At 43.5% G+C, this 143,513-nt stretch overlaps 3 protein-coding genes across 4 annotated transcripts in view; 2 read left to right on the forward strand and 1 right to left on the reverse strand.

Annotated features, from left to right (window-relative positions):
* Positions 1-204: 204 nt before the first annotated feature.
* On the reverse strand, positions 205-5,444 carry TMEM213 (transmembrane protein 213). The gene is made up of 3 exons (XM_032868286.1): positions 5,269-5,444; positions 1,419-1,490; positions 205-540 (listed from the first exon to the last, which is right to left on the reverse strand). Exons 1-3 carry the CDS (start codon positions 5,423-5,425, stop codon positions 371-373), a joined length of 399 nt encoding a protein of 132 aa, XP_032724177.1. The 5' UTR covers positions 5,426-5,444; the 3' UTR covers positions 205-370.
* Positions 5,445-25,940: 20,496 nt separating this feature from the next.
* ATP6V0A4 (ATPase H+ transporting V0 subunit a4) lies at positions 25,941-77,844 on the forward strand. 2 transcript variants are annotated; one of them, XM_032868274.1, is made up of 21 exons: positions 25,941-25,945; positions 28,391-28,524; positions 29,638-29,716; positions 29,993-30,087; positions 32,939-33,064; positions 33,525-33,619; positions 34,901-35,027; positions 36,887-36,969; positions 37,601-37,694; positions 40,490-40,702; positions 43,213-43,363; positions 44,435-44,574; positions 46,244-46,401; positions 49,234-49,327; positions 53,054-53,172; positions 54,771-54,987; positions 57,748-57,849; positions 69,944-70,072; positions 73,729-73,846; positions 76,205-76,376; positions 77,440-77,844. In XM_032868274.1, the coding sequence occupies exons 2-21, from the start codon at positions 28,408-28,410 to the stop codon at positions 77,531-77,533; spliced, it is 2,523 nt and encodes an 840-aa protein (XP_032724165.1). In that variant the 5' UTR covers positions 25,941-25,945; positions 28,391-28,407; the 3' UTR covers positions 77,534-77,844. The 2 variants fall into 2 exon arrangements, with proteins under 2 accessions (XP_032724165.1, XP_032724154.1); XM_032868263.1 differs by lacking the exon at positions 25,941-25,945 and adding an exon at positions 26,934-26,983.
* A 12,967-nt stretch (positions 77,845-90,811) lies between these two features.
* The window catches only part of SVOPL (SVOP like), a 64,603-nt gene continuing 11,901 nt past the window's right edge, over positions 90,812-143,513 (forward strand). Inside the window, exons 1-13 of the mRNA XM_032865327.1 lie at positions 90,812-90,893; positions 91,075-91,166; positions 93,998-94,096; positions 102,976-103,047; positions 104,604-104,728; positions 107,378-107,441; positions 110,665-110,790; positions 113,271-113,399; positions 121,499-121,572; positions 125,034-125,251; positions 126,079-126,190; positions 126,926-127,007; positions 134,336-134,425. Coding sequence (XP_032721218.1) covers positions 90,812-90,893; positions 91,075-91,166; positions 93,998-94,096; positions 102,976-103,047; positions 104,604-104,728; positions 107,378-107,441; positions 110,665-110,790; positions 113,271-113,399; positions 121,499-121,572; positions 125,034-125,251; positions 126,079-126,190; positions 126,926-127,007; positions 134,336-134,425 — 1,365 coding nt within the window. The remainder of the gene's footprint in view (positions 90,894-91,074; positions 91,167-93,997; positions 94,097-102,975; positions 103,048-104,603; positions 104,729-107,377; positions 107,442-110,664; positions 110,791-113,270; positions 113,400-121,498; positions 121,573-125,033; positions 125,252-126,078; positions 126,191-126,925; positions 127,008-134,335; positions 134,426-143,513) is intronic.

The raw sequence follows: 143,513 nt of genomic DNA on the forward strand, positions 1-143,513 counted from the left end.
GGGATGCCCTTGAATGAAACAAGAGATGGAACACAATGGCCTGGGGTGAGAAGGTTCTGAGCTTAGCTCCGAGGAACGTGCGGACAAAAATCAAAGTCACGTCACTCTGCCCGCAGGCGGGAGCCCTGGGGAGAGGCGAGGGGATCCAGACAGAGGTGGTCGGGGCTCCGCACGCACGAGCGCCTTGTGGATTTTGGTGGGGAGCAGCACTGGCCTTTCGTCCTCGGATCCCCCTTTCGTTCTTCCTTCTCTTGTGGAAGTCACCGCAGCGCGGAGGTGACAACACCTGGAGCTGCACCCCTCCCCCGCTCCCGCGCAGTGACCCGCAGTTGGGTGGCGACCGAAGTGCTCTGGGCTCAGGGTCTAAGCCTCACGCTTGCAAATCCTTGGGCTCGTCCGGCGTGAGCTTCATCAGTTTGTCCACGCAGAGCAGGATGAGGGTGAGGAACCACAGGCTCCAGCCCACGGCCGCCGCGATCCAGCCGTACTCGTCCACGCTGGTGTGGCAGCACCGAGCCGCCTGGGGGCAGAAGTCCACGTCTGGGGGGGAAGGGAGAGCAAGAACAGCAGGGCGCATGGCACCCGCCCACCCAGCTCCTCCTCCGAGGTTTGTAGGAACAAGCAAGGCGTCATAGGAGAGCTAGCGTTCACTAAAGGATGCCACACAGTGTGTCAGGTGCTTCCCACACGCTCCCTCGTTCATTCCCCACCCGGGCGAGGGACAGCGACTATTCCCATGAAGGAGCTGAGGCAGTAACTCACCAGAGGTCTCCAGATGACAGACCAGGACTCAAACCCAAGTCTGAAGGAAGCCAAAGCCGTGAACTTAACCTCTACCTATTATTCTCTACTTAATCTCAACCTATTATCTACCTGTTCCCTCCTTTGGAAATGCCCAGAGGTAAACCCATTTGGTCATCCAGGAAGGGCAGCAGAAAGGGAGCCAGACATAGAATAAAACAACACTGTCTATGAATTGGACACAGGGTAACAATGCTCCCTGCTTTAGGAAGTACTGAGCTCCTTGCCATTGGGAGTAATCAAGCAGAGGATGGACAGAAATATGCAAAGAGTGTCAAAACAAAGCTCCTGTGTTGGGCAGAAGTTGGACTGGCGGATTTTTACGGTTTTCAGCCTTCTAAGTTTCTAATGTATCTTTGGTTGCTCTGCTGTGGATGGGTCACGAAAGCCATCTGTACCAAAGATTGTGAGCCTACATCAAGGCCAAGGCTGAGATAGCTTTTTCAATGTGCTATGCAGGAAGTTCTGGGGACCATGAACAAACCACACCAGGGCACAGGAAGGCCAGGCAGGCACTGTGCCACCAGACCCCATCAAGAGAAAGCAAGCAGGCTTTGAATTCCCTCCCAGATTCGGGGCCAGCTCTGGGGTGAGGCCAGTAGCCAGGAGAAGCTTACTGGGGCACTGCTCTAGGCTTCCGGGATCTGGGTGCTGGGTGGTCAAGGTTGAGTTGTTGCTGTTCCTCGCTTCTGGAAGAAAAGACAAAAAAGGGTCTCGGGCAGGAGGAAAATTCATCCCCAGGCATAGCGTTTGAAATCTTTTTTGTGAATTCAGTGATACTGCAAAAGTATTATAGAAGTCTCGGTCTAGGTACTTTAAGACTTCATGCAACAAAGCTAACCTCTGTTCTGGACTGAGCTGTCCCGTCCAAGTTCACTGAAATCCTAACCCATGGTAGTGACTGCCTGTGGAGAAAGGGCCTTTAAAGAGGTTAAATCAAGGTTAAATGGAGTCATATGGGTGGGTCCCCATCCTGTATGACTGACATCCTGCGAGAAGAGGAAGAGACACCAGGTGTGCACCTGCAGAGAAGAGACTGGGTGAGGTCACCGTGAGAAGGTGGCTTCAGGAGAAGACAAGCCTGCTGACACCTGGAGTCACCACAGCTGTCAAAAAAGAAATTTCTATTGTCTAAGCCACCGAGTCTATGGTATGTTGTTATGGCAACAAAGAAATACAGTCCCCTTTGCCTTTCGCTATTGTCATTCAGAGACGGTTTATCTGCATGTCTCACGGATTCAGGGCTTCACAGCTCATCTCCTTCATGTCTCACCCTTCAGTGGCCAACGGCTTGCTGCAAATAGCTTTCCAAACACTCTATTTTAGCTATTTCCCATGCAAAGAGCTACGTGTAGAAATGGTTTCTTTCATCTATTTGAGAACGATCACTTAACAAGCTGGAATGTCTTCTCATAACGATCTCCAATTCCCTTAAAAAATTTGAATGACTAGGGGCGCCTGGGTGGCTCAGTGAGTTAAAGCCTCTGCCTTCGGCTCAGGTCATGATCTCAGGGTCCTGGGATCGAGCCCCGCATCGGGCTTTCTGCTCAGCAGGGAGCCTGCCTCCTCCTCTCTCTCTGCCTGCCTCTCTGCCTACTTGTGATCTCTGTCTGTCAAATAAGTAAATAAAATCTTTAAAAAAAAATTTGAACTACTGAATGTTGAAATCTGACTTTGATTCTTGACTTCTGATGATTATGCTGGTATACCTCAGGTGGATGGTTATCAAAAAAGATCCAACACTATGCAACCAAGTCCAGAGGTGGCTAGGATTTGCAGCCACTAGAGTTGCCTCCTGATCAGGAAGTAAAGAGCACAAAGGCAAAAAGAACTTTCTTGGGAATTCTCAAAGTTCTGTCAGACTGCGGGGGCGAGGTGGAGCTGCGGAGATGAACGGGGAGATGCCCAAGCATGAGAAGCCATTGTCTGCTTTCCCTTTCATGACTGAGAATGAGAAGACGGATGATCTAGGTCTGCTCTGTCCAATATGGCAACTACTTGTAGCTACTTAAATTTATTAGAGTGGAATTAAAAATTTAACTTCCTGATCATATTAGCCACATGTCAAGCACTCCGTTACCACATTGGATCACCACATTCCGGAACGCTACCATCCTGGAAACACAGCATAGACGTGGAACATTTCTGTAGAGGCCGCTTTTAGACAACAGCCATGAGCTCCGGAAGCTTGATCAGGGCAAAAGGGCCCACAGCAACCCCCAGCTGAAAGCAAACAGGGTCACGAAGCCTCGAAATAGCCACCTTCCCTGACCCATTCCAACCAGGCACAGTTCCCTGGAACGGGAAGGTCTCTCTGTTCCCATGCTCCTTCGCTCTGCCCTGTAACTACAGCCCCTCACCACCACCTCGTGGCAGTCTCTCCCTGGCTGTCCTGCCCACTGCCCCTGGCAGTGAACTCAGTAAACTTCTATCTCCTTTGTTCTGCTTGGGGGGAACTCTCTCACTATTTGTACGGCTGGCTCTCACCCCATTGGGACACCCCACAACTTCCATCATCAAAAAAATTTTTATTAGATAGTGTTAGTCTAGGTAGATCAAGACCAAGAGGTCAATTGCAAAGAATTGTTCTGGAAATTAATTATATGCTGTTCAGCTTCCTTGAAGATGGTAAAAAAAAAAAAAAAAAAAAAAAAACTACTTTGGAAACTCTCAAGGCCCCTCTGACTCTAGAGCAGCGTGTCCTTCTAGGGCAGCCTGTCCTTCAAAGGAGCTTGTTGTCATGCCGCAGGACAAGTCAGGAAGAAACTCCTTGTTTAGCCAAAGCCATGAAATTGCTGCTCAGAATAATTTTATGCCACCCGCCCACCAAGCCACTCCAATGTCCTGCCTGAAGTATAGTAATTACCTTGACAAAATCTGATTGTTACTGTAAATTATTTACAACTAAATGGCTTAGAACCTGGTCTTTATTTGTTTTGGAGAAACTGATTCCTCCACATTTAATTTCCCTTAACTTCCTTGGCTTTGACTTTCATCTCCCCTCTGCCCTCAAATGGGAGTCGTCCCTGTCTAGAGCTAGTGGATGGAAAAAACCTATTTAATCAGTCACTGGTATTATGTGAAAGCGTTTGTAATCGCCATTTCGATAGGTCAAAAATTTTTTTATATCAGTGATTTTGTATGATTCGAACTGAATAGTCTAGTTAATAATTTCTAAGAATTTAAACCTCATCTTCCTCCCTCATAAGCACAGCCAGTCAGGGACTAGTCCCACTTAGGGTCACTTCCAAAGTACTGGGTGCTGGAAACACCCAACAATTAAGTGCAATTAAATTTGTCAAGTTTTTTCAGAGCCTATTATGAGCAAGTCACTATGAGGGTAAACAAACAAAAGAAACGAAACATTTATTTGGGAAGCGGTATTAGAAAATAAAACATGCTAACATTCATTGTTTACCCTGTGCTGATTTACTAAAAGTTCTTTATATGCAGTGGTCTCATTTCATCTTTAGGACAACCCTATATATATAAGCGCTATGATCATTCTCACGGTATGAATGAGAAAACTAGGGCGCAGAGACGTTACGTGATTTGCTCAAGGCTGCACAGCTCGTAGTTGTGGAAGCCAGACTTGAGCTGAGGCTGAGTGGCTAGAGCTCACGCTCTGAACCTGCAAAGGAGAGGCGGTGAGGATAAAGGAGATAGATAGAGCTCTGAGGGGTCATCGTGGGTTGGTTTTGAGAGAGGGAACTCTGTCAAGGACAGGGCAGGAGCTGCAGAGCAGAGATCAAAGCCAGAGGGCACCGCCAGGAGCAAAAGAGTGTGAGAAATATCTTCCTGCATGGGGTGCAGAGCCCAGCCTGAGAGAGCAAGCCAGGGGCTGCTACCAACCCCTCGCGTCTGGGAACAGACAGGGCAACAGCTCAGCATCTCCTGTGCTCGGGGAAGGTGGGAGCCTTGTAGACAGCGTTGGGCAGTGTTCCTGTCTGAGGATTTTGAGAAAGTTGCAAAGGAAGCACAGGGTCAAGGGAGAGACTGAGGACCTTAGGGCAGGATCAGGAGTATGAAGCAAAGCGGGAATCGCAAACCGCAATAGCCAGGGGCACAGGGAAGGAACCATTGAAACGCAGTAAGCCAATAAAATGTCACTTTAGGCCAGACCGGTCCTTGGATGAGAGAGACTGTGGGTACATTGCTTTTTCCTCTTTCTTTGTGGCAAAGTCCACTCGAGGTGGCTAATCCTGTCCAAGCTGAGGTGCCCAGCATTTGATCAGGGGCTTGGGTAAACGTCCGACACCCCCTACACCAACCCACCACCTCCTGTCTAATCCTTCAGGTGAGAACTGTTTGCTCTTTGCTTTGTGCGGGACCAACCCTAGCCAAAGAATCCTCCTCCTTCCCTCTCCCTCCTCCCACCCTCTTCCTCCCTCCTCCCTCTTTCCCTCTCCTCCTCCTTTTCTCCCTCCCCCTCCCCATCGTGGCCAAGAATAAAGCCCACAGTTCTACCTGCCAAGCAAGCCAAGTGGAAGGAGGCAAAGACCAGGCTGAGGGCCAGGGCAGCCCAGGGTGCAGAGGTGAGGCGCTTCATGCCGAAGAGGGAGAGGGAGAGGGAGGCGTCTGTCCGCACTATCCCTGCAGAGGTGCGCGGAGGGCTGTGTGTCATGTGTCCCGTGTGGACCGTGTCCTGCGGGAGCTTGAAAGCAGTGCTGTCAGAGGTGAATTTCTGCTTGTGTTTGGGGGAAGAAAGAGGGGGTGGAGCAAAAGGAACCAGCTGTCACTCCTCGCTCTTACCTCTTCAGGAGGGAAGCTGAGCTATGCTGGCTGGGGGAGGAAGGGAGGGGTAATTTATGCAATTCTGCCTTGAGTTCATTGGTTATCCCTGCTGATAAAAGAGGGGGCCAGGGCAGAGTTTTGTGCCCTGCCAGCTCCTTGAGGTTGAGTTGGCTGCCGCTTTCATCTGCCCGGTGTAGCCCTGGATCCTTGATTCTCTCCAGTCCAGTATTTACTGACAGCTACTATGCGTACTGAACTATGCTAGAATCTGGGAATGGCCGCCCTCGAAGTCCTTTCATTACACACACATGTCATCCAAACACAGACCAGTGTTTTGGGCATGACTGGGGAAGGACAGAGTGCTTTGGGTTCTTGGCAGCAAGAACCTACATCTGCAGATGGGATGCTTCAAGACCAACATGGTGTTGGAGTTGCGCCTTGAAGGGTGAATAGAATTTTCACAAAGAGAAGAGGAGGGCACAGTAGGCGGGAGGGACAGAGGAGTCAAGGGCCAGAGGTAAGGGGTGCTCGGGAGTCCACCGTGAGTCCACTGCAGCACAGATAATGGGACGGGACCTGAGGAGCAGGAGAAGGGGAAGTGACCAGCGAGCCGTGGGACTGAGACTGGTGTGCCAGGCTGGGGGGGTTTGAAACAACCAGGAGGAAAAACAAAGTCTTTGTGAAGATTTTGAACCAAAGAGTAACATTTATTGAACACCCCCCCCCCCTTTTATATGAAAGGCATCACCGTAGGCGTTTGGGACCCACCGATGCCTAACGTGGTCCTACTCTCGATCCCACTAATGGTCCAGCAGTGAGACCAGCCATAAAGAAAGATGTGTGGCACAGTATGGTAAGACTCAAACATGGGTGTCTTCTACAGCTGTGGGAATACAGGGGAGAGTGGTTCAACCTGCCTGAGAGGTACAGGGGAAGCATTCATGGGAGAAGTGACATTTGGGCTGGGTATTGAAGTTTGCATACACAGGTGGGAGCTGATGGGGCAGCCCACACAGGGGAAGGAGGATTGTCTGGGGGCCTGCAGGCCCATCATGTATAGATAAGTACTCTGTCTTCGTGCCCAAGAGCTGGTCTGGTCAAGAGAGCGAGGGATAAAGTCTGGCTGGTTCAAAGCTTTGTGGAAGGACATATAAGCCACGTGTCATTTTGGGGTAAGGGTGTCTTACCGGAGTACATCAGCCCAGAGGAGGCATTTTTTTCTAATTTGCCCAAAAGTACAAATGAGTGGTGGCCCTATAGTCTTGGGGTTGGAGGGTTGGGAGCAGAGGTGCTTTAAGAAGGCTAACCTGGGGGCACCTGGGTGGCTCAGTGGGTTAAAACCTCTGCCTTCAGCTCAGGTCATGATCCCAGGGTCCTGGGATCGAGCCCCGCATCAGGTTCTCTGCTCAGCAGGGAGCCTGCTTCCCCCCTCCCTCTCTGCCTACTTGTGATATCTGTCTGTCAAATAAATAAATAAAATCTTAAAAAAAAAAAAAAAAGAAGGCTAACCTGCAGGGGATGGCACACACATCCACGTTAGACATACCGCTTGGTGGAACGTTCAGTTACTGAGCAGCTGCTGTGTGCTGGGCATTCGCTATGGGAGGGGCTTCTGAAATGGCTCAGGCACCACAGTCCTTGTCCTCAAGGAGCTCAGGGCCCGGTGAGAGAGAGAGAGAGAGAGAAAGGAATAATGACAACACAATAAAATAAGTGTGGCAAGGAAGTCTCGACAAAGAACGGGAAAATCATGGAGGAGGGTTGGGGACTAGAGGGTTCAGTGAACATTTCATAATAAGGAAGGCATTTTGACCTGATCCTTGAAATCTGTGTGGTCTGCCAGGCACGGGAAAAGGGGACAGTGTATGTGCAAGACCCGTGAGGCATGAACGCGTGCCTCTTCTCTGGGGAGTAGTCACTGCCTTGGGAGCATGACTTGGGCTGAGGATGTGTCTGGTTTGACTAAGAACAGATCGTAAATGGTCCTGAATGCCAGACAAAGCAGACTGGCCTCTATTTTACCACTGGGGCCCCTTATAGGGAACTTGTGCATGTGGACAACTTTATATTTCAGAAACATGGAAGATAGATCCACAGAGGGCAGGCCTGGATTCAGAGAGGTCCTCTTAGACACTGTTGCTCTAAGACACTCTTGCAAAAATCCCAGCCAGACAGGGTACCTGGCTGGCTCAGCTGGTAGACCATGCTGCTCTTGATCTTGGCATTGAGAGTTCTAGGCCCATGTTGAGCGTAAAGCTTACTTTAAAACAAAACAAAAAAAAATCCCATCCAGAGATCCAAAGAGCCCTGAAATAAAAAGCTGGATTGAGGATAGAGAAGAGGGAATTAAGAGGCATTTATCTGGCTGAATCAACATAAGGGAACCCAGGGAGTGGCTTCCCCAGGTTCCAGCTGGGGCGGGTGGGTGGCCATGGAGTCAGCCTGGGGTGGAATTCCAGCCCAGCTTTTCTTGGCTGAGTGGCCCTGGCAAGTTACTTTATACCTCAGGTTCTTTATCTGACAAGAACTAAGATCCATCCCGTGGCTTGTTATGATGCCTGAATGAAGTGACCCACATGACAGGTTTCCCTGCAGTGCTGCGAGCCAGCGGTAGTAAACACTCAGTAAATGTTAACTCTCATTTGAACAGAAGGATCTTAAGTAGAAAATGTGGGATGGAGGTAGTTCTCTGGAAAAAAATAATGAAATCTATGTGTTGATTTATTTATATCCTGCGTGGATCCAAAAAGGGTTGAAGGAAGCTTCCCTACAATTAATTAAGCCAGATAAAATAAATTTAAAATGAAAGGGAAGAAATGAAGCAAAGGGGAGGAAATAGAAGAGGGATCTCTGAGTGACTTTAGAGCACAAAATGGCACACATGTTTTCTAAGCTTTGCATTGACCCGTGGGAAGAGGATAGGGTCATCTGCCTACAGGTCACCCGCATGACTCATGGGCTCCCAAGATGAAAAACAACAGAGTAAGTACAACCACTCTTGATACCAGGACAAGAGGCATTTTTCTCCTTGGGTCCTCCACAGAGATGACATGACTTAATGGGACGGACACTATTCTTGACATTTCCTTCACAGTAAACCCCGCGATAAGCCTCAGAGACTAGGGCTGATTTATCCCACAGATGCTAGAGATGACAGCAGTGCCTGGAGTTCAACAACATTTTCGAGGGTCTCGAAAATGCGGGACACCTGAAAAGAGGTTCTTGGCTCCAAAATATGAACAATAGACCGTACATTCAAAAGGAAAAGATGACTTCAAAAGCAAAGTTATACAATTTGTTTTCAACTTTTAAGCAGAAATGGACGTAGGGTGTTGGGTGCGTCTTAATACACTGGATGTGCTTGTCCCTCTGAAATGATGACAGCCTGGGACGTGCAAAGATTTGAAACAGCCCTGCCTAGGGTCATTGTTGATGGTGGTTTGAGTAGCACCCACTGATCTAAGCTGACAGCGTCCTATCGAATCATACCAGGGAAAGCAATTCTGGGAGTAACGGTAGAGAGAGCAAGGACGATAATCTGTCCCCTGTCTCTTTCTTTTTAATACACTGTGGTTTGACCCGGACTGTTTTAGATTAGGAGTTTGCAAATCAATGGAAAGACAAACATTCTCTTAACAGATGAGAGGATTTTCTTATCCTAAAATAGGATAGTATGGGCTTGATTGGTGTCTTATACCTTGTTAATTCCCAAAGTCTGGGCTGCATAGCAGATATTCTTACAAATATCACCATTATGAGCCCCCCCCCTTTTTTTTTTTGAACAGGTCTATACTTAATAACTCTGTGCAGATGGTTACCTCACCTAGCAACTCTCTCATACATTTTACATTAGGTTTGCTTTGGAGAGCGTACCGGGAAGTTGTGTTGCTCAAAGCTAGACATTTTCTGGGAACTTCCTCAAGATTATTTTTTTTTTTAATGGTTGAGTTAAGTGTTTGGTTACCTTTCAAAAAAAGTCCAGGCTAAAATGTCGCCAGCCTCCATGGTGGCGTTTGGGATGGGACTGGCTAAGATGGTGGGAGGTTCATGGCCCTCACTGCCTCCAGTTTTATGTTTTCCCTGATAAAATTGCATTTGAAAAAGAAGAGGAGGGGGGCACAGTGTTTCCTGTGGTGAAAGACTGAAAACCAGCATTCTGTGGGCTGGAGTGTTCTCCTATAGGTGGGATACTTTATGCGAAGAAAACTTCCTTTGTGATTCTGATAGGCCCCTTTCCTGTCCCTTCCATCCCTGGGAAGAGACCACTGGCTTTGAACTTGGGGTTTCATTTCCAATGAACCCATCCTGAAGAGAAGCATGGCCCTAACCACAATTATGCCTGCTATGCCCTAACTTCTGACCAGACGTGGGCCCATGTATCTTTCAGCAGCGGGCTTTGTCACGCTCTGTTTTCTCAAGATAATGGCAGTCTACGTTCTTGCATGGACTGAGACATGTAGCTTTACCTGAGCAGGATCTGGTTTGTGGGGGAAATTAACCACACCCACTGCTGCTCAGTTGTGGGTCTATAATTTGGAGAGCATGAGAAAGAAAAATGGAGTTCAATCCCGAGATCACGCCATAGGGATGACCAAAGTAACAAAGTGAGCAAGGTCTTGGGTCCACCATTTGGAAGCATTTTTGAACCGTTCCCGGGATAATTCACTCAACTATTGCATGAGGGGTGGGGGGTGGTACCAGACAGAAGTGAGGTTAACAAATGGAGGAGATTTCTTCTTGGCAAAGGCCATCTTCCATGTGGGCCCTGGATCTCATTCTTTCCCATCTTCTTAGATTGCACTGCAATCTGTGAACATACTTTGAGGATTTCTATGTTTTGTTATTCATTAAGACGCATCATATGGCCATTTGGGGAAAACATTTGGCAGTGCTTGAAAAGAATGTGTCATGCAGTTGTGGGGTTCAGTGTTCCGTGTAAGTCCATTAGTGCTAATTGTGTGGCTTACATCTCTTGTATCCTTCCTGTTTTTAAAAATCTGGTCTGCTTATCCTGTCAAATACTGAGACAGATGACTGTGGATTTCTCTCTTTTCTTTGTAGTTTTGTCTATTTTAGCATTAAGTAGTTGAGGCTGTCATTAGGCCTCATGCCTAATTGACACCCTGGTGAATTGAACCTTCTTAAAAAAAAAATCACTTTGTAGTACCCCTCTCTATCTCTAGTGGTACTTTGTGCCATCAAGTTCGCTTTGACATTACGACAGCTAAACCGCCCTTCTTTTACTTTGTTTCGCATGCTGGGCCTTTTCCTATCATTTCTTTCAACTTTTCTAAATTCTTACTATTTTGGATGTATACCTCACAAAAACGTAGTGTAGGATTCTTTTTTTTAAAGCTGGCCTTAGATTATTTACAATAGCCAACCTATGGAAGCAATAAAAAACAAAACAAAACAACCTGGACTTAGAATCTTTGTCTTTAATTTGGCCATTTAACCTGTGTACATGGGATGTATTGATAGCGATTGGTTTAGGTTTGGATCGCCTTCTGACCGAGTGCTCTCTGGTTTCCCCATCTGTTTGACATCCCCTTTTCCTTTTTTCTCACCACTTTCGGATTGCACTTTTTATTGTGTTTTTTTTTGTTTGTTTTGTTTTGTTTTGTTTTTGTTTTTTAGAGATTACTGCAGACATTCTTGTCTTTTCAAAGTCTAATATTGATACTTTTACCATCTTCCCAAACAATATGAAGAGCTTAGAACTTTAATATTACTTGTCTACTCCTAATTTTTGTATCATTAAAATTATGTATTTTAAGTATACACATATACACATCATTACTATTCTATACAGTGAATGTTTACTTAAATTTATTGATGTATTTGCCACTTGATTGTTCTGGATTCCTTTCTGCAAGTCTTGTCTTCCAGCTATGATTCTTCTCCTTGGATCTTCAGGAGGATCTTCAGGTATTCCCACGGTGGAGTGATTAATGCTCTTAGTAGTTGTTTGTTAGGATATGTTTCTCTTCTTCCTTTATTCTTGAAAATTATTGTCATTGAGTGCAAAATTTTAGCTTTTTTTCTATCAGTGCTTTAAAGATGTCATTCTAGGGGCACCCGGGTGCCTTAGTGAGTTAAAGCCTCTGCCTTCAGCTCAGGTCATGATCCCAGGGTCCTGGGATTGAACCCCACATCAGGCTTTCTGCTCAGCAGGGAGCCTGCATTCCCCTCTCTCTCTCTGCCTGCCTCTCTGCCTACTTGTGATCTGTCTGTCAGATAAATAAATAAAATATAAAAAAATAAAAGATATCATTCTATTTCTTTTGACTTCCACTCTTTCTTTTGAGAACTGTCCGTTAACTGTGCTCCCTTGTAAGTAATTTGTCTCTCGTTAGTTTGGTTGTTTGAAACATTTTTGCTTTGTCTTTGGTTTTCAGAAGTTTTATTACAATGTGTTTAAGTATGGGTTTCTTTTTATCTGTTTTGCTTGGGGTTTGTAGGCAATCGAATATGGAGTTTGATATCTTTTATCAGTATTGAGATATTGTCAGCCATCAAATACTACTGCTGTCCCATTCTTCTCTCTCTGTCTGGTCCTCCAATTACACACAGGTTAGACTTTTTCACTGTAGACTCTAATACTCTAACCCTCTTCTTTATTCTCCATCCTCTGGTTTTCATGGGCTTTATTCTGAATATTTCTTCTGCCCTATCTTTTATTAAATCTCTTATCATCTGTGTCTAATCAACTTTCATAATTATCCATAGGAGTCTTAATTTCAGTTACTTTAGTTTTAATTCTAGCATTTCCACTTTGTAGACTATTAAATAGCTTTTTGTTATATGGTCTAATTTTCCGTCTTCATGACCAGAGTGAACATAATTAAAAAACCTGCTTGATAACATCGATATTTGTTCACCGCCATTGATCTGATTTTATGGTCCATTATTTCTCCTGGTTGGTTTTCATTCATATCACTGTGTTTCCTTGTATACCTGGTTATTTTTATTGTGTGCATAATTGCAATTACACACAGTTGTTTGTAGAAATAACTTGACGCTTAGTATGAGTCATGATTTTTTTTTTTGTTTGTTTGGTCACTTCAGTCGGGGGGCCAACAACAATCTGCCACAATGTGTCTAGTCTCTAATACTGAGATATTTATAGCTAAGTTGTTGACTTTGTAAGGGTTAATTTATTTTGGTCACCTTTTCTTCTATGTGCAGCTCTTTGGAAAATTTTTCCCCAAGGAAATTAGAGATGAGCACAGAAATGCATATCCAAGATTCTCCACCTCAACATTACAATATTTGTGAAAATGAGAGCTTAGAAGCAGCTTATAATGGGATAAAAGATAGCTTTTAAAACACTGTTTTACACTGATATTTAATTACTTGGAAAAACACTTGCTGTATAATACAAAGCCGAAAAAACAGGATGTGAAACTGTATATTTAGTAGAATTCCAGTTTTGTGATACACATGCATATGCAAAGAAGAAGCTTGGGAAGCATCCTATCAAGATGTTGGCAGTGGCCATATCTAGAATTAACACTTTGCAACAAATTTTATTTTCTTCTTTACACTTTTATAGGTCTTTCAGATTTTCTGCAATGAGTGCATATTACTCTTTTTTTGAATATGTATTACTCTTATAATCAGGCAATGAAATCAAATTAATACATCTTAAAGTCTTTAAAAAAAAGATTTTATTTATTTATTTGACAGAGAAAGAGCAGAAACAAGGGGAGCAGCAGGCTGAGGCAGAGGGAGAAACAGGCTCCCCGCTGAGTAGGGAGCCTGACACGAGGTTCGATCCTAGGACCCTGGGATTATGACCTGAGCTGAAGGCAGACACTTAACAGACTGAGCTACCCAGGCACCCCCTGTTTGTTTGCTTGTTTTCAATTTTTTAAAAAATACATTTAAAAAAAAAGAATATTTCAGGGGCACCTTGGTGGCACAGCCAGTCAAGCACCTGAGTTTTGGTTTCGGGTCAGATCGTGATCTCAGGGTGGGGAGATCAAGCCTTTTGTCAGGTTCCCTGCTCAGTGCGGAGTCTGCTTCAGGTTCTCTCCCTCTCCTTCAGCTTCTCCTGCTTGTGCTCTCTCTCTCTAAAATGAATAAATGAATCTTGAGTATTTCACAAGAAAGCAATACAGTTACAATAGAGCAGATAGACTACATTTAACAGTACTTATCAGGTGGCCTGGGAAAATTTTCAACGTCAGGGAATCTTCTTTTCCATAAAAAAAATTTTTTTAGGTGCTATTTATTTATTTGTTTGTTTTAGAGAAAGAGAAAAAGGCAGGGAGGGGCAGAAGGAGAAGGACACAGAGAGAGAGAGAGAGAGAGAGATTCTTAACCAGGCTGTACGCCCAGTACAGAGCCCAGTGTGGGGCTTGATCTCACAACCCTGAGATCATGGCCTGAGCCAAAATCAAGAGTCAGATGTTTAACTGACTGAGCCACTCTGGTGCTCCCCTCAACCACCCCCCCACCAAAAAAAAAAAAAAACAAAAACCAAACTAATTAAATGTCAAGTTGTATGTGGTGTGGATAATTGCTTATTCACAGACAGCCTCTGTTTTTGGCGTGCCCAAGGTATACAACAGAAGGTCACACTCCAGAATGTTCAGGACATGAAGAAGACTAGAAATGAGACAGAGAAAAAAAGTAGAATCTCAGTGTCGGAAAGGGACCTTGAGGCCATCAGGCCCAATCCTTAACCTAGTAAGAATGTTCTCCTACAAAGAAAGTAGTATGTTAGAGAGCTTGGTAAGGCTGTATTTGACCTCTCTTGCCTCTCGAGGTTGTTACTTGGACTTCTGCTACAATGACTCATATAGCAGATTTCTTACTAATTTTTTTTTTAAGATTTATTTTTTTATTTATTTTGGAGAGAGAGAGAGCGCAAGCACGAGAGCATGAGCAGGAGGGGCAGAGGGAGAGGGAGAGAGAATCTCAAGCAGGCTCTGTGCTGAGCCCGATGTGGGCCTTGATCTCATGACCCTGAGATCATGACCTGAGCTGAAACCAGGAGTCGGACATTTCACCAACTGCCCACCCAGGCACTCCTGTTTCTTTCTAATTTTTAAGGCAGCCAATTCCACTGTGAGATAGCTCTACCTGTTGGAAATGTTAGTGAGTTACTAGCACCAAAAAGGTAAGGGCATTTTAAGGTGAAGTTAATACAGTGGGAGGGGAGGGCCTGTCCAGCTCTAAAACTTTATGATTGGCAATTGCTGACTTCTTCATTCCCAGCCTTACCGTTTGTACAAAATATTTCTGTTGGCCCAACAGTGCTTGTGGTCAGCTTCATTTTTGTTTAGTAAACAGAGATGTATGTTCTCAAAGAGTAATTTTAAGCTAAGGTTTTTGGAAAATAAACTGCATGTTTGTGATAAACACTCAGCCCATTTTTCTTTTCCAGTTTGTCCACATGAAACTAAAAAGGATCAGAGAGCTGAGTCATACACTTTTGGCCCTTCTTCCCAGCCTCCAGCTTCTTCCCTCTGGCTGTGTGCTTCTGGCTGCTTCTGGAACTTTCCTTCACTCTCTGTCATTTGTCTGGGCTGCCTATGGCCTGGACAACCAGCTGTGAGTCAGGAGTCCCAGATTCTATGTTTGTGTTATCTTCTTCTGTGTGACCTTGGGGGAGGTCATGTAACCTTGGTGATGATGGTACCCAGAGAGGTGGCGGGGGCTATCTGGGAGAGAGACACATGGGGGAAAATCCAGGGAAATGTTGCCCTCAATCCTTTGTGAGAAAATTTTTATCTGGGGTCCCCAGGACCCTCCTGATGGGCGAGGTTATCCCTACTAGGGGTTTTGCTACCTGTATTGCCTAATGCAAAGGGATGTTTTGTCCTGTGAGAGACAAACAGGAAACTAGCAGCGATGCTGTGAAGAGACTCTAAGAGTCTAGAGCCCATATTCTGCTTCTAGCCACTAATTCGCTGGCAGACCTTAGGCAAATTCTTTCACCCCCTGGGTTATTTCCTCATCCCTACAGCAAGGGGGTTGGACTCGATGATCTCTACATTTTCCTCCAGAGGTACAAATCTGTGACTCTGTGTTCAACAGAGTATAGTTAATGGAGAAGCAAGTGGAGGCAGCCATCATGTGGAAAAGAGCCTCCCCAAGGGAGTTTTGTAAATATTATTACGGAAAAGGCAACTAAGTGGGGAGGTGCCCCTGAGTGCAAAATGGGGAGGTCTGAAAGGTAAAATGCATCAGTGACAAACTTTGAGGCATTTTGTTCTCTTCATGAGGAAATTTTGTTTTCCTCTATCTCACTGCCAGTTGGTCTGTGACTTGGCAAGTGAAGACAGAAAGGAGTGGAGTGTAAAGTAGCTCCGCTCTGGAGAAAGGAGACGCAGAGCGACAAGGCCAAGATACGTGGAGGTGGAGGACAAGGAAGCTGGAGGGTTCCATGATGGAGGGTTTTCTCCTGAGGAGTGAGGTGGCCGACTGCTGAGGGGAGGGAGGTAAGATGAAATGGAGCAGGGGAGGAAAATGTGGCTGTCAGGGGGCTCTTTCTTTTTTAGGGAATAATCGTGGGTTGTAGAGTTGAGTTGTAGAACAACTCTGAGGGCCGGACTGATGTTGGAGGGCACCATTGTACACTGTGACACTCCCTGGGGAGGGTCCACAGCCAGGAGGGGATGGGGAAGTACATGGAGGAGAAGATTCTGGTTTGAGCACACATCACACTGACCTCAGTGTGCTGTAGTGACATGAGCTCTTGGACATTACTGTCAACAAATAGCAACTTTCTGCATGTGTGTGTGTACGTTGAATGTCCTTCCCTCTCTTTTTAGCAACCTCAAATCATCCCCTCTGTCTCTAGCACTTTCCCTCTATGAATGCTTATGGGGAAGGATTGTGGATGGCGGGGGGTCAACGTGTGGCAGACGGTGAAGTGTGCCAGGCGGGTGGTTGATACAATCCATTACATGAATGAAGGTGATCTGGCCGGAATTCAGTTCAGGAAAATTAGACACTGTTTTTGGAAAAACAGGTTGTTACTTTTGCAGTTAGATTGTTATTTTTGGATTAAATTCCTTGGGAGTGTTTTAGCTTGCTCTCCACGTATCCCTTTTGGTTTTTTAAATTATGATGATCTCCTGTAAGGTGATCTTGTACCGCTGAACCTGTAGTCGAGCACAGTACCTTTGTAATCCCCTGTATTGGGACGTGGGAACAAAGGAGGCCCTTTGTTCAAAAGAATGTCTATTTGGAAAGGTGTAAGTGGAGCGTTCACGTCTTTGGCTCCTCAAGAGCCATTTTATAGAAAGTCCTCGGGGCACAGAAGTGCCTCGCCAGAGACCTGCATAGACGAGTATAAAGAGGCCCCAAAGGGCACTGTGCCCCAGCCTTGTCTAAAGAATGGGACCATTGGCGCTAAAGCCTAAGTGTCAAAAACATTTGATAATAGAGGGAACTGAGTCTGTTCTAAGAAGTTTGTTTTTCTCAAGACCCAATGCCAAAGGTGTCAATTTCCTTTAAAGTATCAGGTTGAGAATTTTGAAGACTCATAAAAACGAGGCTCAATGACCAACAAGAAAACGACTGGCTTGCAGGGAAATGTAAAAGCCATCTTTGTATGATTCCAAGTGATTGTCTCACAGGTACTTAATGGGTAAGGAAAGGTAGATGATGCCAGTTTTCAGATGTGCTGGGTCGCAGGTGCTAACAGAATTATCTTTGAGTATCAACTGTCTCTTCCTTGAGAAAATAAGTGAAGTCTTCCCATGATGCCAGTTTTCTCCTCAGTTACTGTCCGCTCCCTCTTTCCCTTTCACAGCCTGAGATCTTGAGACAGTTTGAGAGTATCCGGCATTCGTCACCGGCCACTGACTTCCCAATTCCCTAGTTGCTTCTTTAAATTCTGCCCCTGCAGGAGGTCCTTAAGGTCACCAGTATCCTCCAGAAGACAGACAGTGAGCACTCCATGATTCTCGAGACACTTTCTTCTCTTGACTTCTCTTCTGACTGTCCTCCTCGGTCTCTGTTTCTGGTCCATCTCCTCTGTCCTACCTTCAGACCTCTGGGTCTCCCACTCTGGGGCCTGACTTCATTGCCTCCCCCTTATTGCGGACTGAATTGTGTCCCTCTCTGAATTGCGTCCATAGGGTGACGTTCTAACCTCAGGACCTCAGAATGTGACCTTATTTGGAAATAACCTGTTCTATGTTAGTATCAATACCTATTTTTATGAAAATACTGTATTTTCCAAAACAATTTAGTGAAAAGAATAGCAGGGATTGCTTTATTTTGCAAGTTTCCTTAATGGCTGACTTAATAGGAGACAGCTGGATGCCTTTTGCATATCTATTTTTACTTTCGGACTCCTTGCTATATGTTTTTTGTTGAAATATGTGATGAAAATCTCGCCTCACATAAATATGTAGTTTGAAAAAAGGGAAAAATGGGGATGCCTGGGTGGTTCAGTTTGTTAAGTGTCTGCCTCAGGTCAGGATCCCAGGGTGGTGGGATGGAGTCCCACATGGGGCTCCTCGCCCCGCAGGGAGCCTGCTTCTCCCTGTGTCTGCTGCTCCCCCTGCTTGTGCTCTCTCTCTCTCTGACAAGTAAATAAGATCTTTAAAAAAAGTAAAAATAAATAAAGAATGGAAAAATGTTACTAGTCTTTCAGGGAGTTGTGTATATCTGTCATTGATACTCTCCTGAAACTTAACAAGTGTCATTTTTAAAAGCGTAGGTGCCATATGGAATCAGAAACCAAACCATTGACCTTTTCATTACAATCCCTTGGCTAATCGTGTAATTTCCGTGGATCATTTGCCCAAATGTGGCTGTATAGCATCATGAATTGGGCATTTGGGAAATATCGGTTCCCTGAGTTTTGCAGATCTCCCAAATGCTGTCACATTTCATCATACAACAACTTCAAAAAAAATCACATTTATAAATATCCCCCACAGAAATATACTCATCAGAAAAGTTTTCTGCATTGAGAAGCTGTCAAGTTCCTGTTGGCGCATAAAAGTTTTCCAAAATTTTAATTGTGGTTTGAAAGTTAGAATTTCATCATTGGCAACAAACAATGTCGGTTGTTTTCCTTTGAAATGACAGAATTGTTTGGATCGGCTCTGAAAATGCGCCCGCCAAATGCCTCTGTCTGAATAAGCATCACTTGTCAGCTGTTCCTCCAAATAAAGATGGCGTTTTAGGAAAAGAGCAGCTCATTCCGCTGACAACTCACACCAGCGCTCTCCTGACTTCATATGCCAGGGATGTGCTTTCTGGGTGCTTTCCATTTTGTTCCCCAGGATATTAAAAATAAAACAATATCCTATGGTTCGCCTGGACCATGTCTCTGCTTGCTGGTGCTCTTGCCTCCCTCCCTCCCCACTCTGCATTTACCACCCCGCCCCCTGGCTCTGGACCCATCAAGGGCACCAGCCACTCTTGTGATAAAGCCACAGTCCTTAATAGGGTCCATGGCTTGTGGCAGTCCTCCTTGGGCTTCCTGCGCCAGTGCAATCCCACTCCCCGGCACGCCTTCCCTCTGCCCTATTTATCCGGACTTCTTTCCCCAAGGAAGAAGTCAGATTGTGCAGCCCAGAGAGCTGTGTTTTCTCCTTCTGTGTACCCATAGCAGTTATAACACATTTGTCCCTGTGGTTATTTAATAATCTGATTACTGAGACCAGAGTGTCTCAGCTCTTGGAGCCGCGCTATTGGGGTTCAAGTCCCCGTTTTACCACTTGCTAGCTGAGCAACCTTGGACTTGTCACCCGTCTCAGATTCCTAATCTGTAAACCAGGTAAATCACAACAATGAGGATTTAAATTATACCTATTTCTTCGGGCTTTGTCTTACATCAGGTCATAGAAAACCTCATCTGGGTATTAGCCATCGAAATTAGGATTATTATGTTTGACTGTCCTGCTAGACTTCACCAGAACAGGAACTGTTTTGTTCATGTTGTACCTTGTCTGGCACATCATAGTTACTCAGTACTTTTGAGATGATTTTCTTTTATTGTCAATGAAAATTTAGTTTTAATTAAATGTTTGATTTTCTTTAAAGTAGTCAATGGGGGAGCCCCTGGGTGGCTCAGTCGTTAGGCAGCTGCCTTTGGCTCAGTTCATGATCCCGGGGTCCTAGGATCGAGCCCCTCATTGGGCTCCTTGATCATCAGGAAGCCTGCTTCTCCCTCTCCCCCTCCCCCTGCTTGTGTTCCCTCTCTCGCTCTCTCTCTTTCTCTCTCTCTATCAAATAAATCAATAAAATCTTTAAAAAAAAAAAGAAATGGGACGCCTGAGTGGCTCAGTGGGTTAAGCCTCTGCCTTCAGCTCGGATCATGATCCCAGGGTCCTGTGATTGAGCCCTGCATCGGTCTCTCTGCTCAGCAGGGAGCCTGCTTCCCCCTCTCTGCCTGCCTCTTTCTCTCTCTGTCAAATAAATAAATAAAATCCTTGAAAATTTAAATAAAATAGTCAACGGATGCCAATTAAAAAAAATCAAGTGGTGCAAAGAGTTTATCAAAATAACGATAAAGTCTCCTGCTCCCATCCATGTGCAGTTTTGTTCCCTTAGGATTACTTTTGTCTAGTTTTTTCTTCCTGTGGTTACTTTCAAAATCTCTAGATAATAAGCTGCCATTGCTATTCTTGATTTCTCTGCCTTGGACGGTATCTATTGACTTGTCCACTGCTTTAGATATGGTCTCTCCTTCCTCCTTTAAAACGCAAGCTCCACGAAAGCAGTGACTTGGTTGTGTTTCCAGCTTTTCTGCAGAGCCTAAAACAGAGCCCGACACATTGTAGGTACTCCCCAAATAACCGTGGTGCCTAAAACAGAGCCTGACATATTCCAAAATAACCATGGAATGAGTAAGTGGCTACATCAAGACACACTTCTGGAAGTTTCTGTAGATGCTTAGCCTTTGGCTTGGCAAAGCACCAGTAATGCTCAATGGAAATGAAATGCGCCCTATTTTTATCTTTGCTCTTGCACAACTGTTATCTTCTGTCTCTTTTCTGATCAGTTTCCATATCCATTTTACAACTTACCCAGCTGTGAATATGAAGCCTGCTCAAGTTGCCATTTCATTTTGTAACATTGTATCACTAAGGACTGACAAGTTTTCCCCCAAGGAATTTTTTGTATTGTTTCTCTCTTTGTGGACAGTAACTATTATTTGCAATGCAGAAATCCATGAAGCTCTAAAAACAAAAACAGTTTTTATGGACTTGGCAGCACAATCTGACCTGATTTAACATGAGGCAGGTATGATTTCTATTGATTCTTCGTAGTAAGAGTGTAAATATTTAAGTACAGAAGGATTAACATGCTTTGACTACAGGGTGCTGCCCCCAAGACCCACAGGGATATAATATATCATCTGTATCTGGCTTAACTTTCTAAATAAAGAACATTCTGAAATCTGCAAGCCATCTGTCCCCAAGGTTTAAGATCTGTATCAAGAGCATTATGTGTTTGTTACAGAAATATCAGAGAATAAACAAAAGGACTAAGTACATAAATCTAGATCCAAACCCAACCCATTATTATGATTTCAGTGTATTTCCTTCCACATCTTTCTATGCGGATTATTCATGTTGAAAAAAATTCAATGATACTATATATACACTGTTTCATAAAATATTTTATCAACAGTGTTCCAAAAACGCATTTCCTTGTCAGTAGAACGTTTTTCATGCTGTTTTAATAGCTACCCTGTATTTTTTTTTAAGATTTTATTTATGTATTTGACAGACAGAGATCACAAGTAGGCAGAGAGGCAGGCAGAGAGAGAGGGGGAAGCAGGCTCCCCGCTGAGCAGAGAGCCTGATGCGGGGCTCGATCCCAGGATCCTGAGATCATGACCTGAGCTGAAGGCAGAGGCTTAACCCACTGAGCCACCCAGGTGCCCCACTACTCTGTATTTTACCACACACATTTAACCCCCTTATCCTTTCCTTCTTCTGCAAAGTCGTCCTTAAAAAGGGTTCTGCAAAATCTCCAGGGTTCTGTGCACCAGTCTGAAAAGCACCAGTCTGGCTCAGTATCTTCATTTGGCAGTAAAGAAACTGAGTCTCTTGATGGGGAGCTCTCCCCACCCTCACCCCCACCCCGGGGCTGCTCAAATCTCTCAGGCTAATTTGATTTACAACACACATCTCCAGAGATTGATCTCTGTCCTCGCTCCATGGTGTAATGACAGCTAAGCACAAGTCTTCCTTGCTCTTACCAAAATCTTAAAAAAAAAAATTTATTTTGAAATAATTATAGATTTCACAGAAAGTTGCAAAGAGAACAGGAAGATCTTATATACCTCTCACACAGTCTTTGCCCATTGGTTACACAGGGGAACTGACAATGATATAAGTCTTGTATATGGTTCTATGTCATTTTTATCACATGCATGAATTCACATAACCAGCCCCATAATCAAGACAGAGAACTCTCCTGTCATTGTGAAGATTTCCCTCGTTATCCCTTCAGAGACCTGTGTGTGCACACACACCATCCCCCTCCACCACTCCCAGCAGTCCTAATCCCTAACAACAGCTAGTTTGTTCTCCATCCCTATCATTTTTGTCATTTAGAGAATGTTATATGATTGGAATCATACACCGCGTGACTTTTTCAGATTGGTTTTTGTCACTTACATAATCACCTTGGGATCTACCCAAGTTGTGTTTATTGATAATTTATCACTTTTCATGCTGAGTAATATTCTAACATATGGATATGCCCTAAGTAGGAAGTTTTGGTTGTTTCCAGCTTTGGGCTATTACAAAAAAAGCTGCATGATTGATATATAGGTTTTTGTTTTGATGAATGTAAGTTTCCATTTCTCTGGGATAAGTGACATGAGTGTGACAGCTGGGTCCTAAGGAAAATGCCTATTTAGCCTTTTAGAAAACTGCCAGACTGTTTTCCAGAGTAGAGCATTTCACATTTCCACTGGCAACTCGTGACAGATCCAGTTTCTCCACATTTTTGCCAGTGTTTGGAATTGTCACAATTTATTATTTGAGCTGTCCTAATAGGTATATACTGGTATCGCATCATGGTTTTAATTTGTATTTCCCTAATGGTTAGTCATGTTGAACATCTCTTAGTTACCATCTGTGTGTCCTTTTAGGTGAAATGTCTCTTTATGGCTTTGGCCCATTTTCTAATTGGATTTTTTACTGTTGAAGTTTGAAAACTTCAGTTTTCTTTATCTAGTTGAGTCCTTTATCAGATATGTGGCTTACATATATTTTCTCCCAGTCTTTTAGCTTGTCTTTTTGTCCTTTAAAAAAAAAAAAGATTTATTTATTTATTTGAAAGAGAGAAAGCATGTGAGTGGGGAGAGGGCAGGGGGAGGGACAGAAGGAGAGGGAGTCTTAAGCAGACCCCATGGTGACTGCAGAGCCTTTCCTGGGGCTCAATCCCATGACCCTAAGATCGCAACCTAAGCCAAAACCAAGAGTCTGTGCTTAACCAATGACACCACCCAGGGTCCCCTCTTTTTATCCTTTTTATAGGATCTTTTGCATAGAAAACTTTTGTATCATTTTTTCGTTTGTTTTATGGATTACATTTTATATGTCTATCTAAGAATTTTTCACTAAGCCCTTGGTTCTGAAAATGCTCTACTATGTTTCTTCTCAGTTTTCTAGTTTTACATTTTTTTTTCTTTCCTTCCCCCTCCCCCTCTTTTTTCCTTCCTTCCTTCCTTCCTTCCTTCCTTCCTTCCTTGAGTTAGAGAGCATGGGCTTTCACACAGGTGGAGGAGGGGAGGGGCAGAGGGTGAGAGAATCTCAGGCAGACTCTCCACTGAGCAAGAAGCCTGACTTGGGGCTCGATCTCCCAACCCTGAGATCATGAACTGAGCCAAAATCAAGAGTGGGATGCTTCACTGATGGAGCCATCCAAGTGCCCCTAGTTTCGCGTTTTAAATTTATGATCCATTTTGAGTTAATTTTTGTAGAGGGTATGAGGTTTAGGTCTTGGTTCTGTTTTTAACCCATGGATGTCCAGTTGGTCTAGCACCATTTGCTGAGAAGGTGATCCTTCCTCTACCGAAACTCATTCCACCTTTGTCAAACATCAGTTGACCTGACTTGTGTTGTGGGTTCATTTCTGGGTTCTCTATTTTCTTGCATTCACCTGTGTATCTATGTGTCCATCAGGACCACAGTCTTGACTGTTGTAGCTGTACAGTAAGTCTTGAAATCAGCTCGAGTAGTTTCTCCTACTTTATTCTTCTATTCATTAGGCCTCTATTGATATGACCCTCTCTGGGAGGAGAGGAGTGCCTGGTTATTGCTCTTCACAAGACCTCCATGCCCCAGTGAGGGGGTGGTCCCATTACAGATGGACAGTCAGGGAGTTCTCATTAGATCTCTTCTGATACCACCCAACGAGGCTAACAAGGGGTGCCTTATTATCACAGGGTGGGACTGGGAGTTCAGACTCTGCACTTGGCCTTCTCTGACATAATACTAGGGGTGTTACTTTATACATCTGGGGGAGAGTAGAAGTCTGGGCTTTCTACTTGGGCTTTGCCGGCATGAGTGGGCATGGGACCACAGTTTTTTCTGTGGTGTTCGGCTGAATTAGAGTGATTATTATCTGGAAGTCTTCTTTCTTGCTAGGCTGCCCCTTTCCGGATCCCTTGGCTAGAGAGAACAGGCTTTATTTGGGATTTTTTTCTACCTGCATATCTTGCTGCAAGCCTAGAATGTAATAGGCAAAAGAAACCCCAGAGAACTCACCTCTGTCGTTTCTCAGACCCTGAGTTTCCTAAAAGGTCTTCTCTCTACCTATCAGAGCCTTCTAATATTTATGATGTATATAATGTTTAGAATTTTCTGTTTTACTTATTGGGAAGAAAAAGTATTTCTACTCCCATCTTTCCAGAGGCAGAAGTCAAAGAAATTTTTTTTAAAAAGCCAATCAAGTAAGGAATGTTACTCTCCTGCTTCAAAATTTCCAAGTGCTTCCCAGTGATTAGAATAAAATCCAAAAATCCAAATTTCTTATCAGTCCCTCAGAACAATCCTTGGCTTGGCTCCTGCTTCTGCTCTGACACACTTGTCCCAGCCACACTGGCTTCCTTTCCGTTGCTTGAACACGTTGTGAGACAACACCTTGTATAGGTGTAAACAGGGACTATGCCGTTAGAGGACCTGTCCCGAGCGGTGTGTGACCTCCCACCACTTGCTTAGCCTTTTTGTGCCTCTGTTTCCTCGTATGTGACTTGAGACTAAGAACACCACCAACCTCATAGGGTTATTGAAAAGATGATGTGATTGACACATGTAAAGTAATGAAATGTGCTGTGTATGCATAGGGACAATGCCCAGCATGGCAGGGAGCACTCAAGAGATACATTAGCTATGGGGATGAGCTCCTGAGTGGCTGGCTGTTCCTTGCTGCCTGGCTCCCTTTCCCCAACTCCTTTTGTGCAAGCTGGGCTCATTTTAATCCTCTAAACCTCAGCTCCACGGCTGAGTTTGCTAATCTAAAGTAGCCTCTCCTCCTTTCTCTGAAGCCTAGCCTTCTATATTGGCTCTTTTCATAATCTGCAATATCTTGCTAATTTATTACTTGTTTACTGTTTGTCTCTTTCCTTCTGGACACAAGCTTCATGAGGGTAGGGACCTTGTCTCTTACTGCCTTATCCTCAGAGCCCAGAACAGAGTGGCACATAGTACACTCTCAATAAATATTTATTGGATGGATATAAAAATTCAGGTCATTTATGGTTACACACTTAGGACACAGGATGCTGCAATAGACATTATACCACCTTAAAAATTTTTTCATAGGATGAAGTTCCTCGAGTGGGATCACTGGGTCCGAGGATATGCAAATTGCCTTTTTGACAGATTGCATTAATTTATTGTCTGGCAGGGGTCTGATGAACGTGCCGCACATCTGCACCCTCCACTTAGGGCTTTTAGGAGGAAAAAAAAGCAAGCCTTGAAATACAGTCTTCCTCCTATACTTCTACATTCACAGTAACTACCTAATATTCTGTTATACTTTGCAGAGATGGGCACTGGGAACCTGGGCTTAAATTGCTTCCCCGGGGTCGCACAGGGTTAATGAGAGCTGGGATGCCGGCTCAGGCAGTTTGGTTCTAAACTCTGCTCTTAACCCTCAAGATGTGCTTTTTCTGTCTGTGTCCTTCAGTGATTTCTGGGCCCTGGGACGCTTGAGGACAGCTGCCCCATCCACGGAGGGGGAGACACCGCGACCCCCAGCTGGGCAGAAGAGCAGAATGAGAGGTGGGTAGGGGAAGGGGCAGGAGGAGGGAGGCATCGGTCGTGGGGCATAGGAGGCTCCCCCTTGCCTCAACTTCCCCTGACGAGAGAGGCAGAATGAGCGCTGGTCATTCTCCTTGTAGTTTTCCTTTCTAACCCTTCAGCTCTGCCTTGTCGCTCCTGAGTTCAGCCTTCAGCACTTGGCCCAGGTGAGTCCGCACTCGATTACAGAATTCAACAGGCGATGCTGGCCGTGGGGCTTCCTTCTCCCGTTCTCTATACTCTCGCAGATGTTTCAGTTTTTCCCCGATAAAAAGTAAAAGACAAACAAACAAAAAATAGCCCCCCTTGCATTCTAGGGTACCTTTTCCAGGCACCCTGGGTGGGTGCGTGTGGGGATTTGCCCCCGTGCCGAGCTCATTAATGGGCACGAAGTGGCCTCTGCAGAGGAACTTACCCCGAACCAGGAGACGCGGCTGTACCCGCTTCACCCCTCGCTCCTTAGCCCCCCGCCCGTCCCACTAAAGGGGGAAGACAGGAATAGGAGTGAAGGGTGACTCCTACGTGTGGCCTTGACCCTGTTTACCTGGGTCGGGCCAGAAGCGTGACTTTTCGCTACGGACTTGTCATCGGTGGATTCTCTTTTAAAAGTAAAGTGTTTTCGAAGACATGGTGAGGACGGGGGGCGCGATATTCTTTTCGTTTCCAGAAGGACTTCATTTTTCCAGTGACAAAGAGTGGTTGGTGTGCTTCGTAGACACACTGGAAGGTCGTCTCTAGGGCCCTTCGAAGGCCTCTGGAAACCTTTCCCAAAACTTCTGCTGGCTGTGGGGTGAGTTATTTTCCTTAGAGAAGAAAGTCACCGCTTCCCGGTGGGGCCCCGAGGTCGTGGCCCTGGGCACAGGTGGCTGGGGGAGGGAGGGGGTTTGAGCAGGGCTGGCCGGTGAGGCAGGTTTGTCCTCGCCCACGGGCAGGTGTTGATACAACAGAGCTCACTCTGGGCTCCGGAGCACCTGGGGAGGAGGAGTCCTGGGAGGGGCTGGTGGCCGCAGGGAAGCCACCTGAGGAACCCCCAAGCCAGGCTGGTCCCGGCCTGCCACTCACAAGCCCTAACCAAACACCACTGGCCCAGGGCAGCGGGGTGGGGGGGGGGCATGCTTGGTGGGGTTGGTCTGAGGAAGCAGCGAGAGCAGCAGCCCTCGCCCTACCGCAGACACCTGCCTAGGACCTGCTGGGACAAAGCTGGGGTAAGAAGGCTTTTCACCCTGGGTTCTTGGTCTGCTTGGTGCTATTGTATGTCTTTCTTCTATGGAAACATTGCCTTCTTTACCAGAAGGGGGAGTATGAAAAGTTTTGATTCCTCTAGGTGTCAAAAGGCAAAAAATGGAGGTTAAGGCCAGATGTTTGGGTTCTAACTAGTACATTGGGAGCTAGCTTCTGAGCATCGGCTTTGTGGCTGAGCTGGGCTGGTGATAGAACGGAAAACATGGCATAGTTCTAACCCCATGAAATTTACTAGCTAGTGGGCAACACAAATGTTAAATAAGTAATTGCTGGCGATTTATATTCTGGGATTTTCATTCTGGGGGTGCTTTGTTCACCTGGTGTTGGTGGTGGTCTGGAAGGGCTTGTGGAGGAAGAGGGTCCTGACACTGAGGCTCCCATGAGGGATTATGTTGGGTGTGCGGGATATGGGTAGGGGGCAGAGTGAGGTTCCAGATCTAGGGGAAAGGGTGGACAAAAGTCCTGGGGGAGGAGGGAGCTCTGGGAGAAGTTCCGTGTGTCTGGAGAGCAATGGCAAGAGAAATGAAGCTGGAGGGGTAGGCAGAAGCCAGATATGCAGGCTTTTTGTTGGACAAATCGAGGGTTTTAGCTTTATTTTATGAGAAATAGACATGATAGAAAACTTAAAAGCAGGGAAGGGATAAACCCAGTGTCTGGCAAATAGTAGCTACTGTATACATTATAAAATGAAATGAGCTAAGGGGGCCCATTCTGGAGGAGTGGTGGTTATTCTGGAAGGTCGGTCTTTGGGGCAAACAATTTATCTTGGCAGTGGCAGCACAGTGCAGAGGGTCTTGGATGAGAATGGATTCTACATGAACACCCTTTTTCCCTATAGAGGACATACAGATTTATTTCATTCTGGCTGACTGCATTGGGTTCTGGAGGTCAGCTTAATCACTTTCCTGGTGATGGATATCTAGGTTAGATCCATTTATTACAATTATTATATACGATGTTATCAGAAACATCCTTGTGCATCCATTTTCCCAGACATCTCCAAGTTGGTCTGGATGAGGAGCAGCGGAAATCCGGGGTCATGGGTATGAGTAATATAAAATTTGATATACACTGACATATCGCTCTCCAAAAAAACTGCACAAATTTACACTTCAAGTACTAAGTGTATGAAAATGCCTGCTCTCTCATACCATCTACAACAGGAGTTTGTAATCGTATTTTTTAATCCTTCGCCAATCCAGTAGGTAGTGAAAAGTGCTATCTTGTTTTTGTTTATATTTTTAAAAATTAGGAGCCATTCCTGTTGGATTTTTTTTTTTCGAGCTGGATATTAATATAATACAACAAAAGCCAGTTTCGATCTAAGGTTTCTACGCCCTTATTCTCTCCAACATCTTTTTCTCCCACAGACCAAGGCTGTGTCAAGATGGCATCCGTGTTTCGCAGTGAGGAGATGTGTTTGTCCCAGCTGTTTCTCCAGGTGGAGGCTGCCTATTGCTGTGTGGCTGAGCTTGGGGAGCTCGGATTGGTTCAGTTCAAAGATGTAGGTGCTGCGTTCTTGGAAGGCCAGAGGAAGGTGGGGTGGGAATAGACGTCACTTTCACACCACTTCTTAGTAGTGAACCAAGTGCAGGGAGAAGAGCCGTGAACCGGGGTAGATAGAATTCCATTTGGTTCTAGTTGTTCTGGCTAAGACGTGGGATAACATTGAGCAAGTGATTTGCGTACCTGTTCTCCTTTCCTCCGTATGAATCTCCTCTCTAGGAATGTTTTGAAGCCCTACTACAGTCAGTACTTGTTAGACGGCATTATACATTCTTTCCTAAGTGGTGTCTTCGAAGAATTTGATCTCTCCGATGGGCCTGTAGATTACCAAACCTTGTTCCAAGGACAGAAACCAGTACTTCCTAATTAGTCAGTCTGAGGACGAAAGTATCCTGCAGCGCACCGTCTCCCTACGGTGGTTATTCTAGGGCCACATGGTCTTGAGTGTGATGTTGGGGTATCGTTTCCCAGAAGTGGTTTCCTTACCAAGCTTTTTTGAATCTGATTTAGAAAATTGGACTCTTTGCCCCGTTACTTCCTCACCAAGATCACGGTCAAAACTAAACCCCTGCAGGGAAGGGTCATGACTTGGTCTTTGCATCCTGAGTTCCTAGCATAGGACCCGATGGGGGGTAGCTCCTCAGTGACATTTACTGGGCAGGAAGTGGTTTTGTTAATGATTGTGGTAATTTTGGAAGAAGCTATGCAATTTCAGGAGCCCCTCGTATTCATGATTCCACTGAGGGTTTCAAGGCTCATTGGGACGTAAATGCCGCTAAAAGTTAGGAAACCGTGTCAATGGGAGGACTGTCTCTTAGAAGTGTAATAAGGCTAGAGTTGAGGCATTTGCGGGATTAAGAGTAACATTTAAGAATTTAAGAACATTTAAAATAACCCCAAATTACATTTGGAGGTGTGAGACTATCAAGGTTTTTGCCTGTAACTCATGTCTTGTGCATGGAAATATTTCCCAAAATGATTCCAGCAACATTTTCCAGCATTAAAAAAACAAAAAACAAAACAGAACAAAAACCACCACAACAAAATAAACCAAAGGGAACATGTTGATGGCTGTTGATACCAACGGCCTTATGGTTTCTCCCCACTCTAGTTGAATGTGAATGTGAACAGCTTCCAAAGGAAATTTGTGAATGAAGTGAGGAGGTGTGAGTCACTGGAGAGAATCCTCCGTAAGCCGATTTTCTGTTTACTGTCTAAATGGGAACTGGTGGGGAGGTAAGTGGTTTGCAGGAATGGATTATAACAAACATGTCCCTATTTGAATAGGGGCAAAGTGTTCTTGGGACAGCATGGGGAAGGGAGGGTTGGGACTCAGATGCTGTGGCAGGTCCCAGGAGCAATTGGGGCAGCTGAGCCGGCTGAAAGTCGGCTGTCTGCTTGGATCCATTTCTCAGGTTAGAAAACACAATCACCTTGGGCCTTCTGGTGGGGGTTTCGTCCCACAGGTTTTCTGGAAGATGAGATGCAAAATGAGATTGTGCCTCAATTGCCTGAGAGGCCCCCACCGACCCCTCTTCCTCGGGAAATGATTACGCTGGAGGTATGTTGAGCCAAGAACATTCTAGCCCGCAGGCTTCCCTCTTTCTTTTCCTCTCTACTTCCTTTTATAAAACACTGACTGCCTGCCATGTACAAGGTTCCTTAGAGAGAAAGAAAACATGGCCATGCCATCTAGAAACTTCTAGAGCTGGTAGTGGAGGAAGGAGGGAGGGCTGGGCAGTGGGAAAGGATGTCAAAAGGTAGGCAGAGCCAGATCCTGGAAGGCCCTGCAGATCTTGATTTTAAAAATTGGATATTTTATCCTCAGAAGAGGAAGGGCCCACTGAAGGAGGCAGGAAAGTAGGTGGGGAAGCTTCACTGCCAAGCCTTATCTCTGCCTGGGTTTGTTTTTTCCTTTTAAGATAACTTCAGATTCTTGACATTTTTGAAGCTGTTAGTGGTATAAATAAAGATACTCTAACAGAGATATGAGACTTGCAACTCCACTGGGAAAAAAAAAAGAGAGAGTGAGAGAGAGAAAGAAGGAAAAGAAAAGAAAAAAAAATCAATGCATTTGGTATTGGCCGACTGGTTGGTTTTGAAACTCTACCCTCTCATACATTCATAGTCATAGCCAGTTAGATAAGGTATAATTGGATATGTGCCAACGGTCCCTACTCAGTATTTTCCTCCTGGGTATTATTTATTGCTGTTGCTTTTAAGGATTGATTTGTTTGTTTTGGAGGGCGAGAGAGAACGGGTGTTGGGGGCAGAGGGAGAGATGCTTAAGCAGACTCTGCACAGAGTGTGGGGTCCGAGGCAGGGGCTAGATCCCACGACCTTGAGATTATGACCAGAGCTGAAACCAAGAGTTGGAAGCTTAACTGACTGAGTCGTGCAGGCACCCCTGGATATTATTTACTGTAAAGATGAAATTAGAACAACACGAGCTTATGAGTAACAATATCTGTCTAACCATTGATCAAGGGGACAGACTGATTCGACTGCTATAGCAGTTAGTGGGGTGTTCCCCCAGCATTCCTAGGGAGGGGAGTCCTTCTGGCTAGAGTACACAGTTGGCTTTGGGCCCTTGTCTTGCAGAATTTCTAAAGAGGATTTCATAACAATCCTAGAGGAAGTATTAATTCAAAAAGAAAAAAGTCTACCCACAAATCCATCATCTCAGCAAAAACTGCCTTTTCTGTTTTCAGGTTTTGTCCTTATCAGCTATATATTTATGTAATTATTATATGTCCATAATCTACATTATAATTTTCTCCTTTTTGCATTTACTATTGCATTATAAACTGTTTCTTAAATAATGTATGATTCTCCAAAATGTTTTTAAAGGCAGCATTATTTTTAATAGAATCATTAAGTGGATAGAACAAATGGTTAAGAAATGGGGATTTCATTTTTCCCCCCAACTCTGCACCACTAATATCTGTCTTTTACTAGGTGACCTTAATCCATTTTCACATAGTGTGGTTGCTGATTTACTGGCAATTGTCTTTGTTAAATATTGAGTTGATAGAGTAGAATTTTAAAAAAATATGTGTAAGGTATAAGGAATAATGATATAGCACACATCTAGTGCCATCACCCTATATGACATAAAAGTTGACCACGGTGACGCTCTTAAAGCCTTCTGTGTACCCCTCCCCTCCCCCTCTTTCTCCTCCCCCTTCTTTCCCCTCCCCAGTCCTCCAACCTTGAGATTATCTTGTTCTGAATTTTGTATTTTTCTTTTCCTTGTTTCTTCATAGTTTTATCACATATTTAGTCTTCTAAATAGCATATGATTTAGCTTTGCACATCTTAGTTTTATATAAATGGAATCATGTTTCTTCTTTTGCAACTTGCTGTTTTTTAAGACACCATGTTGTTTCATGTTTCTGAAATTAATTTGTTTTTACTGCTGGGCAGTGTTTCTTTTATTGCATGTACCATACTTTATGGAACTTTATTCATTTACTGTTGATGGGCATTTGGATAAATGAGAAATGAGCTTTCATATTTTTAAGTCATATACCAAACCTTAGTGAATTCATGAAATGTGTCCAATAGAGACTTGATCTTTACTTATTAGATTTTGAATTTCAATACCTATATCTTACCTTTCTAAGATTTCTTAATGATTCCCCTTTTATATTTAACTTTTCTTTCATTTTAGGACATGTTGGTTTAATAATTTCTTGGTGTGTGTGAATGTGTGTGTGTTTAAGTGATGCCTTCTCTTATCTCTTTGAGCTTTCTAAGAAAAGCCTTAAATTCTCTTTTAGACTAATCCACAAAAATAATTTCACCCAATGTAAATTTGTGTTATGATTGTTTATTTTTTAAAAATCTTTCTTATCATTAGATTTCTTCTTGAGATTTGTTTTTTATGCTCATTTGGAAGGAAGATTTTTTTTTCTTTGTTTATGTCTTGCCTGTTATGTTCACATTTCTCTCTATAGCCTTTTTTACTTGCTTGTACCTGGTTCTCCAGACTCCAACCCAGAACTAGAGATTCCTCTTTTTTTTTTTTTTTTGAGAGTCCTCTTTTTATCTTTCATCATTACAGTGTGTTTGAGGCAGAAGGAATTCTCAACCTGTAAATTCACTCCAGCTTCCCTTTTTTAGTGTTTTAAATAGGGGAGAGACATTCAATTTGCTGAAATGCCTTAGCTTCTTCAGGAAGCTAATTCTCATCCCCCCAGAGTGTTTTCTAATCCTCCTTATTTGATAAAAATGTATCTAGTTTATAGCTCTGCGATTATTTCGAGTTGGACTAAACATGCCACTGGACTTCTGACAACATTATGATACACTGAATTCTTCTTTAATATTTAGTCATTTGTAGTGGTTAATGTACAGTAAATATCTCAGTACCGTCTGCCTGCTTTTCCTTCTTTTTCCATTCTGCATAGACTCTTCTAGAAAAACTAGAAGGAGAATTACAGGAAGCCAACCAGAACCAGCAGGCTTTGAAGAAAAGCTTCCTAGAACTGACTGAACTCAAACATCTCCTGAAGAAAACCCAAGACTTCTTTGAGGTTGTTATCTGGGGATTATTTATTAAAGGGACCTTTCCCCCAGAGCCTCAAGTTTCCATTTGGAAAACTGGCTGGTTTGGAATATGCTAATCACACTTGTTTTTCTCCCATGTTGTGGTTGTTAGTGAGGGGGTTGAGGGCATTCTGGGTGAAACTGGTGCCAATTGGAACTAAATGCAAAAATATTATGATGCTTGTTAGGAAATATGTGCCCTAAACACGCCAATAGACATGGAAGTGAGAACAAAGCACGACAGTGAGTTTGGGCTGATTTGGGATTTCGGTAGTGAAAGACCGGGGAAGTTCTTGATCTGGCAAAGACCCCTCGACTTCTTGAATTCTGTTAACCATCTGTGGAAAATTAAAGTTTTGTTAAAAATAGACAAACCTTTGTGATGTAGGGAGCTTTGAAGATCGCCTAAATACATTTAAGAGAAAGCAGGTTTCCTTTGACTTTTAGACGGAAACCAACCTCGCTGATGATTTCTTTACGGAAGACACTTCGGGTCTCCTGGAGTTAAGAGCGACGCCTGCCTACGTGTCGGGAAAGCTGGGGTTAGTGGAACTCTGCTCTGAAAGTTACATGTGGATGGGTTTCTGGTCCCCGAATGAGTGCCTGGAGTGTGATAGATTTCCCTGAGGGTTTGAGCAAGTGAATGAATGAATGAACATGCCACTGGAAAGAAGGCTATTTCACATGAATATAGACTTCCCCACAGTAATAAATCCAAGAGTAACCTTTTCAGGCTGGTGGAGTGGAAGGTAGTGTTACCTGCTTGTTAATGGTGAAACTAACATTCTGGGAGCCTGAAGACTACAAAATTTGTGTTGTTCCTACATGAGGAGGTTGTGGGGAGAATTATTTATTTATTTATTTTTTAAAAGATTTTGTTTATTTACTTGACAGAGATCACAAGTAGGCAGAGAGGCAGGCAGAGAGGCAGGCAGAGAAAGAGAGGAAGCAGGCTCCCCGCAGAGCAGAGAGCCCGATGCGGGGCTCGATCCCAGGACCCTGGGATCATGACCTGAGCCAAAGGCAGAGGCTTTAACTCACTGAGCCACCCAGGCGCCCATGGGGAGAATTATTTAGATGTGTTTTCTCAATGGGTCCCTGCTTCCTTCTCTTGGAAATACTGCGTTGGCAATAAAACAGATTTGAAATTTGCTGTTTGAAGTGCAATTGGCAATGAGGTAGCTATATGATCACATTGTCCATAAGAAGGAGTAATACAGTATTAAAGTGCATGGTGATTCAAAACGGTTGGATTTCATTCAGTGTCCAAGTACAATGGATGGGTATGTATTGAAAACATTTGATCAGGAGGTTAGATAGGATCAGCGTAGTTTGAAGTAAAAGACCAATGAAAGTAACCATTTTAAAGTTAATATGAAAAGTTTCAACTGGAAATTAGACACCAGGATGCTTTTAAAAGTAGAGATAAATGGAAATCAGTATGTCTGTTTCACTTCTAGTACATTATTTATAAAAATGCACAGAGCCCGTTGTTGAGCAGTTGGAACAGTTCCTTTCTTTAGCTAGGGTGCCCTAATGGATGAGCTATCCTATTTCTAGTTGCAAGTAAGTGACTTTGTAGTATCAGGGTGATTAAGGAAGTCTCAGCACATCAGAGGAAACAGGAGGCCAAAAGGGACTTGGGGCAAGTAGGGGCTGGGCTGCCAAGTGGCCTTGGAACCATGGCCAGCTAGGGAGTCCTCCTCGTGCTCAGAGGGCAGTAGGCCTCCATGTCATGCTGGTGCGTCCTCAGGTCCTACGGGGCCGTCTCCCTGCACCCCGCTCCCTGGGCCTCAGCAATGCCTCCCTGTCTGACTGCCCAGGTTCACGGCCGGGGTGATCAACAGGGAGCGGATGGCTTCCTTTGAGAGGCTGCTGTGGCGAGTGTGCCGAGGGAACATCTACCTGAAGTTCAGTGAGGTGGACACGACTCTGGAGGACCCCATCACGGTGGGTGTCGCGGGCTGCGGGGAACTGTGTTCTCGGTTTCCTGGGGCCCTCATCTGGGGGCGGGTGGTTCTCTGAAGCAGGGCTCTTCACTTCTGTGAAGCTAATAGCTACTGCCTTTCTTTCTCCTGGCTTTTCTCTTCCCCCAATTTTTGTAAAAAAAAAAAAAGTATAAAAGGTCAATTCAAGCGTTGACGGTTGTGAACACCCCACATTGTTGTGAACACCCCACAACTGTTCATGCTTCCAAGACGCAGCTGTACCAGGTCCTGGAAACTTAGCAGCGCTCCTGCCCCATGAGGCAGAGGCTGGGTCTTCCTCACCAAGAGCTAAGAACTGGGCTTGGTCAGTGCGCCCCAAGTTTCAGTGTGCACCTGAGCAGGAGCGACCTGGGCATCGTGTTAAAACGAACCTTTGGAAATAATGTAAAGCAGCGCCCTCCCTCCCCAATCCTAAATAGTGTTCCCAGGGTTCCCATGAGCAGCTGTCAATGTAACGATTCATTTTTATCTTCTTTGCAATTGATGCCTATGATCTCCAGTGAGTTCATGTGACCTTGTCTATCTACTTACGGACTTTGTTTCCAAGTTTTCTCAAGAATCTAGACACTATGATGAGCATCTCCGTGCATGTCATTTTTATTGTCTTTTGAATTACTTCCTTGATATACATTCAGGGAAATAGGTTTACTGGCTTAAAGGGTGTGGGCATTTTCATGACTCTTGGTGCCTCCTGACAAATGACTTTTCAGTGGGGCCATACCTCATCCCAGTGCCCTGAGTGGCATGTGGTGGGTACACTGGATTGGCTGTAACTTTTCCAACAATGGATTTCATTATTTTGCCTTTACCACCCTCTACCCCAAACTAAGTAAGTGTAAAATAGCACATTTCTTTGCTTGAACAATTTCATGTGGGGTTGTAAAATATATATTCTTTCTTGTGGATTATCAAACTTGGACTTGAGAATCGCATTTTAATCAGAGTTCCTATGGACATACAATGAATCAAAAATTAGACATGGCTTTACCTTTGTTAAACATCCACTCACCCTGGAAATGAAAATATTGTGTGTGAGTTAACTCTGGTGAGCTAGGTCTGCTTTTTTCATTTTAAGCCTTATAATAATAACCTGGTTTCTCTCTTCTGCATGGTTTCTCGTTTCTGAACCCCCCTTTTAAGTATAGTGTTAGAGCTGAATACGGGCTTGGCTGTGGTCTGGCTGCTGTAGCCCGTAGTGGGGTTGTTGTTTTAAGGCTGCCTTGGCCTCTCTCAGTGGCCTTGCCCTCAACTGTAAAGAAGTATAAACTTAGATCAACGGGGAGAAGCTGACGTTTTCCAGTTGTAATCTTTTTAAAAAATTTTTTTATTTTGAGTGCCTGGGTGACTCAGTTAAGCATTTGCCTTCGGCTCAGGTCATGGTCCTGGAGTCCTAGGATCGAGTCGTGCCTGGGCTCCCTCTGCCCTTCACTCTGCTCATGCTCTCTCTCTTTTCCTCTCTTCCTTTTGCTCTTTCTCTCTCTCAAATGAATAAAATCTTAAAAAAATTTGTTTTTAAGTAATCTCTATACTTATAGAAATTAAACTTATACCCTGAGGTCAAGAATCACATGCTCTACCAAGTGAGCTAGCCAGGCACCCCTCTGGTTGTAATTTTTAAATTAAAAAAAAAAAAATCTAAAAACGGGATTTTACATTTCTATTACATTATAACCGAAAAGAAAAAATTGGTACATATATATAAAATTACATATATATATTACCATATATATTATATAATATATAGCTTTATACAGATAAAATATACAGATAAAACTATATTTTATTTATATTTGTATAGTTTTTACTGTTCTGATTTTCCAGAAAGAAGAAATTAAAAAGAACATATTCATCATATTTTATCAAGGAGAGCAACTCAGGCAAAAGATCAAGAAGATCTGTGAAGGGTAAGCGGCTGTTTGTGGCTCTTCCATCAGTGATGCGGGTCACGATCAGGTGGAGAGGTGTGTGAGACAAAGTACACTTGACTGGGGTTCCTTTGAGGTCCCTCAGGATTTTAAAGCAACTCTCCTGCATTTGATCAGATAGCGTTAAAAATGCGACTGATCTTCAAGAGCTGTGGGAACAGGAGCGGAGAGGACCTGGAAGTAGACATTATAACCACATCCGTGCATTCCTCTCATGCCCTCCATCAGCCGCTAAGAAGCAGGCATACCTCATGCTGAGTTGCTTCTGATCCTACAGAATCCATTTACCGCAGGGGAAATGATTCGGTAGACAAAGCTGTTATTGCAGTAATATATTCTGTGGTCTTGTTTACCTAAAAGCTCCCAGGTTCTTCAGTTTGAGGGGAGCTCACTCAGATAATGGAATCATAGCTTGAATTGAAAGAGTGCCGAGCAAGGCGTTGGGAACTCTTAGAATGGGGACTTGTTTTCCCACTGCCGAAGAGACAGTTATTCTAGAAAAAGGTGGTTCTCTAACCAGAGGCCACAAGTGATGGCTTTGGCAGAAGGCGACGTGGGGCGTGCTTTCCAGGGGTCACCCCCGGTGACCTTCGGAATGTCCGAAACACAGGTTTCGAGCCACCATCTACCCCTGCCCGGAGCCCGCCGCAGAGCGCAGAGAGATGCTGGCCGGCGTCAACGTGAAGCTGGAGGATTTAATCACCGTGAGTGAGGCGCTGAGGCGCGTGACCGCAGTGGGGGCTTTGAGGGGGGCTACCTTTGTCATTTCCATGAAGTCCCGTGTCCCAGGGCCCTCGCTTCCAGGCGGGATGGAATGTTAGCTGTGCTCTCCCAGCGATCGCGATGGGAGATTTCATCATCGGAACAGAGTGTTCAGTAAGCTGGGGGTGGTGATTCTGAATGTCAGGACGGCTCTGCCTGGGCTTGGCATTGACCGCAGCCCCGGTGAGCTGTTGGGTGGCTGGCCCGGTCGGATAGAAGGAAACCTTTATGGTGAGCCCGGCCTGGGCCACAGCCAGTCTGACTGATTCTCTTTCCATTGACTCACCCAGTTGTTTGAGCGGACCAACTACTTCTGTAAGAACAGTGAGCGAGGCTAGTGTCACCACGTGAGCACACCCCAAATTCACAGCCTCTTGTAAGTCAGTTGTCATCCTGGGTGGCACTCAACACTTATGTGATTGGAGCACTTGCTTCAAAAAGCTTTGAAAGGAATCCCCTAAAAGCAGCTGGGCCCGCATCACGCTGCTTCCTGTACTCATCGCTGTCCTGTAGAACTTTCTGTGGACATGCTGTCTAACCTGCGAGCACCATGCTGTGCCCACGAGCCACACGTAACCACAGAACACTTGAAATGTGGCTAGTACAACTGAGAGACTGAATTTTTATTTTATTTTATTTTTAATTCTTTTTTAGAGGTAGGGAGGGGCAAAGGAAGAAGGAGAGAGAAAATCTTAAGCAGGCTCCATGCCCAGTGCAGAGCCTGATGCAGGACTTGATCTCACGACCCTGAGATTGTGACCTGAACCAAAATCAAGAGTCAGATGCTTAACTGACTGAGGTGCCCCCTGAGTTTTATTTTTAACTGATTTTAATTAAATTTAAAATGTTCAGTATTTAATTTAAATTTAAATTAATTTAATTAAATTAAATTTAAAATGCCACTGTATCAATTGTTAGCACTGTTCTGGATCCTCAGGGATTATCTTTAGAGATGGGGTGTGTGAGTGTGTGTGTGTTGTGAAACTCTTAGAATAACAGACATCTTTGCCTTCCTGGAAAAATCTATGCCTAATTTCCTTAATCCCCTCTAGTCCTTCCTTGTCACTTGTCAAGGAGATTGTGGTTCCCTGACGCAATTACCCTTGAACATCTTTCCCCAAACACTCCATACTAGATTTTAGGAGAGTTTCATGGGGAAAAGAAGTTACTCCACACTTATGTTCCTATTGAGTATGACCTGGGGCGCCACTGGTGAAGTTGCTGAGATGGGTACACTGGTAGCACTAAATAGAAATGAATCCCATTAAATAAATTCTCTGTGGGCAAATTCTTCCATTCCCTCCTTCATTAATTCACTGGCCATTTACTGAAGACATTATATATATATAAAGCATTTTGATAGATGTATTAATTTCCGAGGGCTGCTGTAATAAATTACCATAAACTGGGGGGCTTACAACAACAGAAATTTATTTTCTCACAGTTCTGGAGGCTCAAAGTCTGAAATTCAGGTGTTAGCAGAGCCCCTCTTTTCTGAAGGCTCTAGGAAGGGATCCTCCCTCCCCTGTTCTGCTATGGTCCCAATGCATGTCACCCCCCTCCCAAACTCATATGTTGTAAACCTAATGTTCCAGGCGATGGCCTTTGGAGGTGGGGCCTTTGGGAGGTGATTAGGTCATGAGGGTTGAGCTCTCATGAATGGGATTAGTGCCCTGATCAAAGAGGTCCCAGAGAGCATGCTTTCCCCTTCTACCATGTAAGGATAGAATTTGAAGTCTGCAACCCAAGAAGATCCTTGCCTAACTATGACAGTAGACCCTGATCTCAGACTTCCAACTTCCAGAACTGTGAACAATACATTTTTGTTGTTCAAGCCACCCGGTATGGTGTTGTATGATAGCAGCCCAAATAGAATAAGACACCCCCCTCATGTCTGGTGGTTGTTGACCATCCTTGGTATTCCTTGGTTTGTAGATACATCACTCCAGTCTCTGCCTGAACCACACAAAGCATTCTTCCCTGTGTCTCTAGATGTCCAAATTTCTACTTTTTTTAAAAAAAAGATTTTATTTATTTATTTGACAGACAGAGATCACAAGTAGGCAGAGAGGCAGGCAGAGAGAGATGGGGGAGAAGCAGGCTCCCCGCCAAGCAAAGAGCCTGATGCGGGGCTCAATCCCAGGACCCTGGGATCATGACCTGAGCTGAAGGCAGAGGCTTTAACCCACTGAGCCACCCAGGTGCCCCTACTTTTTTTTTTTAATGGAACCGGTATGGGGCTTGAACTCACAACCCTGAGATCAAGATTGGAGCGGAGACCAAGAGTCGGATGCTTAATTGGCTGAGCCACCCGGGTGCCCCTAGATGTACAAATTTCTTATAAGGGCACCAATCGTGCTGGTCAGGGCCCACCGAACTCCAGTATGACCTCATGTTAATAACATCGGCAAAGACCGTGTTTCTAAATAAGGTCACTTTCATAGTTACCAGGGGTTAGGACTTCAATATATCCTTTTTTGGGGACACAGTTCAATCCAGGACAAATAGTACTCTAAGGAATTTAGAAGGAAAAGAAGATACAGTGTTTGCCCAAGCATTTGAACCTCAACAGGGGAAGATAAACTGCTCAGGAGGGTGGATGGTTTGGGAGGGCGGCAGGCCAGAGGAGGGAGCCCGGGGTGGGAGGAGACAAGATGGCCGAGGATTTCCGTCTTGGCACAGTGCCAGAGCTCCGCGTGACTGTTCCTTGTTTCTCTGTGTGTCGTTCCCGGTCCAGGTCATCACACAAACAGAGTCTCACCGCCAGCGCCTCCTGCAAGAAGCAGCGGCCAACTGGCACTCCTGGGCCATCAAAGTGCAGAAGATGAAGGCCATTTACCACATCCTGAACATGTGCAACATCGACGTCACCCAGCAGTGTGCCATCGCCGAGATCTGGTTCCCGGTGGCAGACACTGGGCGCATCAAGAGGGCGTTGGAACAAGGCATGGTGAGTGGCAGAAGGAGCAGGGAGGGGGGCGGATGTGTCACGTGCAGTCTCAGCAGTGCCCCCTCAGGCACTCAGAGGTTCTCAGCCTCCCACGTCCCATGAACTTCCCAAGGACAGTCTCCCTCATCTCCGCATTTTCAGTTCTTACTCCAGGACTGGGCATCGATCAGAAATTCCTTTTCAGGCCAATAGTCAACATTTCTTCGATCTTCAGCAAGTGCATATTGGGCATGGAGGGGCCAGCCACTCTGCGGGTTGTGACTGTAGATTCCACACTCCATGCGACGTGGGCCCGTCCGTTCCCTCACGAAGGTCACAGCCTGGCTAGGAAGACAAACAACCAGACACCTGTGCTCGCTGTGAGCCCACAGCTGTGCTCAGCACTAGTGGAGGTCACAGCCTTCATCCTTCACCTCTGCTGATGGTCACTGTGCCCCGGGAACAGATCTAGGGCTGTGCGGGCAGAATAAGACCCTTCTCGGACAGACATTCTAGAAAGGAAGACAGATAGTAAGCATATCCATAACTAATGTGATTTCAGGCAGCAATGGTGGTGAGCAGGCAGTGAAGTGGGGGGCAGGGGAGGATGGGGTGGGGAGGGAGGCTTTGCTCTGATCACCTACTCACCCTGTTGGGGAAGAAGGGAATGGTGTCCCATGGCCAAGCACATACCACCTGTTCCTGGACACATGAGACTGGCAGAAACTGGTGAGTCACATACACTTAGAGCCCAGGGGAGGAGGACACCACATGCTGCAGAGGGCCACATGGAGGTTGTACTTGGGGCTTGCACCGGGGGCAGAATGAGCCAGCAGGGGCGATGCGGGGCCGCCTCCTACAAGAAGAAGGGGCCCTTGTTTCCGTGCAAGGACGTGAGGAGATTGTTTGAGTACATTTCTGGGGTGGCAGGGAGCTGGAGGACTAGGCAGGGTGCAGCCGGTCTGGCCATGGGGGAGCTAGCTGGGTGGGGAGCCCTTCCTGCCTGGTGGCTGGCAAATCCCGTGAGGGCAGAGGAACTCATGGTTTGGCCTTTGGGACCCTGTGAGACTCGAAGATGTCAAGGTGGCCCTTGGAATTTTAAGTCCTACAATACCATTCGAGGGCTGTAACTGGAGAGGGCCCCTCCAAGCAGGTGGCTTGGAGCAAGAGCGGGTGGCAGGGTAGGAGGAAGAGCTTTCCAGCTGGAGGGTCTGAAAGTAAAGGCCTTGAGATGGGATTGGATTAGGAGGTAGGGGCTATCTTTATCCCCCAGTTTCAATGAGGAAACTGAGGCACAGAAGGTAGAAGGAACTTGATCCTGGTCCTGGAGCCAGGAGGCAGGATTTGAATGTCCCCATATCATACTCCAGTAATGACCCAAATGGGGCACTTAAGAAGAGCATGTCACTCAGACTGGGAAGGGCAGTGGTGCTTCGTGGAGGAAGTGGTATCTGGGCTGAACCATGGAAGGGTGATCAGTGAGCAGGTCACCACCTGAAGGTCACGGGCTGGAGAGAGGGTAGAGCTTAAAGAATGGGAGGAAGATCAGGGAGAGGCTGCGGCATGGTCCTGAAGGACTTCTAGTGGCATAAGACGTCTGATTTTATTCTCATGCTGGAGTGACACAATCCAGTTTGCATTTTAGAAAGGTAGGATGGGGGTGGGGGTGCGAAGAGAGTCTAAGTCAATATTGGGAAGTAGTCTTGATTACAAAACTGAAGAATTTTGATTTCATTCTTTAGGTAATAAGAGGCCTTGGAAGATTTTTGTGTAGGAGGGTAGCGTGAATGGAGCAGTCTTCTCTGTTTGTTTTCTCTTATCAAAGAAGGATTGCGCCGTCTGAGGGATAGGATACACGGAAGGGAGAGAGACAGAGGAGGACGGTGAGGCTCGGGGCTAGGCTGGTAGGGATGGGAGCAAGAAGAAGAGACACTTGAAAGGGACAGGCAGCAAGATTTGGTGATCGATTCACAGAGTGATTGATCCAGGAGAAGGGACACGTCTGATGATTCCAGAGGCTCAGGGATCTGGAGAATGGAGTCTGCTGAAGGAACATTGAGGCCAAGGGAGGACCTGGCTTAGGGGCAAGTTGATGAGTTTGGTTTTAGGTTCCTGGGTTCTGTGGGGTTGCTGAGCCATGAGAATTTGAAAGCCTGGGCAGGTAGTTAAAACAGAATTCAGAGGAGGGTCAGGGCCATTTGGAAGAATGGGGCAGAATTAGGAAAGTGGATAAACTCTTGAGGGAGTGAGCAGAGAGAAAGGAAAAGAGAATTACACTCAACAGGTCCATTTGCAGGAGCAGGAGAATGGGAATGGCCAGAACTCTACTTGCTTTGACGACTCTCCTGTCGGATAAATTAGATAAGTATTAGGAAGGTTTTCACTGTTACAGATGTGGTCATGGGTCTCACAGAGGTCAAGAAATTGTCCCAAGTTCACCTTTAAAAGATGGCGCGGATCAGACTGTGATCCGTGTGCTGACGCTCAGCTCAAAGCTCTCTTTCTTACATTTTTGTCAATGTTTTTTGTAGGAACTAAGTGGCTCCTCCATGGTCCCCATCCTGACCACAGTGCAATCTAAAACAGCTCCTCCCACATTTAACAGGACCAATAAATTCACGGCCGGCTTCCAGAATATCGTAGATGCATATGGTGTGGGCAGTTACCGGGAAATAAACCCAGGTAAAGGGTCTGATGCATTGAATAATGGGAGAGCTTGAAAATGAAAAGTGGGTAAGATTGACCTCTCGGGTGGCAGAGGAGGTGAATTGCTTATAAGTGTGACATCCCTAAAATCTTGTTTCGCTCCCCGATGTCCTGTGTTGTCTTGCATTAATGGCGATTAGTGAAAGCTTTGTTCTTTGTCAAGATTTCACCTGTTCTCCTTTAAACCATACCCTGACTGGGCAGTCAAGTTCCGTTCTTTTTCCCTTACCAATTCAATGAGGGTCATGTCTCAGCATCTTCACAGACGTGTAGCTGTTTTGTGGGTGAGATGAGAACACACAGGACTTGGAATCAGAAGACTGGATTCTTAGTGCTATAAGCTATGTGATGTTGGTTGCCTGGTCTGTAAAAACAAAGGGGGTAGACCAGCTGCCCTTCAACCATGTCGTCCACAACGCTCTTCTCCTCCAGCCTGTGTCCTAATCTTGTGACTGGTAATGCAGGGGCCCCATAGGTTGGGTATCCTGTGAGTGACTGCTGGAAGTGCCTGGTGCATGTGAATGGCGGAGAAACAGACCAAAAATGGTAGTGGAAAATATACAAAACACTCAGAGACAGAAAAGTGGTTTTATTGTTTATTTTTTTACAGCAGGCAGGAAGGAGAGAGGGAGAGGGAGGGATAGAGACTCCTAAGCAGGCTCCATGCCCAGCCTGACTCCAGGCTTGATCTCACCATCCTGAGATCATGACCTGAGCTGAAATCAAGAGTTGGACCCTTAGCCAACAGAGCCACCCAGTGCCTACCACCCACTGCCCAGAAAACTGGTTTTAAATTAAATCCCATTAAATTTTGTGATCTTGAAAACTCAGCTCATTTGTAAATGGGGAATAATAATGCTTGCTTGTCAATTAGCTGATGTACGTGGGAGCTAAGCAAGTGCTGGGGTTGGGGATGGGGAGGGAAGACAAAACAAGAAAGCTCCAGGGGAACCAGCTTGTGCGGCATGGGACGTGATGGACAGATCTTTGATGGGGATGCAGTGGCTGTGGGAAGGACTCAGGCTGTTGTGGGTTTCACTTCTGCAGCTCCCTATACCATCATCACTTTCCCCTTCCTGTTTGCTGTGATGTTTGGAGACTGTGGTCATGGGATCGTGATGCTACTGGCAGCCCTTTGGATGGTCCTGAATGAGAGACACTTGCTCTCCCAGAAGACAAACAATGAGGTGGGTGTCCACTGAATATCTTGCCTCATTTCCTTGAGGTAATAGGTAGAATATGAAAAATGTGTATGTTGTTTTCACCACAGAAACAACATATTTTACAAAAAGCAGAAGACAGAGAGTGGAAAAGGGCCAAAATCTAACACAGATATTCCTGTCCAAAGTTCAATGCTTTGGCTGGTGTGGTGTGGTTCCTTTCAGAATTTTTGGTTTTTGTACATTGCTTGACAAGGCATTGATCTTATTTTTAAGTTTTTCTCCCTAACATTGATTTTTTCCCCCTCTGATTATAAAAGCAATATAGGTTTATTTAAAAAAATCGGGAAAAAATACAACAATTTAACTACCTAGAGAAAATCACAACTAATGTTTTTATGTATCATTCCAATTTTTTCTGTGCTTGTACACAGTTTTTTAAAACTGGAATCAAATAGTGCATATTAATTTGTGGTCTTCTTCTTCTTTTTTCTTTTTTAATACCACAAATATTTTTCCTAGGGCACCTTGTTGGTACAACCATTTGGGGGTCTGACTCTTGATTTCAGCTCAGGTCATGATCTCAGAGTCCTGGGATTGAGCCCCACGTTGGGCTCTGCACTCCATGGGGAGTCTGCTTGGGATTCTCTGTCTCCCCCTCCCTAGTGTACATGCTCTCTATGTTTCTAAAAAAAAAAAAAATCACAAATATTTTTTTCATGGCCGAGTCCTTCTCCTGCAATCAGTCCATGACCAGTGTTCTTATAAAACACCAAGAAACCCTTCACTTTGACACTTGAAGTGTCTGCACTTTTTGTGAAGTGACTTCTCGGTGTTGTGAAGGTTGAGACAACTCAAGAGTCTACAGTCTTTCAAAGTTAATTAGTTAGGGTCACATTATGTTCACTGTAATACATTTTATAAGCTGGAAATATGCCTTTAGTTGTGTTCTGCATTTTAAGAATATCTACAAACTTTTATTACAAGTTGTCTTAACCAGAGCTAGTTCAGCGATGTCACAGTGGGTTCATCATCAGCACAGTTAGTGGGAAAATCCACTCCTGGCCAGTAGAGTTCTGCATGACCAGCATTTTAACAACTGTAGTTGCCTATAATAAATATTGATGTCCCAAGGATACACTTGAACAGGTCTGAGAATGATCAACCCACATCGTTCTGTATTCTAGAAAGCACTTGAATCTTCCTAGTGAATGTGCTTAGACAGAGACTCGATTTTGTAATGACAAGACCCAAAATGAGTGTGGATTTGAGTTGCCGTGAAATTGAGCCGCCATATGAGTCCTGCTCTGTGCTTGTCTTCTAGAAGCACTTGAGACAGTGGCTGCTCACTGTCATGTCCATTCCCTAACATGTGAGGCCTCAGCTTGTGCCTCAGTTATGTTTCCTAACCAATGATCACTTCAAGAATATGGGGCTTATATGGCTTTGCTTCCATAATAACAATTTCCAGTCTAGGACTTTCCTAATTCATAGATAGAAGCTCCGGAAAATGATGTGTGTGCTCCATTTGGATCGCTTTGATGTTGCCTCGTCCCATGGCCCCTCTGTGTAGGGCCTGCATACCTTGCCAAGGCTATTTCTGGTGGTGCTGGAGACATCTGGTGACATACATCCCACCCCTGGGGTCTGGTGCCAACCCCATTGACCGTCATCTTCTCTGTCTCCCTGAGGCCAGATCTGGAACACCTTCTTCCACGGACGCTATCTGATTCTCCTCATGGGCATCTTCTCCATCTACACGGGCTTGATTTACAACGACTGCTTCTCTAAGTCTTTCAACATCTTTGGCTCTTCTTGGAGTGTCCGGCCCATGTTCAGAAACGGCACGTGGAAGTAAGTTAATAGACTGACATGGGTCTGGGTGACCTCAGTGGCAACAAAGAACTCCATTTTATCTCCTGAGTGAGAGACCTCAAACCCACCCCTCAGTAACTGGACTGGTAACTGTAAAACATGGAAATAGTTTTTAAAATTTCAATTAACTCTATAGCATGGAGTGCACAGTGTTACTGTGAAAGCTAACGGTAGAGCAGATAAAAATGGGGCATCTTGGTATCAGTCACAGAAGCCAAGTTCTCCGGAGGAGAAGGAGGCCTTTGAAGCAGGCCTTGTTCTGGCAAAGAATTGAAAACAGTGGAATTAGGGCATCTAGGTGCTGAGGAGAGAAGGCTTATGTGGTTGTTGAACTATATAAATTATTGGTTCCCCACATTCAAGGTCGTAGACTCACCTGAAGGGCATTTTCTTTGACAGCTTCAGAGCAGCTTGATTCAACATCAAAAACAAAGGAGGGTATGGCTAGTTTTGCAAAGGTGGTTCCCTGTGTTTGCCTGGTGGGTGATGCAGTGAGGAGAGCGGGTAGGGCGGCATGGGTGGGGGTAGGCGTAGCTGGTGAGGACATGGGTGCAGAAGAGAGAGACCCGGGAGCTCTCTCGATGCCCACAAACCACAGCTTGGATGGATGTTAAGAGTGTAGATGGCTGTGTCATGGAGGGTCAGTGTGTCCCTTTAGCTTCTCTCCTGGGTCTAAGTTCCTTGCAGCGGAGGACAGGAATGTTAAACAAACAAACAATATATGAATTAAAATGAAGATTAAGACATTTCCCAGAATTACAGATGGCTATATTGACAAGGGTTTTTGTTTTTGTTTTTGTTTTACAATTAGTACCCCGATGAGACGCCTAGGAGAACAAAGCTTCCATAGATTTAAAGGCAAATTACTTAGTTTTGCTCTTTAGATTAAAATTCCTAAGCATAACGATGGACTCTGAAACATGTTGAATCAGCATCATTTCACCAAACCACCAATATGAAATCTCATTTGCCCAGGAGTGTGACTGGGAGAGGTCTAAGTCAACTGGTTTTTGTCACTCTGCAAATGTGGGCTGGAATGTTCTTTTATGCACGTATGAATGATCTCCGGCTCAATTCAGCACTCCTGGAGGCCAAGCCCAGTCTGAGGGCTGCTCCGCCACGTGCCCAGGCACTGACTGTGTGAAGCGGGACCTCATTGACCGAGAGACACACGAGAATTGCCGTCATCCATCAGAATGGTAGAGGACCGAGCAAGCTAATTTCGGTCACCAGTCACAAGCCAGGTCTTGGGCTTGCTTTCCCTGACACCTGACTAGGGGCACTGGCACAATGCTCGTCAGACCAAGACCACCAGAAGCCTGCCGTCGTCCCCCAGACTGAGTTTATTGACTCAGGGGATGGGGTGGACCAGTGGAGGGCTTGAGCCGCTCAGCAAGAGGGCGTGGGAAAGGGCTTCCCGGGGCTGGCTCCCCAGAGGAGGAGGGCAACATTTGGTCATTTTTGTCGTTTGGGCATTGTCCTTGCTTTTCTATGTCCATATTTTGATATCACATATGATTGAGGGTTAGTCTTGTTTGTGTCTGGATCCAGCCTGGTCCCAGGATGGCTTTGTCTGATGTTGGTGTTCTGTGAATTTGTTTATGTTCAACAGCAGATATCATGACTTTGCTGTTGGCTCCCATCTGGGGTGACTTTTTTCTTTGTCCACACACAAACAAGTCTCTGCCAGTTCAGTGCAATCATTTGCCCTGAGGCATGCCATTAGCGTGGGGTGGGGTGGGGGTGGGGCATCGGAGGGTGCGTGTCTGAGATGGCCAGTCGGGTACAGCTGCTTCCACGCATCTGGAGGGGCTGAACTGCTTGATCAGGCTTCCGGATCCCCCGGCTGCTCTCTGACGCCTTCTATCGCCTCAGCTGTAGGAGGGAGGGAGTCTCTTTCTAGGAAGCCCCGCAAAATTGCCAAAACTCTGTTCCCCATCATTTCACTACTCCTTCTTGGCCCCTCTATAGACGTGTGCTCTGTTAAACACACACACACACACACACACACACACACCACTTGCAGAGAGAGTAAGAAATCCCTACCCAAAATCCCTACCCACTGATGTTCATGCTTCTGAGTCAAGTCGGGAGACTGATTTAAAGGCATTCAATGGGGCGCGCCTGGATGGCTCAGTGGGGTAAAGCCCCTGCCTTTGTCTCAGATCATGATCTCAGGGTCCTGGGATTGAGCCCCGCATCCAGCTCTCTGCACAGTGGGGAGCCTGCTTCCCCTCTCTCTCTGCCTGCCTGTCTGCCTACTTGTGATCTCTCTCTGTCAAATAAATAATTAAAATCTTAAAAAGAAAAAAAAGGGCATTCAATGGACCACAACTTTTGAGAGCTAAGTTTCACAGAGATGAGGGCCCGTGGGTGAAAGCCAGTTCATTCCTCCAGGATGAGCCCACGTGCTCTCTGGGGAGGTTTTGCAGAGGTTTTTCTGGGGCTGAGATTTGTTTACTCTATGCTCCTTCATCCCTGGCCTGACTTATTTTCTGATGTGGTTTCACTATTATTATTTATTTACTTATTTATTATGTTTTACAATACTCCACCGGGGTAGGAGCCCTTTGGCGACTCAGACCGTGAAGTGTCTCAGGGGCCAGTCGGTAATGTCTGTAGCTTTACCCAGCATGATCCTTGGCCCACAGGAGCCACTCATGGAATGACTGAATGAGCCAAAGGGGGAGTTGCACCAACAGTGTGGGTTTGATTGGCTTACAAGTTCAAGACCAAGGACACTATTGTATACTTTTTCTACCTCTGGTTGATCACTGGTTTTGTTTTTATTTTTCCTTTCTCCCTCTGTAGCACACATGTAATGGAAACAAGTCCGTATTTACAGCTGGACCCAGCCATTCCGGGAGTGTACTCTGGAAATCCATACCCATTTGGGATTGATCCGGTAATAATGTCTTCTTGGGTTAAATATTTATCATGTAAAATGTCTTGCTGAGAAGATCTCTAGGTAGGGGAGAAGAAAGTGCCGGGGGGGGCTGTTGAATCAACAAATTTACGGGATAGAATTACATATACTGAGGGTTTTATGACACTGAGCAGGACTCAAGTAAGTGTCCTACCTGTACCCTTTCCCTAGCCCCTGGGTCATTTTCCATATAGTTGCTCAAACATTTTTCTCTGATGATTTATACCCCTGGTGGTTAATGATTGCTTCTTTCAAAGGCCTTTGGTTGCCTGGAAAGTATGCCCGTTAGAGGAGTCATTTAGCATCCTAGTCAAGTTGCATTTTCTCCCCGTGAGTAACGTCTCCCTTTTCCTAGGAAAGTGTGGATTTGCTCTTATTTTTGCTTTATTTTATCGCATAGAATTGATATAAGTTTAAAAGAAAAAAGGGGTGCGTTAACTTTTACGTGGTGGTTATAGCTATCTGTTGGATTCGAGCCAAGCGAAACAAAGCTTCACAAAGGCTTCCTCGCGTAGCCTTTTAGATATAAAGGGATTTCGAGAAGGCTCCCAAGCCTGTTAGCTTGAAGCCCTGTTCGGTGATGGCCCGGCGCATAACCGCCACCAGGTGGCAGCCTTGTGCCCCAGATGAGCTTGAGCGGGCTAGACCCGAACTTGGCAGATGCCCTCAATAAATGTTTCTTCTAAGCCCTTTTTGTGGGAGAGATCTCGGGACCTCGGTTTTGGTTGCTGACAGTTAAGAATAAACAGTACCGGCCCTAAAACTATACTCTCCTATCTATGGGTCGTCTCTTCAGTTTCCCCGAGTCCTCCCCAGGGCTTGTCTGTCTCCCTTCCCTTAGGAAGACAGAAAGCATCACCCAGGATTTGTTTGTGCTTTGCACTCGGAGGCGCTCACACTGTAAGCGCTATCCCAAGAGGTAAAGTCCTTGAAAGCTGGTAAACTGCAAGTGCCAAAAACGAATGCAAGTTGTTATTTTTGTGGATTGAAAGACTTTTTCTGTAGTCCAAGGAATCTCAGGATTAGCCAGGGCGGGGGTGGGGGGTGGAGTGGGGTGTGGAGGGGTCCAGAGTGGGCCGATCCCAGGATCTGGTCGGCCTTCCTTGGCTTTGAATCTCTTTGCCGCTACTGTCCTCTCTTCGCTTCCCAGCCCACCCCTGACTCATCAGCAGTTCCTGTCTGCCTGGTTCTGCTCCTCAGACAAAGGACGGCATCGTCATGGCTCAGAACACACTGGGCTACGGTGTCCATCAGGAAAGCGGCTTTGTCATCTGCCCACCTGTTAGGGAGGAAAAAGGGGAGGGTGGAATAGAAGTGGGAGGTTGAGAAGGATTAGCTTTTTTTCTGGTAGCATTTATTTTTGAAATTTTTGAGATTTCTGGTCTTTTTATTATAAAACATGAGATTAAAAATCCAATAAATACAAAATAGTATTAAAAAAGAGAGAGTTCTCTCTTCTGGAAATTCTGTTCCCCCAGAGATAGCCCCTTTAACAGAATATTTCTGTGCCTCTGTTAGCACTTACATATTTAAAAATATATTTTTAAAGATTTTATTTATTCATTTGAGAAAAAGAGCACGAGAGAAAGAAGAGAGCACAAGTTGAGGGTGAGAGGGAGAGGGTGAGGGAGAAGCAGACTCCCCACCAAGCAGGGAACCTGATACGGGACTTGATCTCAGGACCCTGGGATCATGAACTGAGCTGAAGGCAGATGCTTAACTGACTGAGCCACCCAGGCGCCCAAAGATTAATTTTTTTCATTTTAGAAAGAGAGCACACATGTGCAAGCAGGGGGAGGGGCAGAGGGAGAGAAGCTCAAGCAGATGTCTTGCTGAGCGTGAAGCCCTACCTGGGGTTCGATCTCATGACCCGGAGATCATGCCTTGAGCCGAAACCAAGAGTTGGTTACTCAAAGGATTGAGCCACCCACATGCCCCAGCACTCACTTCTGTTAATGAGGGGTTGGATTTTTCACATAATGTAAATTTCTACAGGTGCATTTGTTGACGGTGTGCAACACCTTTTTTGAGCATCAAATCACAAAATATTTGGCTGTCAGAGCTGAGAAGTCTTTGTAAAAGTGTTTGTAGATATTTTTGTAATAAATGAACATAACAAAATGGCTTAAAGTCTATGTTCTTGGGTCAGACAGCCTGTGTATAGATCTTGCCTTTTCTATTTCCTTGCTATGGTTTTGAGCAAGTTAACACCTCTGTGTCTCTATTTCCTCATCTGCAAAATAGGTATGACAACAGCTCTAACTCACTGGGTTGCTCAAAAGAGTAAACGATTTTTATGCATAAAACACCCAGAGCAGACTTTGATCCATAAGTAGGGTCGATACCCCATTTGCTGTAATAGTATTTCTTCCTCGATGTGTAAAGAACTCAATCTCCCCAAGACTGAGATAAAATTCTCTTATGTGTAAAAGGGGAATATTTATATTTATATCATAGGGTTTTTGTTAGAATTAAACGATAGTACATTTAAAGAGCTTAGTATGTGTCTGGTACTTAATTTTAAGTTTATCAGATTTGGCTGGTTCTACAGTGTGCTGGTAAATGGGTCCTAACCATGTTGAGTGATCCCGTAGGGACTGGGCAAGCAGGAAAGCAAAGGCAAAAGCAGAGGCTGGAGGGCAGGCCTGGTGCTGCTGAAATGCCAGGCAGATGGGGGAGGTAGAGAAGATGCCTCTGGTGTCTGGGCAGCCTTCTTGGTGGTTGGCTGGCTGGCAGCTGCTCAGGACATTGTAAAGAGAGAATCCGTGAGATATGGTTCCTGCCTGTATGTGTACCTGGGGTAGGTGCAGGATACATTTTCACTGAGGCTGTGCCCAGGAGGGCTTTGAGCCCTTAACAGAAGCAAAGTAGTTCAGAGGAGGAAGTTATTGTAGGAGGGAGAATGAGATGACCCTCCTGGCTCTGTTACCTTTGAGGTGCAGTACAGCAAACCCTTAGGACATATCTAGCAGGAGGCCTGGGGATGTGTCTAGAGTTGAGGAGGGGTTAGGAGTGAGAGCAAAGACTCGAACCACTTACATTGGAGGGGAAGTGGAGACCATGGGGCCATTAGCTAGCATGGAAACCTGACCAGCCCATGAGCCCCCCTCTGAGTGCTTGCTCTGTGTCAGTCTTGTTAGGAGGACAGGGACATGTGTCCCTCTCTTTGCAAGCCTGGCAGCTCTGTTTAAACAGGGATTGTGGAAAAGGCAGGGACCATGTCTTGTCCATAGTGTTAATACATACGGGCTATAAGAGCGGCTTCTTGAGATGGACCCAGGAAAATGCTTTGTAATGTGAAGCACTACATTCACAGTAAAAGGTGGTGTTACCGAGAAGGGATCGGATACATTCATGGGCCAGAAATCTCCACCACTAAGTGGACCTGAGGCAAGTGTGAGAGCTCCCCACAATGTGTCAGAATGTCTTTTCCCTTAGGAGGAAATCTCATGGAGGATTTTCTTTCTTCTGGCCACTGGATATTCACTAATGGCACTGATGGTTGTGACACATATGTCATTAAAGTTGCATTGATGAGGGGTTTCTTCCTTTTCCTTTTTTGAGCCTAAAATGCATGCGTTGAATGGGATTGAAATTTGAAAATGTGGTCCCTACAGTGACTTCCTCAGGAGAAGTCCTGCTGTCACCCCTGATAGAACTTCCAGACTCTGGTCTCATGCATTTCTTGTCATGTTTCCCGTCCAGATTTGGAACTTGGCTTCAAACAAACTAACATTCTTGAACTCCTACAAAATGAAGATGTCAGTTATCCTGGGAATTGTCCAGATGGTTTTTGGTGTCATTCTCAGCCTTTTCAATCACATGTAAGTTTTCATGATTAACTTGCTGCCTATTGGTCTGACCCTGGCATTGAGGAGCAGTGACAGAGCCACCTGTGTGGCCCCACGTCCCTTTGTGCAAGAGTTTCCTTCTTCCTATGGGGAATGCTTTGCCACATGTCTTGGCTTGAGCCAGGACAAGCTGGTTTGGCAGAAGTGGGACCTTTGTTTCTCCTGAGCTGGGTCACTCTAGTAGGAGGGCACTTTTCACCTCCGAAATATTTGAGGGTCCAGAAACGGACTGGCAAGCCCATACCACCTTGTGTCCCCCAACCTGAAAGGCCTCAGTCACTGCCATTTCCAGGATTAGCTCCCACCAGGGGGCAAATGGAGACATAAGTACCTCTGGGCCAACCTGCCCTCAGATTCTCAGTCCTCTACGATGTCATTTCTTCCAAATGGTAGCAGCTTCTTGCTTGGGCTGTCTCGGAATACTTCTCAAACCTATTTTTCTAAAGGCGTTAATGTATGAAAACATGGAAAGTGGTCAATTACACATGAACTCTTAAGCTTCCCCTCAGAAGGGACCCAGACTACTTCTGTTCCATTGGCCAGAGCCAGCCCCATGGTGCCCTCTGACCTGAAAGCTCACACCAGTGCAGATCTACTCGAAAAGTCAGATAGAGTTAACGAGTCAACTAGTGAAAATTAGTGACTAGTGACCCTGGTACCATTGCCTCCCTGAAAGGGCCGTGAGAATTAAATGAGAGATGATCCCGGAAAGTATTTTCCGGAGCAGTCTGTCCTTTGTTTCATTGTGTGTCAGGCTGACCTCAGTGATGCAGGAATCCTGTTTTATCGAGAGATCTCCCTTTTCCCTCAGAGAAGTCTTGCAATTAGCAAAGGGAGTGGGGGCCCTTTCTGACATTTTAACTTGGGGCCCCTCAATTTCGCTTTGTGGGACTCTCTCTGTATCTTAGAGCATGAGTTGACAAACTTTTTCTATAGAGGGACAGAGAATAAATATTTTAGGCTCTGGAGGCCAGACTGTCTCTGTCACAACTACCCAGTGCTGATGTTGGAGCATGAAAGCTGCCACAGACAATCTGTCAATGTATGAGTGGGTCTATGTTCTAATAAAACTTTAGTAGGGAACACGGAAATTTGAATTGCATATAATTTTTGCATATCTTTATCACAAACCATTCTTTTCAGTTTTTCGGTCAAACATTGAAAAATGTAGAAATTATTTTCAACTTGTGTGTGGTTTAAAAACAGGTCGGTGATGGGCTCAGTTTGGCCTTTAAAACTTAGCTCTCCAACCCCTGTCTTAGGAGAAAAAGCTTCGTAGTCATCCTTCTATATCTTTGTGCCCATGGATGTGTTATGAGCTAGATGTGCAGGTGAAGTTGTGGTCAAACCACCAGCTCTCCCTGCAGACCTGCCCTTTGCTTCGGACTCTACCTTCCAGACCCTGGTTCTCTTGAATCCTTCCTTCCTCTTTTTTCCATCCCAGCGTCATTGCTGCTTGCTCGGGGAGTCAATGCGGTGTGTGAAAATGAACATTTCGTGCTTCAGGACAAATGATTAGTTCTTGATGTTCACTCATTGTTCCATCTCTCCTGTGTGTTTCCCACACGCAGATACTTCAGAAGAACTCTCAACATCGTTCTGCAGTTTGTTCCTGAGATGATTTTTATCCTGTGTCTGTTCGGATACTTGGTTTTCATGATCATTTTCAAGTGGTGCCACTTTGACGTCCGCACGTCCCAGCGCGCCCCCAGCATCCTCATCCACTTCATCAACATGTTTCTGTTTAACTACGATGACCCTTCCAATGCTCCCCTGTACGAACATCAGGTATCGATGCGTTTTTGTTCTTCTTTCACGCTCTTGAGGATGTCACGTCCATCTCCTACTCTTGAGTATTGCAGAAAGTAGTTGTTTACAAGACTGAGCCCTCTCAGCACCCACTCAAGGCTGTTAGGTTTTTTACATTTCAGAAGGTGTTTATGAGAGCGGGTGAACATACAGGTGCTTAGGGCAACAAGGCGGTGCGGTGTCTAGCCGCTCCTATTTGGGTGACATGGGACAGGTTATTTCTGTGCCATTGAAAATTGGCTTGCCCATCATTTGCAGCGAAAGAAAAAAAAAGCCCAGTCCTTCAAATTCATTAGCCTGAAACTACAGATGGTCTAAACGGGGCCTCAAGATGTAATCCTGTTTTATTCTAAACATAAGTGCTAAGGTGGACAAGAAAGACAACTGGAGAGTCAAGAAGAGGAGTCCCTCTGTTCATGTGGGCAGGGGCTCCCGGGAAACCAAGACCCAAACTCACACTCTCTTCTGAGCTTCCCTGGCTGATTCGGTGTGCCTTCTCTTTTTTCTTTTGGTTCTTCTTCTGTGAACCATCCCTCCCAACACCTGGACTGTATTGCCGTGTCTTTTTCTTCCACTTCTAACAATATGTCACCTACTTAGCAAGTCAGCCTCATTACCAACTTGATATTTTATTTTAAAAAAGCGTAAATGCTCCATGGGAGCTGGAGATAGAAACCAGACAATGAGTGACTTTCGGTAACACAAGTAGTTTTCCTCTTGCCTCTCCCAGTGACTAACTTGATAATACTGTGTGAACACAGATTGTCACTACTTGTATCTCCTGAGTCCTGGTGGCTATTTTCCCAATGTGACCCTCTGCTGCTCCTTCCAGCCAGTGGCTGCTCACCCTGGATGTCCTCACGGAAGACATGCTCTGTCCCTCCTGTGGCCATGCGTGGCCTCTTGTGTTTGAGTCCTAGTTGTATTCTCCTGCTTTATGGGAACAGCAAACAAGAAGAAGAGAAAAGGCCTTGTGGAAGGGCATTTTTTATGAAAAATAAAGATAATTCAGATTTTAGATAAGAATCAGAGAAGACTTACACCGCTGAAAGCTCTTTTGAGGTGACCTACTTTACTATTGTAATGTTTTTGTTATACCTCAGTGAATGGTATAAGAACCACCCCAGACTGTGAACACTAAATAAACCTATTTGGAAGGTTGGTTTACTCAGTGGTGGAGTCTGAATGAATGTTTCCTTGGATTTCCCAAACAAGTCTTCTCTTTTAGGCAAAGGACTCAGACTCACTAACTATTTTATGTGCTAACTCCCTTCATAGAGACTAAAGTCCTCATCTGGTCTGGAATGTGCACTGAATTTGGCACAGTGAATGGTTTTTCCAGCTTTTTTTCCCCTTCAAAAGCCTTATTGGGAACTGGCCAGTTTTGCTGTGCCCTATTTTGAAGATGAATTATCATGACACTGTTTGAAGTTTCCATAACCTCATTTTGGGGCCATGAAACTGGAAGAGACAATGGAAGTGGATAACCCAGACCCTTCCCAACACTGCGGTGGCCATCTTGGTGCCATGTTTGAATATCAAAGAAGAAGAGCAACAGATAAATACAAATTTTCAGTTACTGTGTACATCATGAAGTGGAAAACCTTTTCTAAAGATGAACAGATGGTGATGAGGTAGCTTCATGCACAGGAACTGGCAAGCATGACGTGTGTTTCTGAGGCTCCCCTCCATCTTCTGAGCATTTCTGAGGGGAGGAGGATAGAAGACTGAGCAGATAAGATGTCCCCACTGTTAGCAGGGTGAATCTTGTCACGACTAGCATTAAAATCATCCCTGGCATTCACTGAGAGCTTGGCCAGAACAGTAGAAGAAAAGTGAAAGCCTAACAAACGTTTTTCCTCCCCACCTTGAGCACCAGCAACCACACCTTTCTGGTAGCTCCCCGGGGCTTCCTGGTTCTTTGACAACAGCAGCTCTGGGTCACTCCTGTAGGCTGGTAACTAGGGGGTGTATAATAAGAGGTGGGGACATGAAGACATGAAAGGAAATGTGTAGCAGGATGATAAGGTGAGACGAATTCGAGGTTTCGACAGAAGCATCAAGACCGTCGCTGCCTCAGCCCAGGGGGAGCTGTGAGGGAGACAGGCAGGGAGAGCTCAACATGGCTGCCCCAGAGCCCGGTGGGTGACTCACCCATAGTGAGAGTGAAAGGAAGCTTTTTTTTTCTTTTTGAGAGGAAGGTTCTTTTTTGTTTGTTTGTTTTGTTTTTCTTTTGAAAGATAGAGAGCACCAGAGCACAGATAATTATCTAGTCCTGGGAATATATGATTGCTAATTGAGATCATCTTTGTGACTTAAAGGGACCCAAGGACTTTTGACTACTACAGAGTGACCAGTGAAGTCATGGGGCCTGCTACACTTCTCATGCAGGGCCAGGGGCTAACTATTCCCGTGGGACAAGGGATAAATAAAGTTGCCTTTATAATGTGCCTCATGAGTACTTCTTGTTCACATATGGGGTGGGTGGATAGCAAGGGGGTACTCAAAGAGTAAGGAGTAAGACAGTGAGTTTCCAGTGCCCACCCTGGATTGACGCTGGGCACCACTGGAGTACAATGAGATTATTCCAAAACATAAAGGTGAATGGATACACTGACATGCTTTTACTCTCTCAAAATAAAGTACAACTAAAATGATCCATATTTATGATATTTATCATTTAAGTTACGCTGTGAGATCACCTTGAAATGATGGGATCTTACCATTCTGATCTTACAGCAAGAAGTCCAGAGTTTCTTTGTTATTATGGCTTTGATTTCTGTCCCATGGATGCTCCTGATTAAGCCATTTATTCTTAGAGCCAATCATCGAAAATCGCTGGTAAGTGCCTACTTGTTGCCATGCCCTCACTGTGGATAGGAGCGTGCGTTCCTTGAAAATAGAAGTTTGCACTTTCAACAGAGTGCTGGGCTTGGAGGGCCTTCTGATTTCCAGAACAATGCTCTATTAAGGACAAACACATTTAAATCTTACATTTTGCAAACTTTGTTCAGGGTATGTGTGTATGCCAAGTCTCCTGGTAGCTAATGACTTAGAGTCTGAACATGGTTATGTGATTAGTTGAAAATAAAAGTATTCTACTATAGTATGAGCTTGTTGATGAATATTAAAAGCTGTTTTTATCAGATTTTTCAGTTGTGAGCTTTTACTATATCATGGTAGAGTATGCGAGTACAGGAGTGAAGAAATACAAATAAGCCAGCTTCTGTTTACTAGTGATTTTTTCCCTTTTGCCAAATAGCCCATTCAGTCGGTTTCCTCCTTTTGTCTGAACTGCTCCTGAGCCTCGCGTTTACTCGGGGAGTGAAGAAGAGTTTACTATCAGTCTAAATCAAATAGGATTTGGGAAGATTGACCTCCCAGGGCACATCAGAATCTAGAAATCCACACGAGCGCGGTTTGAGATGATCAGTCTCGCGCTCTGTATGTACATCAGTGCACAAGAGTAAGTGGAATGTGCTGAGATCACACATGTTTTAAGTGGTTGTAGATATTTTCAGATAAATACTTCCTTTTCTCAAATCTGTGGGATACTGACCTGGCTGAGTCAGGGAGCGGGAGCTGAGGCTGGAGTACCAGAGATCCGTGCCTAGGTGGCGCCCTCTTTCTACATCACCTGCTTCTCTTCCTGCTGTGTGGACTCAGTTAGGAAGCTTGTCTGATAAACACTGTTCAAGCCGGAGATGAATTAGAAAAAAGACGAAGCCAAGAATGCTTGTTTATTGTTTGGTTAATTGGTGAGAGACCCAGCTGATAAAGGGCGGCGGAGGTGGAAGGTGGTCTAGAGGTGACCAAGTGTTTCAAAGGATGGTGGCAAAGAGCTGTTTGCCGACATAGATGCCATTCTCTTTTCTAGAAACTCAGCCCGTCCATAATGCAGTGAGCTTAAGTCCATAAGCCGGAAGTGAGCAGCTGACTCCCGCGACTCCTGCCTTGCTCTTTGCTCCACAGAAGGTGTAAACAGTTGCTGATCTCAGTGTAGTTGTTTTCTCCCTTTTCCCCACGATGACTTACCCAATAGGGAATGGAGTCAGAGAAGGTTTTCTTAGTCTGCCGTCTTGGATGATACCCCCTAACTCGACTCTGGGTAGCAGGATTTCCCCGAGATGGCGTGGAGGTCTGTCTCCTTGGGATCTCCTCGGAATGCATAGCTGTTGGTTGGTTTTTTTGGCTGCTGATTAGGACCCTGGTGGTCATTTTTTCATGTTAGAAACATTTCTACCGCCTACATCCAAGAGATGATTCCATAATTCCATCATCTGGCCCCCCTCCCAGTTCCCTCTATGAAACTTTAAGGAAACCCAGCATGGAGAGATTCTAAACCAATTGTTCCACTGGGCCTCAGGGATATGGGCAGGGGTCCCCTGTATTCAGGCTCCTCTATAACCCTATCACCCAGGATCCCTGCATTTAGAAACTCCTGCACTAGCGGGTCGCCCGTCCTATGGCCCCTGTGGCATATACCCCACAGCCAGCCCGTGAGTGCACACCTTCCTCCCTGGACAGCCCGGCCTTCCACATTCTGTCTCCCCTTCTACTTGCCCTCCTGGACCCAGGTCTCCTCCCTCACCCATATCTCAAGTCACAGTGATGTAGCTTAGCATTTCTACTCAATGTCTTTACATTTACATGTGCCTTTTATGCTAAACTTTATTTTATGTTTAAAAAGATTTTATTTATTGATTGGGAAGGGGCATGTACAGGTGGGAGGGGCAGAGGGAGAGGGAGAAGCAGACTTCCCGTTGAGCAGGGAACCTGAAGTGGGACCTGATCCCAGGACCCCGGGATCATGACCTGAGCTGAAGGCAGATGCTTCCCCAACTGAGCCAGCCAGGAACGCTAGCTCCGTTTGTTCTTAAATGTTATGTAAAGGGGGTCATACACATGCCCTCTTCTGGATCTGGCTTCCTTCATCCGGTGTCACATTCCAGAGATATGTACGGACATGCGCTTGTGTATAATTACTATATGGTATTACCGTGTATGAATATACCACAATATGTCTATCCATTTGCTCACTGATAGTTAAATTTAACTTGTTCTAGTTTCATTATATATTGATTTATTTTGTTTTTAATTAAATTTTTTATTAGGTTTAAAATTCCAGTATAGTTAACATATGCAGTGTTCTATTCATTTCAGATGGACAATATAGTGATTCAGTAATTCTTTATATTACCCAATGTTCATCGCAGTAAGATGAACTCTTCATCCCTTTCACCTAGTCTACCCACCCCCCACTCACCTCCCCTCTGGTAACCACCAGTTTGCTTTCTGGAGTTAAGAGTCTATTTTTTGGTTTGTCTCTTCTTCTTTGTTCATTTGTTTTGTTTCTGAAATTTCACATGAGTTAAATCATACGGTATTTTCTTTCTCTGATGGACTTATTTCACTTAGCGCAACACCCTCTAGGCCATCCACGTCATGGCAAATGGCAAGATTTCATTCTTTTTTATGGAGGAGTGTTCAGCCACGTAATGACATGGGTGATACATCACTTCCTCTTTTTTTCATTCATCTGTTGATGGACAGGTTTCTTCTATAATTTGACTGTTGTCAATAATGCTGCAATAAACGTAGGGGTACTTCAAAATTAGTGCTTTCGTTTTCTCCAGGTAAATACCCAGGGTGGAATTACTAGATCGTATGGTAGTTCTATTTCTATTTTTTTGAGGAGCCTCTGTACTCTTTTCCACCGTGGCTGCCCCAGTTTGCATTCCCACCAATAGCACGCAAGGTTTCTTTTTTCTCTACATCCTCTCCAACACTGTTGATTCTTGTGTTTTTTATTTTAGCCATTCTGACAGGTGTAAGGTGATATCTCATTGTGGTTTTGATTTGTATTTCCCTGGTGGTGAGTGATGTTGAGCATCTTTTCACATGTCTGCTAGCCAACTGTCTGTTTTCTTTGGAGATATATCTATTCATGTATTCTGGCCATATTTTCATTGGATGATTTGTTCTTTTGGTATTGAGTTGTATAAGTTCTTTATATATTTTGGATACTAACCCGTTACTGGATATATCATGTGCAAATATCTTCTCCCACTCAGTAAGTTGTCTTTTAGTTTTGTTGACTGTTTCCTTTGGTGTGTAAAAGCTTTTTATTTTGATGTAGTCCCAGTAATTTATTTTTGCTTTTGTTTCCTTGCCTTAGAACACATACCTAGAAAAATGTTGCTATGGCTGATGCCAGAGAACTTACTGCCTGTGTTTTCTTCTAGGACTTGTATGGTTTCAGTTCCACATTTAGGTCTTTAATCCATTCTGAGTTTATTTTTGTGTATGGTATGAGAAAGTGGTCTAGTTTCATTCTTTGGCATGTAGCTATCTAGTTTTCCCAACACCATTTGGTGAAGAGACTCTTTTTTCCCATTGTACATCCTTGCTTCCTTTGTCAAAGATTAATTTACCTTATATTCATGGATTTATTTCTGTGCTTTCAATTCTGCTTCATGATCTATGTGTCTATTTTTTGTGCTGATGCCATACTGTTTAGATTACTGCAGATTTATAATATAACTTGAAATAAGGAATTGTGATACCTCAAGTTTTGTTCTTCTTTTTCAAGATTGCTGTGGCTACTTGATGATTGTCTGTGGTTCTATACAAATTTTAGGATTGCTTGGTCTAGCTCTGTGAAAAATGCTGTTGGTATTTTGATAGGGATTGCCTTAAATCTGCAAATTGCTTTTGATAGTATGGACATTTAACAATAGTCCATGAGTATGGGCTCTCTCCATTTTTGGTGTGTCATCTTCAATTTTTTTCATCAACGTTTTATAATTTTCAGAAATACAAGTCATTCACCTCCTTGGTGAAGTTTATTCCTAGGTATTTAATTCTTTTCAGTGCAATAGTAAATGGGACTGTTTTCTTCATTTCTCTTTCTGCTACTTCCTTTTTAGTGTACAGATCTGCAACAGGTTTCTGTTCATTGATTTTGTATCCTGCAGATTTACTGAATTTGTTGATCAGTTATGCCAGTTTTTTAGTGGAATCTTTTAGGTTTTCTGTATATAGTATTATGTCTCCTGCAAATAGTGAAAGTTTTGCCCATTTACCCATTTGGATGCCTGTTATTTCTTTTTGTTGTCTGCTATGACTAGGACTTGCGATACTCTGTTGAATAAAAGTGGTGAGAGCGGACATCTTTGTCTTGTTCCTGATGTTGGGGGAGAAGCTCTCAGGTTTTCACCACAGAGGATGATGTTCCCCATGGGGTTTTCACATAGGGGCCTTTATTATGTTGAGGTCTGTTCTCTCTAAACCTACTTTGTTGCACACTTTTTTTTTTTTAATCATGAATGGATGTTATACTTTGTCGAATATTTTTTTTCTGCATCCATTGAAATGATCATATGGTTTTTATCCTTTCTCTTGTTGATGTGATATATCATGTTGTTTGATTTGTGACTACAAAACCACCCTTGCATCCCAGGGTAAATCCCACTTGATTGTGGTGAATTATTATTTTTTTTTAATATATTGTTGGATTCAATTTGCTAGTATTTTGTTGAAGACTTTTTGCATCTGTGTTCATCAGACATATGGGCCTATAATTTTCTCTTTTTTGTGGTGTCTTTATCAGGGTAGTGCTACCCTCGTAGAATGAATTTGAAAGCTTTCCTTTCTCTTCTGTTTTTTGGAATAGTTTGAGAAGAATAGGTATTAAGTCTTTAAATGTTTGGTAGAATTCATCTGTGAAGCCATCTGGTTCTGGACTTTCATTTATTGGGAGTTTTTTGATTACTGATTTAATTTCATCATTTGTTGGTCATCAGTCTGTTCAAATTTCTATTTCTTTCTGCTTCAGTTTTGCGGAGTTATATCTTTCTAGGAATTTATCCATTTCTTCTTGGTTGTCCAACTTGTTGTAATATTCTCTTAAAATCTTTTGTATTTCAGTGGTCTTGGTTGTTATTCCTCTTCTTTCATTTCTGATTGTGAGTTCTCTTTCTCTCTCTTTTTTGATGAGTCTAGCTAAAGGCTTATCAATTTTTTTGATCTTTTCAAAGAACCAGCTCCTGGTTTCATTGATCTATTCTGTTGTTTTCTTAGTTTCTATTTTATTTCTGCTCTAAACTATATTATTTTCTTCCTTGTACTAGTTTTGGGTTTTATTTGTTCTTTCTCTAGCCTCTTAAGGTGTGAGATTAGGTTGTTTGAGATTTTTCTTGAATCTTGAGATGGGCCTGTATTGCTATACACTTACCTCTTATAACAGCTTTGCTGCATCCCAAAGATTTTTGGACCATTGTATTTTCTTTTTTAAGATTTTATTTATTTACGAGAGAGAGAGAATAAGAGAGAGCGAGAGCATGAGAGGAGAGAGGTCAGTGGGAGAAGCAGACTCCCTGCCAAGCAGGAAGCCTGATGTGGGACTCAATCCCAAGACTCCAGGATCATGACCTGAGCCGAAGGCAGTTGCTCAACCAGCTGAGCCACCCAGACACCCTGGACCATTGTATTTTCATTTTCATTTGCCTCCGTATGTTTTTTGATTTCCTCTTTGATTTCTTTGTTAACCTATTCATTGTTGAGTAGGCTGTTAATTAACCTCCATGTATTTGTGTTCTTTCCAGACTTTTTATTGTGGTTGATTCCTAGGTTTATAGCATTATGGTTGGAAAAGATGCATGCTATGACCTCAGTGTTTTTGAATTTGCTGAGACTTGTTTTGTGGCCTAATAGGTGATATGTTCTGGAGAATGTTCCATGTACACTTGAAAAGAATGTGTATTTTGCAGTGTTAAGAAGTAATGTTCTGAATATATCTGTTAGATTCATTAGGTCCAGTGTGTCATTCAAGCCACTGTTGCCTTGTTGGTTTTCTGTTTGGCTGTAAATAGGGTGTTAAAGTCCCCTAATAGTATTGTATTACTATTGATCGATTCCTCTATGCTCGTTAATAGCTGCTTTATGTGTTTGGGTGCTTTTCTATTGGGTACATATTATTTACAATTGTCATATCTTGTTGAATTGTTACCTTTGTAATTATATAGTGTCCTTTGTTTCTTGTTATAGTCTTTGTTTTAAAGTCTGTTTTGTTCAATACAAGTATTGCTACGCTGGCTTTCTTTTCACTTCCATTTGCATGATAAATATCTTTCCATCTCTCTACTTTCAAAGTGCCTGTGGCTTTAGGTCTGAAATATGACTCTTGTAGGCAGCATAGAAATGGGTCTTGCTTTTTATCCATCCCATCACCCTATGTCTTTTGATGGAAGTGTTTAGTCCATTTGCATTCAAAGTAATTATTAATGGGTATGTTCTTATCGCCATTTTGTTCCTTGTTTTTGGTTGTTTTTATAATTCTTTTCTGTTCCTTTCTTCTCTTGCTCTCTTCTCTCACCTTTTGGTGGCTTTCTTTAGTGATATACTTGGTTTCCTTTATCTTTATCTTTTGCATATTTATTACCAGTTTTTGATTTTTGGTTACCATTACATATACATATAACGTCTTATACATATAGTGGTCTATATTAAACTGATGGTCACTTAAGTTTGAACCCATCCTAAAAGCACTAAATGTTTACTCTTCTCCCCTCCCCATATTTTAGGTGTGGTATCATACTTAACATCCTTTTATTTAGTGAATTCCTTGATTCATTTTTATAGATGAACTTAATTTTACTGCTTTTGTACTTCTTACTTTTCTTACTCCTGCTAATGATCTTTCATTTACACCTGAAAAGTCTCCTTTAATATTTCTTGTAGGGCTGGTTTGGTGACAGTGAATTCCTTTAGCTTTTGTTTGTCTGGGAAACTCTTTATCTTTCTTTCGATTCTGAATGAAAGTCTTGCTGGAGAGAGTATTCTTGGTTGCAAGTTTTTTTCTTTCCAAACTTTGAATATGTCTTGCCTCTCTCTTCTGGCCTGTAAAGTTTCTGCTAAAAGATCCCCTCATAGCCTTATGGGACTTCCCTCATAACTGTTTTCTCTTCTCTTGCTGCTTTTGAAATTCTCTCTTTATCACTATCATTTTAATTACTATGTATTTTGGTGTGGGCCTCCTTGGATGTATTATGTTGGGGAAATCTCAGTACCTTTTGAATCTGGACTTCTGTTTCCTTCTCCACATTCATTAACTTTTCAGCTATTATTTCTTCAAGTGAAATTTCTGCCTCCTTTTCTTTCTTCTTCTTTTGGGATCTTTACACTATGAATATGATTACACTCAATAGTGTTGTTGAGTTCCCTTAATCTGTCCTCATTTTTTTTTAAGATTTTATTTATTTATTTGACAGAGACACAGTGAGAGAGGGAACACAAGCAGGAGAAGGAGAGGGAGGAGCAGGCTTCCCACCAAGCAGGAAGCCTGATGCGGGGCTTGATTCCAGGACCCTGGGATCATGACCTGAGCCAAAGGTAGATGCTTAACAACTGAGCCACCCAGGCTCCCCTTTTCTCATTTTTTATTATCTTTTTCTCTTTCTTTTGTTCAGCTTTGATTATTTCCATTACTCTCTCCCCTAGGTCACTGATCTGTTTTTCCACTTCCTCTAATTTAGGCTTTATTCCCTCTAGTGTATTTTTAATTTCAGTTATTGAGTTCTTCAGCTCTGATTGGTTCTTTTTAAAGTTTTCTGTCTTTTTACTGAGGGTCTCACTGAGGTCCTCCCTTCATTTCTCAAGTCTAGTGAATATCTTTATGACCATTATTTTAAATTCTCTATCAGGCTTATCTCTATTTCATTTAGCTCTCTTGCTGGGATTTTGTCCTGTGTCATTTGGGACATATTCCTCTGTCTCCTCATTTTGTCTAATTCTCTGTGTGTTTCTATGTATTAGGAAAGTCAGCTAACATTTTATGCTCTTGAAAGTGGTGGTATTATGAAGAAGAGGTCCTGTAGTTCCTCTGTTTACCAGAATCTCGGTCTTCAGGGGCATCTCTTACTGTTGTGGCTGAGCTGTGTTTGCCTTTGGTCTAGTCAACTGCAATGACTCTTTGCCTGTTGTGGGCAGGGTTTGGTCCCTGTGTAGTTAATGAGCCAGTTTGGGCTCAAGTTGGGTCAGATCAGGCATTTGCCAGAGATGCAGTAGGACTGAACTGCAGGGCACTTTCCCTAGGTTGTCCTTGAGAAGCTTTTGTGGTGGGCTGGGCCTACAGTCAGTCCTACTGCTGGGGCCACTATTGAACACATTTGTGTGGTTATCTTCCCTTCTCCCCAGGGCAAGAGTCACTTTGGAATGGTGCTGAATGCTGTAGGGGCTGCTTGCACAAGGCCATACTTGTGGTGCTGCTTTGGATGGACTCCTGCCAAGGGTGGGTTGGAGGGGGTGGTTGGCAGAAAAGCATGGTGGGAGGTAGGGTAGGGTTTGGGGCACTGTTAGCAAGGTGGGTGGAGAATGTTTGCTGGCTGCACTGGTTCCTGTAGGTGATTGTGTATCTAGGCTAGGGGATGGAGGAAGTAAATACCTGGACCAGCTCTTTTGTTCTTGGAGAACTCAAAGATCCTTGCCCCCTCCAGCACTGGTTCTGAGATTAGTAAGTAAATCTCCTTCCCTTATATCCCTTGCCACACCCCACCCCACCTTTTTTTTTTTTTTCTTTTTTTACAAATTGCTGCTTTTATGCTATATCTCAGCAGGGCTATTTGTTATGTCTTTCTTTAAAGGTGGGGCCTCAGTTTCCTATCACCCTCCAACATTCCCAGGGTGGTACCTGCTGATTTTCAGTTCTGTGTTAGACCTCATTGATTGTAAGAAGTTGCAAAAAAGCCACTCTGATTTTCAAAGCCAAATGATATGGGCTTTGTCCTCCTAGTGTGGATTCCCTGTGCCGGGGGTGCCCGGTTGCAATCTGCTCCTCTCCCTTCTCCATGCCTGTGTGTCCCTCCTTCCCATGGATAGTGTCATGTGTCAGTTTGTTTCCTAACCACAACATTGCCCTTCCTACTGTTTTGTTTTTGTTTTTGTTTTTGTTTTTAATGTGGATCTTTCTCTACCTTTAGCTGTGGAGAGTCTGTTCTGACAGTCTTTGGGTCATTTTCTGGCTTCTTTACACGGATGTGGGTGTTATGTAGGAGTATCCAAGGGACAAGGTGAGCTTAGGATCCTCCTACTCGGCTATCTTCCCTGGAAGTCCCCAGTTTGTCTCTGGTTTTAGTGATTACAGATAATACTGCTGTAAATATTCTTGTGCATGTCTTTTAGGACATGTGTCTTCAGAAAGTTGTCAGTAACTAATTTGAAATTGAGTTGTACATTTGACTTCACTGGGCACTCAGCTTAATCATTGTGAGATGTTTAGTAAGCGGAGAAGATGGGCACTAGGGTTTATAATGTCTAGTATTAATGCTTCTGCAAAATTATTCATGTTCATTTTATTTATTTGTTTATTTGACAGAGACAGATAGCGAGAGAAAGAACACAAGCAGAGGGAGTGAAAGAGGGAGAAGCAGGCTCCCTGCTGAGCAGGGAGCCCGTGGCGGGGCTTGATCCCAGGACCCTGGGATTATGACCTGAGCCGAAAACAGATGCTTAATGGCTGAGCCACCCAGGCACCCCTATTCATGTTCATTTTAACCAGCTCCTGGATAATGACCAGAAAAGGCTATAGTTTAGGTATGGAAATGGAGAAACTATCTTCTATGTCTTGTTTGGTATTTTCTTCTTTAAATTAAGGGTGAGAGAAAATAGGATTTCAGGAAGAGAAAGTCATGTTAACATGAGCCATATCCTTTACCATGGCTCAAAGTACTATGGGGCCAAGGGAAAGGCTTACCCAGAGCTCCCTCTTGGGACCTGGCACCCTGGAATTCTTGTCCAAATGGACTCGAGTCCACTTCCAGGCCCTAAAAAGGGCCAACCACACAGTGGCATGGGTACCACTAGAAGCTGACATGCCAGGGGGCAGCTCTTTTTGGGCAGTGTAGGTGGAACATGGACACCTTGGGCAGGAGTGTCCACCTGTGTGCACAACATGGCCCTCGCGCTATGGGATGAGACCAGAAGGGAGAAGGATAGGGTGGCATGCCATGGTGGAGGGCCAGCTCATCTGTGCTGCCATGTCCTGGTGTAGGACTCCAAATTTAAACCTGGCCTTTCAAGTTCCTATGAAGCCTGCTTGCTTGTTTGCTTGATTTATCAAGATAGGAGACTAGAACATATCTTTTTTTTTTTTTTAAAGATTTTATTTATTTATTTGTCAGAGAGAGAGTACACACAAGCAGGCTGAGTGGCAGGCAGAGGCAGAGATAGAAGCAGGCTCCCTACTGAGCAAGGAGCCCAATACGGGACTCGATCCCAGGACTCTGGGATCATGACCTGAGCTGAAGGCAGCAGCTTAACCAACTGAGCCACCCAGGCGTCCCGACTAGAACATATCTTATTTAGGGGTCCATGGGCTTGATTTATAACTCTTAAATATTTAATTATATGGCATGTGGACTTCCATTTTTACCTTTGCCTAAGGCTCTGCACATATTAGATTGTAGACCCACTAAAGAAAGAAAGGTAAATGGGGTGCCTGGGTGGCTCAGTGGGTTAAAGCCTCTGCGTTCAGCTCAGGTCATGATCCCAGGGGCCTGGGATCGAGCCCCGCATCAGGCTCTCTGCTCAGCAGGGAGCCTGCTTTCTCCTCTCTCTCTGCCTGCCTCTCTGCCTACTTGTGATATCTGTCTGTCAAATAAATAAATAAAATCTTAAAAAAAAAGGAAAAAAAAGAAAGAAAGGTAAAAATACCTTAATGCCTAATTTGCAATACTCCACCCATAAAATCATTCTTGGAAACACTTTGGCCATGGAGCATTAAGTTTCACAGTGACTGGGTTGCTCAGTTGTTGAATGTCCAACTCTTGGTTTTGGCTCAGGTCAAGATCTCAGGGTCATGAGATGGAGCCCTGTGTTAGGCTCTGCCCTGAGAGTGGAGCCTGCTTCCCCCTTCTGAGCCAGCCCTCTTCTCCTACTGTAGAATAAACAAACAAACAAACTCAAGGATAAAACTAGGCCAAATTCCTTGCTGATCACACCTAGATTTTTTGCCTTTGAATTTTTTTCTTAGCTATTTTTACAAAGTGATGTTTTTATTTTTAAAAAAGGATATTAGTGTTGAAAAAGTCCTTATGTTAGTCCTTTTGGACTGCTGGAACAAACTTCCACAGGCTGGGTGACTTCTAAACAACAAACTGATTGTTCAGGTCTGGAGGCTAAGAAGTCCAAGATCAAAGGCTCCAGAATGTTCACCATTGTGAGGCCCTCCACTGCCTGGCTCTTAGCTGCCACCCTCTCACTGTGTCCTCACATGGTGGAAGGGGCAGGGGAGTTGCATGGGGAGTCCTTTATAAAGTCACTAACCCATTCATGAAGGCTCTACTCTCATGACCTAAGTACCCCACCTTTGACTACTATCGTCTTTGGGGGTTAGGATTTCAATATAAGAACTAGCGGAGATACAAACATTCAGACTGTAGCAGTCATTAATCTCTCTTAATTAATTTTGCCTGTAGAAATCTAGCTGCTCAGGTCACAAGGTACAATAATTTTATGATAGCGTATATATATATATATATATAAACAATAAAAGGTACTCTTGAACATGTACTGGTTTACTGTAAAGATGGATTAATTTGGCACATTCTGGAGCACCATAGAGATAAACATGTGTTCTGGAATCAGATTGTCTGGGTTTGAATCCTGGCTCTGCCACTAACTAGCCTTACAAGCTGTGTGACCTCGGGTGCATTTCTTAACCTTCCTGTGCTGTAGTTTTCTTCTCTGTAGAACGAGCTGATAACTGTGCTTACATGAAAAGATTGTCACAAAGCCTAAACAAGGTGATATAGAGAGAGTTTAGAATGGTGTCTGGTCCATAGTTAATATTTAATGACAGCCTTTAGTTTGTGTAGAATAAATTGTAATTCTAATTCTAAGGGTGAGTTTAGTGCTTCACTTCCTTGCTTGCTGACAGCTGCAGGCCTCCATGATCCAAGAAGAAGCCCCAGAGGACACTGAAGGTGACCACTCCAGTCCTTCCGTGAGTGCTGGCCAGAGGGCTTCTGCAGGTGCCCATGGGGGTCAGGATGACCATGAAGAAGAGGTATGTGGGGCTCAATAGTTGACAAAGACTTCCCAGTTTGCGCAGAGTCTAGATGAGGGATCTCATCAAGGATGATTGCAAAATATTTAAAATTGGGCATGGCCACCAGTAGGGCGTGGCCACCAGTAGGATGTGGCTACCAGTAGGGCGTGGCCACCAGCCCATCAGAAAGGACTTGGGAAGTGGAGCTGGGAAGGTTGGGAGGACCGTGCTGGTGGCAGCCCTGTAGTTGCAGAGTTGTGGGAAGTTGGGGAGATCTTAAGGGAGGGGGAGTGCCTATAGGATCAGAACAACAGCTCCTGGGGTGCCTTGGGGGGGGGCTCCGTCAGTTAAGTGTCCATCTCTTGATTTTAGCTCAGGTCGTGAGAGCTTCTCTCCCTCTGCCCCATCTCTTGCTCACTCTGTCTCTCTAAAATAAACAAATCTTAAAAAAAAAAAAAAAAAAAAAAAGAAAGAACAACAGCTCCTCCCCAACCAATCTAGGAGTGTTTTAACATTATAACCCAGGTGCTGCTGTCTCTGTGAGTGTGAGGTGTCAGCCTCCAGATCTATTGGCATAGGAGGTCGTCCATGTTCGTGAGACCTCCTTGTCTCCGAACCGTGCCCCTGGCAGGCTGCTACATTTATTATGAGCCGTCCAATCAGCGCCCCTCAACCCACGAGATCTGAGCCCAAATCTGGCCCTATTGTTGAAGTCAAAGGCGGGTTATTTCTTCCCAGCCCGCCTCCTGGACATGAGCACGCCCTGCCACCATCCCCTCTTTGTTCTCCTGTCCCCACCCTGGCTCTGCTGGGACTTTGCTGACCTATCTTTGTAACATTATCTGCTTGCCTGTGAATTCAGGAATTGTTTCATTCCCCCTCCCTCCCTGTCCAGTTCTGTTCAAGGACAGCCACTCCCCCTCAGGAATGTGCCACATTTTCCCCAATGAAGCAGGTGGCTGTTTTTATCCCAACCCTGAAGCACCCGTAAGCCTCAAGTGGGTAGGGTTTTAACAGGAGTTTTGTCCTAATCCTGGGATGGGGACAGGGCCACTGTGAAGCCTGAGGGAGGCTAGAGGGAGCTCCCTTTGTGGTGTTAATGACTACTACTACTACTAATAATACTCATTTAAACTAATGGATGGTCAATTAGAATTAATGAAGAATCTGGATCAAATGTTTCCAACAAGATTCCAGGTACAGAGAGTAACCCATATTAGGGGTTATTAATATTACTAAGTCTGTCAGACATGCTAGGTTGTTCTAGAATCCAGACCACACATCGTCTGACTCATCCGGTCCCAGCGTGTCCAGTATAGCCTCTCGCCTCTTTCTCCTGCCCTCAGGATCTGCCCAGTCAGGGTTCCTCTCCTGCTCCTGCAGTGAACGAGCTGTCTTTGTTTGGGCGACTTCAGGCACCATTCGTAGGTTCCTTCCCCCAGGTGCAGTCATGGGGGTTGGTCTCCACAAACACGGGCTTGATGACATTGTCCCCTCAAAGTCCTCTCTGACCTCTCTCCACACCAGGTGTTGGCCAAACTCAGGGTTAAGGACACAGTTCTCCAAACTGCCAAGTCCTCCCAAGACTTCCGACACTAGCCACAGGTTTGGGGATCTCCAGGACCACCCAACCCTTTCTTCAGACCAGTCAGTTACAAACTCAGGGTCCCTCATATTTCCTCAGGGCCAATAATTTGTAGAACGACTTAGAGAGCTCAGTAAAGTGTGAACCTTACAACTGGAGTTTTACTGCAGCACAAATATAGAAATCAGAAGGGGAAAAGGCACGTAGGCAGAATCCTACACTGGGAAGATCCCAAATTCCAGACTTCTGTGTCCTTAGGGAGGCCTTCCTCTCCCAGCATCGACATGTGGCAACAGGCGCACAGCATTGCCAGCCCGGGAATCTCACCTTAGCTCCAGTGTCCAAAGTTTGATTGGAGTTTCATTTCATGGGCCTGCAGCCCAGTGGTTGTACTCGGTCTCCAAAGGCCCCCTTCCACCCCCAGAGACTGGACCGGAAACACATGGCTCCATGTCTCAACCTTCCAACCACAGAAACGATCAGATGTGGTCCTAGGGGCTCACCATGAATAACGAAGAAAATTCTTTCACACGGGAGATGTTAGGAGTTCAGTGCTTGCCTCCCAGGAGCCCAGACAAAGCCAGCCCTCTCTTTGGGTGGGGTTAATGCTCCCCTACACATCCCTCCTCTACCTTGACTCTGTCTCTCCACGGTCTCCACGGTCTCCCTCTCTGTCCGTTCCTGCCCTTTGCTTCCTCCCAGCTGTTCTCGTTGCTGAATCAGAGACGTTGATTCCTGTCTTCTCTCCATAGCTCCTGACTCAGGTGACCACAGCCCCCATTCCTTCTCGGTATCTCTCCGACCTTGACCACAGCCCTATGACTCCTCCTGGTCTCCTTTTGGAGACTCCTCTCGGACCTTGTCTCTGCATCATCAGTTTCATTCTTTCTCACCTCCCAATGAAGATATGTTCCAAGCTCGGAGCTCTTCTCTTTGTGCTCTTTGCCATGTGTATCTTTCCAGTTGACTTACCTCCCACTGTCCCTCCTCCCACCGGTGACCTCCTAGGTGTCCATTTCCCAGCCCAGACTTTTCTTCTCACCTTGTCCTGCCTCTACCACTGTGTGCTGGAAGATTCTACTTGTATGGCCAGCTGTTGCCTGAAATGCAACGCATCTGAATATATCAACTAATCTCCCTCTCCCATTTTCCATTTCTGTCAGGGCCATTCTTTCAGCTCCTCAAACTCAAGAGCCTCAGAACCCTGGGTGATCCCACCCCCTCCCGGGTGAAAGGCCCTTCTGTGTCCCCACCGTCCTGCTGATTCTTGGCTATTGCACTTTCCACACACATTGTCCCTACTGGACTGTGAGCCACTTGAGGCCTGGGATGGTGCCAGTCGGACTCTTGTCCCCAAAGCGTCAGAGAGCGTGAAGCCAACAACACGTTATCACTGTCTGTGTGCTGTTTCTCCCTCCCCATCCCTGGATTAGGGAGCTAATCAACAAAGAGGCTCTTTTGCTTATCGGCCTTGTCCTTGCTGGTCCATTTTGTCACCAGATTAATTCTCCCTCAGTGATTCTTTATTACCTCCCTCTCCCCTGGCCACTTTCTACTCAGATGTTTTTTTTATGGTTCCTCATGGGCTCCAGGTTATTTTCTCAACTCTGCCCTTTCCTGGAACTTTCCTCTCCTTTCTACTCCTCACCAAACAAGCTCCCACTTCCAGCCAAATTGTTTTCCCCCAGAACTCGCCTTCCCAGTGTTCCCAGCCACCTGCATTTTCCTTACCAGGACTCGTTTCCCTCAGCAGGAATGGTCCTTCTCATCTCTCCTTCCCGATGCCTCCCCCTCCTTCAAGCGCCCATCTACCTCCCGTGATGCCCTACCAACTGTTCTCTCTTCCTCTCTGGACTTTTTTCAGCTATTTCTGGGAGATGTTACTGCACACGTACTATATCTCCGTTTTTGTGCTGCTAATTCTCTTCCTCCAAATACGTTAATATTTGTTTTCCTCTAGTTCAGCTGGACGCGATTTACGGTGGAGCCCATGTTTTGCTCACCTGTGTACCGTTACTCACCTGTGTACTGTGTACCTTTCATGGAGGAAATTCTTAATGAAAGTAGAATAAAGAACTCTCTCTTTCAGTTCAATTTCGGAGACATCTTTGTGCATCAAGCCATCCACACGATCGAATATTGCCTGGGCTGCATTTCAAACACAGCCTCGTACCTCCGGCTCTGGGCCCTCAGCCTGGCTCATGCACGTGAGTGAGTGGACCTCACGGTCACAGTCAGATCGCCCCTGGGAAACAGAATCAAAGTACTTGTTGGCAGAGGTGCCTTCCTGGGTTATTTCTGGCTCTTCTTTCTTAGGAAGATGTGACTCTTCTTCTGTAGGCCTGACTTTATATTTTTAGAGTGGTTACCCTCTATATCGGTTTTCTGTGGCTGCTGTCACGAATTACCATGAGCTTCGCAGCTTTAAACAATACAAATTTGCTATCTTACAGCTCTGGAATCCTAGAACCAAGGCATCAGCAGGGTTAGGCTCCTTCTAGAAGATCTAGGAGTTTCCTCTTCTAAGGAGACAGGGCCATAAGGACCTGCATTGAGGCTCCTGAAGCTACCATGTTCTCTAGACTCTTCTGTGTGTTTGCCCTGCAGCCCACTTGCTTGAAATATTCCTCTTTCTCTCTCTCTTTTTTAAGTAGGTTGCATGCCTACTGTGGAGCCCAGTGTGGGGCTTGAATTCATGACCCTGACTGAAATCAAGATCTAAGTTGAGATCAAGTGTCAGATGCTTAACCAACTGAGCTACCCAGTCACTCCTATTCCTCTCTTCTTTAACTTTCTCCTCACCTAGTATCTAATTCTTCCTTCAGAACTCACTCAGATGGCATCACCACCCTTGGAAATCTTCCTCCCTGGTCCCCAGTCTGGAAGGTGCACTTTCCCTGAGTTCTGGGAATGCGCTGTCCTAGCAGTGATTACAATTCTGTTGTAATCAGCCTGTCTCCCTACTAGACTGTGAGCTCTTGGAAAGCAACGTCCCCATCTTCTATTACTGTGTTTCCAGCACTGAGCACAATGTGTGGAACCAAGAAATGAGGCCAAAGTGTGTCCTTGCAGGATAGAAACCAAAGCAATGAAAGTGAGCCTGTTTGTTAATTTATAGCAGAAATGCAAATGCTTATCATTAGTCTTCACTGCTCTGGCCATGTTCATTTTGCATCATCTCCTACACATACGCACATACACACTTCTGTAGGCACACAGGGAGTTGGATGCATACACGTGGCCTGTAAGCATCTACACACAGACACCCCAAGCCCCCACATGTGTGTACTTGTGCACTGACATGCACCCATGCGAAGAGGTTGTCCAGGGACCCAAAGTGGATCTCTGAGCTTGTGTGATCAGCAGCATTAATGTCAGTCTTTAGGTCCCATCTCAGATGTGGTTTGGAGGGCTCAGGTCACAACTAGATAGGACAGGAGGGTCTCCTCTGGCCAGCCCATGTCCACTGAGGATGTAATTTGACTCCCCAAAAACCATATGGTTCACAGATGCCTGGCATGGTCCACCCATTGGGTCTTTCTGAAACTTCCTGAGACGTCTAGTTCCCATGGGTGCCTTCTGCTTCATGCTAACGAACTTGCTTGAAGAGGTAGTTCAGTAGAGTGACAACAAATACTGATTCTGTTCTAGTTTCTCTAATACTACTTTTAGCTGAGTAACTCAGGCTGCAGCTTAACCTGTGCGTGCCTTGGCTTTTCTGTGTGGTTCTGGTAGTTTGCCTGCTCTGTTAGTCAGGCTAGGCTAGAATGTGCTGCAGTAACAACAATCTCCAGATCTCAGCACCTTGAAACAGTGGTGATCTACTCGAGCACATCTGTGTCCATTGGTGCCAGGTTGAGACCTACGTTGAAAGAGGCTGTATTTGGACACATGCTTCAAAAGTCAGGAAAAGTCAGGTGTTACTCCAGCTGAAAGCCAGAGCTCGGGGGCAGGAGGGGGGACACAGTACAGACACAGGTACTCCTCCTTGTGCTCCCACATGTCTTTCTTCTCATCATGTCCCGGTGGCCAGGTGCAAGTGATAAGCCTTGATCTCTCTGGGCCATGCCCCTGTGACCTTTCTGCTGGGTACCCTCAAGTCTCAACCCAATAATGTAATGATAGCTCTCTGCTATCTCTTCTTATAAGAACACTAATCCCATCCTGAGGACCCCACCCTTATGACCTCATCAAACCCTAATGACCTCCCAAAGATCCCTTCTCCAAGTACCATCACTTAGGTAGGTAGGGCTTCAACATATGAATTTGTTGGGGGGAAGGCACAGACATTCAGTCCATACCAAATCATATTGTATGAATTCTTTTATGTTTCGCTTCTGTGGCATAATGTGACGTTACTGGCATTTATTTATGTTGCTGCTGGGAGCTATAGTTTGCTCCATTGTGAGCAAAGCTGCCACAGACCATCTCATCCAGGTGCCCTAGGGCACATGTGCCTGTTTTCCACCCAAGACCTGAGATTCGGGATTCTAGGGTGTGCAGACCCAGGAAAAGAGTATGGAAAGATAACCCTGTGGCTGAGACTCTTTCTCTCGCTCTTCTAGAACTGTCTGAGGTGCTCTGGACCATGGTGATGAACATCGGCCTTCGCCTGCGAGGCTGGGGAGGACTCATTGGGGTCTTCATCATTTTCGCCATATTTGCCGTGCTGACGGTCGCCATCCTTCTGATCATGGAGGGCCTCTCTGCATTTTTGCATGCCCTGCGACTGCACTGGTGAGCACGGCTGCCCCATAGGGAGTCCACATGCACTAGAGAGGGTTTGGGGCCTGGGACCTGCCAGCTGGCCTCAGATCCTGACCTCGTTCAGTCACCTGCTGGTGTAATATTACATGACGATGTGTGTGTGTTTGTGTGTGTCCCCGTGCAACACACACATGTGTAAGTGTGTACATGTGTGTACCCATGCGAGTGTGCATCGCACATGTGCATATGTGTGCACAGGTGTGCACACAGGTATGCGTGTGTATGTGTGTGCACATAGGTGTGTGCACATGTGTATATGTGTATGTACGTGTGAGTGCGTGTGTGTGTGTGTGTATCTGTATATAATGGCTGCCCTATAATAAATGTTAGTTCCCATTTACTCATTCTCTCTTAAATGTTCGTTTGTTGTATTACAACTGGCTTCAAGGTAAGGGACCCCTCCAGCTGCTGGTAAGATGAAAGATCTGAGAGAGGCTCTTAGAGGCACGCTGAGCTCACCTGGGACATTTGGCCCATGGTGCTGAGGGCAGGAATCACACGAATGCATAGGCTCTTGACCTCTACAAAGTGCAGACAGACGGAGGGTACCTGGAAGAAGGAAGGCGCTTACAGGATGCCCTTGACATTCACAGATGTGTCTGCAGACTCTCAGGCTCACTAGGTTTACAAACATGAAAACATTTGTTGAAGTTTCCATTTTTCTTTTAAGTGAAATCTTTGCCAAGAATCTCGGGTGCATGTGCGCACCCATCCATCCCACAGGCCATCTTCAGCTTTCACGGATGCTTTCCCACCCCCTCTATGCCCGCTGTTGATAAAGAAGGGTGTTGACACTCCATGTACTGAGAGGACAGAATCACAGCCTCCCCCACAGGTTATAACGTTGCCTTTCCCCTTGTCACGGAGGAAATGAACTCTGTGATGTCATCAAGCATAAAGGATGACATGTGATGTCTGTGATAGAAGCCATAAGAACGTTAAAGTCAAGGTTCTGGGTGTTCTTCCCTTTGGCTGCTGGCCTCTAGCTTATGTGTTTAATCTCACTTTTTCTTGTGCCCCACCCCCCACACAGGGTGGAGTTCCAGAACAAGTTCTACGTCGGGGCTGGTTACAAATTTTCTCCTTTCTCCTTTAAATGCATCCTGGATGGTCCCGCCGAGGAGTAGCTCCAGGTCTGTGGGCGGCCATGGCCTCTGGCTTCAGTCTCTGCTGCTGGGAGAGAAGTTCAACTTGTCTTTGCTGTTGGCCTGGCCCAGCAGGTCAATGGGATGATTGTTCTGGGCTCGCTGGAGGCGGGAAGCCATGATCATTTTACTTCCAAGCCTTGGGATCTAATATGACTTCACCATGTCATAGAGGAGGAACTGACCTCATGTTGGGTGGTAATTGTCAAATCCTAAAACGGGGAGGGCTCCACTGATGTTTTCTTGCAATTTTGTAAGTATGATTCATAAGGAAATAAACTGCTGGGCCATTCCCTTGTTCTCGAAGGTGTCTTTGTGTAAAAGTATCCCACATAATTTAGTACTGATAATTACAGGCCACAGCTAAGCAATGGAAGTACACAAACTAATTCCAGAGGATTACGTTTAGTTTAGTCTTTCATTTCCTGGTTCCTCAGATACCTTTTCTCTTTGACTGGGGCTAAGCTTTATAAGATTAGGAACTTTCTCATGAATCTTCCCCACAGGTGGGAAAGAAAGGGTAATGTTCTCTCTCTGGACGTGGGCCATGAGGCTCTCTGCATTGTGACATCCTGTGGAATGAAGGGTGACCACATGACAAACTGGAGGAAGAGATCTGAAGGCTTGAGAAAGTTCTGGAAAACAGCTTGCCAGAAAGGAGACCACCAGACAGGCTTACTCTCTGGGTCTGTGGGCCCTGAAGTCATTTCTAAGGCTCCTGGGTTGGCAGACTCCTGAGAGCCGGGGCAGAGTAAAATGTGTGTCATCAACTATTCAGCCTGAGTGACCATTACCCAGGTTAATCATAGTCTCATAGTCTTTATGGTCAATATAGCAGTAGAGTTAAGTATTGTTAACATTGGTATAGCACTTTACAGTTTACAAAGCACTTCCAAAAAAATTATTGATCCTTTTTTTTTTTAAAGTAAACTCTGCCCTCAACGTGGGGATCAAACTCACAACCCTGAGATCCAGAGTCACACGCTCTTATGACTGAGCCAGCCAGGCACCCCACAGGGTACTTTCTATGTAATATCTAGTTCTTAAGATTCCAGAAGATCTGAGCAAATCCAAGTTTACCTTTTGGACTGATCTCTATTTTTCCTGTCCCTCTATGTAGTGGGGTTGGCTGGTGCTCATGGAAATGTCATCGTTCATACCCAAGGAAGTGTCCATGTCCCTTTCTATGTTAATGTCATGACTGGTCTAGTACAACTTAAGGCACAACAGGCTACTCCACAAATATTCAGAGATTAAAGCAAGATAAGATGAGCCTAAGAATGAGAGCTGACATCTTTGAGTTCCAACTCTGACATTGTCATGTGTGTCCTTGGGCAGGAAGTGGGGGGATCTCCACCTTTCTGGATTGTGGAAGGCTGGTGTCAAGCACGGGCCTGGACCAGGTACTCAGCCAATGACATCACTTAAAGGGAAGAACAGACAAAAGCAGCATGAAAATGTTCATTGTAAATCTGCAGAAGCCAAGGTCGCTGGGCAGTTTCAAGATTCTCAGCTCACCGTGCACTTCTCATCAACTATCTAAAAATATGCTACGCTTAGATAAATCACCAGCCTTCTTCTGCCCTTTAATTCTAAGCAATGATGGCTTCAAGAAAAGGTTTGAAAGGGCAAAGCTTCCTTCTGCCCCTAGCCTAGACCCCAGATCTTCCAGAAGTCTCCATAGCCTTCCTGAGAACTGTTAGTTTTCTCCAAGGTTTGACAGCCTCCTTCCATCTCATGAGAAATGTAATTTCCCCTTTAAAAAAGGATGGGCTGAAGGGCTACAGGAAAGGGGGTGTGACCAGGTTGTCACTCACATGCTCAGGAGACAAGGTTGCTCTTTAAGGAATTCAGTTGGCAGAACTGAGCCAAAGAGGGAGGAGAAGACCTGGGGGCCTGGCTTCTTTAGCAGGTTAGTCCAGAAGGCCCTCCAGGGGCCACCAGTGGTCTAATTGCTGTGTGAACAAAAGAGCCTGAAACTAGAAAGCTTTCCAAGGGATATACAGAGGTAAGAAACTCCGATGGGCAACGTGGATCTGGATTTACTTCTCCTGCTTTCAAGTGGAGGTGGCGGGGATGGGGACAGGGTTTGGACCATTCGAACTTGGCTGAAGGCTCGTGGACTATGAAAAGTTCACTCCTCTTATTGATGATATTGCAAAATAAATTGCATCATACACGCACACAAGCATGATCGGTTTTTAAAAAGCTCTACCATGGTTCAGTTATTTCCGGCTAAAAATTGAGTATAGCAAAATGCAGTAGAATGAAAAGCCCATCGGTGCTTTACCATCTGTTTTAATGAAGCTTGAAAGCCAGGTGAGCCTTTTGAGTTTCAGAGTAGACTCCCAGCAGTAGGTCAGTTCTTACAGATTCTTTGAAGCTACGTCATGGGTTGCTTTCCCATTGTAGTTTTTGAGGAACTGAATGTGAGAGGTGGGCAACATTCTTCCCCATGTTATTCCTTCTTTTTTTGAGTTGGTCTGAATAATGATCCATCCACCATCCATCCATCCTCTTCTTGAGTTAAATGGGATTTAGAAGGGTTTACAGAGACGGCAGAAGATGCCATCTCAGCTTCTTCAACACTCCCTTATAGAGTTAAGTTTACAGGCTCTATCTGCAATGTTCCTCATACCTATTTCTGTGGAACATTTTGTCCTCCTTTTTGCTTATTTGTTTCTGGTTTTTTTTTTTTAAGATTTTATTTATTTATTTATTTGAGAGAGAGAGAGAGAGATAGAGACAGTGCAAGAGAGAATCTGAAGCAGATTCCATGCTGAGCACAGAGCCTCACGTGGGGCTCAATCCCATGACTTCGAGATCACCTGCTGAGCTGAAACCAAGAATTGGACACTTAACTGATTGAGCCACACAGGTACCCCCATCTTCTTTTTTATGAAAACTTTTTCTTTATGAAACGTTTGGCTGAAATTCTAGAAAATACTAAGAGAATACTCCCCTGTGTGTTAACTTGGCGTTAATATTTGAGAATCTCCCTAATGACTTGGATGTAAGCTCATTTGTAATGCACAGCTGTGAATGCCCAAATCCTGATAATCTCCTATCAACAGCTCTATAGCCCCACACCCTACACACCCCACCGAAGACATCCTATTATTTGAAGACCCTATAATAACCGAACAGGGCAGGAATGAGAACTTTCTCTGCTGCAGGTAATTTGTACATGCATTTCTTCCATCCCTTGGCAACAAGCCCTGACACTGCGAACCCACCCGGGCTTTGACCATCTTCAGGGGTGGGACGTTAGAAAGATCAGTGTTACCAGTGGAGAGCATCAATACTTTTCAGTGGCTGGGTGAGGGCTAGGCTTGCTTCTCTGAGTGGAGTTTGAGTGCGGCACACATCACTGATGCCCCTTTCTTCCATAGTTCCTTCATCCCTATGCCCACGAGGCTGTTCCGAACTGGAATTCGGAAGGGTTTTTTTTCCCCCTGTAAAATATACTGAGTTTACCATTTAAAGCAATGTAGAACAGGGCTCCTGTTGGCTCCACCCATTAAGCACCCAACTCTTGATCTCAGCTCAGGTCTTGATCTCAGGGTCGTGCGTTTGAACCTCATGTCGGGCTCTATTCTGGGTGTGGAGTCTACTTTAAAAAAAGTAATGTAGAACAACAGATCATTTTTGGTAAAAGTCATCCATTTTGTTGTGCCTTTAGTAAGTAAGATGAGATGACTCATTTGGATGGTATCAGTGTCATACAACTGGCTGGAGAAGTTTTGAGATCTTATTTTCCAGTAGGCATGCAGCACATCTGATGGCTTCCTAATACCACTTAGGTTTACCCTTGAAATAAGGTCAATCTATTTCAGAAAACAAGTAACTTTTTTTTTCATTTAGGTAATTTTTATTTGAGCCCTGTGTGTTCTAATGTTAGCAGAATATCAGCAATAAATGTTTGATAACTGAAAATACTTACAAACTTCCCCTGTGTGTATTTGATTTGTGATTATGGTGAAATATTAGACATTTAGTTGATACTTTTATTCAGAGATGAGGAACAGTACTCCCACGGGTGTTTATGTTGCAAGGGGCACTGTGCCCTCATGCAAACATTGTCCCATTTAATTCTCATAACATACTGAAGAAGGAAGCTTATCAGTTAAGAATTATACACAGTTGGCTGGTATGAGTGCACTGGTGTTTACAATTCATTGATCACAGCCAATTACGGGGTTCTTTGTTCCTTCTCTCACACTGCTACACTTGACTAGCCTAAAATAAAAAATTGCACACAATTTCAAGGAACAGAAATCAGAAATAACAGCATCTTAAACAGAGAGCTTAATCGTTTTCCTACGTAGATGTCTGGAGGTAAGTAGTCTACAGCTGTAGGAGAAGTTCCAGGGTCTTCCTAGCTTCCACCCTGCCAGACTTGGCCCAAAGTGTCCCTATTTGCATCATGACCTGAGATGCCTGCCACGGTGCAGGAGGAAAGGGGGAGGAGCAAAAGGGCTTTCTCAGATGCACCGCCCCTCCCCCACCCCCAGCCTCCACCTGCCTCTGGGTGACCAGGCTCTTCAGCAAAGTACAAAGGAGGACTTGCCTGGGAAGGCAGCAAGCTTCTTCAGCCACAGCTAGTGAGGTATTTCTACTTTCAAAGAAAGAACTGAGATAGAAGACATAGAATCCATTCAATCTCAGTCTCATGTCTGCTGACTTTCCTCTTTTTTCTCCCTCCCTGCCTCCCTCCTTTTCCCCCTTGCCACCTCTAGTCCCTCTTCCCTTCTTCCTCCCTCTGTTCTTTCCTCTTTGTTATGCTTGTTAATTTAGTAGGTATAAAATGATACCTAAGGATTTTTTTGTGACTCTAATTTTGTTTGTTATTACAGTAGATGAACAATTTTCCAGTTTTGCTTACAATTTATATAGTCTCTTGTGAATTGCTTGTTCATATAATCTGCCCCTCCATCTATTGGAAACTAATATTTTTCTTGTAATTTCTGGTTAATATGTACCAGCCACATTTATTTGAGGTAAAATACCGATAACCTAAAACTTATCATTATAACAATTTTAAAGTGAAAAATTCAGTGGCATTTTTCAAAGATTAATTTATTATTTTAGAGAGAGAAAGAGAGTGAGTGTGTCCCAGCACAGGGAGGGGCAGAGGGAGAGGGAGAATTTTCAGACGACTCCCTGCTGATCCCCTGCGGATCCCCACACAGGGCTGAATCCCATGACCCTAAAATCATGACCTGAGCCGAAATCAAGAGTCAGACACTCAACCCACTGAGCCACGTCAGTGCTCCTTGTGGCATTTAGTTGTGTAATTTACAATGTTGTGCAACAACTGCTGTGATCGAACAGGGCCTCCTGTGCCAGCCAGCTTGTGGACTCCCAGCCAGCCAGTGATTTGACTGTGTCTGGGTTAAGCACCTACCGCTGACCCAAGAGGTCATGAGTGGTGATGGAGGACAGTGGGGGCATGTGGCTCAGGCCTGCTTAGGACAGTGGCCTGGTCAGCACTGTGAGCAACATGTCAACTCTCCATTGGTTTGCTTTTCCAAAAAGAATTTTTATGGTAAAAGAACTTGCCTTTCTAAACATCCAAACAATGAGATAAGCTTCAAGAAGAAAGAATGGAAAGAACCCTACATTCTCCTCACTGTCTTCTCCCTTGTTCACACCCCACCCTCCAACCTGGCCAGCTCCTGCTCATTCTTTGGGGCTGCACTCAGAATTGCCTACAGAAGTCTTCCCCGGTTTCAGCACTCAATAGAGCAGAGGCCCTACCTCATGCACCAGAGCGACCTCCAGTTACCCTGGGACCATGCTGCTCCCCCCTGACACCTTACCTTTGCTCCCCATTAGACTGGAGGTCCTTCAGGGCCAGGGACACTTTCATTATATTCTATTGCCTGATACATAGAAGTGCTCCACAAATATGTGCTGAAAGACAAAACACGGTTTCTGAAATCTCTACATAGATACATATTTAAATGAAATTTTATAAATTGGGATCAGTATATACATACCTATACGTTGTGGATATGCATACATTATGTATAACACCTCTTGGAACGTGCTTCTCAACACTAAATAGGCTTTCCCTGAGGGTTTTTTTTTTTTAAAGATTTTATTTATTTATTTGACAGACAGAGATCACAAGTAGGCAGAGAGGCAGGCAGAGAGAGAGAGAGAAGGGGAAGCAGACTCGCTGCTGAGCAGAGAGCCCAATGCAGGGCTCGATCCCAGGACTCTGAGATCATGACCTAAGCTGAAGGCAGAGGCTTTAACCCACTGAGCCATGCAGGCATCCCTCCCTGAGTGGTTTTAAGTGGTATTCTGATTAGCCATTTCTCTGCTGGTGGGCATTTGGTTATATCCAGTTCTTTTGTTGTTGAAACAACTGAGTGGTGCCCTTCCTTGTATGTATCTTTGTCTGCCTTTCCAGTACCCCATTAGGATGAATCCTGGGAGTGAAATTGCTAAGTCAATATTCTTTCATCTCTGCCTAATTGCCTTCTGGAAATGTAGCAACGTACACTCCCAGCGATGACTTGAGTGCTCATTTCCCTTCACAGGGTGTAATCAGTCTTTGAGATTTTTGTGAATCTGATAAGGGAAAGCGATAACTCTTTAATTTGAAGGCATGGTGACTAGTTAGGTTGAACATAATTTCATTTATCAGCCACTGGATGTATTCTGTGTTCATCCCTCACGTCTTGACCTCTCCATCATTTCCTTCCTGACCTACATGAGCCTTTGTTAAACACATATGTTGTAGAGAGCCTGTTTACCTTTATTGAATTTTATAATTTTTAGATTGAAGCACTCAGTGCCCATGGCAATGAGTCAAGTTGCCAGATGAGTTTATAACAGAAATAAACAACCTTCTGACTTGATTTCCTCATCCCCAGAGACATTTCTTTTACTCGTTTTTTTTAAATTTTTTTAGTTTCTCTGGTAATTATCTTCATAGTTAAAACAACATAGTTGTATTTTATTTCTTAGTTTATTAACTTAAAACAGTATCAATCTATTATTCACGACTTAGACAAAAGATGATTTTAGGTCCTTATATCTTTGCCATTCTCTCAATATTTTACAAGTATCTTTAAAAAAAATAGTGAGTGTTTGTCATGTTATTAAAAACATTACGTAAATATAATTATAAATGCTGGATGTATTATCAGTTTATATAACCATTCCCTCTTTACACTTAGGCTGTTTCCAATTTGTTATTGTTAAAATAGAATTGAATAAACTTAAAAAAAAATTTTTTTTCTTCATATAGAGAGCATTTTCCACATTTGAGATACGTCCTAGGGATGAACTATTAGAGCTGGGATTACCAGTGCAGATGAAACCAGTTTCTAAAGCTTTTGCTACGTTGCCAAATGGCACAAACTCTTCGGAAGGCATGGAATAATGGTTTTCAGGTGGGGATAGGTCGGGCTCAGTGTATCAGGATCACCTGGAAAAAATTTTCAAGCCGCCCACGTCACTCCGTACTGAAGTTGAAATGTTGGGGTCCTGGAGTGAAGGGCCAAGAAAGAATTCTGGAGATGTCTTCGGTGCAAGAAAAAGTGGTTTTTATTAAAGCTGGGGGATAGGACAGGGGTGGGGAGGGCGGTGCCGAAAGAGTTGCACTGACGTTATGGGGAGTGACTGATTGTGTACTTTCTAGTTGGGAGGGGGTTAGGGATCATGTAAGTCTCTAAGGAATTTGGAAGCAAGATTTCACCGACCTTGAGAAACTAGCTGTTAGGAAAAGGTCATTTACTGCTGTCCAGTAAAACCTTAGTCACGAGACCCTTCAGCTGTATTCTCGGTGGGCCATAGGCTTGGAGGATGTTTGCTAATATATATCTTGGTGTGGGGTGTAGGGTGTAGGGTAGGTAGAGATAAAGGAAATCTCCAAAGGGATTTTTATATGTTAAGGAAGATATGGGATCATGGAGGTCCAGCGAATATCAAGCTATTTTTGCTTCTAGCAAAGTATTTTGTTGTTTTAGATTTTAGATTTTTTAGATATTTTGTTGTTTTTTAGATTTTATTTTACTTAGATTTTATTTTTTAAATTTAAATGCAATTAACATATAATGTACTATTAGTTTCAGAGGTAGAGTTTCGCGATTCATTAGTCTTACATAATACCTGGTGTTCTAGCAAAGTACTAAAGTTGTAGCAATTGAATTCCTTGAGAAAGGCTATCCTGCCTATCCCAATACTTGCCAATAAGCTCTAAGTTATAAGGAAATTTAACTTTTTTCTTTTTTGCCTTTATTCTCCACATCACATACAACCTCCTTCTCAAGGTCGAGAGTCACTGGTAAGGAAGGAAGAATAGGGGCTTTGGGGTGTGGTGCGTTTAATAATGGGCGGGGATGGTACCTTGATGTGTATAGTGTTTGCTGATTTCCCTAGTGTAACTGTTCCCACCACGGCTGCTTTTAAATTACCAACGTGATGTTATTGAATACAGAGGTGGGAAGAGATGTGTGCCGTCAGCCCTCAGCAGCTCCCATGGAGCACTGTAGCACCTGGCATGCATATCGTCCTCTCATGTGTACATTTACATATGCATGTGTTCTTTCATTCCCGTTTGCCCACATCCCAAGCTCTCATTCCTTTTGCCGTGTAGGTGGTCACGGTCATGGAATTTTCATGTATCTATGTAAATGACAAAATGGTCAGTTTTAGGCAATGGATTTTCATCTTACAGAAACTATTGGGTTGTTCTTGGTTTTGTTTTGTTTTGTTTTGCTCTTATTTTTGTTACTCTCTTATATTTTTGTGGTTATAAATGTTATATTTATAGCTCTGGTTCTTAGGCGGATCTTTGAGGTGGAATGCCTGCCCATCCCTCCATCCTTCCTGACTCGCAGCTCCTGTTTGGCATGGATGATTGTACTCATTCTTGAGGAAATCAACATTTCCAGTCAGTTCTGAAAGCACAATCAAGTCTATGTATTTTATTCAAATGTTGACTCTAAAAGCCGTCTTTTTTTAATGACCATGTCCATATCGCTCACTTGGGGCCAAACGTTATATGTGAAGATTATATTTATTTTTTGATGTCCAGTGTCATGATCAAAAGGAAGAGCATGTGACTCTTGATCTCAGGGTTGTAAATGAGAGCCCCATGCTGGGTGTAGAGATTACTTAAAAATACTTTAAAAAAAATATGAACTCACAAATGTGAATCTCCCTTACTGGGATCAGCTTTCATTCAAGAAAGCTGAGAAGTAATTATCTTGGACCTAACACCTTCTGCCAGGTCCTTTGTGATGTATTGCTTGTATTTGCTGATAAGAGAAGGGAGGAATGTAGGATATTTATGATCCATGGAACTACATAATCGGGTTAAAACATAAGAATTAAAACTTGCTCTGCTCAATAGTAAATGGCACATTTCTTGTTGTTGGTTTTTTTTTTTTTTGCCACTCACTACCAAAAGGAGAACTGCTGGAGGTTGTTTTATTACTCTTCTAAACGTAAGGCTTGATGATTGTTAAAATTGTAAACATGTTTTGATTGCTAGGAGAAGTTGTAAAACTTGACTGTAGGAGAGATGAAGTGTTGATTAAAGATAGAGGATTGAGTTTATTGTTAAGCATTTTATTTGTAACTGAACTCGAGATGAACGTACTGGGATTGAAAAACTTATTTTCCCACCCCACTAAATGGTCTTACTCTCTAAGACTCTAAATGGCCAGACTCACTTTCAGTTGTTAAGTTTGCTGCCGTGATTTGCATTACTACTTTTTAGGGGGGAAAAAAGATGTAATTTACATGCAATGAAATTTACTATTTTTAAAATATGTAATCTGGGGAATCTTAGTATAATTTAGTATAATTTCAGGTTGTACAATCCTCACCATTACCTAATTCTCACAAATGGTATTGTTTTCAAAATTTGATGAAGTTAAATACGTTACTAGTTCATCTTCCTATCTCGAAATGGGATGGTCACAGCCAAGATTTTTTTAAAAGATTTATTTATTTACTTTAGAGAGAAAGAGCACGTGTGGGGAAAAGGGCAGAAGGAGAGGGAGAGAGAGAATCTCCAGCAGACTCCCCACTGAACAGGGAGCCTGACACGGGGCTCGATCTCAAGGACTCTGCGATCAGGACCTGAGCAGAAATTGAGTCAGATGCTTAACTGACTGAGCCACCCAGGCACCCCTGTCATAGCCAATTTTTAATGTGTCTAGAAGTCCTTTGTATAATCAAAAGAAGGGGATTTTTCTGCTAATTATTTCATTTAAAAAGTTACCAGATAAAGAACACCTTTCCACGGGGTGTTTGGACAATGTCTGGAAAGGGAGTGGTGGTTTTAGAGCAGTCTGTCGTCAAGATTTTCAGGCTCTCAGATGGGCTGAGAGGCCAATTATTTTTCACTTTTTCTACTCTGGGAAAATGACAGCTTTTTGTACTTTTCATGTTCTACCTTGGGAAGGAGGATTTCATGGACTTACTTCTGAGCATTATTGATCTATCTCTTATCTGGGAATATTTGTGCCTCTGTGACAGTGTTTTAAGAAAACAATATCAACATTACAGAAGAGTTGTTTTGATGTGTATCTTTTGTGTCCCCAACTAGAATAAAAACTCCTTAGGGCAGAGAACATGTCAGACGTTCCTTCCAAGTCTTCACAGGAGCCCACACAATACAAGATACAGAGCTGGCCCTTAGCAAACATTAATGACCTTGACATGCTGCTACAGACTGGTTTGTGGCTATCTCTATATTCTGGGAATAAAATGCCTCTGTTTGAGTTCTGATTCTGCTATTTACTAGTGGTCTGAAATTGGAAAAGTTATTTTAAAATCTCAGAACCTCATTTTTTGAACTACCAATTTTGAAAAATGTTACACATCTTCAAAAGCAGATGGTAAAATGAATCCCAAATGCACCCATCATTCTCAATAATTTTCAACATATGGCCATTCCTTATTCTATATATGCCCATCTATTTCTTATGCATCATATTCCACACTACCATTGATTTGTTTTAAAAAATTTATTTATTTGTCCATTTGAAGAGGGGTGGGAAGAGAAGCAGAGGGAGGGGGAGAGAAAGAATCTTCAGGAGACCCCCACTGAGCATGGGGGGGCGGGGCTGCAGGGCTGCATCCCACAATACTGAGATCATGACCTGAGCCAAAATCAAGAGTCAGACACTCAACTGACTGAGGCATACAGACGCCCTCCCGTTGAATTATTTTAAAATGAATCCCAGACATCATTTCATCTCTTAAGTTTTTTAGTATATATCTCTACTATATAGTCATATCATTGTCACACCTAATGATGTCATCAGAAATCTCTTACTATCATTAAACTTCTGCACTTGTTTACGTTTCCTTGACTTTCCTCTCATCTCTTTTTCATCTCATTTCCTTGGCTGTTGTTGTTTTACAGTTGGTTTATTTGAATGGGGATCCAAATAAGATCAACTCATTTATTTGGCTGATTGGTCTCTTTTTCTTTCAACTGTAAGTTCCTTTTCCTCTTTTCATCTTGCCATTTATTCATTGAAGACATTGGGTCATTTATCTTATACAACTTCCCACATTGTGGTTTTTTTCTTATTGCAGCCACATGGTACAGTTTAATGAGTTTCTTCTTCATCTCCTGTATAAATTGGTAGAGCTAGAGGACTAGATTCTGCTTGAACTTAAATCTCAAGAGAATGCATCACAGGTGATATATACTCCCATTCTTATTGCTGCTCATCAGGACCACATGACATCTGATGGTCTCTCTTTTGGTGGCATAAGATTTGTCGATGCCTACAGGTATTATCAGCCTTACCCAACTCTTACCCATTTCTTCATCAGCCTTCCACCTAGTAGTTTATCAGCCATTGGTAATCATTGCCTAGATCCATTATTTCATCAGGTTGCGAAGTCATGATAATTTAATTCCATTCTTCCTTTTTTTCCTGCATGTATTAGCTGAAATTAAGAAAAACAATTTTCTTTCCCAACTGTTTGGTTACCCTGAAGTACAAAGAATTTTTGTGAGAAAGACAAGATATTTACTAGTTTTCAGAATAAAGAGTTGGTTTCTTAGTATTCTCCAAAGATGATCAGTGAGATTTTCATTTCAGTGTTGCTATGAACAATGGGTTTTGATATCTTTGATGTGTTTCAATTCTTGCAGTCATTATTCTTCTTGATGCTTACATGGTCCCATCTTTGATGGATGGGAGCCTTTTCAAGTTGAATCTTGTAATCTTTTGTCACAACCCCAGAGGTGTTTGATATCTTCCTTTGCTATCTGGTATGACAAGATGTTCCAGGCTCAATTTACACATTTCCTGTCCCAGATCCAAAATTAGCCATTTATTTAAGGCACCAGGGTTTCTTTTAATGGGAAATAGGAAAGAAAACAATCTGGGCTCTATGAGTGCTCATTATTCATTTTTTCCCAGACTCTTCCAGTGGATAATGTTAGGATATGCATATATGAAATACATAGTGAATTCATAGTGATATTTCCAATTCAAAGTTAGGATTGTAAGATTTTTATATAACTTCTCTGATTTTTGTATCTTTTTCCTCTTTTACCCATCCAAAAGCTTGATTCCTAACCATATTAATATAATTGCTACTTGCTTTATCCTACAGTATGTACTAGTATCAAAACAATGATACCAATATTAATACTAAAAATCTAATTACTGAGAATAGGTTATGATTTCTATTCATCCTGCTAGGGGTGTAGAGTTAAATGACCGTGTCTTCAAGTCATTTGGAAAAAAACTTCTTCACTAAGTTGATACTCCGCTTTCTTCATTTTATTTTGCTTTTGATTTCTTGAGTTTAGAATCCTTCAGGCTAAATGCATGAAGGGGAAGGGAGCCAATAAAAAGAAGTGCTCCTGGGTTTCTGTCAGATGAAATGAAAATGTTACATGGAAACACACTATAAACCTCATGACCCACAGGAACGTGAAGCACTGGCTACTGTGATTATTTGTCTGTAGCAAAGGTCATCTTCACTCCCAGTTAGAGGATGCTATTGGCCAAATGGTCCAGAACTCACTGGGCCCATGACAAAGGGTTGATTACTAGTCAATGGGACCCCATCATCTCATTGGCCATTTGACCTCTCCAAGTCTCATGTTCCTTATATATAAGATGGTGATGAATTAGAATACTGACCTCACAGACTTTCTGTGAAGATGAAAGGAAAATGAGCACTCTTTTATATATATTTTTTCTTCCCTCTCCCGCTTCCATTAGGGAAGCCGTGTGAAGAATTGGGACCATTTAGAAGATGGCAACCAAGCAAACCGAGCCGGTCACTGTCATTAGCCTCCGGAAGTTGAGCCTGGAGACCCCAGAGTCCCAGCCAAAAGGTAAGATGACCACAGATGTCTCGGACCCTCTAGCTGCTGCTTAATTTCCTCCTGTATTTACTAATTTTTACAATAATGAATTGGTTTCCCAACATCTTCCTCCTCATTTTTAGTGAGCAATCATCCACATATATTCCCTTCCCACAGAGGCTTTTCCTCTCACTCTGCCCTTCCTTGTTAGAGTCAAAGACATTCACCGTGGAAGATGCCGTGGAGACCATTGGATTTGGACGTTTCCACATTGCCCTCTTTCTGATCATGGGCAGCACGGGGGTGAGTTCTCTTTGGAGATCATTTGAATCTCTAAATCAAATTCATCATTGGACATGTAGAGTCTTCCACTGACCTCCAGCTCTGGGCTGTCCATTCAGGGAAGGGAGTGAAAGGGAGTGAAAGTGAATTAACCCCTGTGAGGGGGGTTAATTCAAAAATAATTTTCATCTACCTTTGCCAGGTGTTTGGTTAGTAGCAAATACATATCTGTGTCTTTATGTTCTGGGAATTCAATATTCATTAAAAAAAAACGGTTTAAATCTCTTCCTTCTCTGGGAAGGGAGGAGAAAACTAGTATCATTCTAAGTAAAATTAAACACTTGGTCCTCAAATATTTTGTGTATAAGAATTGCACGGGACACCTGTTGTCATTACAGATTTCCAGAACCTTTAGGAGGCACCTATGAGGGTTTGCTATTTACCACCAGCTATTTTGAGAAAAGAAGAGTGATAGCTCAATCCCAGGGCTTTGACCAACTGTGGGTCTGTCCCAAGAGACCACTACTGCTTCTTCCTTTTGTTGTAGGTGCAGTGAGAATATGTTAGGAATATGATATTGATAATGAGACAGAAGGGAAAATCTGAGAGAAGTGGTCAATATGACAATGGTTTAAGGCGGGACGTAAAGATAGCCAATAGGACACTAATGAGTAAATAATAGAGAGCCTTGACCCTCGCCCTCAGCTAAATAGTATGAGACAAAGAGTGATGTGAGCTGGAGGGACCACTTGGCAAGTTCTGAAGCAGTGCTCCAAAGCCTTGTGCTCTATGGAGGTAGTCCAGTAATGGAGAGAAAGGCAAGATGCATCCTGGTCCTGATTTTATAATAATCAACAGTTCAATTTAGAACATTTCTTCATCTAGGAAGTAATGTCTTACCTAGTCTCCAAAATGTTAAGATTCAATATTTCAAGGGGCAAGTGGGTGTGATTGGGGATTGCGGAGGGTTTTATCGGAACTTTCCTCTACTTTGAACCAAAACATCTCCACTTCTGTTTTACATATTTGGTTTCCAGTTTGGTTTTGTTATGTGGTCCCCTTCACTTAAACACTGTTCAACTCTCTGCATCTTTTACCTTCAAATATGTTGGGAACTCTGTTTTTCTTCCTTTACAGCCCTCTGGCAAGAGAAAAGAATATGTAGAATTTTTTTTTTGTTTACCTTCCCAAATTAACCAAATCACCTTATACAAAGGGAGTGTAACTTTATTAGTTATGATCTGTGTTAGAAAGATTGTGCCGCTGTACCCTCTTACCAAAGGGTAGGTATCAACTCTGTATAGGCAACTCCTGATGTCCATCTCCAGACCCACATCCATGGAGACTGTATGTCTATTCCACATTTATACTTGGTGTTGTTGTGAAATATCTTCTGATCTTCTCCAAGTGTTTTTTAAGCTGCTTCACTTCTTCCCAATCCATCAGGTAGGAAGGGTTATTTACCAGACCTCCTCCTCCCTGCCTCTACCTACCTCCAGAACTATTTAATTGGGTATGGTAACCAAATCCCTCCCCTGGCTTTAGGATGGTCTGCATTGGATGGATCTTCTCATCAGAATAGGTGTGTTGACAGTAGGGACATGGCTCCTCCTGGCCATGGTCTGTGAAGGTTCTTGGTTAGGGGCAGTCAGAACAGTAGTTGGGTTTCAGGGCCTCATGTGACCAAGGTGTATGTAATAACATCACAGCAGCAAAGCAGCCTCAGTCTGTGACCAGGCATCCTGAATTCTAATGTTCTCTGAGGGCTCTAAAATCTTATACACTGCTGCTCCTCTGTGTCTTTCTCCCCTTAAGTTATTATATCAGAGTGGGGCAGAGTCTTATCCCTTACTGGCTTATTTCCTCCTAAGACCACTTAGAGGAGTAGAGTCCTGGTTAATATTGACCCAACTGCTCTATATTACTGAGACATCCTTCTGATGTCACACTGTCTCTTATTTATTATACTTTTTGGGCTAAAGCATACTAGCTATCTGTACTCTAAACATGACTAAAGTACTTTCCAAGAGGAGACAAGCCTTTGTGATACTTTCCAATTCCCAAATAGTAGCTAACACCACTATACTTTTTTCATCCCAGACCTTTGAATTATAAATCTGTAGATAGTACTATAATATGTAACCCATACAAATATCAGTTATTTTCTAGCATCTACTACTTCCTTTCCCTGGGAGATAAACTTAAGCTACAATGGGTTGTAAGATAGGGTAGAGGATGATATTCAAACTTCCTATTGAAAGAAATATTTAGTAGCACAGCTTACACTAGGTTTGCCAAATAGACCTTGTTTCCTGGCGATGAACTCATTGTTTTGTACTTGTTTGTTTCCTCTCTTCTAGTTTTCATGAAGCTTGCCTTCCAGCTCAGCTTCTTGAGATCGGAGACTATTTCACAAATCCCATTTGCAAAGGCTATGCCCTAAGACCTTGACAGTAATGAGTATGAAGCAACAGAGCCAGGTTGATGTGGGTGCTGGTGGTTAGTCATGTCACCCACTGCCTAAGTGACTCCCCCAACATACACAAACACAAAATACTGTCATAGAGCTATAGGGCAAATGCATGGGTCAGCAACATCGCAAAAAAATAGATGTCATACATCTGTAGGAATCCTCTCAAATTCTTCAAACCATGAACGTTGAATCCATGAAACCCAAAGTTTTACTACACTTCTTTACCCAACTAGCAGTGTTGAGTGGGTACACTATAGGTGCTCCCTCAATGGGGGAGGGGAAGGAGGAGATTAGGATTAAAAGGATGATGGCAGGCACGCATGGGAAGAACTGATGAGAGACCAGCACTAAGACACAGTGTTTTCCCACTTTCTTTAAGGTTGTTGAGGCCATGGAGATCATGTTAATAGCAGTTGTGTCTCCTGTCATCCGCTGTGAATGGCAGCTGGAGAACTGGCAGGTGGCATTAGTGACTACGGTGAGTGCTTGCTTCCGGTGTTTTGAATGAACCAACTGAAAACCCAGGGCTCCGGCTCCCCTTCCCCCATCCCACAGGGCTAAGAGCCAAAGGTGACCTCACTCTTTGGGTGGTTGCTTCCAAAGCTCATGGGCTTTGCAGGCCCAAACCACTATTTGTGGTCTTTCTCTCATTTATCTCTTTTCCTGTAGAGAGCATGACCTTGAATTGCTTATTTTCTAGCCCCCAGCAAGAGGCTAGAAGAGACAAATGCAAATCAGAGAGAGTAGACCTTAAGTCTTAGATTAGTTATGGTTCGAGTCTGACTGCAAATTAGTGGGACCATAGTGACTTATGCAATCACCGAATCGTGCTCATGGAATGCATTCAACTTTTCTCAAAGATCGTTATGAGTAGCCTTATGAAGTGCACATCAAGTTTTGCTACAGAGTGGAATTAAGGATCTTCTACAACATTCTTTTGAAAGGTGTTTGTTAAGTACCAGTGAATTGCCAGCAGGCTGCATGTGCATGCGTGTGTTGGCGGGAGTACAGTAGCTTCATGTTGCTTGAATAGGAAGTCAGGAAGAGGGAACAATGGGAGACAGGTGGGGATCAGAAGCAATTTGGTGTCCGTGCATGGACTCCATTCTGGAGATCACTGTAGGCCCCTGCCCCCCAACTTTGGTCAACACGTGCAAGCCTACCACGCAACATATAGTCGTTCTAGATCTACATGACAGTTTCTCCAAATTACTCTTTCATGTAACAAAGATCAATTTCACTTAGGCACACCATTGACTTCATAGTCATTATGTATTTCTCATTAAATGGATATTAAAGTACACTCCCTATCATGCGGAGCTCTGGTAAATATTTATTTATTTATTTATTTATTTATTAATCTTAAAAGAGACTCTTCTTGCCTAAAAATGTTGGAGGCTACACTGTGGGTGTCAGGGAGCCATTAAGGGGCTTTAAAGAGGGACATGGTCAGCTTTCCAAGTGCCCTGGGAAGATGAGATTGGAAGGTAGATATGTTAGCAGTCATAAAGTGGCGGGGCGTATGGTGGGGAGGGAGTGTGTTTTGGAAGCATTTAAGAGGTCACATCAGCCAAGGAGGTGAGAGAAACACAAGCTGAGGAGTGGAGAATTGATTTACTTGGGGATTGAAGCTGGTTTTCATGAAGGTAGAATTTAACAGAGAGAACTACCTACGATGAACCAGGTGCCAACATCTTCACTGAGATGGGGGTGTCGGGAGGCAGGTAGGCAGAGAAGGCTGGAGGAGGCAGTCAGTTGGTGGAGGCCTTGAAAGAGGTTAAGGCTTTAAAAGAGAGAGTTACGGTCTGAAACTAGCCATAGAGAATGCTGGAAGTTTTCCCCAGCCCCCTAGCCTTCTGGGGGTTATGGGCAGAGAGGAAAGGGTGTCCCCACCTCTCACTCACTGCCTTAAGCAGACTTAACCTGGGAATTCTCATCTGTGTTGGGAATCAGGAACCTCCTCTTCCCATAAGGAACTGATGAGTTCTCCTCTCAGATAATGTATACTATCTGCCTGGTTGTGTTTCTGTCTGTGTCATGGAGGCCAGGAAATGTGGAGCCCGGTTTTGGACTCAGTCCCAGCAGCAAACATGCAACCTGCTTATTTTCTGACATCCATTTCTCTCTTTTAAATTCCTTTATTAATTTTGTTGCCCTTGTTCCTTTTTTAAAAAAGTTCTAACACTTTTAGAAAAGGGAAGGGGTATAAATAAAAACAGGTAAAGACCTTCCCTGGGCTGGTAATTAAGTGACTCAGCTATTTTTCATTTTTTTCTATCTCTAAAATGCAGTTGCAATTTGGAAAGCATTCCTTGTCCATTGTGTACATGGAGAATGACTGCTGTAACATTCCGTGTAATTATAATGGCATCAAACCCCAATGGGCCTGGGGATGTGCACGTTCCTATTCCTGAGGATGTCGGGACATCCAGCTGTGGTGTTTGCATCTGTCACTCCATAAACTATATTATCATATGGTATACTTTCTGTATTTACAACTGAAATTTATCAGTTGCGTTTATGTTGTTTCTTGGTGGCATCTGAGGCTCCTTGATGTTACCGGTAACGTGACTTCCTTGTCAGGTGAGTCATGGCTCAGGAGACTTTTCTCTAGGGAATTCAGGTCACCCCAGATGTGCCCATTTCTTGTTCTGAGTTCCTGGCTGCCTGCCATCCTTTAGTGTCTGTCATCCTGGCTGTGAGGCCCATCCGGCTTTGGCACCTGTGCCCGGGACTCACCGACCACAGCTCTGCCACCAGGAGGGGCTCAGACTGATTCAGCCAAGAAGCTATATTTTGACCAACTGCCACTGACCGGGCTCCCCATTCCCCAACCCCAGTGCCACTTGCCACCTTCAGGACAACCTGGCCTAAGAGGTTGTTAACCTTGATGACTGTGGATGAACTATAGTCCCTCACGTTCTGTGACTGAGAGCGCTGAAGAAACCAAACTTCGTGTGGTGCAGAAAACAGAAATAGAAGAGTAATTTTTATGTTACAAATAAGTACCTGCAGAAAAAGCAGACCCTCCAGAGGAGGGGGTGGAGACACAGAGAGAAGGTGGGGGTGGTGGCGGAGAAAGTTTATGTCTTCACCTCTGTGTGATTCTCCAAACAAGAATAGCATTCATAAGCTTTGGGGTTCACACAGGCATTGAGTCAAGGTTCGTGCTCCAGACAGGCTTGATAATAAACAACTCCGTCTTCGGAAAGTCATGTCTTTACACTGAATGGACAGAAAACCAGAAAGAATAAAAACATCTGCCAATTACGGGCGAGAACAGGGTAAACTTTAAATTTGATCTTATTTGACTCTTTGCTTCACTTTTATTAATCATTTAATTAAGCTTAATCCAGGTGTAATTAAGTCCATTAACCCAACATAGCATCTCAATACACAAAAGTATTTTAGTCTTTTTTTTTTTTTTAAGATTTTATTTATTTGACAGAGAGATCACAAGTAGGCAGAGAGGCAGGCAGAGAGAGAGAGAGGGGAGGAAGCAGGCTCCCTGCGGAGCAGAGAGCCCGACGCGGGGCTCGATCCCAGGACCCTGGGATCAGGACCTGAGCCGAAGGCAGAGGATTTAACCCACTGAGCCACCCAGGCGCCCCCACAAAAGTATTTTAAATCCAAAGAGCCACTTTCCTTCCTGCCCTGGGCAGTCTGTGATTGCTTCTTTTTATTCAAGTCTGGTCAAAAAGAAAAAAAAAAATTAGTTTACTTCTTCCTTCTTGGAAGGAGTTTGATAAGTCCATAATAAAAATTGCTTCATTTCAGGTGTGCCCACATTTTGAGATCACCAACTGATATGATTTTTTTTTCATTTCATTTTATTTTATTTCTTTTCAGTGTTCCAGAAATCATTGTTTATGTACCACACCTAGTGCTCCATGCAATACGTGCCCTCCATAATACCCACCACTGGGCTCACCCAACCACCCCCCTCCAAAACCCTCAGTTTGTTTCTCAGAGTCCACAGTCCCCCATGTTTCGTCTCCCCCTCCGATTTCCCCCAACCCACTTCTCTCCATCTCCCAACGTCCTTGTGTTATTCCTTATGCTCCACAAATAAGTGTAACCATATGATAATTGACTCTCTCTGCTTGACTTATTTCACTCAGCATAAACTATTCTAGTCCTGTCCATGCTGATAAAAAAAGTTGGGTATTTATCCATTCTGATGGAGGTACAATACTCCATTGTATATATGCACCATATCTTCTTTTATTTATTTATTTATTTATTATTTTTATTTTATTTGTTTGTTTATTTTATTTATCATTTATATTATTTTATATTATAAATATTTATTTATTTATTCATTTTAAATTTTATTTATTTATTTATTATTTATTTTATTATTTATTTATTTTATTTTTTATTCTTTTTATTTATTTATCCCTGGGATGCAAGGGTGGTTCAACATTCTTTTTATTTATTTATTTGACAGAGAGGGAGAGATCACAAGTAGGCAGAGAGGCAGGCAGAGAGAGAGGGAAGCAGGCTCCTTGCTGAGCAGAGAGCCCGAAGAGGGGCTCAATCCCAGGACCCTGGGATCAGGACCTGAGCCGAAGGCAGAGGATTTAACCCACTGAGCCACCCAGTCGCCCCTGGACCACATCTTCTTTATCCATTCAGCTGTTGAAGGGCATCTTTGTTCTTTCCACAGTTTGGCGACTGTGGCCTTTGCTGCTATGAACATTGGGGTACAGATGGCCCTTCTTTTCACTACATCAGTATCTTTGGGGTAAATACCCAGTAGTGCAATTGCAGGGTCATAGGGTAGCTCTATTTTTAATTTCTTAAGGAATCTCCACACTGTTTTCCAAAGTGGCTGCACCAACTTGCATCCCTACCAATAGTGTAAGAGGGTTCCCCTTTCTCCACATCCTCTCCAACACATGTTGTTTACTATCTGGGTCACAAATCAGGGCTCAGCTGATACCAAAAGACTGAGATTATTCCCTGCATATTCTCAGACCACAGTGCTTTGAAACTGGAACTCAACCACAAGAAAAAGTTTGGAAGGAATTCAAACACTTGGAAGCTAAAGACGACCTTGCTTAAGAATGTTTGGATCAATGAGGAAATCAAAGAAGAACTTAAACAATTCATGGAAACCAATGAGAATGAAGACACTTCTGTCCAAAACCCATGGAATACAGCAAGGCGATCCTAAAGGGGAAATACACAGCCATCCAAGCCTCCCCCCCAAAAATGGAAAAATCCAGAATACACCAGCTCTCTTTACACCTTAAAAAATTGGAGAATCAATAACAAATTAAGCCAACCCCACACACAAGAAGGGAAATAATCAAGATTAGAGCAGAGATCAATGAGATAGAAACTAGAGATAGTAGAACACATCAACGAAACTAGAAGCTGGGTTTTTGAAAGAATCAATAAGATCGATAAACCTTTGGCCAAACTAATCCAAAAGAAAAGAGAGAGGACCCAAATTAATAAAATTATGAATGAAAAGGGAGAGACCACAACTAACACCAAGGAAATAGAAACAATCATCAGAAAATATTGTCAACAGTTATATGCCAATAAGTTAAGCAACCTAGAAGAAATGGATGCCTTCCTGAAAACCTATAAACTTCCAAAACTGAATCAGGAAGAAATTGACAACCTGAATAGACCAATATCTAGTGATGAGATTGAAGCAGTGATCAAAAACCTCCCAAAAACAAGAGCCCAGGGGGCGCCTGGGTGGCTCAGTGGGTTAAGCCGCTGCCTTCGGCTCAGGTCATGGTCTCAGAGTCCTGGGATCGAGCCCCGCATCGGGCTCTCTGCTCAGCAGGGAGCCTGCTTCCTCCTCTCTCTCTGCCTGCCTCTCTGCCTGCCTGTGATCTCTCTGTCAAATAAATAAATAAAATCTTTAAAAAAAAAACAAAACAAAAAAAAAAAAACAAGAGCCCAGGACCTAACAGATTCCCTGCAGGATTCTACCAAACATTCAAAGAAATAATATCTATTCTCCTGAAGCTGTTTCAAAAAATAGAAACAAAAGGAAAACTTTCAGACTCTTTTTATGAAGCCAGCACTACCCTGGTCCACAAACCAGGCAAAGACCCCACGAAAAAGGAGAATTTCAGACCAATATCCCTGATGAATATGGATGCCAAGATTCTCAACAAGATCCTAGCTAATAGGATCCAACAGTACATTAAAAAGATCATCCACCACGACCAGGTGGGATTTATCGCTGGGATGCAAGGGTGGTTCAACATTCACAAATCCATCAATGTAATAGAACAAATCAATAAGAGAAGAGAGAAGAACCACATAGTCCTCTCAATTGATGCAGAGAAAGCATTTGACAAGATACAGCATCTGTTCCTGATTAAAATGATTCAAAGTATAGGGATAGAGGGGACATTCCTCAACTTCATAAAATCTATCTGTGAAAAACCCACAGTGAATATCATTCTCAATGGGGAAAAGCTGACAGCCTTACCTTTGAGATCAGTAACACGACAAGGATGCCCACTCTCACCACTCTTGTTCAACATAGTACTGGAAGTCCCAGCAACAGCAATCAGACAACAAAAGGAGAAAAGGTACTCAAATGGGCAAAGAAGAAGTTAAACTCTCTCTCTTCGCAGATGACATGATACTGTATATGGAAAACCCAAAAGACTCCACCCCCAAACTACTAGAACTCATACAGCAGTTCAGTAACATGGCAGGATACAAACTCAATGTACAGAAATCAGTTGCTTTCTTATACACTAACAATGAAAATATAGAAATGGAAATGAGAGAATTGATTCCATTTACTATAGCACCAAGAACCATAAGATACCTGGGAATAAACCTAACCAAAGAGGTAAAGGATCTGTACTCGAGGAACTACAGAACACTCATGAAAGAAATTGAAGAAGACACAAAAAGATGGAAGACCATTCCATGCTCATGGATCAGAAGAAGAAATATTGTTAAAATGTCTATACTGCCTAGAGCAATCTATACTTTCAATGCCATCCCGATCAAGATTCCACCAGCATTTTTCAAAGAGCTAGAACAAACAATCCTAAAATTTGTATGGAACCAGAAGAGACCCCGAATTGCTAAGGAAATGTTGAAAAAGAAAAGCAAAACTGGGGGCATCACATTGCCTGATTTTAAGCTTTACTACAAAGCTGCGATCACCAAGACAGCATGGTATTGGCACAAAAACAGACACATAGACCAGTGGAACAGAGTAGTGAGCCCAGATATGGACCCTCAACTCTGTGGTCAAATAATCTTTGACAAAGCAGGAAAAAATATCCAGTGGAAAAAAGACAGTCTCTTCAATAAATGGTGCTGGGAAAATTGGACAGCTATGTATAGAAAAATGAAACTCAACCATTCTCTTACATCATACACAAAGATAAACTCGAAATGGATAAAAGAACTCAATGTGAGGCAGGAATCTATCAAAATCCTAGAGGAGAACATAGGCAGTAACCTCTTCGACATTGGCCACAGCAACTTCTTTCAAGATACGTCTCCAAAGGCAAAGGAAACAAAAGCGAAAATGAACTTTTGGGACTTCATCAAGATCAAAAGCTTCTGCAAGCAAAGGAAGCAGTCAACAAAACAAAGAGGCAACCCACGGAATGGTAGAAGATATTCGCAAATGACACTACAGAAAAAGGGCTGATATCCAGGATATATAAAGAACTCCTCAAACTCAACACACACAAAACAGATAATCATGTCAAAAAATGGGCAGAAGACATGAAACAGATACTTATCCAAAGAAGTCATACAAATGGCTAACAGACACATGAAAAATGTTCATCATCATTAGCCATCAGGAGATTCAAATCAAAACCCACACTGATATGATTTTTAAAAATTTTAAAAAGATTTTTATTTATTCATTTGAAAGAGAACACAAGTGGGGGGCGGGGATGGAGGGGCTGAGGGAGAAGCAGACTCCCTGTGGAACATGGAGCTTAATGCGGGACTCGATCCCAGGACCCTGGAACCATGATCTGAGTGGAAGGTAGACGCTTAATCCACTGAGCCATCCAGGTGCCCTGAAATGATTTTTTTTTTAATTGAGTGGCTGACATAGGTTTGACATTAAAAAAAAAAAAAATATATATATATATATGTGTGTGTGTGTGTGTGTGTGTGTGTGTATGATAATTAAGGCCATTAGAAGACAAGAAAGAGGTAAAAAATCTTGCCATTGACTACCATCATCTCTCAAAAGGCGGGGGTGTGTTCATATCAACAATCAGAAAGAAAATTATTCCAGAATAACAAGAGCTCTTAATATTTAATAAATTTAGATTTATTCAAAACGTATCACATTGACCTTATTTTTGCTGTTTTTCTCAGCACTGATTAGATTTCATGATAGGTCAGCATCTGTCCCAAGACTGGCATTTAGAAAGCACTGGCTTCTTTCCCCCTCCCCTTCTATCCTGGAAAGCACAGTGCAGAAGAAAAGCATGGCTTTGTTGTTCAAGAATAGACGTGATGGGTTTTTTTTTTTTTCTTGTTCTTATGGTTCCCTGTGGAAGAAATATGTTTGAGTCTTCCTTATGAAGAGTAAGGAAGGGGGAAAAGAAGAGAAAGCAAAGCAGGCAGCAGAGAGAACCAGTTCTCTTATTGAAAAAGTCTTAGAAATGCAAGCTAACATCTTTCCTTTGATTACCCTAGAGTCAATCAGTCAGAGATCTTACTAGAAAGGAAAGCAAGTGAAGCTTGGAACTGCTTGAAAGAAAAAAATAAGTAGCCTGAAGGCACAGACAGCAGATCACAGCTCAGACTGAGTTAAAATGCTGGTATCATACACAGGTTCTTGAATTTTATCAGCGTAGGATAATCCATTGTGAGAACAAGGTTGGAAAAGAAACAGATTTATATTAGTTTTGAAGAGTGTTTCTGTATGGATGATTGACTTGGGTGTTTATTTAAAGTTTATGTTTACCTGTAAAAACATAAAGGAAAATTGCTTCTAGAAGTGGGATAAGGCAGGTCATGAATGAATACAGCTTTTTAAAAAAATTATTAAAATGGAAATGCACAATTATACATCCAAGTAGAACGAGACCAGGACCATCATCTTGGATCAGAGGGAAAACAGCTACCTGTTCCTCCGATCCCTGTTTCTACTGGGGGGCAACGTCTCCAGTTGTGGGGTGGGCATCAATGGGAAGCGTCAGCCTCTGAAGCCCTGACCGTGGGAAACGGAGACGGGAGAGCTTTGTGAAAAGCCGCTCTCCAGCTTCCGCCCTTTTCCCCTTTCCAGTCGACTTTTCATGAAGATGAATGAATGGGAAATGCAGCTCATCAGTGTATTCTAGAAAGCCTGCCTACAGGATAATTGTTTTCTCACTCCACCTCCAGATGGTGTTTTTTGGCTACATGGTGTTCAGCATCCTCTTTGGCCTCCTGGCTGACAGATACGGCCGCTGGAAGGTAGGTTGGCCTTGAAGAATGACGTGGTATTTTCTTTTGTAATGATGTCACCACTGGTTCTCTTTAGTGGACATTTCTCTGTCTGTAACAGACAGAATGGGTGGAAATGTCCTTCTCTGACACCATGTGCCCCAATGCCAGGCTTGTCTTAGTGCTTTCTTGTCTTTTCCTGGCATACCCTTCCTCCTACCTGGTCCCTGTCGTCCAGGAATGGAACTGATGGGTGTGCACGGTTAGAAAATCTTAGAATGTAGAGACTGACACATAGAAACATAAGCAGCTTCACATTAGTTAACTTTGGTATAGCTTTGAAACTCAGCCGCTTGCTCAAGGTCATGTACCTACTAAGATTAAACAGTAAGATCGAAACCTATGTCTTCTGATTAGAAGCCTAGGTCTCGCTCTTTTTTTTTTTTTTTTCCCCTTGTCTCGTTTCTGGTAGGGAAGACCTCCTTAAGCATAAACACAAGGGGACAAGCCCCAAAGGAAAGTAATTACAGCATTGGCTTTATGTTTTGAAGTACATGAAGTAAATATCATAGACATTCATACATTTCATACTGAAAACACAAGTATGTAAAAAAATGTAAAAAGCACAACAAGACATTTTTACACAAAAATAAAAATGGTCAACCTTTCTTGAAAAACATTTGATTATGGGAGCAATCGAAAGGAAAATATTAGAAGGTATGAATTTTGGGGTATCAAATCCATAGGATTTGTTCTCTTTTTGGAGAAGGCTACAAGTGTAGAGACACCTTCACGTTGTATTGGTCCAGTTTTTCTGACCATCGGTTTGGCAGGATGAATCAAGAACCTGGAGAATACCCATTCTCCTAGTCTGATCATTTTCATTCCAGAAATCTAGCCCGATTAGAGCATCAGAGAAGCACAGAGATTATGTACATTGCCACAGCTAACTGTAACCATGAGAAAACCTCATCATTCAACCACAGGCGAAGGGATTATGCATAATATTTTCCGCACTACAATACCTCCTTCCACTGGAATATTTTACAGCCATGAAAAATATATTTTCCCTTTCAAGCAAGGAAAATAGGATAAAAGTATGTTAACAAGTCTTTTCTGGGGGGTTGGGAAATCAAGCAAGATAGAAATATTTTTGTTTTTCTCTTTTTCTTCCATATTCTATACTATGAATTTGTATTAGTCTTATAATTAGGGAAAAAGCAAATACCTTAAATTTTCTCCTCGTCCCCATCCCAACACAACACTTCTCTGTGCTCCTAATGAGGGCAGGTTTTTTTCATCCTGATTTACAAGTTTGGGCGCCTGTCGCCTGTTAGGGTGGATGCAGTGGGGCGGTGTTGAAGAACGGTCGAAATTTGGAATGTCTGGGCTTTCAGGCAGTACAACGGTGTGGACTGTGTTATTTGGTGATTGTGAGAGATCGGTGAGCTCCCTGTAGAATTAGCCCCTCTGAGAAGCAAACCTCCGGATGGAAATTAAAAATCGCCTTCAGAAGGCAAATCGTCTCCCATTAGTTTCCTCCAGAGAGGCAGGTCCCACTAATATGTCTCCTTTGGTTGCTTTAGATTTTGCTCATCTCGTTCCTATGGGGAGCCTACTTCTCCTTGCTGACCTCTTTCTCTCCGTCATACATCTGGTTTGTCTTCCTGCGGACGATGGTGGGCTGTGGCGTGTCTGGCCATGCACAAGGGTAAAGACCTCACCGAGAGGAGGCTTGAGAGAGAAATGCAGGACACCCCCAGATACTTACACAGATGTGGTGGTGGTTCATGGGCCAATAACACCAACAAGCTATAAATGTATAAGACTTGACTTGTGCTAATTATTTTTTAGCTCTTTATTTTTTTTAATTGTTCTTAAAGCAATGGCTGTTAATTCCACTAGGAGCTATTTGCTCATCAAAATGACCTGGGGCCAATAATATATCATATGTTAATAAAAAATTTAAAAACTAAAAAAAAAACCACACAAAACAAAACAAAAAAAATGATGCTTGATGGTGAGGCTAGCAGAGGGCACTAGAGGTGAATGCGTTTAAATTTTTTTGTCCCTAAGGCTGATCTTTATTTTGTTAGACTACATGCCAAGCAAAAGTGCCATAGGAGGCAGGTAACACGGTCTTTTCGTTGCTTGAGAATGTGTTGGAAGAGTTTAGTTTGACCAGAACCACCTTTAACATTGATGAGTAACCATACCATTAATTTATTTGTTTTTAAAGATTTTATTTATTTATTTGAGAGAGAGAGAGAGAGAGAGAGAGCAAGCATGAGCAGGGGGAGGGGTGGAGGACGAGGGAGAAACAGAGTCCCCACTGAGGAAAGAGCCCCATGCAGGACTTGATCCCATTACTGTGGGGTTATGACCTTGAACCGGCTAAGCCACCCAGTTGCCCAAGGAGTAGCCATTTTAAAATGCCGTTGCCCTGTGACCGAAGACTATGTCTAAGTCCATTTGCAAAGCAGGGGGAGGTCGCTGAGAGAGATGGCGGCTGCAGGTCCTTCTCTGTCCTAGGATAAGTGCACAATGTCTCGTGGCTGGAGAGGTGTCCGCTGAATGCTCAGCAGCTCTGGAGCCTCCCTTAGATTCACAGAGCCCTCAGCCTACTCTCTCCCGGGTGCCGTGGAGCAGGTTACCCTTAGGATGTATTAGGAGATATCAAAGCACCCAATCATTACCTTAATGTGTTGTGGAAAGATTGTCCCTCCCCGGGGCATAAATTAAGCCTGCTCTGAGCTTTGGAGCCCTACAGGAGTAGAAGTTAGCTTGACATTTACAACATCCCTCAGGAACCAGCCCGATAAATATGTTAAGAAAGCCCAAACCCTGGCTAATTATTGCAACAGGGAAGAGCAATTAGAAAACAGAAGGGAGTATGATTCTATTTATTTGTCTAATCACAAAATTAATTAGAAGCCTGTGCTTGGATTGCCACCATTCGCTCTAGGCATCGATTCACTTCCTTTCAGGTGTATTTTAAATTCCCAAGTATGTTTTAGAAAGGGTTTGGCAAAAACACTTTTCAATTTTTTGGGGGGGAGGGAATAAGGCTCTTATCTCTTAAATGGTAGAAGGTTGAAAAGAACTTTGAGAAGAACCATGTAAACAGAAGGGCAATTGCAAGTTTCTTATTCTCTTTTGTGGATTTTAGTTGTTCACAATCATACAGCAAAACATAATTGTTTAGGAAAAACTTCTGTTTTCCTTTACACACTCACACTCAGTACTTGTGACAAAGCTTCACTTTTTTTTTTCTTAAGAGAAAGAAAGCACATGCCAGCAGGGGGGTTGGGAGGAGGCAGAGGGAGTGGGAGAATGTTAAGCAGGCTCTACTTGGAGCCCCGTGTGAGGTTCCATCGGACGACCCTGAGCTCATGACCTGAGCTGAAATCAAGAGTCGGGCACTTAACCGACTGAGCCACCCAGGCGACCTGACAGATCGTCACTCCTGACACTAAATGTGCGGGTTATTTACACACCGGCCAATCCTCTAACACCAGCTGGTTGTTCTACAGATTAGTTCAATTCTTCCTAACGGGAGTTTGCTCAGACCCCTCCCCCACGCCCAGGTTTAGGCTCAGTCCCAAGAGGCTATCACCCACCTCAGACACCAATCACAAGCAGTAGGTCCCCAGCTTATCCACACCTTCTGTCTGACTTGTTACAAATGCAAGTTGCCCCAGATCCTTCTGTGGACTCAATAAATGGCCAGAGAAGCTCCCAGGACCCAGGCAAACAGTCTACCTATGACTGCAGATGTAGTACAAAGGAGATTTTAGAGGAAACAGGTGAATGGCCTGATGAAGAGAGATACACAGGGCAAGAGCTACTGTTTCTATGGAGTCTGTGGCACACCTCCTTCCCAGCACACAGATGGGCTCTCCAGCCTGGAAGCTCGCCAAACCTTGTATATTCAAGCTTTCTATGGAGGCCTCATTGTGGAGGCATGAGACATGGAGGCATCAAATCATTTTCCAATCCCTCTCCTCTCTCCAGGGGTTGGAGGACAGGGTTGGACATCCCAAGATTCTAATCGTGGTTTGGTCTTTTAAGATGAGGCCCCATCTAGGCACTCATCAAAAGCCATCTCATGAGAACAAAGGATGCTCCTTTGGACCAGGAAGCCCAAGGATTCTAGGTGTTCTATGTCAGACACTGGGGTCAAAGACCAAATATCAGCAGAAACCAGGAGCTGAGAGCAGTATATACATATATTTACTTCACAATGATGAAGTCTATGTTTTTTCATTTTTTATTTCTGTGACAAGAAAAGTTATGATTTTTCAAGTCATTTTCTTTGATAAAAACAAAATTATTCTGTTCCCCCTCCCTTCCTGTTTAGGCTAATCATAAAGACTGAGTTTTTGCCAACAAAATATCGAGGCTACATGCTCCCGTTGTCTCAGGTAAGATAAAATAGTAATTCTACTTGGGCTTCTGATCCTAGTGGATGTGATACCCTTGGTTTTGCTTCTGGCTGGTCGTCTGTCGGGTTAGCACGCTGTCTATTTCTTGGTGTTAACTAAAGAGCATTGGGAAGGCTGGATGCCAGGGTCCCATTTCATGGTGTCCTCAGCCAGGACTTTTGTCACCCAACAGTAGCATTTAGAACAGAGTAGCCTCTTCCAGGAAACATTCTGGTGGCTGGTCTCAGTGGAATGATGGAAGCTTAGGAATGCATCTGGGATGGACTTTCTCTTCCCCCGTGAGTCTTCAGGAGGGGGACATACCTACTAGCCTCCTTAGGACAGCCTATCTCCCCTCCAGGATTACTAGTGTCTTCGGGGCCACAACTGGCCCATGCCTGTGGGGACATGCCCTAAGTGCCTTGTCCAGCTGAATCATTTATCCAGGAGATTGGAATGTTCCCAAGCCTGCCACAGGCCCCGCTGGAGGAGAGGTTTTGTATCAGAAGCTATGTTAATCTATCTAGGTGTCCTTGATGTCTCTGATGTCATTAGTGTCCAAAAGCCCTGACTTTCAGGGGCCCACCAAAAAGAAAGCTCTTCTCGCTGAAACATATATTTAGCAATAAATAAAGCAGTAGGAGAATACTTTAAGATTTATTTTTAAATTTTCCAATATTCAATGAAGGCAACAAAAAATGACAAAGAACGTAACAAACACTGTATGCTAACTCTTTAAATTTCTCCTGTTTTTCTGATCTTTGTTAAGATAGATGCAGATACTTTTAGTACTTAGCATTGATTTTATCCTTCTTTTTGTACCAATTTGCATTTGCGTTATTTTATTTTACTTTATTTTTTTTATTATGTTCTGCTAGCCACCATATAATACATCATTAATTTGGTTTTTTTTTTAAGATTTTATTTATTCATTTGACAGAGAGAGATCACAAGTAGGCAGAGAGGCAGGCAAAGAGAGAGGGGGAAGCAGGATCCCCACCGAGCAGGGAGCCTGACACGGGGCTCGATCCCAGGACCCCGAGACCACGACCTGAGCCAAAAGCAGAGGCTTTAACCCACTGAGCCACCCAGGCGACCCTCATTAGTTTTTGATGTAGTGTTGAAGATTCGTTAGTTGCATATAACACCCAGTGCTCATCACAACATGTGCCCTCCTTAATGCCCATCATCCGACTACCCTATCCCTCCACCCTCTCCCCTCTGAAACCCTCAGTTTGTTTCCTGGAGTCCACAGTCTCTCATGATTCTTCTCCCTCTCTGATTCTGGCCGCTCTTCGGTTTTCCCTCCCTTCCTCTGTGGTCCCCCATAGTATTCCTTATGTTATACATATGAGTGAAACCATATAATTGTCTTTCTCAGCTTGACCTATTCAGATTTTATCCTTAACAGTATTTCATGGGCGTGGTCCTATTCAAGCTCATCTGTGGACATTTCCTCTTCTGCCTGCCATTAACTCCATGACATGCTTCCTGGTTTTATCTTCTTGCTAGTCTTATTTTCCTCCTCTTCTTGGATCATCTAAGTAACTCCAATGGTTTTAGTTACCTATATCTGTAAACCCCAATATCTTTACCTACAACCAAGAGCATCCCCTTGAGTTTCAGATGCGGATAGAGCCAATAGCCTATGGGAGAGTCCCTGGACTATCGCTTCAGAAATACAACACGGATAGAATTCATCTGTTCATTTTCCCCTGAAATGTCTTATTTCCACATTTCCACTCTCAGCTAGTAGTAAACATAGTCCCCTTGGTCATCTGGGCCACAAGCTCAAGAGCCGTCCCGGACCCCTCCTGTGCCATCACCCCCATTCAATCCTTACCAAGTCCTGCTGCTTCATCTCTTATTGATGGACCCCCAACTGCAGTGTCCATCAGCAAACCTTGTCACTTTTACCTCTAATATCTGTGCCAGATCACCAGTTATAAAATTTTTTTGCCACTTCCCTAAGAAAATTATTTTTTTTAAAGATTTTATTTATTTATTTGTCAGAGAGAAAGAGAGCAACAGGCAGAGGGAGAAGCAGGGAGCCTGATGGGGGACTCAATCCCAGAACCCTGGGATCACGACCTGAGCCGAAGGCAGATGCTTAACCCACTGAGCCACTTAGGTGCCCTCCCTACTAAAATTCTTGTCAGTGACCTGTCACCTGCTATCTGGTCGATCACAGTGACTTACTGCTAGTCTTCTTATTTGTTGCCTCTTCAGAAAGTGCATCCCTGATCACTCCCCATGACATTACTCCTTTTTCATAGCCCTTAGTGCTTTCTGAAATAATCCTATTCGGTTTTTGCAATTGAAATCTTTAGTGATAAAATAGTCACCCCTTTGTCACCCCTTACTTAGTTGCCCACAAAGGGTTTTTTTTTCTATTGTCTTCTCTCCATTTCTGTGAGGTGGAATGGAATTGTCATCTCCCAGTGGGGAGAGAATGCTTAGGCTAACACTTGGAATCATTCTAATTCCCAAACCCAACAGGCCCAGCCATAATGGACTACCATGTTGTTTGTTGATACACAGTGATATTCAAGATACATTTTTTCAGTACAAAAAGCAATATTTATACTATGGTATCATTTGTGAAAAAAGAGAATGAAATATATCCTTATTAGCTTATATATGCTTAGAACAGCTTTGGAAGGACCCAAGAAATAGGTAATATTGGTTTCTTCTAAGAAGAGAACTGGATGGCAAAGAAGCAGGAGAGGAAGAGAGCATTTTTAGTGTTTTCCTTTGTGGCTTTTGAGTTATGAACCAGTTCATCTTTTATTTATTCAATGGGGAAAAATGTCAACGTTTCCAATTTTTAAAACTGTGGCGACAGTACTGACCCCTTGTATAGCTGAGCCTTCCATTTATAGACAAGCAAACTGAGCTTCTCTCACTGAGAAGTGAGGCGATATTCCCTGTTCATCCAGGTCCTGGAGCTAGTGCTGGGAGTAGAACCCAGACCTGGGCTCCTTAAAGACCCTCTTTCACCTTATCCTTATATCCTTATACTGAAGTATATCTCCTGATGCTCCTCAGAGAGGCAGGGTTGAGCACACTGGGTAAGGGGAATTGTGAATGTTTTGTTTTCAAGAAATTATTTTACCCAACATGGGGCTCGAACTTAAACCCCAGATCAAGAGTCACCCGCTCCACCAAGAAGCCAGGCAAATGCCCTGATAGGAGGAGTTGTGACCTCTCATCCTCTCCCCAGGTTTTCTGGCTGGCTGGCTCCCTGCTTATAATCGGCCTGGCCTCCGTGGTCATCCCCACCATCGGGTGGCGCTGGCTGATTCGCATCGCCTCCATTCCAGGCATCATCCTCATCTTGGTCTTCAAGGTGAGGCCGTTCGTGGGCTCCCTCTGGTCCTCTCCTCCAGCTGGCCCAGGGGTCCTTCTGCCCCACAAGTGTCAGCCTCACTTCTGCCTCTTTCCTTCACTCAAGACTGTCTCAATCCGCTTCATCCCTCCCCTCCATTAGCCTGCCTCGGATTGTTTATTGCTGGAAGTTTCGTCTCACAGCGACACCCCACTTGAGCTGACCCTTCTCTTACCTTTGGTGGTTGGAGTCTGACGCGTGGCACACATTCTCAGGCCACTACAGGCCAGCTGTTTTGTCCTTCTGCTCTCCCTGTAACCCACAGAATCAACCTGTTCCTTAGGTTCCGCTGGATTCCCCTCATTGTTCAAAGACGGGGCTGGCGCCGCAGTGAACTGGGATGTGCTGTGTGTGTGTGTGTGTGTGTGTGTGACCTAACACTACAGAATCAGAGAATTTCATATTTCACAAGTGTCCTCGGAGGGCATGTATTTCGTACCCCAACCACAAGCACACATCCAGAACACTCCCGGCTTTGGACACTTTCAGACTCAAGACTTTATAGACGACATCCTATGTCCATCCGCAGGCAGGCCTAGTTCTTAGGAGGTCCTTTCTGATGCGGAGGGGACCCTGCCTCCTCATGAGTTTACCTGCAGTCTTAATAGTTCTCTCTGAAAACCCAGAGGTCTAGCTTCTACATGATATCCCTCCAAACGGTTAAGAAAATCTAGCCCAATCACAGCTTTCCTTCTTTGAATGAAGCAACGCCATGACCTTCAGCTCTTTCTCCTGACACCTGATCCCAGAGCCCTGTCCATTTTTTTCTGGATGAGTCCATTAGTCTGGGTCTTCTCTGCAGTGAACTGTTGATTGACGTCCCACCCAGAGCGGCAGGTGCCTGGTTCCAGGGGCTTAGTGGGCCCAGTCCCATCTGTGAGCAGCCTGCCTGCCTTGGCTGGTGCAGTTAGAAAAAGACGGTCCTGGCCCCATTCTCCTGGACGAGTGGTTCCACCCCATGAACAGGGCATATCTCCTAGGGCCATGCGGAAGATTAAACAAAGTAATGCATATGACTCTCTTCGTGAACCTGGAGCACAAACAGTGTTTAACATGTGTGAGCCACATAGCTATGCTATTATCTTTATAAAAATTATTATTTTGAATCTTGGCCTTGTCTTTGGATTGATGACACTCACACCAAGTATGTACCAGGCTCCGCATGAGGTTCCGAGGCTAAAAGTATGCATAGGATATGGTTCTTGCCGTCAAGGAGCGCCAGCCAGTAGGGGAGAGATAGATACGAAAGCAAAGGGTGATGGTACTCGCAGGACTCGGTAAGCGCGGTCGCAGCGTTCGTCCTGTGGGTGCTCAGGGAGAGAGCGATTTGTTCCAGTGGGGCGACGCTGTTGAATTTGGCCGTGGGGGTGGTATAGCCTGCACTGCAAGGGCCGGAGAGTGGGGCAAGGGCATGTGGACAGAGCTCAGGCGTCGGCCCGGCCACGAAGGTGTGAAATGCAGAATCTTTGGGGGAGAGCAGGTAGGCTGGAATGAAGTATGTTGGTGGGGGGCGGGGGGTGGGGGGCGGCGACAGGCCTGTGTCCAGATTATGAGGGCCTTCGAGGCAGGGGGTGCTGGCTGTGTGCTGGGAAGCTGGTCTGCGGCTGCGTGGAGCCTGCGCGCGGAAAGCCAGGGGAGCAGTCAGGAGCATCCCAGTGGGAGATGAGGGGCTGCTGGGCACGGGATGGGGAGCAGGTGCCGCTGTGGGAGGTGCTTTTCTGAGGAAGAACCCGCCCACCTCCATCGAGGAATGAAGGGCAGGGAGTGGTTCAAGGTGATTCTCAAGGTCCCAGCCTCCATGGAGGCCTGTCTCGTTAGGTGGGTATGTATGTATTTATATTTATTTATGTATTTGAGAGAACGCGAGAGCATGAGTGGAGGGAGGGGCAGAGGGAGCGGGACAGACAGACCCCACTGAGCTGGGACCCTGACATGGGGCCTGATCCCAGGACCCCAAGATCTTGACCTGAGCCAAAGTCGGTCACTTAATTGACTGAGCCGCCCAGGCGCACCAGCCTGTAGTGTTGTCTGGGTACAGCGTTCAGTGATCGGTGGGTGCAGGGTCTGGCTTGTCAGGAGTGGTGCACCCCATCGTGGGCGCTTGGGTCCCTGCCATGGTCGTGCTGTGGGCTGGTGCATGTGAGAGATCACAGGGTGCCTGTGGGCAGGCTGGGGTGACAGGGCAGTAGAGTGGCCCTGGGGCAACTGTTTACCAAGTGGATGTAGCATTTCCTTGCAGTAAGGAGTAGGCTGGGCTCAGTATGGGTGCGATATCATCAAGACGGGACTACAGTAAGGGGGACATGACCCTGTTTGTTCCAGACCAGCAGCTTGCTGCTCCTCTGTCTCTGGAAACTGGGGCGTGTGACTATACAGCAGGAATCGTGGAACCCCCAGGGTCCGCAGCACTTGAACTCTGATGCTCTTTCCTTCTGTGCCAGTTTATTCCTGAGTCCGCTCGCTTCAACGTCTCCACCGGGAACACTCAGGCTGCCCTTGCCACCCTGCATCACATCGCCAAGATGAACCGCTCGGTCATGCCGGAGGGGAAGCTAGTGGAGCCCATCCTGGTAAGTTCCCAGCGGGGAGGCCTTCTCTCCCCCACCAGAAATCCCCTCAGTCCTAGAAGGGCAGAGGGGAGGGGACCTTCGCTCTCCAGCCCCACCCCAAAGGGACGAGGGAGAAGTGCAGAGTGGACTGGGACTAAATCCAGCTCCTTGGAGAGCCAGTGGCCCTAGCAAGTTACCTGCCTTAGCTTTCCTCATCAACGAAATGGGAATAATATCTACCTTGCAGAGCTAGTCATGTGACTTGTCATCTTTGTTTACAGGTGAGAGATTGTTTTATAATTTTCTTCTCTTTTCTTTTTCTTTTTAATTTTATTTTCTTGTACTGGTCTTATAAATGATGTAAATCATAAGTGATCTCAAATCTAGAAAACCTCATTAAATGATGTCTTTCTTTCTTTCTGTCTTTCTTTCTTTCTTTCTTTCCTTTTTTTTTTTTTTAAAGATTTTATTTATTTGTCAGAGAGAGAGTGCATAAGCCAAGGGAGCAGCAGGCAGAGGGAGAGGGAGAAGCAGGCTCCCTGTTGAGCAAGGAGCCTGATGTGGGACTCAATCCCAGAACCCTGGGATCAGGATCTGAGCCGAAGGCAGATGCTTAACCCACTGAGCCATCCAGGAGCCCCTAACTGATTTCTTAAGACACAATTTGGCATTTACACTCTCTGGGTCCAGGGCTCTTAACGTCAATCTGAAATCATTTCTTACACCAGCCCTGACCACGCACCTATAGGTGGGTCAGTCACAGGAACCAGTGGTACCTTCCTCACCTGTCCCGCCAACTCGGCAACATTTTATGTAAGATAGAAATTCATCTCTTGGTTGTGGCTGGAATATGGTTATAGAGGTGAAACTTGCCCCTAAAGTCATTTATGCTGAATATTTATTTTGAGGGGAGCAGTGGGGGATAACAAGAGGGTGTTACATGGAGGAGTTTTTAAAACTATGATTTAATTTATGTAAAGGTTAGAGTCCACTTTTGTTTAAGACTTTTGATTGAGTCCATTTTGGTAGTGTATATATTTTAGAAAATTGTCCAGCTCATCTCGGTTTTCAAATTTCAAATTTGTTGATACAAGGTTGTTCCCAGTGTTCTCTTAGGAGTTTCAAAAATCTGCTGCATATGTCCCATCTTTCATTTTCATGCTGTGTATTGTGACTTCTCTCTTTTTTCTTGGTCCTCTTACTAGAGGTTTGTGTATTAACTTCAAAGAACGGGGCGCCTGGGTGGCTCAGTGGCTTAAGTCTCTGCCTTGGCTCAGGGTCCCGGGATGGAGCCCCACATCATCAGGCTCTCTCCTCAGTGGAGATCCTGCTTCCCCCCTCTCTCTGCCTGCCTCTCTGCCTACTTGTGATCTCTGTCTATCAAATAAATAAATAAAGTCTTTAAAAAAAACTTCAAAGAACAAGGGCTCTTTTTGTTGTTGTTCTCTTTATTGATTTTGTGTATGTGTGTGGGCTTGTTAATTACTACTCTTTGTTTTCTCCTTTAGCTTTTTATGTTTTTCTAGCTTCTTGAGTTCTGTACTTAGCTCATTTATGGTCAGTCTTTTTTATTTTTAATGAAGTATTCAGCTGCATTTAGCAAGCTTTGTTATAGAGTAATTTTAATTTTATTTCTCTTTGGTAATTGATCTGAGTTTCTCTTTAATCAGTGAGTTATCCATTAATACTCCTTTTTATTGTTTTTTCTAATTTAATTTCATTTTGGTCAGAGGATATTCTCAATTATTTGGAATATTGGAGATTTTTCTGTTGTTCTCTACATAGTCTCTTCACTGATGTTCCATGTGTGCTTAAAAAGCATGTGTTCTCATTGAGTATATATGTTTTGTTATATACTGTTAATTATGCCATATAAATTTCTGACACTTGTGCTAGATTTTGCCTGGCTGAGCTAACAGTTTTTCAATAAGGTGATGGCTTTGTTCCTTCCTCTTTATAGTCATGATAGTTTACTTAATATATTTTGAGGATCTCTTGTTGCGTCTTAACATATGATTGGCTTAGTCTCATGGATTAACCTATTATGTTGTTATTTTGTACTGGTTTGGGCCTTAAATTTTATTTTCTCTTATGTTCATATATTGACATAAGAGGTTAGGTTAGGTTAACATCTTTCCTGTTGTCTCTTTTTTCCAGACCTTCATTTTCAACTTTCCTCTGTTGCTTTGCTTTAAAATCATTTCATTTTTTTAAAAAAGATTTTATTTATTTGACAGACAGAGATCACAAGTAGGCAGAGAGGCAGGCAGAGAGAGCTCGGGAAGCAGGCTCCCTGCTGAGCAGAGAGCCCAATGCGGGGCTTGATCCCAGGACACTGGGATCATGACCTGAGCCGAAGTCAGAGGCTTTAACCCACTGAGCCACCCAGGCACCCCTAAAATCATTTCTTGTGTATATATAGCTGATCTTTATTTTTTTCATTCAGTCTGCTATTCTGTGCCTTTTAGTAATGGATTTGATCCATTTATATCTATTGTGATTACTCACATATTTGGACTTAACTTCTGCCATTTTATTTTATATTTCCTCTTAACCATCTCTTTCATTCTCTCCTTCCTTACCTTTTATTAGAGTGAATCGGTTTGCTTTTCTCCCCCCTCCTCCCTGTGCTTTCTTCTATCAGTTTGGAATTTGTTCACTCTTTTTCTTTTATTACATATTATTATTATTATTACTATTGTTATGTAAGAATATATTATAGCCCTTAAATATTGAACACGTGTACCCACAACGTCTTTATTTGTATCTTTATTTGCCGTCTGAACAATACAAAGCCCTTGAAGATGTTCTGATCTGCCCTAGTCTCATCTTCCAGATTATTTTTGTCTTCTGTTTTTGTTTCATGTTGTTCATAAGTTTCCCCAAATTAGACATTATTTTCTAAGCAGGTACCTATTTAGATTTAGATTTGTCTTTTTCAGTGGTTTCAAACTTACCTTTTACAGCATTTTGGTATCCTTCTCCCTTCTATTGGGTTAATTTGGTTTCATACTTTTTATTTAAATGTTGGATCTACCTGGGTTTAATTGAATATAGGAAACATGGTCTAGCTTTGTCATATCTAAATGGCTAACCAGTTGCACTCATATATTTTACTGAATAATCCATCTTTTGTATATTTGAGTCTATTTTTGAATTCTCTATTGTGTGCTAATGACAGATTTGTAGATTCATGTATATATGGGGACATATATAATAAAGAAGGCATTTGGGAAAAGGATACAGGTTAATTGTTGGTTCAATGTGACACTTTTAATTACAGTATTTTCCATATCTAGTAGGGTAAGTCCCCCTTGTCAAAATTCTTTTTCAGAATTTTCCAAGTTGTTTTCACAGTACTATTTTTCTAGGACAACTTTGAAGTCACTTTATAAACATCTCCTAATTTCCCCCTAAAACCTGGGAGGGCTTAATTGGGATGGTGTTGAAATTATTAGTTAATACCTAAAGAGAATTGATACCTTTATAATATTAAATATTTTTATTTTGATAAAACTATGTTCCCAATCTTCAGGTCTTTTTATATTCCTCAACAACATTAAAAAAAAACAACAACCCAAAAACCAAGACAAAAAACTCTTATTGGAAGACTGAATTTCCTGAGGGGAGAGTTCTCCTTATATGTTTTTTACCTCTATTTTTGTTCTCTTTTTTTAAAATGTACATTTTTAACTTGACACTTAAGGAAAACCCTATGAGGTAGGCAAATACTATTTTTTTTTGCATTTTATTTACATATATTCTTTAATTTTTTAAAATATTTATGTCCCATTAGCCAATATATAGTACTTTCATTTGTCAAATTAAGAAACTGATCTCAGAAAAGAAAAGGGAGGAATCCAAGATTCTAAAATGAGTACAGTTGACTCTTGAACAGCACAGGGGTTAGGGATACTGACTCCCCATGCATTTAAAAATCCATGGGTTAATTTCTTAAATGTCACATTTGAATGAAGTGTTATGGTATTTGTCTTTCTCTGACTGACTTTTTCACTTAGCATTATACCCTCTAGTTCTATCTATGTTGTTGCAAATGATAAGATTTCACTCTTTTTTATGGCTGAGTAATACTCCACCATATATTTACACCAACACTTCTTTATCCATTCATCTATGGATGGATACTTGGGTTGCATCCATAATTGGGCTGTTGTGAATAATGCTGCAATAAACATAGGGGTGCTATATCTTTTCAAACTAGTGTTTTCATATTCTTTGGGTAAATACCTAGTAGTGATGTCATCTTTGGAGATTGTTTCTTTGCTGTGTAGAAGCTTTTTATTTTGATGTAGTCCCAGTAGTTTATTTTTGCTTTTGTTTCCCTCATCTTAGGAGACATATCTAGGAAAATCTTGCTATGGCTGATGTCACAGAAATTACTGCTTTTGCTCTTTTCTAGGACTTTTATGGTTTCCTATCTCACATTTAGGTCTTTAATCCATTTTGAGCTTATTTTTGTGTATGCTGAAAGAAAGTGGCCCAGTTTCATTCTTTTGCGTGTAGCTGTTCATTTTCCGCAACACCCTTTGTTGAAAGACTTTTTCCCATTGCATATTCTTGCTTCCTTTGTCAAAGATTAATTGACCATATAATTGGGAGTTTATTTCTGGGCTCTCTATTCTGTTCTGCTGATCTATCTGTCCATTTTTGTGCTGCCAGCACCACACTGTATTGACTACTATAACTTTGTAGTATATCTTGAAATCGGGGATTGTGATACCTCCAGTTTTGTTCTTTTTAAGATCATTTTGACTATTCAGGGTCTTTTTGGTTCCATATAAATTTTAGGATTATTTGTCTAATTCTTTGAAAAATGATGTTGATATTTCGTAGGGATTATATTCAATCTCTAGATTGCTGTGGATAATATAAACATTTTAACAATATTTGTCCTCCTAATCCATGAGCATGGATATCGTTCCATTGCTGGTGTCATCATTTTGAAGTGTACAATTCAGTGGTATCAAATACATCCAGAATTTTGTCATCTTCCAGAACAGACACTCTCTTAGGCAGTAACTCCTCACTCCTATTCATACCCACGACCTGGAAACTTCTACTTGCTGTTTCTATGAGTTTGCCTATTCTCTATTTCATATAGGGGGAATTATGCAGTACTGTGTCTGGCTTATTTCACATTGCAGCCTGAAACAGGCATTCACTAATGCTCATCTCACGGTGGCATTCCCTTTGAGACATTGGAAACCTCTGCACCACCGAGCTCGATCGCCTGCCAGTCCCACTGGGTAATAGTGGCTTTTCCATCTAGTCTCTTTCTTTCTTTCTTTCTTTTTAAAAAAGATTTTATTTATTTTTTTGACAGAGAGAGATAGCAAGTAGGCAGAGAGGCAGGCAGAGAGAGAGAGAGGGAAGCAGGCTCCCCACCGAGCAGAGAGCCCAATGTGGGACTTGATCCAAGGACCCTGAGATAATGACCTGAGCCAAAGGCAGAGGCTTAACCTACTAAGCCACCCAGGTGCCCCAGTCTCTTTCTTTCACGCTGCCACCTCTTGCCCCAAGCCCTGTGATGTCATCCAGCACAACACTGTCAGACAAGTGTTCTTCAAGCGCCAATACCACCCCTTCTGTTCAGCGCCAATGTTCACCCCTTCAGTGCCTCCCCCACGCTGCCCCTCTCAGTCCCTGACTGTGGGTGAAGCCCAGAATCCTTGTCCTGACATTGAAGGTCTTCCACAGTCTTTATCAATCAGCCTTTGCCTCCTTAGATCCGTGGCTAAGTGCAGATTTTGGTAAGAGGAGGATTGACAGAATACAAAGATGCTGGACATATGACCGAGTGAAAGGCATCCCCAGAGAGATGGGGAATGACATAAACAGGGACACCAGCAGTACTGAGAAAAGCTGTAGGTTCTCACCAGGGCTGGCTTGCCTGTGGGGGGAGGCTGTTCTTCCATTTTTCCCCCTTCCTGGTTTATTAAGTTGTAACTGACACACAGCATGGTGAAGTTTAACGTGTACAGTGTATTGATTTGATACACTTGTATATTGCAAAATGATAACTGCCCTAGAGTCAGTCAACACCTCCATCATATCACACAATTACCATTTCTTTCCTTTTCTTGTGGTGAGAACATTTAAGAGAGACTCTCTTAACAGCTTCAAAATATATGATAAAGTATTGTTACTGTCCTAATCGGGGAGACTCAATTCTGGTATCAAGAACCTTCCCTCCTCCACCCCCATCTAGTCTCCATCTTCATGTTCCCCACCCTCCACCCTCCCTCTTACATCCTTCTCCTCTCTCCCCCTTCATCTTCTTCCTGCTTTCCTCCCTTGACCGCAGCTTACAGCTTCCATCCACATGCCCATCTGATGGCTTTCTCCTTTATGATTATCTCTCGTGCGGGGGCCCTGTGGATACAGAGCTACAAGCCGTAGACCCTGCCTTCAAGTTTCTTACAGCCTGTTAGTGAGATGAGGCGCATCAGCAAAGAATCACTAACACAGCAGCCAGATGTTAGAACCGGGTGAGTGGTCCAGCAGCAGCACATGGGATCAGAGCAGAGAGATGAGCACTAGGGCAGCAGAGCCTCTCCGAGGGGATAATTGAGACAAAAATTGAACACAGAGGAGAGGCAACTTCAGGGGAGGAAGGAGGCAGAGTGGTGTGAGTCAAGACCAGAGAGGAAGGAAAGTGCAGTGGGTTTGGTCATGTCAGTGCCATGAGAACGTTATGCCGAGGAGGCTGGACAAGATGGGAAGCCCAGAGCAGCCTCTGCACCTTCACTGCACACACGCAGTGATGAGTAGCTCTGGGGACCAGCTAAGGAAGGGCCACACGTAGATGAGTGAATGAGTCCACCAGTTTGGATTGTAGACAAAGGTTCATGACCACATAATTTCTTTTAATATAATTTAGGACTCATTGTGATTCACTGCAGGCTCATTATTCTGAATCTCCAGGTACACTTGGAGAGGGGAATCCAAACTCTAGGGGGTGAGTCAGGGACGTAGATGGGCAAGACTCAGGACTAGTGTTTAGGAGACCTAACACCAGGCTGGCTCTGCTTCCAAACAGCTCTGTGACCCTGGGCAAGTCACTTACCCTCTCTGGGTCACATAGTCTGTATTGGGGAGTGGGAGGCTAGGACGACTTCAGAGGTGTTCTAGTGATGTCTAACCAGAGCCCCAGTATGGAAAGCAGATGAAAGGGGACAGTCAGCTCTGCCCACAGTGATCTCTACGAGCTGAGCCTGAAAGTCATTGGATCAGCAAGACATGTGGCTCGCTCAGTTGGTAGAGCTAGGGCTTGTAAATTCAAACCTCACCATGGGTGTAGAGATTACTTAAAAAAAAAAAAAAGTCACTGGAGCAAGTTTCTTCAAAATTTAACTTTTTGTGACCACAAAATCCAGGACACCTAGGATCACACTCCTGGTCTATCTAAAGGGGGCCTTCAATTCCAAGTCTATTTGTGAGAAAAGAATAGTTGGTTTTCAACTGAGTACCCCCTACACACACACACACACACTGTTCTTAGCTTTATTTTTTTATGTTCCTAACTTTAAATAAAAATCCATCACTGCTCAATCATGTATAACTCATCTTTATTTTTCTCCAAAATATTGACTATAGCACTGACTATGGATAAGAGCTTTTGCTCATGACCCTAAAGACACAAAAAGAAATTGGGCATTCTATCCTCTTTCCAAACGTATGCCATTCTTTTTCGTACACAATTCTCATGCTCTTTTTCAATGCCAGCTTTTCATTTTAATGTGAAGTCTAAATGACTCTCCCAACAGGTTTATGGTTATGCTTTTCTTATATCCTACTATTTTCTGTGCTTCATCCCACTGCTTACCAGCACTGGTGAGAAGAGGAGGAGGGAAAGGGTTAGAATCTTCACTTCTATGGGCTGGTCCTTGCAGCCCAGTGAAAATAAAAAGCATGCAAAGACTGACTGGCCGAGATGGACGAGTAGAAGCAGTGATCTGTGGGCAAGGCGAGGTGCACTCATGGGTGCCCCATTACATTCCCACACTGTTCTTACTTTCTGTTCTCTAAAATACTAGAGAACGCTTTGCCAGTCTGTGAGCCACTAAACCTAATCTGCCTGTCCCTTTTCACCATCCCAGGAAAAAAGAGGAAGATTTGCAGACCTCTTGGATGCTAAATATTTACGGACCACATTACAGATCTGGGTCATATGGTAAGAATGTAATTATTTCAAAATGACTTTTCAATAAACACAGAGCTGACTTAAGTAAATCCACTCAGTGCCAGTGGGGAGTAAAACCACAAGGCTGACTCCAGCAATGTCTTATCTTTCTGCTACCACCACCAACTAACCAATAAATAAACCATTTTTTTTTTAAGGAGAAAGAAAGTATCTACAACTAGATTTTTATTTTTCATATGAGCTCACTTTCTAACCTTTTCTAGTCTGGCCTTTTTCCTCGCCACATGACAGAAAGGGATCCTTTGAAGTCACCAATAATTGAATTCAATGGGATAGACTCTGGTGGTTTTCTTTGTGTCCCACTTCTCTGTAGCCGTGACCTTGAATACACAAAGATTTTCTAAACAAGATACACAAAGTCCTACTGCATTAAATTAGGAACTCTGTGCCATGAGAGATCATGAAGAATCTGAAAGGTAAGGTCACCAACTAGGAGAAGAAATTTCTAAAATACATGCCCAGTTAAATTTTATATATATACACAACTCTAAATATATATAAAATTATATATATAATTCTTTCCAACAAGAAAAGATACCCAAACCAGTAGGAAAATGGGCAGGAGACTTGAACTGGCACTTGACCAAAAATTGTATCAAATAAATGTATGAAAACATGCTCAACCTTAAAATCACCAGGGAAATGCAAATTAAAACCAACGAGACCCATTACAAATCCACTGGAATGGTTAAAATTTAATTAATTATGCCAATTAACTATCCAATTAGATTAACTATAGCACGTATTGGGAATAATGTTAAGTAACGGGAACTCTCACACACAGCTGACTGGAGTTCAAAGTAAAACCAGTTTGGAAAATGGTTCAGAGGTATTCATGACAGTTGAAAATATGCAGAGTGTATGGCTCAGTAATTCCATTCGTAGCTTTATATCCAACAGAAATGTGTACATATGTTTACCAAAATACATTTGCACGGATGTCCTTAGCATTATTTTATTTGTAACAACCCCAAACTCTAAACCAGCCACATGTCTATTCACAGTATAATGGATGTGCTGTGTTACATTCACAAAAATGAAATACTTAAAAAAAAAATGAAATATTTTACAATAACAGGAAAGAGAAAACTAGTTATCTACATTCAATAACAAGACTAGTTATCTACATTCAATATTCAAAATATTCAATTTGAATCTTACAAACATCATAACGAGCAGAGGAAGCCAGACACAGATACATATTCTGTGATTCCATTTATATAAAGATAGAAAGCAGGCAAAACTAATCTATAGTGTTTAAATTCAGAAAAGTGTCTATCTGCCTTTCTCAGATAAAATCATTATTAATAGGCTGGTATGTTGCCTTTTAAGACTTTAATTTTTAAAATACTCTCAATATTTAGGGGCGCCTGGGTGGCTCAGTGGGTTAAGCCTCTGCCTTTGCTCAGGTCATGATCTCAGGGTCCTGGGATTGAGCCCCGCATTGGGCTCTTGGCTCGGCGGGGAGCCTGCTTTCTCCTCTCTCTCTCTGCCTGCCTCTCTGCCTCCTTGTGATCTCTCTGTCTCTGTCAGATAAATAAATAAAAATCTTAAAATACTCTCAATATTTGGAAATTGAACTAGAGTTACTGTATTTTTTAAAGATTTTATTTATTTATTTTAGAGAGAGAGCACAGCAGGGGGAGCGGCTGTGGGAGGGGGAACAGCAGCCCCCGCGCTAAGCAGAGAGCTTGATGTGGGGCTGGATCCCAGGACAGAGATCATGACCTGAGCGGAAGGCAGATGCTTAACTGACTGAGCCACCCAGGCGCCCCAAACTAAAGCTATTTTAATAACAAGAGGAAGTATTGTAACTACTAGGATTTTTTTTTTTGATACTTTGTTATGAAAATTTTCAAACGCACCCTGAAGTAGAGGATACCATGATGACCTCCGACTGATCCGTCCCCCATAACTGACGGTCACTGGTAGTTGCTCCTGGTTGCCTTGGCTCTGTTTTCCAGAGCCTACTTTGAAGCAAGCCCAGACTCCGTGACCTTTCATCCCCAGATACTTCTTTGAGAGTCTCAGCTGCTTGAGGACATTTTCTTAGATGATTCCACTCCTGTAATTAACAGACAAACAATCATCTCACTATTATCAGCTGATGCCCGCAGCACTGGCGATTTCCCCGGCTGTCCCTGTATATGCGGTGTACAGCTGACTTTCCAAACCACTTCTATGAACCTGAGAGGGGCTCCAGGGGTGTTTCTGGGGGGCTGATATTTCTTTCCTTGACTTTGACACATGAAATTTTCTGTATGTTATTATAATTTTATCTCAACACAAATATTTACTAAACAATAGACAGAAAAAAGACAAGAAGTAGATATAAAGGGAAAAACTCCCAGGGCTGCTCATGGCCGGCTAGAGACAGCTTTGGATCAGGCAGAATTCTAAAGATTACTACCAGGGCACCTGGATGGCTCAGTGAGTTGAAGCCTCTGCCTTCGGCTCAGGTCATGATCTCAGGGTCCTGGGATTGAGCCCCGCATCGGGCTCTCTGCTCAGTGGGGAGCCTTCTTCCCTTCCTCTCTCTCTGCCTGCATCTCTGCCTACTTGTGATCTCTGTCAGATAAATAAATAAAATCTTTAAAAAAAAAAGATTACTACCCCCCACCCCACCCCCAGATTACCAATTCCTGTTGATTTAATCACACGCTAATTTGGCGTGCTGGCGTAAAGGGACCGCACAGATGTAATTAAGGTTACCCGCCTTAAAATAGGGAGCATATGTGGGACTAAACAGGTGGGCCCAATCCAGTCACTTGAGTCTTTCAAAGTAGAGAGGTTTCTCCAGCTGGAAACAGAGACAGAGCAGAAGAGAAAGCATGAGGTGAGGCCAGGCGGAGAGATTCCTGGGCAGAAGGACCTGGGGAAGGAAGGAAAGAAGGGAGAAGGGCGGGAGGAAAGGAGGGAGGAAGCAAGCCTGCCTGCAGAAAGGGAGAGCAACAGGTCAGCAGTAGCAAGGAGACGGACATGCATTGTCCAGCCCCAAGGAGCTGAGCTGTGCTTGGGTCGGGGCAGATTCTGCGCCCCCACCCCCCACCCCCAAGGCCTCAAGAGACCCACACAACTTCAGGCCTACAGAACGGAGGAAATAAATGTGAGTTGTTTTAAGCAACCACGTTGATGCTAATTTGTTAGAGCGGAGACAGAAAGTGAGTCCACGCTTCAAATTTCCTTCACTGGCTGTGGGGCCCTCCCGGGTCCAGCCCCAGGCTGTGCCTGCAAAGCCTTTTCCCACCCGGGGTTCCCCTGCACACCTCCCTCCAGCTCCCTAGGATAGGTGCGCCCAGCCTTTGGCTCCCTCTGCACCCGGGGCCTCCCACCCAACCACTCTCCCCCTTCCCCCCACTTCTCTCCACCTCTGATGGCGCTGCCCCTCCTTCAGGCTGGCTTTTCTAATGAGCCGCTTCTCTCCCTTCCAGGCTGGGAATCTCTTTCGCCTACTACGGGGTCATCCTGGCCAGTGCCGAGCTGCTGGAGCGCGACCTGGTGTGTGGCTCGGGGGCCAAGTCCGAGTCCCAGTCTGAGGTGGCCGTAACCCTGCCGGACACAGAGGAAAGCCACAGCCCCTGCCACTGCCACATGTTTGCTCCCTCCGACTACAGGACCATGATTATCAGCACTGCTGGCGAAATTGCTTGTAAATGTCGACCTCAGTGTTTTGGGTCTGTTTGGGGTGGGGGGCCCTGTCCTAGATGTGGCTTTTGCCTGGGCAGAGCTGAGCAAGTCCCCAGTGTAGACTGGTGTGGGGAGAAGTGTGCAGGACTAGAGCTTTGAATTACTGTATCCTATCAGTTCTAAGCTGCATCCCCCCTTCCCCCCACTACCACTTTGGAAGTCTCTGAAATTGAGTTGTGTCTTAGAGTGGCTCCTGAAATTTCATTTGCAGCACTGTTAGCATTTTAGTGGACATAAAATAATAGTACTTAAAAATCATTGGAAGGGGAGGTGAACCATGAGAGACTATGGACTCTGAAAAACAATCTGAGAGGTTTGAAGCGGTGGGGGGTGGGAGGTTGGGGGAACCAGGTGGTGGGTATTAGAGAGGGCACGGATTGCATGGAGCACTGGGTGTGGTGCAAAAACAATGAATAATGTTATGCTGAAAATAAATTTTTAAAAATGCTAAAAAATATCAGTGGTGCCATGAATTTGATGGCAAACAGTATAAATCATTTAAAATACAGATCTAGAAGGTTTGCAATTAATGATAGACCTACATGTTCTAAGAAGCATCTTGGGCAGAAAGTACCCTTTCTGCACGCACCAGTGCTTGTCCTTCTTGGACCCATGAGGAAAAGCCTGGCGAAGGAGTCAGGAGATGGATGACCATGGGACTGGATTTGGGCTGGAACACACATGAGGTCTGGATGAAGTTGCCTCTTTCTGAAATGACAATGGGGAATCCTTGGTAAATGCCACTTGCTTTCGAGGTTTCAGAAATTGTCACTGTCATTTGTTTTTTAGTGAATCCTCTCAACATCCTGGGCATTAATTTCCTGGGAAGGCGGCTGAGCCTTTCTGTCACCATGGGATGCACAGCCTTATTCTTCCTTCTCCTCAATATTTGCACATCAAGGTATTTTTCTCTCTGATTGCTTGAAAATAATCTAGGTTTGTGTGGTGGGTTTAAGTTGTGGTTTCCTGACCCATAGCGTTCATTGGGCATCAGGGCAAACCCCTTTGACCTGGGGAGTAGTGAATGCGCTCCTCCTGGTTTGACTGGAATGGTCTTCCCTGGTACCCACCACTCCCCTTCTACTGACCCGGCCCCGCCTCTGCACTCCCAGGGTACAGGCGCAAGTGCAGGCGCAGTCATTCCACCCACTGAGATATTAGGGTCTTTATGCCAACCTTCGTGGAACCTCAGGACTCTAGTTGTTTTCAAATTATCTGGACCATTGTTATGATGGCTCAGGGAAACAGGTAACCTACCTGTGGGGTAAAAATTCGTTTCACTCTCAATTTGCAATCCTAGAATGTCCTCAGTTGTAATCTCTATCATTCTGCAAACCACATCATTTCCCAAATTGGGTGGTAGCAGAAGGGGTGCTCATCTGGGGCCCCAGGTTGGAACGGCACACTTGGGGGGTGGGAAGGACAGATAGGGAGTTGGGTTGAAGGTTGGGGTCCAGCATTTACTTTAGGACCCCACAGTCAGGCCAGGAGAGGAGCAGCACCTCTCTAGGACATGGTTATCTGTGGGCGTGTATTAGCATCTGTAATGCTAAGCTGTGTGATGTGAGCACCTGTCAAGGCCATGGAAAGCCCTCCATGCTGCCTTTTCTAACTTCTCTGGCATCTTGTTCCCTAGCGCTGGCCTGATTGGCTTCCTCTTCATGCTGAGGGCTTTGGTGGCAGCCAACTTCAACACCATCTACATTTACACTGCTGAGGTCAGTTGTGGGTTGGTTACTCCCAAGACATGCAAGGCAAGCTACTTTGATTTCACCGAGTGTAATTTTCTTTATAGCTCCATCCATGTCAAGATTGCATTCTTCTTGTTGGCTGAATGATAGTCCATTGTAGATCCAGACCACATCTTCTTTATTCATTAGGTGCTGGACATTTGGGCTCTTTCCATTGTTTGGCTATTATGGACATGGCTGCTATAAACATTGGGATGCAGGTGCCCCTTCAAATTAGTATTTTTGTATCTTTGGGTTAATATCTAGTAGAGCAATTGCTGGGTCATAGGGTAGCTCTCTTTTTAACTTTTTGAGGAACCTCCATACTGTTTTCCAGAATGGCTGTATCAGTGTGCCTTCCCACCAACAGTGTAGGAGGGTTCCTCTTTCCCCACATCCTCCCCAACACCTGTTGTTTCCTGTGTTGTTAATTTTAGACATTTTGACAGGTGTGCGGTGGGGATCTCATTGTGGTTATGATTTGAGTTTCACTCATGAATGTCGGTGAGCATCTTTTCATGTATCTGTTGGCCAACTGTATGTCTTTGGAAAAATATCTATTCTTCTGCCCATTTTTTAACTGGATTATTTTGGTTTGGGTGTTGAGTTTCAAAAATTCCTCATATCTTTTGGATTACTAACTCTTTATCAGGTATGTCATTAGCAAGTATCTTCTCCCATTCTTTAATGTTACTTTTTTAAAAAAAGATTTTATTTATTTATTTGACAGACAGAGATCACAGGTAGGCAGGCAAGCAGAGAGAGAGAGAGAGAGGGAAGCAGGCTCCCCGCCGAGCAGAGAGCCCGATGCGGGGTTCGATCCCAGGACCCGGGGACCATGACCTGAGCCAAAGGCAGAGGCTTTAACACACTGAGCCACCCAGGCACCCTTCTTCTCCCATTCTGAAGACTGCCTTTTAGTTTGATTGATTGCTTCCTTTGCTGTGCAGAAGCTTTGCATTTTGATGTAGTCCCAATAGCTTGCACCCATTGTGAATTTATTTTTGTGTATGGTGTAAGAAAGCGGTCCCATTTTCATTCTGCATGTCGCTGTCCAGTTTTCCCAACACCATTTGTGGAAGAGATGATCTTTTATTCCATTGTATATTCCCTCCTGCTTTGTCAAGGATTAATTGATCATACAGTTGTGGGTTCATTTCTGGGCTCTCTATTCTGTTCCTTTGATCTATGTGTCTTTTTTTTGGTGCCAGGATCATACTGTCTTGAGCACTACAGCTTTGTAATAGAGCTTGAAGTCCAGAATTGGGATGCCTCCAGCTTTGCTTTTCTTTTTCAAGATTGCTTTGGTGACTTAGGATCTTTTGTGGTTCCATACAAATTTTAGGATTATTTCATCTAGCTCTGTGAAAAATACCAGTGGTATTTTAATAAGGATTGCATTAAATGTGTAGATTGCTTTGGGTAATATAGGCATTTTTACAATATTAATGGAGAACATGGAGTTCTTCCACTCCATGAGCATGGAATATTTTTCCATTTCTCTGTGTCATCTTCAATTTTGTTGACCAGCGTTTTATAGTTTTCAGAGTACAGGTCTTTCATCTCTTTGGTTAGGTTTATTACTAGGTATCTAATGCTTTTTGGCACAATTGGAAATGGGGTCAATTTCTTGATTTCTCTTTCTGCTGCTTCATTATTGGTGTATAGAAATGCAACAGATTTTTTTTTAATCCTACCACTTTATGAAATTGTGTATCAGTTCCAGCAATTTTTAGGTGGAGTATTTGGGTTTTTTATAAAGACTATTTTGTCATCTGCAAATAGTGAAAGTTTGACTTCTTCCTTGCCCATTTGGATGTCTTTTATTTCCTTTTGTTGTCTGATTGCTGAGGCTAGGACTTCCAGTACTGTGTTAAATAATAGTGGTGAGAGTGGATATTCCTGTCTTTTTCCTGATTATAGAGGATACACTCTCAGTTGTCTTCATTGAGAACGATACTAGCCATGGGTTTTTCATATATGGCCTTTATTATATTGAGGTATGTTCCCGCTAACCCTGCTTTGTTGCGGGTTTTTATCATGAATAGATGTTGAAAGATCATGTGGTTCTTATTCTTCTACTAATGTGATGTGTGTATCCTTCTGACTGATGGGCAATTGCTGAACCACCCTTGCAGCCCAGGAATAAATCCTACTTGATAGTGGTGGATGGTTCTTTTAATGTACTGTTGGATTCCATTTGCTAGTACATTATTGAGAATTTTTGCTCCCATGTTCAGCAGGGATATTGGTCTGTAGTTTTGTTATTTAGTGGAGTCTTTATCTGCTTTTGCTGTCAGGATAATGCTGGCCTTATGGAATGAATTTGGAAGTTTTCCTTCTATTGCTTTTTTTGGAATAGTTTGAGAAGAATGGGTATTAACTCTTCTTTATTATCTATTTATTTATTTTTAAAGTATTTATTTACTTGACAGAGAGAGATCACAAGTAGGCAGAGAGGCAGGCAGAGAGAGAGAGAGGGAAGCAGGTTCCCTGCTGAGCAGAGAGCCCAATGCAATTCGGGGCTGGATCCCAGGACTCTGGGATCATGACTTGAGCTGAAGGCAGAGGCTTAACCCACTGAGCCACCTAGGCACCCCTTAACTCTTTTTTAAGTGTTGGTAGAATTCACCTGTGAAGCCATCTGGCCCTGGACTTTGCCTTGTTGGGTGATAGTCAATTACTTATTCAATGTATTTGCTGACTATTGGCCTGTTCAAGTTTTCTGTTTCTTCCTCTTTGGTTTTCGTAGTTTTAATTCTCTTGTAATTGTTTATACTTCTGTGATGTTGGTTGTTACTTCTTTCTCATTTGTGATTTTATTTATTTGGGTCTTTTCTTTCTGATAAGTCTGGCTCTAGGGTTGTATCAATTTTGTTTTTCAAAGAACCAGCTGCTAGTTTCATTGATCTGTTCTATTTTTTTTTCTAGTTTATCATTTATTTCTGCTCTTATCTTTATTATTTCCTTCCTTCTGCTTGCCGCATTTTTCTTTTCCTAGCTCCTTTAGATATAAGGTTAGGTTGTTTATTTGAGATTTTTCTTATTGCTTGAGGTGGGTCTGTACTGCTGTGTACTTCCCTCTTAGGATCATTTTTGCTGCATCCCAAAGGTTTTGGCCATTGTGTTTTCACTTTCATTTGTTTCCATGTATTTTTTAATTTCTTCTTTGATTTCCTGTTTGACCCATTCATTGTTTACTAACATGTTGTTTAACCTCCACATATTCATGGTATTTCCAATTTTTTTCTGTGGTTGACTTCAAGTTTCATAGAGTTGGGATCAGAAAATATGCATTGTATGGTCTCAATCTTTTTGTATTTGTTGAGGCCTCACTGTGACGTAGAATGTGATCTATTCTGGAGAAGATTCTTTGTGCACTTGAAAAAAAGTGTGTATTCTGCTTTAGGATGGAATGTTCTGAATGTATCTGTTAAGTCCATCTGGTCCAGTGTGTCATTCAAAGCCAAAGTTTCCTTGTTGATTTTCTTCTTAGATGCTGTGTCCTTTCATGTAAGTGGGGTGTTAACATCCCCTGCTGTTGCCACATTATCATCAGTGAGCTCCTCCTTTGTTTGTAATTGTTTTATATATTTGGGTGTTCCCACTTTGGGTGCAAAAATATTTACAATTGTTAGATCTTCCTGTTGGTTAGATCTCTTTATTATGACAGAATGCCCTTCATCTGTCATTACAGTCTGGTTTAAAATCTAGTTTGCCTGACTTATTGTTACTCCAACCTTCTTGTGACACTCATTTGCATGATAAATGTTTCTCCATCCCTCACTTTCAATCTGTAGGTGTCTTTAGGTCTAACATATGTCTCTTATGGGCACATATAGATGGCTCTTGTTTTCGTATCCATTCTGACACCCTGTGTCTCTTGACTGGAACATTTAGTCCATTTACATTCAGGGTAATTTTTGATACATGTTTAGTGCCATTTTATTATTTTGTGTTTGCATCTGCAGTTTTTCTCTGTTCTTTTCCTTGTTGCTTTTGGTCTCTCCACTCAGAGTCCCTTTCAGCATTGCTTGCAGGACTGGCTTAGTGGTCATGAACTTCTTCAGTTTTTGTTTGTTTGGGAAACGCTTTCTCTCTCTTTCTATTCTGAATGACAGCCATGCTGGATGGAGAATATTCTAGGCTGCAGATTTTCCCCACTCAGCACTTTGAATATATCATGCCACTCTCTTCTGGCCTGCCAAGTTTCTGTTGAGCAATCTGCAGCTAGATTTATGGGTTTTCCCTTGTAAGTTAGGGACTTCTTTTGTGTTGCTGCTTTTAGGATTTTTCCTTGATCTCTGTATTTGCAAATTTAACTACAATATGCCTTAGTGTTGGCCTGCTCTTGATTTTGATGGGAGTTCTCTGTGCCTCCTGGATCCGGATGCCTATTTCCTTCCTCAGATTTGGGAAGCTTTCAGCGATTAATTCCTGAAGTAAATTTTCACACACACACCAACCCCCTTCTTTCTCTTCCTCTTCTGGAACTCATAGGATATTGATGTAATTACATTTGATGGAGTCACTGAGTTTCCTAAGTCTGTTCTCATCCATAATTCTTCTTTCTGTCTCTCTCTCTCTCTCTTTTTTTTAAGATTTATTTATTTATTAGAGAGATGGAGAGAGACCAAAAAGCAGGCAGAGCAGCAGGCAGAGGGAGAGGGAGAAGCAGGCTCCCTCACTGAGCAGGGAGCCTGACATGGGGCTCGATCCCAGGACCCTGCAATCATGACCTGAGCTGAAGGCAGCTGCTTAACTGACTGAGCCACCCAGGCATCCCTTCTTTTTCTCTTTTGTTCAGCTTCATTGTTTTCTCTTTCATCTTCTGTGTCACTTACTCATTCCTCTGCTTCTCCAGCCCTCAGTGCATTTGGTCTGTTTCATTATCAGTTACAGCATTTTTCATTTCTGACTGATTCTTCAACTCTTTCATCCCTGTGGTAAGGGGCTCCCTGAAGTCTTCCATTCTTTTCTAAAGCCCAGCGAGTATCCTTACAAATTGTTGCTTCAAATTCTCCATCAGGCATGTCACTTATCTCTGTTCCACTTAGATTTGTGGCCCTGAGCTTAACTTGTTTCATTTGGGAGGAATTCCTCCATCTTAGCACTCTCCGTCTTCTGTGTTAGATGAGCCTGTTGGGTTTCCTACTCCTGAGAGTAATGACTTTGTGAGGAAGTGGTTCTATGGTATCCAGGGCTTGGGGCTTCAGGGAGTGTCTCTGGTGTGTGCTGCGTGTACTCTGCTGCTGTGTTCTGACTACTCTGTCCCTCAGGCCAGTCGCCTGCAGAGGCTCCATGCCTGCAGTGGGCAGTGTTTGGTCCTTGACCAGGACGTGGTGAGTTTTAACTGGGTGTGCTCCGATCTGCCTGTCAGATGAGACCTGAGGCTATTTCCACTAGAACTGAAGCCCCGCAGAACTCCCTGGTCAGGAGATGTGGTGTGGTTGGCGGTTTCCACTGGTCTCTCTGGAAGGGTCCCACTGTGCTGGGCCAGAGGCACACTTGCCCAAGGAGGGCAATCCCAGCAGAGCGCAGGGGGGAGACTGCATTTGTTTTCATCTCAGGAAACTGAAATCTGTTCAGCTTACAGATAGGGCCTGTGCAAATCATTAAAGCCACAGAGAAAAATATTCTTTTCTCCCCATAGTGATAAAAATAGGAATTGACATAGTTGATCTGTGTAATCCAGTCTGCTTCTGAAGTTACATTTGAAATATCCAACTTAACATATTTTGGAATAAATTCATTTAAAAGGTCATTTCTAAGTAAATTTTTTGATACTAATTGTCTAAAAAAAATCAAAGGCGTGTACCTAAAGATGATTGTCTTCTCTTACTCCACTCAGAGGACTTACTTTCTTTGCTCTGATATCACCACTATGTGTCTGAATCCATTGTTCTCAGTTATAGCTAGCAGTCTCATTTTCCAGAAAAAGAAAAAAAAAAACTCCCGAAAAAGACATTCCGCTCCCAGACCTTCTTATAAAAATACAACAATGTCTGCTGATGTCAGACAGCTTCTTGACTTTACACTGGACAAATGGTGCTTAATAAAATGTGACCAAGTAAAGAGGCAATGTGCTTTGCTTTAGTGAATGGATTAAAAATTATGGGTATTGTAGAGCTTCAAGAGAATTCTCGAGTTTTGAAAAACCATACTTTCATAAAGCGTTCTCCCTATAAATTGTTAAGTACTATTTGCTTACTTATTAAACTTCTGCCAGTTCCTAGAAGAATTTAGAATTAAGGAAGTACAGATCAAAGAAGTCTTATAGTAAGTGTAAGAAAGTTGTACTTAGAAAGTAGATTATGGGGGGCACCTGGGTGGCTCATTGAGTTAAGCGTCTGCCTTTGGCTCATGTCATGATCTCAGGATCCTGGGATCCCAGCCCCCATGTCCATCTCCCTGCTCAGCAGGGAGCCTGCTTCTCCCTCTCTCTCTGTCCACTGGCCCCCAGCTCATGCTGTCTCTCTCTCTTTCGAATAAAATCTTTTTTAAAAGGTAGATTATGCCATAAAATTCCATTTTATTTATTTATATTTGTTTGTTTATTTGAAGATTTTATTTGTCAGAGAGAGCGCACAAACAGAAGGAGCAACAGGCAGAGGGAGAAGCAGACTTCCCGCTGAGCAAGGAGCCCAATATGGGACTCGATCCCAGGACCCTGGGATCATGACCTGAGCAGAAGGCAGATGTTTAACCGACTGAGCCACCCAGGTGCCCCTATGGGAGGACTTTCTTTACTTTCAGTAGGACTACTTTATACATTTATAGCTCTAAAGTGGAAGTCTTCTGTTTGATACCAGAGCTTAACTGTTTGAAATTATACTTGGAATATTCAATTAAACACATTTTGCAGGGGTGCCTGGGTGGCTCAGTGGGTTAAAACCTCTGCTTTGGGCTAAGGTCATGGTCCCAGGTTAAGGGATGGATCCCCACATTGGGCTCTCTGCTCTGCAGGGAGCTTGCTCCCCCCCCCCCCCCGCCCCCTGCTCTCTGCCTGCCTCTCTGCCTACTTGTGATCTCTGTCAAGTAAATAAATAAAATCTTTAAAAAGAAAAAATTAAAGAAAACATATTTTGGAATTTGGTCATTTAAAGGCTCATTTCTAAGTGTTTATTTTTCTGATACTTAAAAATTCAGTGTTGTGGTGCCTGAGAACACGAATGTCCTATATTTCATAGCCTACACACCTGTAGAGAACAACTGGTATTTGCTGTATACAGAAGCCTGGCTGGGGGAGGAAGGGCAGGGGACTCAGGAAAGCAGGAGCCCAAGCTAACCGATGCTTCCTATGCTCCTCCCTCCAGGTCTACCCCACGATGATGCGCGCTTTGGGGATGGGGACCAGTGGCTCCCTATGTCGGATTGGAGCAATGGTGGCACCGTTTATATCCCAGGTACAGCCCGGGAGTCTCTGTAGCGGGGGGTAAGTCTAAAGGAGATGGGAAAAGCGGGACACCGGGTTCTTTCAAGTGAAAGCTTTAAGCAGGGAATTTCTGTTGACATCACGAGTATTCTTGAGAGGTTGTTTTCCCATTGTTGGGTGAATTTGGGTAGGGAAAGAGGCTAAGTAAGTGTTTCCAGCCTTGTAGTTGGTCAATAGCATGTATGTCATTGCGTGCACGATTTGGATTTTGTTGGGCATTGTTGCAGGAGGATGGAAAAGAAATGGAGGACATGAGAAGCTTGAGCAATTGCATATGAGTGGGTTTGAACCCGACCCTGTCCAGGGGTACAATCAAGAAGCACAGCATGGAAAGGCAGGGAGGGGCCGTCTAATGCTAGGGTCAAGGTTATCTGCAAATGCAGCTGGGGAAATGCAGTTTTCAAAGGAAGGTTTTGTGGGCCAAGCAGACAGACTGTCACGTGCATTTCCTATAACTTAACACATTTTGCCCCCACTAGGCTGTTATTCAATTGTTTTTAACTATTTGGGGAATGTTTTCCCCCTCACCTTAAGGAAAAACGAGGGCAGCTTTTGTCTAGTGATTTTCAAAGTTGTTTTTGGGTTTTTTTTTTTTTTTTTTGTACTGCTTTCACCATTTTCAGAAAAAAACACAGTGGTAAAAGCAGAAGTAAGATATGAATCCTGTTTCTGGATGACCCAGCTCTGGTCTAGCTTATTTTCTGAGCTTTAAGTAGAAATTGCATCTCTCTGTTTTTCAGCCACTTGAAACCTGTCTTTTGGGTATTCGTGGGTATTTTCCCTAGAGGCCACACAACTTTTTGTGGCTTTGTGGATCGGGAAAGATCACTAACTGTGTCTAGGTCTTCTGGGTCCATAGGCTCTGACCTGCTTTAGCCTCCTATGGCCAGGGAGTCGCAACCTTTTATAGTTAAATCGCTCCTCTCTCAATGTCCCTTCATCTGTAAAATAAAGATCAAAACAGCACCCACCACATAGGTTTGTTCTGAGTATTAATACATGGAAAACACTAAGCCCAACTTTGGTCACATAGTAAACACTGAATAAATGTTACCTAATAGCAATGATCACTAATAATGAAGGCCAAATGCTAAATGTTTCAAATAAATATCTCTCAAAAACAAAAATACATTTTTTAAATCCAGTATTTTGAACACGGTGCAATTGGGATGTTTTGCTTTCTTGATGGGTTTGGATGGGAGGTCAGAATCCCAGATCTGTTCACTCCTAGGATATCTGCTTGGGGTTGGCGTGGGGTGAGTTGCTCCAGGCAGAGAGGAAGGCCTTGGCGTCACTCTTGGGAGCTGATAATCCGTCCCTCCGCCTTCCTTTGGATGGGCTTCTCAAACTTGAGCGCGTATCAGAATTACCAGGTGTAACTTGATAACGAGAAGACTGCTGGATTCTACCCAGAGACTGAGGCTGAGTATGGGACCACCAGGGTCGTTCCAACAATACTCAGAGCAAACCTGCTGAGACTGGCCTGTGGACTGCCTTCAGGCCAGGCCATCCACAGGGAGAATAACAAGTGGGAGAGAAGCTTTACTTTCACTTAATTCTTCCTCTTCCTCCTTCCCTTCTCAACCTTCTTCCCCTTCCTTCTCCTCCTCCTCCTCCTCCTCTTTTTGCCCTTTATTTAGGAACTTATTATAATGACCCGTTTAACAAGTTGACTTCAAAGTACTTGCCTGCAAATCTACATACAGTTTGGCGGTTGGAAAACACACACACACACACACACACACACACACACACACACACACACGCGACTCCACCAAGCTACAGTATCTGATGGCATAGAATTGAGAATTCTTTTATTCCAATTCAACCTTCAGTCACCATTTGTTGCCCACTTACTCTGTGGCTGGATTGTTCTAGTTCCATTTTTTGGTGTCTATAAAGAAGCCAGACGAGGTTCCAGGGGTGGGTGGGAGCTGGCCTGCACTGGCTTGTGAAAATGAACTTCTAAATTTTCAAGCAGTTCTGCGGTCTGGTTGATGTCCCATCAGATCATGAAATTACCCGTAGTGGTAGTATTTGGACCCTGGACATTGGCACCTGGTAGCAGTGGGACTTTTTTGGGGAAAGGCTGTTGTTGAAGCGTTTGGCGGCACACCACCACAAGATTCTCTCTCTCAAGAGACTGGCATTCAAGTTGGGAATTTACCAATATGCAAACAATTAAGATAATTCCACCTTATAGAAAGGTTTGTGAGGTAATATGATAGGGAGTCAAAGTGCTGACAGGTCTTTTTAGGCAAAACCTCTCTGGGAAGGTGACATTGGAGTTGAAACCTGAAATATGAGAAGTTGACAACTGACAGAGAAAAAGCATTTCCAGTAGGATACCTGCTGGTACAGAAGAAGCCTGGAGAAGCCAGAGATGGGTGTGTTCCAGGAATAGAAACTTGCTGTGATGAGCAGAACAAGACACATGCAGGGAGAGAAAGTGCCTTAGAGGCATCGTGAGGACCTGGGAATTTGTCCTGAGAATAGTGGGAAATAATTTAAGGGTTTTAAGCAGGTAAGTGACAGAAATAGTTCTGCACTTCGAAAAGAGAGCTCTGCTTGCTGTTTAGTGAACTGTGGGGCTGGGTAGGGCCAGGGTAGAACAAGCTTATGGTAAGACTTTAATCTCAGGTTGCCATGTCCTACTCCTGCGAAAAGAAATTTTAGAATTCTGGAAGATGTTTCTCTTAGGTCAAGGAAGAAACTACATAAAAAATTTAAATTTCTGCCCAGAAAAAAAAAAAATCTACCATAAATAAAGATGAAAGCCAAATGTTTATCTTTCAGGGCTCTCAAAAAGCTTGAACTGCATTGCCCCAGCTAAGTAGTGACTTTGTTGTCCTGTCAAATTCCTGACTGGCTACGTGGAATCCCAGTGAATCAATGCATGAGACTATATACCACACTTTGCAAGTTAATGGGGATGAAAAAATACACATTTCATTTTTTCATAAGTAATTTCTAATATGCAGTACTTTCAAAAAGTTTTCATTTGAGTTAGCATGGGGGATGGGGGGCAGAGAAGCAGGCTCCCTGCTGAGCAGGGAGTCTGACATGGGGCTGGATGCCAGGACGCGGGGATCATGACCTGAGCTGAAGGCAGACGCTTAACTGACTGAGCCACCCAGGCGCCCCGCTAATAAGCAGTATACTTACTGAGTAACTACGTGTGTATCGTGAAAGATAAACCAAGCTGGACACTAGTTAAAGGGGCGAGGACGTATTTTGGTCAGTAGTAACTATTGCAATAGGGAAGAAGAGCCCAGGGTGAACGGAAATCAACTTTGATTTGTGCTGGGGTGGCTGGCATTTTACAGGGAGAATGTGGGGGTGGGGCGGTAGACCAAGGGAAGTGAAAAATTGCGAAAAGTGGAAACAAGGGGTTTGGCCCATGTGAAACCTGTACAAATGTTGTACCTCCAGGTACTGACTGGCACAAAGGGGCGGACTTGAGTTTCTCCTACAGGCATGTGAAATGGGACTGAGGGTCATCTTGGCGGGCTGTGGCCTTCAGCTGCTGGAAACCAGTCTAGTGTTGGTTTGGGTCTTTTATAGGCCAAGGTTGGGGCTGGGTGAGAAGAGGCTTAGAGCAGTCTGGCTAGAGTTTGGACTAGGAGAGGGTGTTTGTCAGTGTTTTTTGTGTTGTAACTAGGCTTGTGTTTATTGTATTTTCAGTAATTTGATTTCCATGGTTTTTTTTTCTATGCTAAAAACACAAAAGTTACAAATTTGAGTTAAAATGTCATTCCCTAAAATATTTTATCTGAGATAACAAATACAAATATTTATTTTTTAAAAGATTCATTTAAAAGAGAACACACATGCTGGGGAGGGGGGCAGAAAGAGAATGAGAGAAGCAGACACCCCACTGAGTGTTGAACCTGATCCTGGGCTCAACCCCACGACCCTGAGATCATGACCTGAGCTGAAATCAAGAGTTGGACACTTAACCAACTGAGCCATCCAGGCACCCCACAAATACAAATATTTTAATGAAGCTCTTTCATGATTCTAACTATATGTCTGTATGAATGAACATGTATATACAGTTTACCCAAATATGATCACAATTCATATACTTTTTAAAATTTAGATATAATTGGGCACCTGAGTGGCTCAGTGGGTTAAGCCTCTGCCTTAGGCTCAGGTCATGATCTCAGGGTCCTGGGATCAAGTCCCGCATTGGGCTCTCTGCTCAGCAGGGGGCCTGCTCCCCCCCACCCCACCGCCCGCCTCTCTGCCTACTTGTGATCTCTTTCTGTCAAATAAATAAATAAAATATTTAAAATAAAATAAAATAAAATTTAGATATAATTGACATGTAACTTCCTAGTTTCAGGTGTACAACATTGTAATTGTATGTATATATTACAAAATGATCACAGTAAGTGTGGTTAACACCCATCACAGATTTTTCTTGTGATGAAAATTAAGATTTATTCTCAGCTACTTTTGAATATACAAAACAGTATTCTTATATTCACCATGCTGTACATTAGATCCCCAGGAATTATTTTATAACTGGAAATTCGTGTCTTTTGATGCCCTTTACCTGTTTTGCAAATTGTACCCCCCCCCCCAGGAACCCCCCCCCCCCCGCCCCCCGCCACAACCCCGCTTCTGGCAACCACCAATCTGTTCTCCATTTCTGTGAGTCTGGGGTTTTTGTTTTTTCAGAGTCCACACACAGATGACATCATAGGGTATTTCTCTTTCTGTCTGGCTTATTTCACTTAACATAATGCCTTCAGGGTCTTTCCATGCTGGTGTAAGGGCCAGGATTTCTTCTTTTCTTTAGCTGGATAATATTGCACTGTATATGTGTACCATATTCTTTCTATCCATTCATCCATCAATGGATTCGTGTTTTTTCCAGGTCTTGGCTGTTGTAAATAACCCTTCAGTGTGCATGGAAGTACATATTTTTCTTCAAATTTGTGTTTTCAGTTCTTTTAGATAAATAACCAGAAGTGGAATTACTAGGTCATAGCATAGTTCTGTTTTTTATGTTTTGAGGAACCTCCGTGCTGGTGTTTATTGTGGCTATCCCATTTATATTCCCACCAACAGTAAGCAAGTGTTCTGTTTTCTCTATATCTTTGCCAACCGTTCATTACTTTTATTTGTTTATTTAAGACAGAGAGTGAGCATGAGACGGGGAGAGGGAGAAGCAGACTCCCCACTGAGCAGGGAACCACGTGGGGCTCCATCCCAGGACCCCGGGACCAGGACCCAAGGCAAAGGCTTGAGCCACCCAAGTGCCCTTTATCTTTTTGGTAATAGCCATCCTGAAAGTTCACTGAAAGTTTGGTTTGTATTTCTCTGATGACGAGTGATGTCGAACACCTTTTCATGCACCTATTGGCCAACTGAACGTCTTCTTTGGAAAATACCTGTTCAGATCCTCTGCCCATTTTTCAATGAGATTTTTCGAGGTTTTTGTTACTGAGTTGTATGAATCGCTTATATATTTTGGCTCTTAACCCCTTATGACATACATGATTTGAAAATATTTTCTCCCATTCTGTTGGTTGTGTTTTCATTTTGTTGATGGTTTTCCTTTACTGTGCAGAAGCTTTTTAGTTTGTAGTCCCACTTGTTTATTTTTACTTTCATTTCCTTTCCTCTTGGTATCACATCCAAAGAAATCAAATCTGCCTCTGGTTTCTTCTAGGAGTTTTATGGGGTCTTAATCTTGTCGTCTTCTACCAATTTTGAGTTGATTTTTATGAATGACTTAAGATAGTAGTCCAGCTTCATTCTTTTGTGTGTAGCTGTCCAATTTCCCCAACACCACTTACTGAAGAGACTCTTCTTTCTTCATTGAATATTCTTGGCTCCTTTGCTGTAAATTAATTGACTAAACATACAGGGGTTTATTTCTGGGCTCTTTATTCTGTTTTATTGATCTGTTTCTGTTCTTATGCCAATACCACACTGTCTCAATTTCTATAGCTTTGCAATCTACTTTGAAACCAGCAAATGTGATGATGCCTTCTCAAGATTTCCCTGGCTATTTGGGGTCTTCTGTGGTTCTAATATGAGTTTTAGGATTGTTTGTACTATTTCTGTGAAAAAAGTTCCATTTGAGTTTTTTTTAAAGATTGCACTGAATCTCTAGATTACTTTGGGTAGTATGGACTTTTAAAAATATTAATTCTTCTTGGGGCACCTGCGTGGTTCAGTGGGTTTGGCCTCTGTCTTGAGCTCAGGTCATGGTCTCAGGGTCCTGGTTTTAAGCCCCACTCAGACTCCCTGCTCTGGGGGAGTCTCCCTCAGACTCCCTCCCTGGGGGTCTGCTTCCTCCACTGACCCCACCCGACTCAAGCTCTCTCACTCTCTGTCTCTCTCTCTCTCTCTCAAATAAATAAATAAATAATATTTTAAAAATTTGTTGGTAGTGTATAGAAACACAACATATTTTTAAACATTTGCATCCTGCAGCTTCACTGAATTCATTATTCTATCATTTTTCGGTGGCATCTTTAGCATTTTCTGTATATCATATCATGTTTCTGCAAACAGTGACAGTTTTGCACCATGCTTTCATATTTTGATGCCTGTTATTTCTTTTTCTTGCTTAATTCTTCTAGCATTTCTAATACTGTGTTGAATAAAAGTGGGGAAAGTTGGTGACCTTGTCTTAGTCCTGATCTGAGAGGAAAAGCATTTTATCTTTTCCCCATTGAGTATAAGGTAAGTTGCAGGCTTGTCAAATACAGGCTTTATTATGTTGCAGTATGTTTCCTCTATACCTGCTTGGTTGAGAGTTTATCATAAATGGATGTTGAATTTGTCAAATGCTTTTCTACATCTTTTGAGATAATCAGTATTTTTATTGTTCATCTTGTTTAATGTAGTATATCACATTGATTTGTGGATATTAAACCATCTCTTAACCCTAGAATAAATCTCACTTGATTATAATGTATGATCTTTTTAAGGTATTGTTGATTTTGGTTTGTTAACATTTTGTGGAGGATTGTTGCATCTATGTCCATCAGAGGTGTTGGCCTATTGTTTTCTTGGGACATCCTTGTCTGGTTTTGGAATCAGGGTAATGCTGGCCTGTAAAATGAGTTTGGAAGTGTTCCCTCTTCTTCTGTGTCTTGAAGGAATTTAAGAAGGATTGGTATTTAAATGTTGAGTAGAATTCACCAGTGAAGCTGTCTGGTGCTGGACTTTGGTTTGTTGGAAAGTTTTTGATTACTGACTCAACCTCCTTACTAGTAATTGGTCTGCTCAGATTTTCTATTTCTTCATGATTCAGTCTTAGTAGATTGTATGTTTCTAGGAATTAATCAATTTCTTCTATGTTGTCCAAGTTGTTGGCATATAATTGTTCATACTAGTCTCTTACGATCCTTCATATTTCTTGGTATCAATTGTAACATTGCCTCTTTTTTCCCCGCTAAGATTTTATTTATTTATTTGACAGTGAGAAAGCACAAGCAGGTGGAATGGTGGAGGGATAGGGAGAAGCAGGCTCCCCACTGAGCAGGGAGCCTGACGTGGGCTCCATACTTGGATCCTGGGATCGTGATCTGAGCCAAAGGCAGATGTTTAACTGACTGAGCCACGTAGGTGCCCCCTCCTTTTTTTTTTTTTTAAGATTTTATTTGTAACATTTCCTCTTTCACTTCTGATTTAATTTGGATCCTTTCTCTTCTTGGTGAGTCTAGCTAAAGTTTTGCTAATTTTTTTTTTTTAAGTAGATCTTAGTTTCATTGATCTTTTCTATTTCTTTTTAGTCTCTATTTCATTTATTTCCACTTTGATCTTTGTTATTTCCTTCCTTCTACTAACTTCAGCCTTGGTTCGTTCTTTTTTCTAGTTCCTTGAAGTATGAAGTTAAGTTTTTTAGTTGAGACCTTTCTTGTTTCTTGATATAGGCATTTATCACTATTAACTTCCTTAGAACTGCTTTTCCTGTATCCATAAGTTTTGGTATGTTGTATTTCCATTTTTGTCTCAGGGTATTTTTTGACTTACTTGATTTGTTTGACCCATTGGCTATTCAGTAGTATGTAGTTTAATCTCAACATATCTGGAAATTTTCCAATTTCCTTCTTATAATTGATTTCTAGTTTCATACTATTTGGGTCAGAAAAGGTGCTTGATAGGATTTCAATCTTAAATTTATTAAGTCTTGTTTTGTGGCTTAACGTATTATCCTGGAGAATATTCTGTGTATGCTTGAGAAAAATGTGTATTCTCTTGCTTTTGGATGGCATCTCCTGTACATGTTAAGTTCATCTGGTCTAAGGTGTCATTTAAGGCCAGTATTTCTTTATTGATTTTCTGTCTGGACAATCTACCTATCATTGAAGTAGGATATTAAAGTCTCCTATTATTACTGTATTGCTGTCTGTTTCCTCCTTTGGTCTGTTAATACTTTGTATATTTAGGTGCTCCTATGGTGAGTGTGTACATATTTATAAATGTTACATGCTTTCATTGGATTGATCCCTTTATCCTTATGTAATTAAGTCTTTTATCATGGTCTTTGTTTTAAAGTCTATGTTGTTTGAGAAAATCTAAGTACCACAGCTTTCTTTTCATTCTTATTTTCATGGAATATCTTTTTCTATCCCTTTGCTTTCAGTCTGTGTGTCTTTACATCTGAAATGAATCTCTTGTAGAGAACATACAGAAAGGTCTTATTTTCTTATCCATGTATGTATGTATGTATGTATGTATGTATCTATTTTATTATTGACTTATTTAATTTTATTTTTTCAGTGTTCCAGATTCATTGTTTATGCACCACACCCAGTGCTTCATGCAATACGTGACCTCCATAATACCCACCACCAGGCTCCCCCAAAACCCCATCGCCCTCCCCTCCCAAATTCTGTTTGTTTCTCAGAGTCCACAGTCTCTCATAATTTGTCTCCCCCTCTGATTTCCCCCAACTCCCTTCTCCTCTCCTTCACCCAATGTCCTCCATGTTATTCCTTACGCTCCACAAATAAGTGAAACCATATGATAATTGACTCTCTCTGCTTGACTTATTTCACTCAGCATAATATCCAGTCCCATCCATGTTG

The sequence above is a fragment of the Lontra canadensis genome, unplaced genomic scaffold, assembly GCF_010015895.1.
Source record: "Lontra canadensis isolate GAN:19392208 unplaced genomic scaffold, GSC_riverotter_1.0 scaffold2, whole genome shotgun sequence".
NCBI classification, from domain to species: domain Eukaryota; kingdom Metazoa; phylum Chordata; class Mammalia; order Carnivora; family Mustelidae; genus Lontra; species Lontra canadensis.

Excerpts from the sequence above, each read along its gene's own strand:
- ATP6V0A4 (XM_032868274.1), top strand. The coding sequence starts at position 28,408 with ATGGCATCCGTGTTTCGCAGTGAGGAGATGTGTTTGTCCCAGCTGTTT. Across the intron at positions 30,088-32,938 it reads GGGAAATGATTACGCTGGAG|ACTCTTCTAGAAAAACTAGA; the intron begins GTATGTTGAGCC and ends CATTCTGCATAG. Across the intron at positions 40,703-43,212 it reads GGGCGTTGGAACAAGGCATG|GAACTAAGTGGCTCCTCCAT; the intron begins GTGAGTGGCAGA and ends TGTTTTTTGTAG.
- TMEM213 (XM_032868286.1), bottom strand. The coding sequence starts at position 5,425 with ATGACACACAGCCCTCCGCGCACCTCTGCAGGGATAGTGCGGACAGAC. Across the intron at positions 1,491-5,268 it reads CCACTTGGCTTGCTTGGCAG|AAGCGAGGAACAGCAACAAC; the intron begins GTAGAACTGTGG and ends CTTTTCTTCCAG. Across the intron at positions 541-1,418 it reads AAGCCTAGAGCAGTGCCCCA|ACGTGGACTTCTGCCCCCAG; the intron begins GTAAGCTTCTCC and ends CTTCCCCCCCAG.